A 144,179-nucleotide genomic window follows, 5' to 3' on the forward strand; every position below is an offset into this window, starting at 1 on the left:
ACCCCCTCTGTTAGTTCGCGCAGCCTGGGCGTCAGTGGGCGTCTAGTGTTGTTTTCCATCCGCCGACATCGCTATCCGCCTACACTTCATGGTCTGTTGACCGCACAATACGCAGTGATAAACAAGCGTCACCCCTATGATCTGAACCTGGACCCTTCTATTTCAAAGAAGAAAAAGAGGTATACAGAGGTATAAATGGCTATATTTGTTGATATTAAGAAGACGATTTCCCAAGAATGATTAGGTTATATACATTTACTGTCCAAAAGATGTACACAGGGTGTAAATTTGAAGTATTTAGAATAGAACATTACTCAGAATATTTTAACAGCTAATGCTAATATACACAAGGCTTGAATTAGAGAATGACCATTATGCACATTTTGTATGACATATTGTTTGAGTGTAGTTTTGTAAAGGGACTGTAGACCGAATTGTCCTCTTGGCTCGGGATATTAACTGGGCGAAGGACAAATTGAATCAACATTAGAAAATATATTAGTTGATTTTATAGGGAAAAATAACAACTCTCTAAACACTATCTGCCTAATAGTAAAGAAGAATATTTACACTATGAGCAGAAAAGAAGTTAAACCAAACTTTCACCAGATCAAAAGTGAGATCAAAAATACTACAAATCATGTACCACTTATCATTTATTGCCTTTGCACACAGCGGCCAAGCTAACATGAAAAACGTTGCTTATATTGTGACATGTTAGGCCATTTGTAACAATAATCTCTACTAAAAGTTCATTCGCCAATGCTTTACATGTAAATAAATAATGGAATTCATATTGGATATACTTATCTTCCTACTCCACTAATATTCAGTCAACAGTCAATCAAGATCATTATAGCCCTGCTCAGGCGGTTTCATTATAAGAGTAGGGCTGCATTTTTCACCCTATTTAGTCAGTTTTGTTTATGTTGGCGATTGGAGACGTAGGCGAATGGAGATGTAGGCGATTAGAGACTAAACCGTCTGCTCTGGCGCTGTCCTGTAGCCCTCTGTGTATCTGTCGAGGTGTATCTGTAAATTACATGGTTCATTTTGTTCAGGGGTCGTGAGAGTTTGCCCTGAGCATTATATGATCAGTTCCCGCCTCGCAGCTTTGGTAGTAACATACATTTGTTGTGAAGCACACTAAGTTCAATGACTTCACTATCATAGTATCATAGTATGAATAACATGGAATCTCCTTCAAGGAATTTGTATGCGGGTTTCTAGCCTCGTGTACAGTGCAGTTCTCCGAGTGAGTATTTTTGCATGGAATATTTTACGCGCTCGGATTCATTTTGCTGCAAAAAGTATTCCTGTAAATCTAAGGTGACATTTTCTGCCTGTTCAAACGGCAGTGGACCAACTCCTGCTGGGGACGGTCTACGGGATAAGCAGGGTGTCTGAACAAAAAAGTCACGTGTTTTGTCAGAATATAGCAACAGAAATTTATTTATTAGATTCATTTTTGACATTTTATTATATGGACAAGCGTAGTAAACGGGGCTTTTTCCATATGTAAGCATACACCAAGGTGTACTTTGTCAGTACACCAAGGTGTACTTTGTCCATACACCAAGGTGTCCATGCATCAGGGTCTACTTGTCCATACATCAGGGTGCAGTTTTTCCTTACGCCAGAGTGTACTTTGTCTATTCACCATCGTGTACTTTGTCTCTAGAATAAGGTGTACTTTGTCTGTACATCAGGATGTACTTTGTCTATACATAAGGGTGTACTTTATCTATGCATTAGGGTGCAGTTTTTCGTCACGCCAGGGTGTGCTTTGTCTAACACCATAGTGTACTTTGTCTCTGCATCGGGGTGTACTTTGGCTCTCATCAGGGTGTACTTTGTGTCTGCACCTCTGTGTACTTTGTCTAAACATCAAAGTGTACTTTATCTTTACGTCAGGGTGTACTTTGTCCATACACCATAGTGTACTTTGTCTCTACATCAGGAAGTACATTGTCTATACATCAGGGTGCACTTTGTCTCTTCGCCAGGGTGTACTTTGTCTATACACCAAGGTGTACCTTGTCTATAAAACAGGGTGTAATTATGCATACCTAAGGGTGCACTTTGTCCATATCCCAGGGTGTACTTTGACTATACATCAGGGTGTACTTTGGGCCGTAGATAGGACCGTGAGAACAAGACGTAAATTTCAGTATGAACGTTCTCCAGATAACTGGCCAGGTTTCAGGAATACAAAGTCTTGCATCATACGGTACGTGGATGAATCTCTGCCCTTCACTTACACCGATAAGATCTGCTCCCCGTTCGTGTATTTTACAAGCTTAGCTCTGTATTACTGTCCTTTGTGTCATTGCTTGAGGCGCCGTGCCCTCATACCCGTCAGCACTGTCAGCATAGCAAGCCTCTCTTTCGCCATCCAGTTGACCGGTACATCGAGGGAAACATTTAAAACGGAAAACTATGAAGTTTGATGACATTCTAACTCACCTTGGTGAGTTTGGGCCGTACCAGAAACGAATATACGTGTTGGCATGCATCCCTGCAATATCTGTAGCATTCCAGACCCTTTTACCTGTGTTTTACCTGGCTATTCCCGACAACAGGTAAGTGCAATACACGCTCCTTGTTTACATTTTGTGGTTCTGTGCCCCACGACAGATAGATCTTGTATATATAGAAACAGCATTTTAACATGGAAACAACCGATGACTACGGTAATATAGCCACATATATGAAACGTGTCTTGTATTGGTTCACCTGATAACATATATTTAATCAAATTATAGGTAATTTCTACTGAGCTCTGCGTGCGACAGGCTGTAATCTAGTGCTATCCCCACACAATATTAGAGGTAAAGATGCGTATTCATCTACCAGGATGGGTGCTTGATTTTAGGTTTAATGCTAGAAACTGCAACTGAGCAATACTCGCATCATATTATGAAATGGAGTGTCATGACGTTAATTTCATACTTCACAATCCACGAATCACTCCAGACAGAAATATGGAGTTTCATACATTGACCTCCCTATATTTAGAGATCAGCATGGGAGAAGCTTATTTGTTGGAGCAATAACAAACAATCGTATGCATACATTTACTGTAAGATGTCACATGAAATTCTGGTTTCCTCTGTGTGTTTCAATTTTTAGATCGCGTTCAGAATTAATTCTGTTGTGCATTTTGATTATGACACCATGCATATACAGGTGTGTCTGTGTTTCCATGTATTCGTATAGTCATGTCGTCTTCTACTCGTCCGAGCACATGGCTTGTGTATATCGCTTAGCTATTGACATGGCAAGCACTTGAACCCCAATCAGTCACAGTACATTGACTCCGAGCCGCCCAACCTTGAGGTCTCCTCACACTGTCCACAAGGCAGGTATTAATACTTACCGCTCTTAACACCTTTTTGGTATAACGCGACCGGAGTTCGAACCACCCAGCTTCCGTTCTCCGAGCAGGCGTTCTCCGTACATCACCAAAGATAGCTTATTCGTGCGTTTGTCTGAAGAAGTCTAGAACACACTGAGTACCATATCTGTTAGTGACTGAGTATGGTTTTACGCCGTATTAGCAATATTTTACGGCGGCACGGGATGGGGGGTGACAAAATGGGCTTTACACATTCTACTCATGTGAGGAATAGAACTTGGGTTTGGGGCGTGACGAGCAAACGCGTAAACGATTGGGCTACTCTACCGCCCAGTACCATACCTGTATATAGCGTATTGGGACCGATACAATAGCACTCGGTATACCCTTGGACATACCAAGTACCGTCACTATTCGATAATATTTCATGAACACATGTTCATGATACAATCGGAATGTCCTGACTCACTTTTTATTCTTGACCACAAACTAACATTACATTCAGATTCAGACAGACACGACTGTATGACACGTGCAGGTCACCTGATTTATAGGCAATCACGTGCTGCGTGCGTGCAAGATAAGCGTGACTTGACGCTTTCATACAAGGCATTTTTTATGCTGACTGGATTGTTTGAACTGTATGCCTAGAACTGATAGTTCAATGACAGCAATAATACATCTTTACTCCCAACATGCCGTTGCAAGGTCTTTATCAAAACAGACTATTTAACAAGAAATTCATTCTGGGGTATACTAGGACACATTTATAGATACGTAATGTTTTCAAAAAGTACTTCAGTATTATGAAGTCGATAAGTAAACATGGTAAGTGGGGAGTATAAATATTGTATATACACAGTACATCAACAGCTGTGGCGAATGTGCGGCCACTTGATGGGGCACTGCTATCTCTTCAGTGTGGGTGTCTGTTTTATTCCAACCTTGAAGTAACAGCCGTGAACACTAGCGGCATAATACGGTTAATATCTGTGGGGACAGTAAATGCAGTCTGGGTCTTTTGCAGTAGTTGGCCGTACATGAATCATCATTGGTAAAATTCCCATAGACTTGCATGTTAAGTAGCTGTTGCAAGAATAATTTTCATAAATTTAGTTTCGATTGCTTTCAATAGTTACCTACCAGCTGAGAACATATTTCAGCTACCTACACGTAATTTACATTTAATTTTGCAATGATTTTTGAAAGAAAATTGCAACTATTTAAACAACTTATTTTAGACATACCAGTCTGGATTATCATGGCTTTCTATGGGAGAGATTAAAAGTAGTACTCATACACGGTGCTTAATCAGGTGTCATTCGATAACTAATCAACTCAAAGAGAAGAAACTGTGTGTCGTAACTGAGGATGATTTCCAAGATGCTTGCAAACTATCAAAATTAGAATGACTTCAACTCAGTTTATTAATATTACTGATGCAGCAGTGAATTAACATGTAAGTCTATGGAAAATCCACTAATGATGGCTCACTTGTGGCCAACTACTACATGAGCGGTGGTTGTTATGTAACAAGAATCAAACAAATGCGAGTGAAGTGATCTATTATTATCTACCCGTAATAATAACCCGAAATGGTCGTGAAAGATAGTCATACAATACTGAAGTTGGGACAAAGGTCTAACCCTAAAGACGATTCAAAACCGGGGCACCTTGTGAACCTGGCTGTATATATGTATATATTCCGTAGACAGGACAATAGACACATTGCTTTCATACCGGTCCCCGGGCCTACTCGTCACGTGAGTTTGTAGTTACGGAGGATTTAGTCACACGCGACTGCACACTATCGGAACATGCATTATATTGGGAATTTACGGCTGTCGGGGCACGTTGGGACATGGGAATGTCACGTTCAAGGAGCAGGTACGCAACGTAATTGGCGAGATTCTGCTGCTGGTACCGTAAGCCCCATCCGAAGTCTACCGTAATGCGGAAAACCGTTAATGTTTACCATTTAATGATATAAACGAGCCACGAAGAGATACATGGGTACACATAAGGTTTGTACCATACACGAGGCATAGAGAAAAATGTTCATACAAATACGAGGCGTACAGAAATAATTTGCCTGCACATATTACCTTGACAACAATTTTAAGTCAGTTTAGTTTTCAAAACGCATAAGGTCGATATCGTTGCATAAAGTAAACGCTATTTAAGGTCAGAATTGTAAAGGTCACATGCAACGTAAAACACGATACCTTTCGGTATGCAAATACCGAAACAAATCATCAAAAATGTCAATTCAACCTATAAAGTTGAAAAAAAGCGATGAAAAAAAAGCCCGCGAAATCTGAGTTCAAACGATAAATGAGATATTGTTGGCATGACACGGGTTTCATCATTTAGCTGATGTGAACATTTTTATCAGGCCATAATCTTGCTAGATTTAAACGTGTATTGTAACTTAAAAAGTCGGAGAGAGTGACATAGTTACAAAATGACGTGAAAACTCACCAGCAAAACGGGCCACTGACTGTTGAGATTTACTGGTCCGACTGGATTTTTATCAGCCAAGGGCTAGCTGGCCCGTAGCTATTTCGCACGATGGTTTCCAATCGCTCAAGCTCTGGGACACCTCACATAAACAGAATGCATGGCCACACGCTGCTGCTAGACATGCAAAAGGCAAAAGTCAGTCGTTACACGGGATATGTCGCCATTCGTCTTGGAGAGCCTGGACCCCTTCCAGCCTAGTTCCCACTAACGCGTCAGCGCAGCAGACCCCAGGAACTAGTTCCCAAAGATGTTCTCGCTGTCGACCACGACGATTCACGACATCCCTACGGTGTTCTTTTGGAACCTTTTCCGAAAGCGTGGAGGCCATGGCATCACGGAGGTGTCCTTTTGGAGCCTTTTGGGTAGCGCGGAGGCCATGAAATCACAGAGATGTTTTATCGGAACCTTTTGGGTAGCAAAATTGATTCATGTTGGGTGTTTCTGCTTAAACAATGTATGATTTACAATTTGCGACTTGTAAACACATGGTGAGGGCACAAAACAGACATATATTTGTAAAGTGTAGCGAATGATGCAATACTGAAATGTCTCTGTGTGGCCACGCCTCATATCCAATAGAACACCCTTCTGTTCAGCAATAAGTCACACTATTATCTATTCTGTACCTAATAGTGCGTTTGTGCTACCAGTGTGTTTATAACTTCAGCATTCGTATGTGTACATGGACTGATGCACCGAAATGCACCAAAATTCAGTCATAAAAAATCATTCATCAAATTCAGTCATCGTAAAACCAGAGTTTGGGGAACTGTTGAAAAAAGTTGACGACTCCAGACGGATGGTATCAGAACTCATCGCCTCATATGTGGAAAGGTCTTGACACCTACACAGTCTACCTAGATAACAAAAGGCAAGAACTGTACATAGTTGCAGGGTGCTATAGTTCTCAGATGAAAGTCACTTCAACTTGTTCCGAAATGATGGCCTGTTCCGTTTTTTATTTGGGGAGAGTGAATGCACTTTACTGCATCTACGATGAGCGGAATGTCTGGTCAACGGAGGAAGGGGTCTTTATTCAAAGATATAGGGATGAAGTCTTGTGGTGCCCTTCTTTCGTCAACAACTTCTGCAACAGGACAATGTGCGATTCCATTCATCTGACGTTTTGGGGATTATCGTAACAGGTCAGCACGTCAACATGCACAAACATCTCTAATAATCTTACACAACGTGTATCTCACCCATCAAAGATTTTGGGGTGGGCAGGAGGGCAGGGGTTGCAACACACGCTCCTACAGACCTGTTTGGTTACATGAAGGTAAATGAGCCATCAGAAACAACGTTAGTCATATTGTAAACAGTCAATCTATCTATGTATCTATCTATGTATCCATCCATCCATCCATCCATTCATTCATTCATTCATTCATTCATTCATTCATTCATTCATTCATTCATTCATTCATTCATTCATTTATTTATTTATTTATTTGGGGAGGCACGCCCAAACTATGTGAATCCCATTTCTGGTGTCCCCCGCTGTGATATTGCTGGAAAAGTTCGGCGTCAATCCACACTCACGAAGTCCCTTTGTAGTATTCATTGACGGTAGTTAAAACGACTACGTTATTGCATAAGTGCTGAACCGAGAATCAGTTAATATGCACATGTACTGAAGATGTACCACCGGTTGGAGCAGTTTTATCAGGTATATCGCAATATGTCAACTTAGTGTCAGTGGAAAGCCATTTTCCCGCACATCTCACCACTCACACGGGCACAAATATACATACTCTCTTGGGATATGATTCATGAGATGTTTTTGCTTGTTGCTGTTAACATATAATGAAGATGCATCGCATCGGTTGGCTGTCGCTAGGTCATTATGTACATGTTATTCAGCTCGATGAAACGACCTGCTGTGATGTTTGAATACACCGATACATATGCACCGTAAAATTACCGAGAGAACACACAATATATGCACGTTCTTTCCAAAATCCTTTCTTGCGTTTTGGTCGTTTTGTGTGGCGCTCTATATTCAGGCCCTGTCCATGATAGAGAATGTATAAAGTGTTTGTACCGAGGATAAATGTCGCTCTCCTGAGAATGCATGATAACTGCCTGATTTACCAGACATGTCATAATCATGCTAATTTAACAATGCCATATCCGAAGCCGCGTGTTCCTTTCACACAGGTCTGTGGTGATTATGTCTTCCCCTAGTGAGTGAGCATACGGATGGCTTTATAGGGCATGTCAGCCTGGCTGAGGAGAACTGGCAGCCATTCAGAAACAAATGGTCATATATAGTCATATATAATCTGGTAGAGGTTCCGTATTCAACGAGATACCTTTTCTCAAAAGTGTAACTTAAGTTGCAGGTACATCGATGACCTAATAGATCGTTCAGTTACCACGAAACAGCCCATTGTGAGCATCCCCGTCCAGAGACTTAGCCACCACAACTTTAAATATATATAGCAAGCAAGTTAGTCTGGTCTTTGAATGTCATTTAGAAGTGAAAATACATAAGAATGAAGATTTTTATGGATATCAACTTCTTTATGAGAGAACACAACGTTTCGGAGTTAATGCTTACTCCTTCATCAGGTGATTGAGAAAGGGATACAGAGGTGTATTTATATGTACAGGTAAAACAATAACAAAGTAACAAGTGGAATGAGTTAACGAAAGCTAGTATAAACAAGCACTGATAGGAAGCCGATAGTTAAGATAACAATGATGGAAGCCAATGGTAATGCATTACAGTTGATTGGATATGTTTACATAACATGATTGGGGATAAGGGTGGAAGCCAATGGTGATACATTACGCATGATAGGATGATGTACATAACACACGATAGGGGGTGAGCATGTTTACATGAGGATTGGTGATGTACAAACACAAGACCCTTAAGGACCGAGAACCCCGCCCCAAACCTTCTCCATCACCCATCAGAGTAACCATACCCTACCTTGGCCCCATCAGTCATCAAATATCACGCCTCATCAAGACCAAAGCCAGCATCGATGTCACCTTCTCCAGTGGCAAGACCATCAAGACCTACCTAAAAGCCAACGGTAAAGGACCCAGCGGTGAACACCCTAACCCGAGAGGATGCATCTACCAGATCCCTTGCAACTGTGGCGACCTATACATTGGAGAAACGCTGAGACCAATCAACACCAGAATGAAGGAACATCAGACCTCAGTCAGGAAACTCGACCAGAAATCGGCCATCTCTGAACACATACTCAAGAACCCTGAACACTCAATTCGATGGGAGGACACTAGGATACTATCTACCAACAACAACAACTGGCGCCAAAGGAAACTGCAAGAGGCCATCGAGATCCGGAGACAGAAACCAGCCATCAACCGCGACCAAGGAGTGTACCTACCAAGTGCCTGGGACTTATTGATAAATTAATCTCATCTACCTGTGTACATTCTATCTATGTAATTCATGTATAGCCTATCTACCCGAGTACATACTTGTGTTTGTACATCACCAATCCTCATGTAAACATGCTCACCCCCTATCGTGTGTTATGTACATCATCCTATCATGCGTAATGTATCACCATTGGCTTCCACCCTTATCCCCAATCATGTTATGTAAACATATCCAATCAACTGTAATGCATTACCATTGGCTTCCATCATTGTTATCTTAACTATCGGCTTCCTATCAGTGCTTGTTTATACTAGCTTTCGTTAACTCATTCCACTTGTTACTTTGTTATTGTTTTACCTGTACATATAAATACACCTCTGTATCCCTTTCTCAATCACCTGATGAAGGAGTAAGCATTAACTCCGAAACGTTGTGTTCTCTCATAAAGAAGTTGATATCCATAAAAATCTTCATTCTCAAGTTAGTCTGCCTCGAATGTATTATTTTTAGATCTATGTCTGTATGACAAAAGAAATGATGTCAGCTTTCCAGTACCGAGTCAACTTTCATTCGTGTCTAGCATCATTCAAACAGCCTCAGTATGTGGTGTTTACCTTGCACGACTTTGACGTACTATACATACAGTGATCATGCTCGGTGTATTATGATTACTAGGAAGTCACACGACTCTTGCTCAGCGGATGCTCGATGATAGTTACTACATCCATGGGACTCGTGCAGGTCCGGGTACAAGAGGCCTTCAGCAACCCATGCTTATCATGAAAGGCGACTGCTTATCGTTAGAGGCGATTAACGGGATCGGGTGGTCAGGCTCGCTGACTTGGTTGATACATGTCATCGGTTCCTAACTGCGCTGATCGATGCTCATGTTGTTGGTCACTGGATTGCCTGGTCCAGACTCGATTATTTACAGACCGCCGCCATATAGCTGGAGTATTGCTAAGTGCAGCGTAAAACAAATCTATCTCACTCACTCACTCACTCACTCACTCACTCACTCACTCACTCACTCACTCACAACGTCCAAGGCCTCAGTAAATGTTCAAAATGTGTTATAGGGAGGTGACACCGGGACAAAAATATGTCCTATACAATTCCGGATTTAAGCTTGAAACCGTTGCCGAAACAAATAGCTATAGCCTTAGTCTATAATGGATACGACCAGTGGAGCAGGACTAGTATCATCACTGTTTTCATTGCTTTTCAGAAACACAAGCTCATGACACAATCAGTGTTGTGCAGACAGTATGGACATGATGTCCTTGCTCGAATATGAAGTACATGTTTTGTTTTAGATTCACCACCTCAAAATATATTATGTGGAATCGTGTGATAAATGTTTCGTCGGACTGTTGTGTGAATATTGTTTGTGAATCTGCAGATGCAATAAATGTATTGTTCAGTAACAAAATGTTATTTCAAGGTGTGCAGTCCCTGGTCTAGCCAATGATACCTACAAGAGTCAGGGTAGCGCTCACGACATCATCGTCAACAGAACCATTCCCTGGGAACGTAATGACGACGGTGTATCCAAGCTGTCAGAGTGCAACGTGTACACTAACTTCACAGCGGGCAACGAGACACAAGAATGTACATCCTGGGTGTATGACAAAACCACATTCACCTCCACAGCTCTTGCGCAGGTGAGTGTACATATCGTCTCATGGTTAATTTGCAATTATAGTTTGACAGTCGAAAAGCCACATAATCATTCCCCTGTTCGACCAAGATGACGGGCTGCCAAGTCATGACAGGAGTATTGTAGTGGTTGTCGGGCTACCAATAATATGTATGTCAATTGTGGGAATGGCGTGCTTATGTCTTTGTTGGGTACAGTGTGTTTGTGTCTGGTACCACCCCCCCCACCCCCCATCCCCACCCTGTCTCGTTGCTGGAATATTGCCGAAGAGGCGTAAAACTATATTCACTCACCTACGTCGTTTCGAACACCTCGCATCATCTTTTACTTTCAGTACACTAAACTTTCATGTTTATCTAGTTCAACATCGTGTGTGGGAACAAAGGATGGAGAGCGACCTCTAACTCCATCACCTTTGCGGGCAGCCTGGTTGGTGCAATCTTCCTGGGGCTGCTGTCTGACTTGTAAGTACCTACACTGAGTACACATGACAACGATCACGTGGTATCCAGGAAAATCCATAAATATCAATTACCCGCAAAAGTGCAAATATCAGAGTGATGGATGGAAGATGGCCACTGTGTACAAACAGGTCGTTGACTGTTAACAAAGAGTGTTTCTGTGGACGAATGGTTGAGGACGAGATGTGTCGAAATGTAATACGTCACATTAACCTGTCTTTGAATTTGCACTAAATCCCGAATTAATGCATGGCAGAGCACGCTACCTTGACACGCGCACCTAAACTACATATTTTACCAATGCAACAGCACGGGTCTTTTTCACTCATGCGTTGACTTTGAAAGCAAAGGGGACAGACTACTTGTGGACAGTGAGTGTTTAGTTATCGTGTTGCTCGGAAACAGGGTTTCGCAATGCAAGGCATTGTTAGGAATATGTGAAAATATTTAGCTATAAGGTGTCATGGGTGTCCAGCAAACACCATAGGCGTCATAGTAAGTTTCCAGAAATATTAATATCCAAAAACAGTATGATCTCTATGGAGACGAGATGTACAGCATAATTTCACATCTACCATATTCGGTTAGTGCAACAACATAATCCATACGAAAGTGCCCCATTCACAGCTGGGACAATTCCTCGTCTGAGACAAATTTGTGGCAGGACTTTACGCGAAAAGTTGAGACAGCATGCTTGAACGTATACGTCACCGACAGGCACGCAGGGCTTGATGTAGACACCATCTGATGTTCAGGAGACTAGGGTTATCACAGATGAGTAAAGGATTCACCTGAACAGCTCTGCTGGTCATAAAAAGGTCTGCAAGCTTGCGTTTCCCAACGTCGTCAGCTATGTGGTAGAAGTGAAATGATAGGGGCTTCTTTACAACTCCTTTGAGAATATACCAACTACTGTTGAAGGCTTATTTAAATGGATTATTTGAGTACAAATGTACAGACTTCATTCATTCATTCATTCATTCATCATTCATTCATTTTCTTTCAGGATCGGCAGAAAGAAGACGTTTTTCTTGAGCATATTCTTCCACTGTGCTTCTAGCATCAGCATTGCTTTCGCCCCCAATATGGTGGGCTTTGTTGCACTCAGGTTCATCAACGGTGTCTCCAGCACTGGAGTCTTTATGACCTCCTTTGTAATTGGTAAGTTCTACAAGTATTATGGGGCACAGGCACAGGCACAGGCACAGTCATTCCAGGGCCCGCAAATCGCTATGTACATTTACGTTCTATTTTTACAGTCCGTGAATCCCAGGGGCGGTGGGGTAGCCAGGTGATGTGATATTACTTGAATATTGCTAAAAACGTCGTAAAACCATACTCACTCACTCACACTTAAGTGTTTTTCGCCAGAGTGGGAAACATCTGCTCACTCTACCGTCATGAAAACATGTCAACGTAAAATCAATCACCTATATATATATTTTTTTGTGCACTCAGTAAACTTTGTATTTTAAGAGTATATTTGACGCTGCATTGAATATTATGGAATCACAATTGCAGGAATGGAACTTGTCGGGCCCTCCAAAAGAGTACTTGCTGGAATTGTCATCGAACTATTTTGGTGCCTCGGTCTGTTCATTCTGGGGGCCCTGGCCTATGCTCTTCGAGACTGGCAACATCTGCAACTGGCTGTCTCAGTGCCGCCCGTACTTATGTTATTGATGTGGTGGTCAGTGCTTTCTCCATTTCTCATTTCTCCATTTCTTGTAGTAGTGATACTATTCTTGATCAAAGACATTTTTGTCTATCATTAATTAAGATGGCATGTCTCTGGTTGTGTTTCTTTTGACTCTGCTAGGTACCTCATTTGTTGGAAATTGAATTAATCTTTACACGAAAATGTTTGGGAACGTTTCCATGTGGAAGTCAGTTCTCAACATTACACCTTTCTCCTCCTCAGGTTTATTCCTGAGTCTGCAAGATGGCTGCTGTCACGTGGGAGGGATGCTGAAGCAGAACAGATCATACGCAAAGCGGCAGAAGTGAACGGCGTCGACCTTCCTCCTAAAATCTTCGACAAATCAACACTGGATGTGAACCAGCCTCGAGCAAAGGTGTGGGAGATGTTCACTACGCCAGTTCTCCTTATAAGGACTTTGGTCATATTCGTGAATTGGTGGGTAAGACACGCTATCTATGTTACATGATTACATTGCTTAGCTTCATTCCATGTTTGAACTCTGCTGTTTGGTAGTGGTTGATGTCTGCTGGACACCTACTACATACGACCATCAAATATAACATATATATATATAACATCATTGGGTAATGAAATATGTCATGTAGTCGTTGTAGTGTGAAATGTATAAATGTGTTTATCGATATGTCACCTAAAATATACTACATACAGCATGTATTTTGTACTTTCTCCGACTGTAATTGGTGAGAACTCATCGACTGGTGAATAAGGAAAGACCAATCGATGTGTATTTGTGGTTTATAACCATTTAAAAACAATGCAAAGATTTCATGGTGTGCTTGCAGGTTTGTAGTCAGCATGGTGTACTACGGTCTAGGACTTAACGTCCAAAACCTCAGCGGAGACATCTACCTCAACTTCACCATCGCTAACATCATGGAGACTATAGCTTACGCCCTCTGCATCATCTTGCTCGACCGTACCGGAAGGAAGAAACTGCATTGTGGGAGTATGATGCTGGGTGGAATAGCTTGTCTACTCACCATGTTTCCGGTCATGTATGGCGACAGCTGTAAGATTATACTAATCTTCTCATAATAACCGGAATGACATTCACATTAATTTTACCATAATAATCTGTGATACCAAACACGAATAACGAGAAACAACATCATGAGAACTGCTATTATTGGTAACTTAAAACCAAAGAGTCGGAAAGTTGAGTTATACTCATGGAGACAAATAAGCGAACACATGTATGAATACTAATGTCAATACTATAAATAACGTTTTTCTGAAAGTGTATTTTCTGAACCTAATATTGCCGCGCGTAAGGAGAAAATACAAATATGCAGCAACTCTATGTTTGATAGGGCAACTATTACTTGTAGGAATATCTTGTCCTAAAATGGTCACACATTTGTGTACTGGGAAGATCTAACAAACTATACAACGATCCTCAAAGCCTATCTGATCAGGGTCACAGCATGCAAGGACTCAGGTTTTATGCTGAACATAGATAGGAAACTTTATCAAATTTAAACTCATATCCGATAAAATTCTCAATACTGACTTACATCATCTGTTTGCTTGTTGCTAAAATGTTCCTGGGTTGGTTTGAGCAGAGTTTTTTATAAATTGTATTCGTGAAGATCCCGGTTACAACTGGCTCTTCAGTAACTCTTGCTTTGACCCAAATAGCATAGATCGATGCTCATGCCGTTTATCACTGCACTCTCTGATCCAGACTCGATTATTTACAGACCACCGCTATATAAACTCTCTCTCCCACTCTGTTCTATAAAATGTAGAGAGGGTTATTTACACATAACTTGTTTCAGCTCACGCCTGGATTACCACGACACTATCAATGATTGGGAAACTGGGTGCTTCGGCAGCTTTTGCCATCATATACGTATTTTCTGCCGAACTTTTCCCGACTGTTGTCCGTAGCTCCGGGATGGGCGCCAGCTCCACATTTGCACGTGTGGGCGGAATTATCTCCCCTTATGTCGCTGACCTGGTAGGTATAACAGCAATGGAGGACTTTTAATACGCTTACGGTATTCTCTATAAGAAAATATGATGCGTTTCGTATTCTGACTTTCTCTGAAATTACTGAGTCCGAACATGAATCGTCAATGTCAGGCACGTGATCTGTTATACAGGGTCTATTAGTGGGTGGTGATCTGAAGGTGGCGCTGCCATTGATTGTTTTCGGAGCCGTGAGTGTTGGCGCGGGTCTACTTTCACTTCTACTTCCGGAAACCCTGAACCGAAAACTCCCGGAGACCATCGACGACGCCAAAGTGTTTGGAAGGTAAGGCAGTTAAGGGATCGTACATAATTTAAGACAAGGTTTTAATAATGATTTTATGGGGGTTGGGTAAAACCCATCTTGTTCTTGCGGTAAGAGGCGACTAACGGGATCGGGTGGTCAGGCTCGCTGACTTGGTTGACACGTCATCGGTTCCCAATTGCGCAGATCGACGCTCATGTTGTTGGTCACGGGATTGTCTGGTCCAGACTCGATTATTTACAGATCGCCGTCATATAGCTGGAATATTGCTGAGTACGGCGTGAAACTAAACTCACCTACACGCTAAAAATTATAGTTGCTCTATATTCATTGTAAAATTAATACTTGATAATACTTTATTTCTACAGAACGAACAGCAGTACGGACTACTATCTGGATACTTTGGAAGATACTGACATTGACAAGGGCAGTTCGTCTAAGAAGAAAGAGAGCGATAAATTCTAAATAACATGATCATGTGAAAAGTAGAATATCATTTCATATTTCTGTTGATATATATACAAAACATATTTTCTTTCCCTCTTTCACACCAGTAGTATGTACTCATTTCAATAATGTTATGCCCTCGTCTATAGCAACATACATTGTATTTTGTATCATGTTTGGATTTGCTGAATATAAATGTTGAATTTTTCCAGTATTCTTAATGACAAGTTTAATGAGCTATGCTAATGGTGTTCATTAAAGATACTAATATGTAATACTATGAAACAGATAAAGCGATCTTTAAGAGTGATAACTTAATGTAAGCCTTAAGCTGATATATGCAGTATGCCCTTTACCTTGACAAGATTCTAGACAGTACCATACACGTGTGATTTGACATGAACTGGACGAAACAAAATAAAAAGAAACCGTTATTGGACAGACACTCAGCACACCTAAGGTCCAAAAAGCAGCCCTGATATCACTATAGATTTACCATTCCTTTTTGTTTTACTGCCAACCACCGTAATAAATGGGTGTGTACTTTCTTTTGTCCGTCAGTGTAGTACATGAATCTTTGTTAATGTCCATGTAACAATCGTAGGAATCCTTTCTGAAATATATACAGATTCACAATTAGAGTGTAAAGTTGGTGAATGTGCTATTGTTAACCGAAGCACAAGGTGAAGGGTTAGTTTCAGAACAAAGTGTATAAACGGTTAAGGACTGAACAACAGCTGTTATACAACCATATTGTCTGACATTGTCTTAAGGGCTTTCAAACGCTCCTACCTCCCACTCGCATAATATCTCTACTATTTCCAAATCATGTACCAATAACCATATTTGAGCAGCCTTAGGCAAAATCTGTATCTCATGAAAAAAAACACCTACGCAAGCAATATCTATGTTTCTATTAAATGAATCAGATCATCACCTGCACGTACATAATGTACATAGTATTCAGTACCAGCGTCGCTAACTTCTGGTTGACATTGAAGATATATTTTACTCATTTTCCGCACTTTTTGGAAGATTTCCTGAAATGTTACCTTCAGTTTCAGAGGGGGCGATGGGGTAGCCTAGTGATTAAAGTGTTCGCTCGTCACGTGGAAGATCGCGGTTCTATTCTACATATAGGTACAATGGGTGAAGACGTCATCAACTGTACTGCTACTAAAGTTAACTGACTATCACTGTCGCTATAGGTGTTTCATCCTCAGTAGTCACCCCTTATCATGATACATCTAGCCAGCATCCCACCGATATATGTTCATCCATCTAACTTATCCAAGTTACGTCACGAAATCCTTTTGTTCTGCACCTATTTCTATTTGTGGGCAATATGAAATAAATTATTTTTATCAAGTAGTATGTTTGTTTTGGCTTAAGTAAGCTACTAAACAACCGGTCGATGACAGTCATCTAATATGCATGTGATATATGTTTGTAATTTGTGATTATACGACATCCCATTATCATGTAGACGTCCAGAGGGTTGATTATAGTGTGAGCTTAAGCAATGTAAAGAGTAGCCGATCGATGACAGTCGTATGATACAGTGGAAGTTGTCAACCGGCGTCTGTCCCATCCGGCAAGTTGTCAACACTGGCATAAAATCACAGTCCCGTCCGTGGCTTGTATATTTATCACCAGCTCTCCAGCCGGCACATCGTCCAAACCGGATTATTTCTTCAGTCCCAGTGAGTGCTGGTTTAGACAGCTTCCTCTGTATATGTATACTGAAGAGCAAAAGAAACACTTCTTGAAATGGAACGCTTGCTTTCATAAGCTTTCATTTTTTCGAAACTGCGTGTCCTTTACGGTTCAATATATTGTATATGTTTATATGTTGCTGCATGACACGACGCTTTCAGGTAGACGTGACACGACGCTTTCAGGTAGACGTGACACGACGCTTTCAGGTAGACGTGACACGACGCTTTCAGGTAGACGTGACACGACGCTTTCAGGTAGACATCCGAAGTGTTTATTTTGGGATGAAGTGTTCATCTGCATACAGTTGATTTGCACTCTGGCAAATATCTCGATGTTTCGATTCAAGCTATGCAAATTTCCTTTTTCCTAGATCATGGTTAGATTTGTGATCAAACGTCTTTCCACAATTGTGTGAAGTGACTGACAGCGTAAAATCTTCGTCAGTTTTATCTACATGTCCAGCACAACTCCTGAAGCTGCAGTCTTAAATTTACATTTCACAAGAAAAAAATCTGACATGATCTCGCTACCAACGAGTTTAGAGACACTCATACGATATTTCGTCTGAAGAAGTTGTCTTAAGACCGCTGTAAAGTTTTGCAACAATTACAAACATGTGACAAGATGAATAAACATTCCAGGCGTGGCCTGAATTGCGTGACTTTGTAATTAATGCACATAACCTGCCACGCCCATACAGTTGGCAGCCAATCAGCATTGAGATATGCCAAAGACGGTCCTGTCGATCAAGAAGAATTGTGATTACTTTACGTATCCGTAACAAGTAACAGGGAGAACGCACCTGTTTCAAATGACATGGCAGGTAATCTCCTCATTCAATCCTTAGAACTCGGAAAATGAAGCATATCAACGAAATCTGAAATTGTGACTGAAGCTGTGCGTTGAGGGACTTAGAAGTCTGTTGTATCGGAGCGTTGTGGTTGTGCTTGGTACCTGAAAACTGGACTAAAATGTTGACCTGAAAACTTATAAATAATGATAGAAGAAAGGGAACTGCCGCGACTCCGCTGAGTATTCCCTGGGGTACATGGTACACCGCTCCCTTCAACTTGGCTTCTTTTCATAACATAAGTCGGCAAATGAATGGAGCAAACGTGTCCAATTCAGCCGCAATGCAGAATGCTTGAATGACAATGAACACACGACAATTTCAGTGTCACGACTGGGCACCCCAGACAAAGACTCAGAGTAGTGAATCCGAGCGGGGACTCGAACATGAGCCAACGGCGTGACTACCCCAATACCCTGGTACCAAGGATAACGTTGGAAATAGACTCACTACACACACGCAATGCATCTCGTTTCTAGACGTACAATGATGCTAAAACCGATCATAAAGCATATAAAACATAGTATTTCCTTGATCCATGTCTTCACAAGATTCATTCATGTAATTCTCACTGAATTTGCTATAAATGGAATATTACTGTCAACCCTGGTTGGTAAATCTTAGTCGTTGAAATATTACAAAATTAATTAAATAACATGCGCTGAGAAAACTGGTCTGAAATACCTTAATTCACACAGTACACCAACTTCATAGTCGATTGTTATCCTCAATAACATGAGGGCACTGTCCTGAGTGTGCAGCACAGACGTAATCCGAGTGTTCTTGGTTTCTGTTGACCACATTTCAGAGTGAATTCACGCAGATGAATGTCACAAGACATGCATGACTCAATACAATGATATGCCTATATAGTAGACACGATGGGGGACCTGTGTAACAGAACGGCCAAAGACTAGTCAAAAATACTTGTAGACAATCTACACAAAAATAATGGATGCTGCTACCAATCACAAACTGTGACGAAATAAATACCAGAGTTCGGAGACGAAGTTCAGTGAAAATATATCACAAGGACCTAACAGACAAAGAATGAAGAGACTGGCGATATGCAGAAGGATCACACAAGTAGATAAAGTTCCAATAACGATTTTATTTAATGAGCACTAAACTGTAAATACACCGTCTCGAAACTGTCACCTGGAATGTCATCAGGACTGGACATCTTGCTTGTCAAACAGTGTCTTCGTGGTTGTAGAAGTCTTGCAGTGCTGTATGGCAGTCTTGATGGAGACTCCTGGCTGTTAAATGAATTGAACTGCACTATAAACTTTCAAACTGGCAAGTGTACGAACTTGCAACAGCCGGAACTGGATCCAGATAATGTAAACAAAGTATTCCGGAAGCCACGTGATCCGGAATGAATGACAAGGATGCCACACCTCCGACAGCTGTCAAAAATGTGATACGAGTAAGGATATAGCTAAATCCCACTTATAACTTGCATTGAAAAACTCGACTGTTTCCAATCATACCGTGTGTGAGAACTCCTCAAGAGAGACTGTAACTTGATAAGGTAAACATAGCATTTCGGAATGACCTCGCGAAGACAATCAGCGACTGCCAAACATTAAATAAACTGTGAACTGTAATATTTCCTTCTGCCGATAAATCGTACTAGATTTGCGATTGACAGCTGTGACAGTGAGTGTATCTGTATCTGTAATCTGTACACTTGATTCCCATCAGCCAAGGATAATCCGTCGGAATGACCAAGTCCAAGTGTTAATAATATCCTTGATAATTAAAAGTCATACAATAAAAAATGTCCCACAATGCGAAAACGAGAATTAAGCTGTGACGTAGCGCTGGAACCCTACCTTGCTTGTGAAAGTCAAATTTGCCGTCCCGGCGCTAACCTTGACAGCTCTATTTAGTGGTGACCTAGGGTCGCATGATACACAAACGTGACACCAGAATATTGAAGATAGCGACTGACATGACTGACGTTACGTGCATTGGAAATTACTGTTATTATTGATACTGTACCTTGGAAACAGACTGCATAAAGGTATTTCACCTTAATTAAATGCAGCATAAGACTGGTATCTTGGCTGGAATCACTGTGATGGCTGAGAGCTTGATAATCTCTGTACTTGAAGCCAAGATCAGACTTGAATTTTTGTTACACCTGTATCAAATCTTGTACGTTTTTTATGCCGATACGGTTTCTCCAACATGAAAGAAAACCTAAGTTCTATGGATAGTGAACTTCTTTGTTGCAATTAATGCGACGTTTCGGTGTAGGTACAAATACCGTTGTCCTCCGGTCAAAATATGTCAATAACATCAGTTGCACATACGGGAGAAGGTCTAATAATAACATCAGCTGCACATATGGGAGAAGGTCAAATAATAACATCTGTTGCACATACGGGAGGGGGTCAAATAATAACAGGAGGGTAAGACTGTAACGTGATCACGTTGAGAAAGCAAAACCTTTATGAAACCAAAAAAGCCGTTTTAGTATTCATTGTTGGGGTGACGGTACGTAATGAGTCTACGGTTATCCGATGGGATAAAATAGCCACGAACTCATCTGAATGTGGACGTGCATGTGTAGTGCTACTGGCATTTTCTTTTAGTGAACAAGTTACAAAAAACCTGTCCACATCCGTAAACAGCAAACGTGGCCTCGTACGACCTTATTCTATAAGTCCGTCAAATAGTGATGGCGAATAGTGATTCACCCACCACTGACACAACGCTAGACAACTCCTGAAGAAGCATGGTATTATATTCCTTCACTATGTCGTCATGAGATGGGGGCCGCTGTTCCACTTATATCAGTACAGGACTCATATATGGCTTCGGTTAATACTCCAGTTACATCAAATCCTGTTTAAATAAGAGTTACTCATAGGATCAAACAGTTTGTTCACACAAAGGTTATGTTCATATTTGTTTCAGTAGAGACAGCTCGTCCACGGACAGAGATGGGTTCTTCTTTACAACCATGGCCACTGTTGGTTCGTGATTATAGTCAACAAAACTCCATATGGTTAGCTTTATAGGGTTATTTTGAGAGGCACTGAGAAGTTGGTGTAGGAAGGAAGGATACCAACATATGGATAAACAACTGTGATACATAAGTAGTTCTTCGATATATTATTATTCCTATGTAACATACTTGTTTATAAACAAACCCATAAGTTCAACCAGAATATACAAGGTAATTCGAGTTCCTTTTGACTGGCAAAACAGCTGAGCTTCAGTTTCTTGTTTCAGTTTGTTTGTTGTCGCGTATCACAGTTTCAGTGCTAATGTTCAACAACAAACACACCTTCCAGCGTGCCCCCGACCGTTGTGAGTGTACGATGAACTGCGTGTTTGAACTGTGAAACTGACACGGCCACTATCCACGCTCCCATCTATTGCTGACTGCACCACGAAGGTGTTCAGTACAAATGGGCACCTGTTCTGCGAGGGCGGCACATGCCAATTGTGATATGTCAATTCATCATTGTTTAAACTAAGTGTAAAGGTCTTCATTCAAGTTTCGAAATGAAATTCGACGGTATTTTTGAGTATCTGGGGGATTTTGGAACTTACCAGAAGAGGATCTACTTTCTGCTTTGCATCCCTGCTGTCTTTACTGCATTGCAAATGATGGTCGCTGTCTTCACTCTCAACATTCCAAATCACAGGTATTTATTGAAGAGAGAGAGGTTAGAGAGACGTTCATTACCTCTCGTTGTATTTTTTCACAAAGGACATTTCGTAGGACTGTAAATATACTTGTATTGTGACTGTATGTTTCAACGTCATCAAGTGATCCTTATTCTGGAAAAGGTGCGCGTTCTCTCACATGGTATTTTAAAGATGATTATAGAGTGTGGTTTTTCGGAGATAACAATAATTTCAGGATGCACAGTGCTTTGTAAATATTCATACAGACAGTATTATACAACAACAAAGCCCCACTCAAGAACCTTACTCTCCCATTCTGCCGCTAATCACTTTGTCTCAGTTATGAAGCCAATATTTTGTTATAGACAACAACAATACAAAGTGAAAATTCAGTTTGATTTTGATTTTTTCAGTGACGACCTTTTTCTGTGCCTCAAGTTCAATTGTTTAACATGTCCTAAAACATCAAGGGCGGTTGTGAGAATTTATATTCGTAAATCGAAATTACACAGTAGGGTTCAAAGTATATTAGTACGATTCAAGAAATTCTGCGAATTCAATATTAATGCGTAAAATGAATACTGGTTTCGTGAAAACACCAACCGGTCGTGATCTCGCGGTTTCTCTATACAACGTGTTGATTGTATCTATACAACGTGTTGATTGTATCTGTACCACGTGTTGATTGTATCTATACAACGTGTTGATTGTATCTGTACAACGTGTTGATTGTATCTATACCACGTGTTGATTGTATCTATACCACGTGTTGATTGTATCTATACAACGTGTTGATTGTATCTGTACAACGTGTTGATTGTATCTGTACAACGTGTTGATTGTGCCGGAGCTGGATGCACATTCACATGAGTCTTGTTTAAAGACGATCCATGTCATTCGACATATTCACTCATATGTAACACGATATGGAAGGTAAAGGAAGATTATGTAGATGTGAGGGCCGGGTCCTGGGACAGCAAACATTAAGGACCATACAGCTTTTAATGTGCCCATGATAAACAGGGACATTTGAGACACGTCTGTGAGGTCAGTGATACCATGTGAACATGTGGCGTGAGTCTCAAAACGGATGTGAAAAATGTCTGAAACAGAGAGTGCATAAAGTAGTTGTGTTATGCATGTTGACACTGATGAACTCTACCTTTGCGTTAAAGTAAAAGGGACAATACAGAAATGCCTGCTCCACCATAAAGTGTGACTCCACCACGTATGATCAACTGAACACACGTTTAGAGCTTTGTCTATGGAAATATAACACACCTGCTTTATAAACTGTTTTATTACATAGCTTCCCTTGCAATGAGGTAGCGTAATGGTTAAATCTTCGCTCGTCACGCCGAAGACTCAGGTTCTATTCCCAACGTTGGTACGATGTGTGAAGCCTATTTCTGGTATCCCCGTGTAGTTGGAACATTGCTAAAATATTCATTTGCACTAAACTATAGTAACATCAGTCATTTTCAACTCAAGATTCATTAAAAACGTACAATTAGTGTTCTTGGCATTATCTTTGTCGTATTGCTGTTTTCAGTCTTTGCCCCCACACATGGTGAACTTATTAGTCTGCTGATGTCCAGGAAATACAATCAACGCATTACCTAACAATTGTTGTAGATGCGCTCTCCCCGGTGTCAGCAACGACACATACGCTGTCCAAGGACCTGACCACGAGCTCCTCCTTAACGCCACCATACCCTGGAAGACGGAAAAAGGCGTCAGTGTCAGAGACTCCTGTCTCATCTACAAGGACGATGCTTCAGGAGGTCAGAACAGAACGACCCAGGAATGCAGCGCCTGGGTTTACGACAACTCCGTCTTCAAGAACACCGTTATTACAGAGGTACGTTAACCAAACAAGGAAATAATGTTAATTCGATTCCAACGATTCGCAACAAGCCGGTGAATCACTCTCAAGCAGTATTGAACCACGTTCCTGGTGGAGTTCTGGTAGCCCCCATTACAAACGCATGTAGAGGCAAAGGTATTTGTACACTTTGGTCATATATGTAAATGTCCCACATATGTCGGCAATAGAACACCTTGAACATTCACTGCGGTTTTGAACGTTGTAACATATTTTGAACCAGATTCCCACGGTGCTGTGAAATCTTTGAAGACAGAACATGGTCGACTGCACTTTAAGAGCTCTTACACGTGACAACAATGTTGTTGATGCTGGAATATTGCTTGAAACAAACGAAAGGTTGACTTCAGGAACGTTGACGCCATCATTCCTCTTACGGGTATTTTTTTTTTTTTTTTTTTTTTTTTTTTTTTTTTTTTTGACACTGTTATGTCTACCCCTTGAGATGGAACATATGACGGATGACAAGTTTCACTTGTCTCTTTTGTGTGTTAAATAAGTGACCAATGATTTTCCATACACATTCAGAACAGTGTTTCAACTTCGTCTTTATGTCGAAGTATGTTCGTTGTATTGCAAGCATTTTTCTCGCTGGTTACAAAATCACATTCAGCTGAATGCAGTGTGTCTCATTTGCAGCTGAACATGGTTTGCAACGATAAGGGCCTAAGGTCTCTTGCCAACAGCATTCTAATGGCGGGACTTCTCTGTGGATCTCTTGTTCTGGGCGTAATCTCTGACATGTAGGTAAAACATTCATGTAGAAACCGTATATCGATGTAAGGTTTTCGCAGAGAAATAGTGAAATTGTTTCTGATAAAAGTCAGCCAAGTATTCTTTGGCACTAACGTTCTATACTCATTGACATATGTATACGTTAATAATGATGGTCCTTATTCTTCTTGTCACAGCGAAATTCCTATAAAGGCACATAATAACATATATTCCCTGTCCAGTACAATTACAGATTTCCGAAAAGAATAACTGGTTTCCCACTTTTCCTGCTAGCATTGGGCGGAAACCAACACTGATGGTAGCAATCCTCCTACACATCGGCACAGGAGTTGGAACAGCGTTTGCTCCGAACTATGTGGCTTTTGTCATTCTCAGATTTTTTAACGGCGCTTCCAATATTGGGCTCTTTATTCCGTCTTTTGTGATCGGTAAGTGAAGCCAGATGAGTATATACGAAATCATACAGTAAACAACATGTGGATACAAACAGTTAAATTACATTGATACTAAACGATGTAAATAGACAGCCTTTTCAAGATCAGAAACAGAAACGACAAAACCCTTTCCACAACCAGCAATATTGAAGCTGTACAACACAATCTGAACGTGACAATCAGTGACAACATGAGATACAATGGCAGAGCATGTATTTGTGAATCAAAAAGTAATGATAAAAGATTTGGGGAAAACGTGAGGACACCCAACACCAAGCAACATATACGTGAAGAAACGACAAAAATGGGATATCGGACATATTTTTGTCATTGATGTTGTTACGGTTAAACATTTGCCGTGACAAAAGGTGTAGGAACCAGCAAAATATAACTCTTACAAGGCTGAGTTTTTCATTATTTTTGTATTTAGCAAAAACAATGGCAAGATACAAAGGTACACAATAGAGGTTTCATGTACAACTGAGTCAAATCTAAAGTAATGGGTCTCAAATATAACGTCAGCTTACTGAAGTCTTGGTGTGAGAGTGAGAAACAGTTATGCAGAATGCAACACAACGAGAGGTCAAGCAGCGGTTATGAAGATCAAGCGCTGACGGAGAGCTGGCAGACATGTAGTCCAGTTAATCTGTTTATCCGCGTAGACAACACGGCAACTAGCCTTATATATATAGTCATTCATTCAAGAACTTTACAACACTTTTGCGACCATCGCCATCAACGTAGAATCTTCTCGGCCAGAATCCTGGCAGTCAAAAGTTAATCAAAACACAAAGTCAAGGGGAGGTAACTCTAAAGCACTCTTTAAAGGCATGCAGCCAAAATATTAAAAGTACTGAACATTTATGATACGAAATGTGACCCATAATAATTATCACTCAAAACACTAAACGTTGTGACCCAATAATAATTATCATTTAATTAACAATACACTCTCGTAACAATGTAAAATATGGACATTTCCACCTAATGCCTATCATAAAAAATATTGAGCGCTTCACTTAGGCCCTGAACAAAGAACTTCGTACTGTGCCTATACAACTAGAAAATTAACAATTAGCTGTCCATGATCACCAATTCCTAAAAGTCCCTCTAATACTGGTGTGTTGTTTGCGTTCAAAAAAAAGTTTAAATACTTTCTTTCGTATTCAGTCGCCTATCTACTTATATTTTTTAATCTCCCCTGAAGAAAAAGTATTATCAAGCTGACATAACCAAGAAATATTCCTTATTTACATGACTAGACTTAGCAAATGTTTCTGATGGGTGCCACCATTGCGGCAGGATACGCTCACCTTTCCGCGAACACCTTCCCACTCATCCCTATTTCATAGTGATTTATGAACACATGCTCTGTCATCGTATCGCATGGTGACATTGTCTGGTTCAGACCCAGTTTGTTTACAAAGAACGTATTACAGCTGTGATATTGCAGACACAAATACATGTATCTGCCCATGATATCGTCACAATTATACAATCGACTCTACTCAGATTGACTCGACAGAAAGGTTTTTCGCTTCTATTGCCATGGAAGCAAGAAGACAAAGTCATCAATAACGATGCAAGATGTATGTATGGTATGGTATGATGTATCTAAATTGCTAACAGCTGAAGAAATGATGTAAATCCAGCGTGTATCCACACAGGTAGCAAGAGTAATATGAGTAATCGTGGTCCCTAGTATGGTGATCTACCTTCAGTGGTCCCTAGTATGGTGATCTACCTTCAGTGGTCCCTAGTATGGTGATCTACCTTCAGTGGTCCCTAGTATGGTGATCTACCTTCAGTGGTCCCTAGTATGCTGATCTACCTTCAGTGGTCCCTAGTATGGTGATCTACCTTCAGTGGTCCCTAGTATGGTGATCTACCTTCAGTGGTCCCTAGTATGGTGATCTACCTTCAGTGGTCCCTAGTATGGTGATTTACCTTCAGTTGTCTCTAGTATGGTGATCTACCTTCAGTGGTCCCTAGTATGGTGATCTACCTTCAGTGGTCCCTAGTATGGTGATTTACCTTCAGTTGTCTCTAGTATGGTGCTTCGGACGGACGGACCTCGTTTCTATATCCCGCGCAAGTTTGTTGTTGCGGGGGGAAATAAATTGTACAAACATTAGTAGGAATCCAACCATGCGTTTATGTGCTACATATGATCAAATCTCTCAATTTATACAGTAATGGAACTCGTAGGACCTGCCAAACGAACTTTAGGCGGTATGGTCATCCAGACGTTTTGGGCCGTGGGACTCTTCATTGTTGGAGGTCTGGCGTACTTCATCCGTGACTGGCATCATCTCCAACTCGCCATCTCCGTCCCAGCCGTGATACTGCTCGGCTTGTACTGGTGGGTGCAATCTTAACTGGATCTATGGATGTCTTTCTATTTCAGCATCCTGTTAAACACTAGTATAAATCCGATCGAAAAAATTATCCAAGACAGCACTAGAAACTAACCAAACGTTTGTTAAACTGGTATGCTATCGTACCCCAGCCCCATTGTATTGTTTTCAGTCCCCTGTAAATATTTCTACTCACAGGTTAGTCCCCGAGTCGCCAAGATGGCTGCTGTCACGTGGTCGTGAGCAGGAAGCAGAAGCAATCCTCAGGAAGGCGGCAGATGTGAACGGCGTGACTCTTCCACAGAAGCTGTTTGACAAGGACACTTTGGATGACGGTCCCAAGGCCAAGATCACAGAGATGTTCACCTCCCCAGTGCTCCTCGTCAGGACTCTCATCATCTTCTTCAACTGGTCAGTAGAACTGCCATAGTCATCAGCATACGTCACCATGTGTATTAAACAGGAAACGTGTTTACAAATGAACTCATAATGAACAGGGCGACCGAACAAGTGTTTGCAACTGCATATTTCTTTAGTTCATGCTTGATGCAAATATTTTCTCTGAAGGGTTTAGCCAAAACTGTTTAGGAGTCTATATGATATAACAATATGACACAGTAAGTGCAGCAAACAATTCATTTCAGTTAAGAAATCCAGAAAATTATCCTTCTACCTGCTTCTATTCCTATCTGTGAATAGCTGGTCGAGTATTATCCAATTATTATCATTTTAATAAGCCTTAGATGTTAACAACTTTCCAACTTCAACACAGGTTTGTTGTCAGTATGGTTTTCTACGGTCTTGGGCTGAACGTTGGAAATCTCGGTGGTGACATCCACCTGAACTTCGCCATCGCCAACATCGTGGAGGCAGCATCCTACGTTATGTGTCTGTTTCTGCTGGCCCGACTGGGCCGGAAGTTCCTACACTGTGGCAGTATGTTGGTGGGAGGGATTGCGTGTATTGCGACCATTTTCCCAGTTTTGTATGGAGGCCAAGGTGTGTTGCTAAGAGGCCAGGTTTGTTAAAAAATATTAGAACTTGGTGTAAAGAATTTTCACTGTCAATACTGATAAACTAATACGTGGAAAATATAATGGTTCAGTCTTCATTAGAGACTGCAGCACAGACAGTAGTATGGAGTTGCTTCCTCTTGGCACGACAGAAACCGTGATTGAACTAAAGTACTTCCTGTACATATACATGCGTTTCCTTTACAGAGCTGGAATGGGTGACAATTACTCTGTCGATGATTGGCAAGTTTGGAGCATCAGCTGCTTTCGCCATTATTTACATATTTGCTGCGGAACTGTTCCCTACTGTTGTGAGGAACTCGGGCATGGGCGGCAGCTCCTTCTCGGCCCGTATTGGAGGAATCCTGTCCCCGTACATTGCTGATCTGGTGAGTCTGGGAGTAAGATGGTAAAATAGTAGTAGTCAGGCCTATTGTGTCGAAAGAGAAAGTTACGGGTCATAGGTGGTCAGAAAATGTTCTGCTTTGAAAAATGATTGCCAGAGATGAAATGGAGTGCCAACTGTTCAGGTGGAACGGTCGGGTCTGACACGGCTTTCTCTATGTTTATGGGAATGTCTTCCACACTGTGATGAACCTGGTCAAACCGGTGGAACACAGCACGAGGTAATCAGTATGTAAATGTCACTGGCAGACATTGGAATTTGCAAACCTGGGAACGACATCAACTTGCACCACATTTCAACACAATATCCTCATTTCCTAGCCAACCAGTAGTCGATGGCATTGTCGAGTGTAAATCGGCAACTGGCGATGTTTTTGACTGCTAGAAAGCCCCTGCATGTTGTCCAAGGAAGATTAGTAGTCCTAAAACATGCTGAAGTCCACCGCCTTTACGCTTTCCGGACCTTACGTAACTGACTGGCAGCAAAATACAACCAAAAAGCAATGACCAGCCATGGCGTGACCCTCCCTCTATGGAAAATGTCAAATGCCATTCTCTAATTTAGCTGACCTGGGCCAGATTACTACAGGAGATGCGATCTATAGTCTCCTAAATTGTCACTGGGCGGATGATTCCGACAAGGCCATGACTATTTGACCAAACATGGGGAATATCAAGTTATTGATCTAGTCATCTAAAACCTCCATTTGTAGATCAGACACTCATATTGCATTTCATGGTTGTTTGTGCCTTCACAATATACAGCCAATAAATCCTGATGATTGACCTGTTACACCTAGTTTCATTTTACATCATGTACAATCATAACCCACATGGCACTTTGGTTATCACCTGTATCTTTTGAAAATAGTTCATGGTATAGCTCAACGGAGTTGAATATACAGTTTTTCTGTGAAGGTTCTCCAAACAACATCCTTTGTGATTTGTAGGGCACAATAGTTGGTGGTGACTTCGGTAACGCACTACCACTTCTGGTATTTGGTGCAGTGACAGTGGCGGCGGGGATACTCGCACTGTGGCTGCCCGAAACACTGAATCGAAAACTGCCGGAAACTATCGAAGATGCAAAAGTTTTTGGAAAGTAAGTTTCATTGCCTCTTAAAGATTATATAACGATACCGAAGATCAGAACATGCTTACACGGCACGGTGGTCCAGTTATGTTTAATTCAATATTATGTCTTTTAAGAAAGTAGAGACACTTTTCACCATTTTGCCTCGGACCAGCTATGACGGCGATCCAGTTGAACGCCGACAGAGAAATTAGCGATAACGGCGACGGAGAAATTGGCGATAACGGCGACAAATTTGGCTGTAAATGCGACGATAATTTTGGCTGTGACGGCGACACATATAGTTTGTTTGTTTTTGGGTTTTTTTAAATGTAAATGATAACTAAAATTTGTTTATGCATATGATGGATGTAGTAGCGTTACTGGTTTATTCTTGAGATTTGAAACACAACAGAAATTAAGACTTCTTTCTTTCAGATTATTTTTAGTGATGTCACAAACATGCATTGTCTTCTATACACAAATATACGATATAAACAATAAACACGTCCTATTTTGTACACTTCACTCGACTGGATCGTGGATCTGTGCGCATGTTGTCAGAAGAGACCTCAGACTGAAATCGCCATCTCGGTATGTGTCTGTGTCTTCAGTCACAAGTGCCAACCTTGAATATAACGATAAAATGTTTTATAAGTTAAATACAAACTGTATAAATCATTTAACTTTCCGTATAGATAATTCGTTTTCCATCAATTGCAATAAAAGATAAGAAGACGTCATTACCTTCAACATGATGATTTGTGCGAACGGTCACCTTGAAGACTGACCACGACCTTGGAGTGAACATGTCATGTTGGATCAACGGGCGGTCAATGTAATCTGCAAACTTCTTAAGTTTGGTGTTGCCTTCAGCTTTGTCGCACGGTTGAAAATACGTCTGTGGCGGGAAGGAATGGCATGACCTTCCTGATAAAGATAAGGATACTCCCATGTCTCCTTTAGGCAATCTGGGAAGAGGGAATACGCATGTATGTGTAGTTCTAATCATTTAAATATAGGTGTGAGCTGTAGGGTTAATGTGATCTTTAGTCTTTAATCAATCACAGCTTTTTCAATATGCATAGCTGCAAAACTAGGAGCTGGCGTTTCGTCCACATAGCTTGGGTGAGGTGGAACAAACAGCCACGGATGCGGACCTGCTCATCAAGCACAGCACGACATGTAGATGTTAAAAAGCCATTTTAACCGTGATAATATCAGGATCATTTAGATATTTATTGGCAGTATATCTTTATTAAGTTCATATCTAAAATATACTGTCGTTGTAGTGACCGTCGCCGTTATAGCTGATATCCCATTAGGCTCAATACTGCATGAATTGAGATTTTGAGTTGAGTTGCATCACTGATGGTAATGTCTGAGCAGAGACAATGTCGATAAACAATTCAAGCTTCCCAATGAACATTGATATTTGGTCCTTTTTTTCAGGAGCAGTAACAAATCATATGAGCTTGATCACTCAGTCGAGAAGTCGCCCACTGAAAAGGAGTATGACAATCCAGCATTTGACAAGTGCTGAAGAGAACATACTGCAACTAATATATACTGCTCGTATCAAATATTGGTGTCGGATATATTCATCATGTACTCACATACATGTATTTAGCCACGTTTACAATGTATGAATTCGCATGCATACATTTCTTTCGTAAATCCAGCAAGTGTAGACTTATGGTCTCGTAGTAATCCATGTCATGGATGTACTGGGTTAACACACCGACATTCTCTTCCCACAGTGGTTACTTGTCATATCTTCCTACGTAACCTCTGTTCTAATACGACCCTTTCATGGTGCGAGTGTTCAAGACTCGTGATTGGAGGCAATCAGATTTAGTAGTGCAATCAGCGACCTTGTTTCAAAAGTGATCGTTCGCAAGATCTCGGTAATTTCCGGATGCATCGTGAAAAATACAACTTCTTCCCGAGCGCGATACTCAAAATGTTTCTTCTAGACAGTACTCAGTTATGTCATATTTGTTTCTCCACGTTGCTCCCATTTGTCAAGTTGAATCTAGGTCGATGTAACACGTGTTCTGATTGGACAGATAAAAAAGGGCGATAAATCTACTGCCATTTTTTGCCGCTAGGGGATTTTATGAGAACCGCGAAATATCCCGTATTAGAACAGAGGTTCGTAGGAAGATATGACAAGTAGCCTCTGTGGGAAGAGAATGACACACCGAAGGAATAACCATAAACATAAGCTGCTCTGAATTCAGTGTCTGTGTGTTTGTGTATAAAGGTGATTTGAGGTGGCAAGCAAGCAGCATCGCATAGCACCTTATGACGTCTGTCAGTCTAGACAAAAATTGGTAGGGACAAATGGACTGCAGAAGTGTCTGACAGCTAATGAAGTAATTAGTGCAATATTCAATTCTACTTTACTGATTTTGAAAAATAATCAGAAAGATTGAAACCTGAGTTTTCGGTTAGGAAAATATGTTGCACAATAATGACATCAAATACAATCGCCTTGAGCATGCACTAGTTCAATGGATATGTGCACTGTATAAATATCCTAATAAAATATAAATAATAACATCAAGAAGGCTACTAACTAGAAACCTAGATGACTGACGGGCTACTTGGTCTGATAATGTCTTCTGCTGCATTGTTGGCCAAATGCTGTGGCATGGTGTAAATGACGACGAACCAGAAAACAGAGAAAAAGAATTCAAATATTGTCAGTGCAGATGTAAACGATACTGTAAAGGGGCAGTCATTCATTGCGTGGTCAATGCTCTAAGTGTATTATATTGTACAATACTGGCTAGAGGTGTGTTATACTTCAGGTTATATTAAAACAGCCTTCTGGGACATTGTATTGTTGGTTATTGTTTTTACAAGTTCCTTAACAAGTTTTTCTTGCATTTTAAATATGTGGTAAACAGTTGTTGAAAATCAGTCCACGTTGTTGTTTAAAATTCTGCAAGTTTCATCCTCCTTGCCTGTTGACTGGAGCTGTGATTATCAGACTATTAATAGTAAGCCTGCTACATTGGAGGATTATGTATTGGTTCCGTAAGCTTCCAGGCAGTTTAAGTCTGTGGAGAAGCGGGACGGCTATTATTTAAGTACCGCTTGCTCGGGAAAATTAAACTTTGTTTGGTAAGTCATATCTGATAGTTTGAGGCAGGTGATTTTGCTTGGATTTCAAGCAGAGTATTTAATCCTGTGTTTCTCATCCCCTGACTGTTCCAAGAATGGGGCGGGCCGGCGGGCGAGCGAAAATATGAAGGCGCATACACAAAAAATACTATTCAGTATTTAAATATGAATGGATACTCACCAAATACATTGGCAATCATGGCGAAAACAATAAAGATTCTCCCTAAGTTCCATACCAATGTGTATGCTCACTGGTATAGAACTTGGTTACAGTGAGTGTGGAGTCTCTGAGATTTTTGTGTCAGAATCTTGATGATTTCTGTGATTTGTGATTTGTCACGGTGTCTTTTCAATGATGTATGTTATAAAGAGATAAAATGGTAATTATGTCTTGGTTGTGTCTATATTCTGATGGAGAGGTCATCAACACTGTCTTTTGCAGCCAGTCGTTGTAGGCACGCTCGTTGCTGGGTCCCGTTCCACTAACCAATCTTAGCGCTTTCGTAAACCCCTAAAATCCCAATCTTTGAGTGACGTTACGATTGGCATACAGTTCCACCACAGTTCTACAACCAATCTTACCCACGTCAATCATAAAGTTAAGATCCAAACTTTCCCATGCCCAACTTCTGATCACTGAAGTCAATGGTACAGCAGAGAAACAAAAATGGCGACTTTCCTTAGTGTATGTGAAAGAAGAATAAATGCGTCAATTCCCTATGTAAATATTATTCAGATAATCAATACCCAATATCCATGTATGACATGATACCGAACAAAGCTAAATGTACATTCTGAAATTAATTTCATGAAATCATATCTGAAGGATACGCAAAATATACACCGTAATAGTGAAATAATAGTGAATATTGTGCTCAACCGACCTCCAACGAAATTGCCTAATATGTGCAACATTGTTGATGTATGACATCACTGTAATGAACTTTATGCATGCTATTTATAGCCCTTCTGTATATGGTCACATGATGATCATAGTGAGCCTCGTTCTCATGTAGAAACATGGCGACCTCGACGCGCTGTGTACAGTATGTGACCTTGAAAGAATGCAGTGTAAGGGATTAAATCATTACATGGTGTCACAAGTAGAGGCGAACGCACAAGCCTGGATTTTAGTATTTGCACCTCAAATGAACTGGGAGTTGGGAAACGTCTACGAAAACTGGAGACGTTTCCGACAGCATCTTGACTTCACGTTCAACGGACCTCTAAGTGGCAACGGCAAAACAGCAAAAATAAGTTTCTTGCTCATTTGGGTCAATCAAAAGGGCAGAGACATTTTAACGCACTAAACATCAGTGGTGAAGACAAGGAAATGTTGAATAAAGTATATGAAGCATACGAGAAACACTGGACGACTTCATCACTGAACTAAAATGCTTCTAGTTATGGATTGTGAATACGGAAACCAAACTGATGATAAGGGAAGAGATAGAACTGTTAGGAACGAATTCACAACAGGTTAAAGAAAAGCTAATCGGTGAAGGCAATAAGCACACACATCAGCGATCGCTATAGCAAAGACACATGAACTGGCACAGGCCTAAATTAAAAGCATCGATGGTGAAAATAAGTCCATCAACAATATTGGGATGAACAAAATCAATGAAAGAAAGAAATTCATTGCAAAGTAGCAACACAGTGTAAGAAATGCTGCGCATTGGGACATTTTGAAAAGGTCTGTTATGCAAAAGCAATACACATACTTGATCAGGATGATGAAGAAAGTGAAGGCCAATGCACTACACAGGATCGGAACCTTGCTGCAGCCTACCGTGATGAACTATACGTAGATTCCATAGACGCTACAGCTAAAGAAGTCAAATATGACGGTCAAGCATTCGTGAAGCTAAAGCTCAGGCAACAAGATACCATAAGTGAAGTAACCTTCAAACCTGACACAGGGTAATGATTAAATATCATTCCAGAAAGGTTTTACCAACGTAAGGAAATAAACAAAACCACAGCAATAGAACCTGTACACACCAGTCTCCTTGCATATGGTGGAATCAGAATACAAGGCCAGCATGGGATTGATTGCACACACAAGAACTTGACATCAGCTGAGGAGTTCATCGTACTGGACACTGAAGGCCCTCCAATAACAGGTCTACAGATATATTTGAGACTAAACATACTCCAACAACTCCTTTTCACTGCTGACAAACAAGTTGAAGTAATAGATGAATATGCAGATGTATTTGAACGTCTAGGACTATTTACCGGGTGAACACAGCATTCGCACAAACCCAGAAATATCACTAGTTGTCAATCCCCCGAGGAATGTAGCTGTTACCTTGGGGACCAAGGTAAAGGAAGAAATTGAAAGAATGGAGAACATTAGTGTCCTTATCAAAGTTGATGAGCCAACCCCCTGGGTGAATTCAATGGTAGTACTTGAGAGGCCAAAATCTAAGGTCCGAATTTGTCTTGATCCCAAGGAACTTACTAAAGCAAGTACTCACTGAACACCACAGAATTCCACATCTTAATGATGCCATATCCAAACTTGCAGGCAGCAAATACTTCAGCAAGCTGGATGTACGCAGTGGATACTGATAGATAAAACTAACAGTAGAGAGCTCAATGTTGACTACCTTCAACACTCCCTATGGCAGATACAGTTTCACCAGATTATCCTTTGGTCTACATTCAACACAGGATGTATTCCAAAAGCGAGTTGACGAAACATATGAAGGTCTTGATGGTGTTGATGCTATTGCAGACGACATCCTCATCATGGGCAGACATTAGAAGAACATAATACTCGCCTCAGAGCATCATTACAACGATCGTGTGAGGGGGGAGTGTAAATAAACAAACATACGGGTGTCACTGGAGTAAATGAAGTCACTTACTTTGGACGCAAATTCACAAGTCAAGTCCTTATCCCAGATCCAGTGAATGTCAGTACCATCGTCAATATGGATCCCCCGTCCAACAAAGAGGAACTGCTTACTATCCTTGGAATGGCAAACTACCTAGCCAGATTTGTACCCAAAGTGTGTGACATCACAGCACCACTAAGGAGGCAAGACGCAGCGTGATCTTAGGATGCGACACAGGACCAAGCCTTCAGTCATCTCAAGAACATGTTGTCGTGACCAGGACCAGTACTTCAGTACTTCAAATCGGAAAAAGAAGTCACTCTACAAGTGGATGCCTCGAAAAATGATCACAGACCTGTCGCATATGCCTCGAGCACACTAACGGTGACTGAACAAAATTATGCTCAAACTGAAAGGGAGCTGTTAACAATATGCTTTGGAGTGGAAAGAAACCACCAATTTCTCTATGGTAGAGAATTTACGGTCCACTCTGATCAGAAGCCTGTGGAGTCAATCATGCAGAAACCCCACCACAGCTTGAAGCTGTTACCCTGCCTACAGAGGTCAGACGTGGAAGATCTTGACACACAAATACACATGGTCTTAACATCCTTGCCAGTGTCTGACAACAGACTTGCAGACCTCAAGAAGCAAACAAGTGAAGACAAACAAATGATGGCACTCACAAACGACAAGTCCAGCTGCCCCAAAATTTTGCAGATTTCTGGATGAGCTGTCGTATAATCCTCGCTGGGACAGGGTAGTGATACCCAGTACAATGAGGAAAGAAATGCTGTCGAAAAGTACACACCGGACACATGGGCATGGAGAAAACCACACGTGCATGAGACGTATTATATTGGCCTGGAATGTGCTCCCACATAGACGACCTAGTCTCAACCTGTGATCTGTCAAGAAAACCAAATGTCACGCCCTAAAGAACCACTCAAACCACATGAAATATTGGGATCTTATACGGTGATCCAGAAACTAAAGAGTTCCTTTGCTCATCATTGCATCCTGGAGGTAGTCAAATCAGATAAAGGCCCCCAGTACAGCTCTAATGAATTCAAGAATTTCTCAAAAGCCTGGAACTTTAACCATGTCACCAGTAGCCCAGGCTACCCAACATACTAGAAAGTTTGTGTTAAATGTGTACACAATTCAAGTTCAAAATGACTCCTGAGTGCCAAAGAACTTTATTCCCTTCAAGTTACTAACACGATGGCATCAAGCGGACTAAGACATGAAACCACTTACGGGTGGATACGGTGACAGGAGAATTAGCTCATGATTAAAATGGACATTACGTGTTGACGAAAAGGAATGAATACTTTGATGAAGATGAAGGCAGAGTTTAGTTTGAAGTTCTTTACTTGGTCTTACAAGACATGATAAACAAGTATAGATAAATGAGGTGAGCGGACTTCCAGCTCAACCCCAGGGCCTTTCCTGCGAGCGGCATAATACTGCTCGCGGTCGTCCCTACACAGACAGTCGGAATACAAGACACGGTTTCTGCTGAGGTCTCCGTGATACTTAGCGGTTGTTTACATCGTTGACCGGTAACTACGATGTGGCCCAGATCTGTGAATTATTAATATTTGACAACGTAACAAATATTTGTGAGCTTTTACCAAACTGGAGAAACCGTAACTTTGACACCATGCTATTTCCATTCATATTCTAAGGTATTACGCCGTTCAAAATAATGAGTACACGGCTGGATATCGGAAAATTTAAGTAAATGTTACAAAGTGTAAAATCAGAATGTTTCTTTGTTTACATTTGAAACAAGCGCATTCTTTCGAACACAGTGTTCGTTTTCACACCCAGTATCTTTTCGTTTTCTTTTATCCAGACAGGTGGTATTGGTGAGAAAGACCACTTGTAATTTGATTGTAAAGTATATGGAAAATTCAAATACATTTGTCGAAGCCGACTATGAAATATACTTGATATAATAGGTGTCTCAATACCGGCCTCACTCTTCTACCCATGCAGCCAGGAAGCATAGTACATAGTACCTCTGCCACATGCCAGAAAGATGTGTTATGCATAGTCATCGCTGAACCGGAGTGTATACAGGTCTTCGAGAAGCGTGATTTTGTAAACACTATCGATATGCGGTGGAAAGCGCACTTCGGCGTCCGTGTAAGTGTATTTTCGCAAACATCCCAATCGATTCAAGGTTCATCGGAAGCGTTTAAGAATTATCATTAATGGTTTCATCACATGACGTTATGGGCTTCACACATTGTACCCATTTAGGGAATCGAACCCGGGTCTTCGGCGTGACGAGCGAACGCTTTAACTACTGGGCTACCCTACCACCCCTCGGTATATCTTCGAAAGGATTAGTGCAGTATGATTTACATGTAAGGTTAGATTTCACTTCACGATCAGTTATGGAAATAGAAAGGTTTTACCACAAGGCTTTTTTGTCACTTGAAGATGGATTGAGAGAAGCGTTTACTCCAGTAATACTCAACACGCTTTCATGCTTGGAACGAGTCTCATTTTCAACTAAGGTTGATTTCATGAAGGACCATCTGTGGAGTGCGATCTATGCCATATGATGCAGCTGCCCTGTCTGTCCTGTTTATTCAATATATTTTATGTAAAACGATACCAAGTTATTGATATGTCTCTGGAACAAAACCATTCTCTTCCCACAGTGGTTACTTGTCATATCTTCCTACGTAACCTCTGTTCTAATACGACCCTTTCATGGTGCGAGTGGTCAAGACTCGTGATTGGAGGCAATCAGATTAAGTAGTGCAGTCAGCGAGCTTGTTTCAAAAGTGATCGTTCGCAAGATCTCGGTAATTTCCGGATGCATCGTGAAAACTAGAACCTCTTCCATTCGTAACTACTCGACTCTTTCCGTGACCTACAAGAAGACTCGTACCCCTCTCGTACGCCATTATTGCCAAGAATCGTGGCAAACCAATCAAACCGCGCGTAGTAAAACGCATTTCAAAATATGAAAATGGCGGAACCGTTGAACTTTGAAACTTCGCTACAATATACAAAGCACAATTTAAACATAAACTTTGAGCTGAAAGATGAACAACTTTCAACACTGAAACATATTTGCATAGGGAATGACCGTATTGCTGTTTTGTCCACGGGATGTAGATATTCTAAGAGCCATGTTTGGAAATTCAAAGTTAGCTTTCGTTGATAACAGTACCAGACTATTTTCATCTTCATGCCCGTTTGCGCTTAGACAGTACCCGGTCGTAAACATGGTCAAAAGAAGGGTACGAGACGTCATCCGGCTTGGAGGAATGACACGAGTAGTTACGAATGGAACCTCTTCCCGAGCGCGATACTCAAATGTTTCTTCTAGACAGAACTCAGTCATGTCATATTTGTTTCTCCACACTGCTTGCATTTGTCAAAATTAATCTAGGTCGATGTATCACGTGTTCTGATTGGACAGAAAAACGGGGAGATAAATCTGCACCAGCCGAAAACATGCAAACAGATGCGATTAAACCCTATAAACAATCCGAAGAAATCTCAAATATTTGACTAAGAACACTACCATTAAATGTACTCCTGTGTTAAAACCGACATTGAACGAAACAGCGGCTGTTAAGGCTGGTAACAAATCCACCTGTCATTCATGCAAAATTAAAACTACCAACACTTCTTGATGTCAATCAGAAGCTTTCAAACTGTTTAGAATGTTTATAAACTATATACCCTGATCACCTTGTCCAGGTGTTCAGTGTGCGCACGCACGCACGCACGCACGCGCTCACACACACACACACTGACACACACACTGACACACACACTGACACGCACACACATTAAAGTAGTTAGGGTCCATTTAAGACTCCAAATAAGGTATCTTGGGAGTCAATGGTTTGTTTTGTTTGTGCCCTCGTCGATGTTCTTCTGTTCAGTCTAAGAGTAGGTTTCACAATATGCTAACCAACTGTGCCACCTGTATGCTTGCTCGACCGCTTCGGATTCAACCTTTACGTCAACAGGTATTATTTTATGTACGTTTCATTTCAGTAACTTAACGTGAACAAAGCTACCAGAATTGGTGGTCGTCCAAGTCATTGGCTCGTAGAAGACATTTTCAGAAGTTCTGCTTCACATGCTACTTTCAGTATGTTTACGTGTGGTGTTTCTTCCATTCCTCATTCAGCTAATTTGCTGATGCGAGGTCAATCACCCACTTTTCTGCAACAAAGCCAAATGTTCTATGGCTCCTCAGTATGTAGTGTTTGTGTGCATATGTCAACGTGCAGGGAAGGAAGACGAACGCAAAAGTCTTGCAGCTCCAAGTGTATTTTGCCTGTGTTTCATCATGCACACTTGTATGCTCATCCTCGATATCTCCAGGGTATACGTTCCGATAAGTCTCCACTATACCCTGGACGCATCTACGGCTCTGCCAGATTAATTTATTACCTCCCTTTACTGTCTTTTCATCCAGTCAGGTGTCTACGCTGGGAAGTTGAGCGAACCAATCACAACTCTCTTTCGTTTTTCGAATGATCTAACCGATTATACTTGGCAACAGAAACCATGCAGAGGTTCCCTGGAAGAGGTAGAAGGCGTTCTTGCATATGTTGTTTTAAAGTTTCGGACTTGTCAATTTGTTTGTATGATTTCCCTAAAATCTGGGACGCACTGTGGGCAAACCTTCGCAGTTGCGCCCGCTACCTTTGTTGACACTGGCAAGCTCTGTTATAACGGCAGCCTAGCTGATTGGCTACTGTGAGAAGGCGGAGCTAGCAAAGGGAGGTAATAAATTTATCTGGCAGAGCCGTAGATGTGTCCAGGGTATAGTGGAGACTTATCGGAGCGTATACCCTGGAGAAATCGAGGATGTTGTATGCTTGTCCAACAGACAACCTGTTTAGAATTCCTTACTTTTCTCAACCATTCAAACTGCCATAAGATGATACTGAAACATAGGCATAGTTTTTGAGTACGAATTGTTTGTTCGGCGGCGGGCAGTTTCTAATCGAGTCTCGACGGAACAATCTAGCGTTCAACCTCATGAGCATCAATCTGCGATGCCATAATGTGTAAATGAACTCAGCGAATCTGGCCACCTGATCCCATTAGCGGCCTCTAGCAAGAATGGGTTGCTGAATACCAGCGTGAACGACTCAACTCCTCTCTATGAATTGAATGAACGCAGTTACAGAATTAATATACTCAGTGAAACGGATTATTGGTAAATTCAACGTTTTCAACAGCAGACACCTTCAGGGTAAGAGAGCTGTCTAATCCAATGGTGGCGAGTGTCGTTTCATTTGTCAAGTAGGACTTGTGTACTACCTTTCGTATAACTATTACTTGTCAATAGTTAACTAGTCTAAAAACCCCTCTGACATCTAATAAAGGTCAGCAGCGTGTATGGTATGTTTTGACTTTTTGAAAGAACCATGTTTTACATCACACTTTGATAAACGTTTAACAGAATTTGGAAGTCAGGGAGCATCGACTTGTTTTCTTATTCTCTGCGTCCACGTTAACATTTCGACTTTTTTGAGCCATGCTTGTTGCAAAAAGGTGGTAAAGACTACTTACAAGGTAGGATCATGTGATTCTACACTGATGCATAGATCTGTCAATCATCAGATCCAAAGACCAGTGAGAACAGATTATCCTAATACTGTGGAGTGTGACCTTATCAATCAAAACACTGATCCAATATTTGACCTAAATTATACATCTTAAAACTAACAAATTTTCCACACCTAGGTGTAATATATGGTTACATATTTGTAGAAAATGCCCTTCTGAAGAGTGTTTAAATATTTCATTATCAAAAACCAGCAAACCATATGTGCATTAAACATGGTACAGTGAAATGTTTTCCGAATTACCCCTTCAGAAGTGTTGTAATCTGAATAAATGTCTTTGGAAACTGTCAGAACACCTGGTCACGGAAGGGGTCGTTACTCGCTTGGGATTATCAATTCACGAAGCTATACAGTAAATTTCATTATTATCACTGCTGTATGTTTGTCCATGTCACAGGATAAGTCACTTTCATCTTACACAGTATCAGAAATAGGAATCCAACATCTCATCTATCTTGAGTGCAAACGTAAGACGATCTTCAAAAAATCTATATTTATTCATAGTTTTCTTTCAACAGTGCTGAAGATGGAGCATGCCTCCTTGCATTTATGCCCAGGCTTGAAACAAGTGACCAATCATCCATCTAATCCATTAGGAACACTTCTTCAGCATATTCTCAATCTGAAAACATCAAGATAGTCATTTGATAATTTATGTGGTTATGATGACTCCTAACCCAAACTTTGCTTCAACTATATGAGCAGATATCAAGTTTATACTTAGTCCAAATAGAACTTAAAAAACTCTGGCTTCAGTCCAGTACCAGAATGTGCAACTCTTTTACACACCAAACAATGGCAAAACGAAGTCAAGTTGTCTTTTTCCAAGTAACATTTTTATTATATTACATAGTTACACCATTTATAAAGGATTCAATTTTACATTTCCATTAAGTAAAAAAGTGGTTAATCATGTGCAAAATATTACAAAATTTACGTACTTCACTTGTCATAACAGTTCTGTTGAGTTCACTTGGCCAGTGACCACGAGTGCATTCAGATCAGGCTGTGGTTGAGCAGCAGCAGCAGCAGCAGAATGGAGTAGTCATGTCATCCTGGACAACACACCTGGAACACATTCAGGCTCAGATTACAAAAAGCCTCTGAAGTATATGACAAATAAATTAATTTAACTGTGACAAAATTAACTTTACTTTCATATTTGTTACTTACCTTAAATTGTCTAATACATCAACCATTTCATGTAAACAATGATAGAATTTTGAAAAGCAACCATTAATCATAACAATGGGGACAAAGATTTAGCAACAGAATAGATTCTCTAAAGTATAGTAGTGTAGGATCTGCAGGGTACTCGTCTGCATCTACTAGACAGTATAGCCGTTTTCTTCTGAAAAAAAAAACTGCGAGTATTTGGGCGAGACATTAAATCCCAATAAGGTAGAGCCCATTCCACATAATGTCAATGACAAATGAATGGTAGATTCTCATGTTTGACATGACAACGGTCACTAATTAAGTCCATCATGGACTTGCTTTGATGATTCACTGAAGATATTCATCAATATTTCCTCTGATGGTGTAAGCATGAGCAAGATCAGGAAAATCCAAATGGCAAAACATGTCGGAGAATATCTTTATGAGACTGGTCACTAGAACGTCTGATGCAAAAGCAGAAACTGGTTTCATGATCATATACTGATGAGGGCAAGTCTTTTGTTTGACAAAAAACTCTGATGAAATACTGAAAATGTCATGAACTCTATGGCAATTTGTAGTGAGCATGTTAGTCATAATGCTGCTTTGAACAATATTTCAGTAATATCATGGCATATCAGCTTAATGTAGAGGAAAGTAATCATGTATGATCATGTACAAATGTCACGGCACTTAATCCCACATGTAGATTTTGCTGTGCAGTATGCCAACACTAATCTTTGATGAAATAGCCATACAAATTTCAAAACATATCTCGATCGTTCATTTAATAGAGTATGTATTCACTGATCATTACTATCATTCCTTTACAGTAAAACACAAACACCCTTCCCCAGCAATGTGCATTTTATTGTGTGGATTTAGAAGATCCAATGATATTGTGAATAATGAAATTAATGCATACCTCCAGAGCTCCAGATAAGCTTTTGGCTATGTGGGTATGATACCCATACTTGTGAAACGAATTGGGCATTTGTAATTTCAAGTGGTTATCTATACTATTTGATGCCCATGATATTTATTTCAAATAAAAAGTTTAAGAGGTGCAACATGTTTTTATCCGATACAGATGATACAATATCCTCAAGGTTGAAGATGAATAACTTACAACGTTAAATTATACCAATACAGCTTTATCCACTCCTGCTGTAAGAAATATGTGCCTTAGGCTACATCTGTTTTGGTGCTGTGAACAGCTGATATTACAAGTCTATTTAAGATATCACAATCAATTGAATCTGACTATGAGACACAGCACTTACCTATTAATTCATCTAGCAGTCTTCAAATGAAATAATTTTCTGTCTGTAGCATGGAAAACCAGATATTTTATATTGAGTGTGATTAAGCTTTCGACCACGCTCTCTTGACATTATCAATTGTTGACATTACATTTAGAGAGACAACTACTGTTTCATTGACCACCAGATATAAATGGGCAATCAGTGGAAGGTGACCATGGTATTCTATCTGTGTAGCGCATCTTGGATGCATTTTCAATTTTTTAAAGATTCTTTTAATCGCAAAACCTTAGAAATGGAAAATCTTAGTTTGTTTCGATCAGCTTGAAATGATACAATCCACAAGATGATGTTTATGTAATGAGTAAATACACATTGTTATTTTGACATGGCCTAAACACAAATATTAATATATTTCATACTCTGGCATTTATTTTTCTCGTGTATTTCAACTTTTCTACAGCATATTACACGCAAATACATAGCTTATCTGGAGCTCTGTACCTCTGTTCTGATATTGGGATTTTACAAATCATGGTTGATCTGACAATTCCAAAGAGTTCAATTGAACTACTATGCAATAATGGCATTCTAAATATCTACTATTCTCCTGGCAAGGACAAAATATTGATATAAAGCAAATCCATAACAAATAAAAAGTAAATCCTTGTTGAAACCCAACTTCACTTTTATGAAGGCTCAGTAATGAGGGAATGTACTAGAGAATTCTCTTGTGGGTGACAGCATGCGACTTTGTATTTCTGAGTTCACCTAAAGGGACAGACAAGTGGAAGTCAACAGCTCACTGACTGTCTACAAAAAGATCAAATGCTGTCAATATTGTAAGCCAACTTTCTTCCTTGAATTTATGGTGTGCAACAATTTTGAATTAGTTAAGTACAAGCCTTGAACACACTTTGCCCTTTAAATGTTGGACTAAAGTTTACATGAAATTTCATTCCCACTACAAATCCTGAACTACAATGATTCGCTAAATGTCAACATGCCAAGACAATCTTGCTGTCACTCAAATATGATGTACCTGATCACATGGCTTGATGAATTCAGTAATAACTTACCAAGTGCGGACATGTACACTGTTCTCGTTAAAATTTACAGGAGTTGCATGTGGGAAGAGAGGATGTATTTGTTTGAACACTTCAAAGTTCAATAATAATCAGGTGTACATCTCGTCATTGCAAGAATGCATGAGTGTTTTTGGAAAATCCTGAGTTGATTCTCAAGACTAAGCAGTGGAAGTTGTCATCAATGGAACATACAATTCCAAAGATCCCCATAGCTCACCTAAATTGCTTTAGGTTTCTTTTAAATGATCATGTTAACAACGGATTTGGTTGGAGTAATACACTTCCTAATTTAACAAGCACACATTTAGTTTCCAGTTACTGATGTGTACACACAAGATAAGGGACCTTTTGATGTGAAAACATTACACAATACCATGTTTCAAGTTTTCATTCTGACAGTTATCTGGTTAAAGCTGAACATGTTTGGAATGATTCATCAGAACTCATAATCAACTTCTCATTTGAAATTAATGAAGTTGAAAAGTAACGTTGGTGTAAATGCAATTCGTTACCTGTCTACACCCACAGATATACTGACATTTCAAAATATCTGTACCACTACTTCCTGTACATTTTAACAGCCCATCCATGAATGATCAGAATTGTCTCACTGTTGAATGATTAATGATGTCCACAAAGGACAAAAAAAATGTAAATTATGGAAGAATGCCGCGAATATTCAAAACATATCGTGCCAAAAATTCAACATTTAGCACCTTTGTGAAAACATGTTATCTAGACATGTTACTCCAAGTCCAATTCATAACTTGTGACTCCCAAAACATTGTTTTTATGCTTACCAGAAATCAAAGTGATTCACACCCAACCCATTTTTTAAAGAATTACACAAAGAAACTTGTAAAAGATTAACTATCATACCACTGAAATACCCGACCTATCACTGTCATACCCCAGCATCATGTCGACATAGAATACACTTTACGAAGTTAGACATTTCTGGTGAACATCATGGTTCCTATAAACATAAGGATTCTAACACTGTGGACAACACCTCAAATACTCATAATGACCCTTTGGGTCTCACGAGTTGCACTGAACAGACACATTCTTCCTTGAACCTTAGTGCTACACTTAGCTGCATCCTGCATGAAATATGTTCAACAGCACAATGTCCAATGACATTTCGTTAGCCATCGCTTTTGTCCATACACACCCTGATCATAGAAGCAATACATGCAACACTGTGTTTTATTGGTTTCCCCTACACCACAAAGTAATGAGCATCAGATTTTCTGTTGATGGATTCAAGTATCTGAAATGTAGAAAGCTCTATAAACATAATATCATGGAAGATTTGATACATACCTTGTTTAGATCTTAATCTGGATCCTAGAATAAGGATGTAGTAGATAGCCTAACTTCTCTTGTCGCACTCGGTCACTATTACAAGTACAGCAATGTTGTATAGAAGACGCAAGCTAGGGTCTAACAAAACATTCACAAGATCACTGAATAATGTACTTGGAAACCATATTAGTACTGCAGATGAAAAGTGAATGGTACGGAAGTACACATGGTATCTCCATATAGTGAGAGTTGATATGTAGTGATGACCAACGAGAATCCCTCATCAGATCTGTGGATCAGTTATTTAAAGGTTGTGAAGTGTTGCTTGGCTCTCCCTCCCTCACATATCTTTGTCCAATTATGACACTGCTAAGTCAATCCATGTTTTCTTCACTGCCATGTACAGAAAAGGTTCCAGTTTTGTAGGAATCTAGATATTCACAAAAGCATGAATACCTCTTGAGAAATATTATCTTTACTGAGGCAGTCATGTGTCCTTGCCATACAATAACTCAAGAACATTAACAGAGAAGAACATGTTTCCATGAAACTATCAAGCCTCGACTACAACAGATTTATTTTATGTTTCAAGTAAGTTAAGTTTGTAGATCTGACCGTCAGTAGCATGTATTCCAGCAACACCTTGTGACCCAGACCCAATTCACACAACTCAAAAGTCATTATGGCAAAGCAATTCATTATCATTCTAGCTCTTCATTCAAGTAACACAAAGTCAACAGAATTTGACTACAGCTGTTAAAGACTTGAGAATGATTCATTCAAAATATTGTCATAATGTATGACTTGATCAAATTTCACAACTCAACATCTTCCCAAGAGGTAACGTTATCATGCAAAAAATGGACATATCTACTTAGAAGCAGAAAGGGTTTTCTTGCTATAGCGAAATTAGCAATGGCAAAATAGATAAAACTCTTTAGTAACAAAAACATGTAGGAGTAGTGTTTCACTAAAGCATCACTTTAAGTGATGTTACGCATACCATTCCCGCAGTCACAATGATGACCAGTGTAAGGCTGTAGATGACATTGCGAGGTTTGGATACTCGCATGCACGGCTTGTTCTGTAAATGGGTACAGCAAGTTCAAGGATATCCTTATTCATCAACCTGTATGAAAATCCTTGGGAGCATAAAAAAGATTATACTTTTCAGCGTTAGCTGTAGTTGATCCTCACTCACACGACACTCCAGCAGACACAGGATAAGTGACGGGCACTTTGGTTCATTAAAATTCACAATTGAACTTGAAAAATGTCCATGTAACATGTGTTTTCAAACAGAAAATGGTTAAAAGGCACAAGCAAATCCAATCTACTTTCTCACATGATCCACTATCAACCCATTTCTTGACGTCCAAATGATGGACATTGTTTCTCTGTAGGTGAAATTTTGTGACAACACCTATTTTAGAGGCGTAAGCCACGATGTTGGAAGTTCAAAACTTAGACATACGAAGTACTGCTATGATTCAATAGATTCTATTTCACTTTGCGGAACAGAGCTGTGTACATGTAGAAACAATTTAAGTTCCATGTTCAACTGCATGATTAAATGGCTCAAAGTCTTGGATTTAATTTCAGGCACCAATATCAGAAATGAGCTGTTTGAAAACACATGAATGTCTCAATGTCTTGGTTTTACAGAAAAATGTCCGTCATAAGGAACACAAATGTTACAAACTTTTCAACAGAATCACTAAATCTAAAATCTACCATGTACGTTTCAATATTTACGTAACAGAGTGAAAAGGACACTGCCCCAAAAGAAAAACTGGAACTTTCAGTCACAGAAGAAAATTTCTCTTCCATCCAAAAAAGTCCAAGAACAGACTTTCAAATTACTTGGTCCCTATATATGTATTAATGATCAACTTTGCAGCTGGTTATTTAGCTACAGAAATAAACTAAGCACCCGTCAAATGAAAGCCTTGTTTTTTTCTGCCAGCCAATAAATGTTTGAAACTTTACAAATATGTTATCAAGTATAACTAATGTCAATCCTAACGAACAGGAATTATCACCAACTTCACTGCGACACAAAGACATTGTTCTCAGACTATTGTGGCAGTTACTTTCAATATGTACCCCTGTCAATGGGGTTCTTCATACACAAGTTATTAATGTAGAAATTATCTGACATGTTGTAGTAACTTAAAATGTAGTCATACTGGAAGATTCCATCAATAAACCTACTAACCTAAGCCATGCAATCAATGCCTACCAAAAAGATACACAATGAAATAAGCAGATTATAATCTGATTCACCTTGTACACCTTGATGCCTACAATAATTGATCCTGTAATTTGACATCTGCCATGTCTGGTTAGGGTACCCAACAGATCATAAACTGCAGATGGTTGCATGTTTTGCTCCTGGGCTAAAATCCTTTCAAAGGCTCTCAGCTGGCAATCAATGTTGCGTAACAGCATCTGCCACTCCCATCTTTCTTCCATTTGTCACAAACAACACAATTACTTACCACTCAATACTTACCAACTAATTTCTATTTCTAATGCAACATTTCTGGCAGTTGCATCAGCAACAGGCATCAAGAATCAAATCTGTAGTTCTTGGGTTTATTCTCAAAATTTCAGTCAATACTAATGAATGTCTTGTTCACAAATTTCTTGTGTGAATAGTTGTCATGTGTGATCTAAAGGAGCACAGTACATTTAAATAGATAGATCTTGTGGTGAAAAGATGATCAATTTTACTGCATTTTGTGACACTACTCAATGGTCCTCAATTAAGTCCTTCAATGGCCATTGGTCCTTCAATGGCCATTGGTCCTCAATGAAGCTGTTATTTCCAAATCCACAGAAGTCTGAAAAGGATGAGTTACTAAGGCTGCCTGACACATTGGTTAAAACGAATTTCAGTTTAATAAAAGTATGTAACAAGTACAGGGCCATTACATTCTGCTCATGAAGTAAATAGAATTTGCATTCTTTTCAAAAGAGCTCCTGAGACATCTAATTTTCATCACGGTCTGAAAACTGTTTCCAAGGAAATGGCATACTGCAAGAGCTGGAAGAATCACTTCAGGAATCCTCCTGAACTTTCACACAAAAGTTCAGAATTTTTGTACCACGATATGGCATCGACAGCTAATAATCTCAATTTTGAAATGAAAAAGAAATATAGGGGTGGGACTTCTCCAATGCAGCCATTAATAATACACAAACATCAACCTTTTAAATAATTACTCAATGGCCTGCACAAATATCCTTTGAAGACAAGTGTGAATATAATATGAAAAATAGAATATTTGAGCATGTTTTGAAAATTTTTCTGATTTTTTTCTGATTCACATACAGTTTTGAAGGAGATGTCATGGGGTGGGAGCAAGATCATCAAGCCTAAGTTTATCACAGGAAGAATATTTTATACAAAGTACTGGGAATGAAAAGTAGACCGCCTTTCATGCTTCACCATCAAGTCCATATTGGACATGTACACACCGCCACTGTTTACAGCAGATTGCAGTATGGGAATTCTACACATTCCTTGAGTGAATCTAAGCCACTTTGTTCATGCTTAATTAGTAAGCAACCCCATCTCATAACATGACATGGACCTATGCATCACATCTTGGACAGGCCGAATCCTTTAAGAAAAAGAAAGTTGCTTATCCCGCAAGCTCTTCTGTGTCAAATGATCTGATCAGGCTTCAAAAGAAGTTTCCATTCAGTCAGCCGATCACGTTTCAAGGGGCACCATCCATACATGCTTCACAAGTACTGTGACCATGTGAGAAAGCCCACCTGTCTTCTTCACAGAATTTGTGCCGGCTTTAGTACAATGAAAAACATTGCAGGTTTATTTCTTACACAGATGATCCATGTTCACTATTACTGAATATATTCTCCTCCATAGAAGTGATGATTCACAAACCAGTATGTTTTGATGTAGCCTAGACTCACTGATGCCTCCTGTCGACGTTTGGATAGCACTTACAAAAGTGTATGTTTTCCCCATTACAATTTCTTTTAGTGACAAGATAAGAGTTCGAATTCCATTTGACAATCAAATGCAGAGATAATAATGTGATACATCTGTCAGCTTAAATAATTTTCTTTGTGTTTATTTTCCAAATGGTATCAATTCTTCAAGAGTAATATTTATCCTTTGCAATAAATGCCTGGGATTCCAAATGCTATCAATTCAAGAGAGTAATGGTCACCCTTTGCTAAAATGCCTATAGTTTTGGAAAGTACTTTCATCATTTCAAGTTACTATTAACCGATTCATAAGAAAATATTTTCATGTTAAGGACAACTTTTATTACAAGTACTACTACATACACAACAACTCTTCAACATAACGATTAAGAATGTTATTTTCACATATGCAAAATGTTAAAGTGATCTAAAGAAACATGCATGACTGTGATATAATGAAAACAAGTACCTTAATCTTAAAACCAATGACAGCAATAAGTGGAAGCAAAATAAAACTCATGTTAATAGTTCAAATAAACAGGCCTTACAAAAAGACGCATTAATGTTCTTGATGTAATCTAGGTCATCATAAAGTCTTGTTTTTCGATGAGGGACACTAAACATGACTGATACGATTGAAAACAAATACTGACATCCTAAAAATCGCATATAGACGTGGAACATATACAATAATGTCTCCTTTGGCCTTTGAGCCAGATCATTTAAAAAATGTTCACGATTAAGAATAAGGAATTATTCATGTTGCAAGTCAAGCCCAAACAGGGCATAGCACAATCTTGCTCACAAGTCAATGAGAAATGATGAAAACATTTGCGTTTTCAAGAAATCTCAATATCTCCTTCTCTTCAAGTCTCCGTATTCCTCTCTTGGTCCACCTTCTCGTCGTCGGTCCATGCGATCACCTCGCATTCCTGGGCCTCCATTACCTCCACCCATGTTGCCGGAGCCACCCATGCCTTGACCGCCAAACATGTTTCCTTGGCTGCTACTCATACTACCACCCATGGGGCCACCCATCCCACCCCCAGACTGGAACCCTCCCTCAAAGCTCCCTCCTTGTTGATCAAAGCGTGATTGACGCTGCTACAAGTTATGTTCGTATCAGTTCATTTGATTAACCGTTTACAAATATCACGATCACCAAGTTCATGAACACATAGCACCAGGAATGCAGGAAACAGCCGATCCATCAAGCACATAAAGAAAAGGGAAAGAAAAATCTTTTTGTTAGCAAGTATGCAAACACTTCATGTAATTGGGCTTATTTACTAAGACTGTCTGTTGTGCAAATACTGAAACCAACATATCACAAATGATCCCTAAACGGCACAAAACATCAATCATCCTTTAAGGCTAAAACAATCTCAAAGCTTCCTATTGTCTTTCCTGTTTGTATGTACAGAAGGCACCATCATCATCTCCAGCATAGAGTCTGCCATGACAAAGAAGCCACGACAAAGTAACACTACCTATGGTAGATGTATTGTACAGTGCCTTTCCAATGAAACTTGACATAAGTGCTGTTGCAGTGGTTCAATATAGGCTTTAAGTCTTAATATATGAGCAATGACATTGTGTCATGAAATAAAATCAACAGACTTTAGACCATAGAGGCAATCTAGTTCCTGGCATCGTGTAAATGAGGACAACTTGTTAAACACCACAGCAGGAGTTAAGTCTGGACCAGACAAACCAGTGGTCCAAACGAGCTACAATCAACTCAATGGACACACCATATTACCTTCATCACACTTGTTGGTAATATTCAAGCTAGAACATTGTGTCATGTTACATGTGACAGGTATATGTTGAGGTCAACATCAACAAAACTTGCAAAAATGATTCCAGGTATTTTATCTGCTTTCTACTATCTTGTGAAAAACCATCGTGTGTGTCAGTAAAATGGTACAGGCATCGTTATGCCAGGGACTTGTTTGACACGTGATAATCATGCCACAATTGACTTGTTCACAGAGAGGAATCACAAATCTGATAGTGTCACATAAACATTATCCTTTCAAAATGCCTCTGTAGTTTCGACACATAAGGAAGTACATCACGCCATGTTCACAGGTAGGAAGAGTTTCAGTTTACTGACGGGAACATTTCTTAACAATCATGTCTCCATTTATAAGCACATTCAGCTCAAATAATTAAAACAAAGGGTCATAAAACACACAACTAAAGAATGACATTCAACTGATTCAAAAGTGCAATTTTCACTTTTACACTTATCAAATGCTGCATTTGGATGAATACTATCACTGTATTATTAGTCACCTCTTACAAAGATGAATGCCAAAATATGTCTGGACATTTTTGGAGATATAATGGAACTGATCAAGATGACTTACTTTCACTGGCTACAAATTTCAGTTGTCCAATGCAGTCTAGATGTGAACCCATGAATACATAAACCAAACTAAGGAAGTTCAAAAGAGCATTACAACTACACCATGGGGATCGGTTACCAACTGTACAAACAAATATGAAGGAAGTAACAACACAGAAGACTGGAAACAATGAGACCTTTCAACTCACTCCAGCAGTGTAGTTACCTGCAATGATTATTTCTCTGATGTGCATTAACCTGCACCCTTTAATTGTCTTCAGCATATTTTGATCAGCTTAACCAACACCAATTTGTATTCCTGATTCTGTACACTGCTAAAATCAAAAGCTGTTGAACTTTGTTTTCTTCATCGGCTACACCTTTTCACTTACTGGCTACATTATCAAATCAGTATCGAAAGATATAATTAACTCACTGACAACTACAAGATTATACATTCAAAACGCACAACACAGTTGAACTCTCTTCTTGATCTACTTGTCATTCTGGTTACATTACGAATAATGGAATTTCAACGCAATGACTGGACAAAACTCTCTGGAAACTAGTACTCAGCAGTATAAAAAAAAACAACTGTGCCATTACTTTTTAAACTTGAACAGTCATTAGTGCACCACATATACATATTACCTTACAGTTTTAGCATAAAAGAGACAAATCCCTGATTGAAGCTTTTTGCAGTCTTGCTATTTCAAATGCAAATAGTTATTTTGACATAGACAAACTTCACAAATATTTTACATACCAAAGAATGACATTTACAATAAGCGTTGTTACTATCTCACAACTAAGGTTGCATCACTGGCCATTTTCTGATTATGGTTGTTGTAAACAAAGGTGAGTTGGCGTCAGCTGCCAGTCATAATTTGTTTCTCATTTTCATTTTGGGATTGTAAAATGTTTCACTTAGACTTTTGGGTGTAATATCAACCTCTGAACAGGTCCTGATAAAGATGAAAAACAAAATACACCAACAGATCTGTAAGTGCTTGTTTCTCTTCAGAATTGCTGTGAACAGTATTGCCTAAGTGTCAGGGAAATTAAATCATCAGCAAACTGTATCTTTGTCCTTCAATATCAATTCACACATGTTCTTAAAATATTATGCTAACCCAGCCTTCCTACAATCTCAAAAAGCAAGTAAAATACAGAGGTCCAGGATAAAACTCACTGTCACATGGATACAAATGATTGTTTCATGGATGAAAGTTTGTGCAAACACTGTTCAACAAAATCATTTCTGAAAATTCAGTGAATGCATCAGGCTGAGTCTTATGTTTTAAGTTAGGTCAATTCTTCACACTTACTCATATTTTACTTAAAGCATAAATACAGTTCTACGGAAGATCAGAACACCGGCTGAATCAAAATGATACAGGTGTTCTTAATCCCAATACAGTGTTTTGTACTGTCCTATCAAGACAACACTTGCAAATGTTCCACAAGCTTCCTTTAACAATGACAATATTTGCACAACAGACAGTTTATATAATAATAATAATAATGGTGTCCTACTTCAAGTGCAGAAACACTAGAAGATTGAACAAATTAGACAAAAATCAAGCTTTGCATGAGACAACCAGCAATTATTGCTTGGCTACTCAACTTGTATGTTGTTCTGTCACCATACGTCATCATGTGAGAGCATCCCACAACCAAATTAGGTAACATGTTACAGTAACATGAAACATGTTTTATTTTCACATAGATGACCTGTGGCCCTTGCTTTAGCAGAAAATCACAATAGGACATTGTGAAAATGTAGCAACAGAAAATGGAACCAATACCTCCATTGCAAGATACCAAGATCTGGGATAAATCAGTCACATTAATGGAACCAATACCTCAATTGCAAGATACCAAGAGCTAGGATAAATCAGTCACATTAATGCGACTAATCTCCAAGGGGACAACCACACGTAGACCAGAAAACAATCCTAAACACTGCAAATGCAGTTGTCTTGAAATCAACAACCTACATAAGCATGTTGATAACATTGAATGTCACTAAGCAATCAAATATTCATATTTGGAGAAGGATCCTCATGTAGGAAATGATATTTAAAAAACAAACAGCATGAAATATGTAGATGTCTATGCTATGAATGCTGTTTGAAGTTCATAGAGCTGGTGGATATGAAGGAGGGGGAAGGGGTTTAAATTGGATACAGATCATCTAAACTTCTTACACAGGTATTCACAGCTTTGAAATATTAAGGATGACAAACCATTATTGCAAAAGAAACTAGTTTGAGGTATGAAGATAATATTTCAGGTTATTTCAGGTTATTTCAGGTTATTGACCAAAGGACAAAGTGACCTTGTAGTAACCCCCAACAAAAATTCTGTTAACTGCTGAGGAGAAATAAAATACTGCATCTAGATTTCATGTTAATCAGACGCACAGTACATTTGACACTGCTGTTTCAATTACCACCAGAACAATACTTCCTTGAACAAAGGTATGTGATGGTAAATTCTCTAAAACATTCAGTACTATCCATTAAATCAAGAGGTTCTCAACAGTCTAAACTGAGCATTAAAAAACCTATGTATTGGTGATCTGCATAATGTTTCCACCACAATCTAAAAGCTCTGATAGATGCGTTATGCCTGTTTCTTTCACAAGATGTAGGCTTTCTCTTGAAATGTACCAACAACCACTTCCTGTTAACCAAATTGAAATTCCCATTTTGGCATGGACCGATGTATTAAAATTGACTTATCACATTAATGCAAAGGTTACATGAGTATGTTATCTGTTCAGAGTTGGTTACACCAGTCTCAGATTTTAATTTTCAGATGCTTATCTTTTGATGGAAAACATGGAAGTTGACAGACTGGCTTTTTAAGTATTTGTCACCAATTTCTTATCCGAGTATGGTTTGAGGTTAACAAGAGGACCAAAACAAACTCACTAAACTTTCATCAAAACATTGACACAACCATCCTTGACAGGGGATAAGAACTTGTTATGCCTGTAGATTTTTCAGTGAGAATCAATTTCAGTCAATCTCAAATCACAAATTCTTAAATACTACTTAAATATGTACACATGTAAGTGGAGAACGATGAATGCCACCAAAGCACCATTAAGCACTTTCACAGAAAACATGTTTTCACTGTAGCCATCATTACACGAACAGTTAAATGCACAATGGATTAAATACCGTTATGAAGTAACAATACAGTCACTGCATTGGGCAAACAAAGGAGCATCTGCTCATTTGAAAATCCACGGATATAGCTTCAGTCTAAGACCCGCTTCTGCACAGGAATTACACCCATTCATGTTGCAATCTACTATTCACCATGTAAGTCAATATGTCTTCAAATGATGAAGCAGAAACAGCCACCCATTTTTGAGTACCATACAAACCAAGCAGTTCTCAGACCACATTCAAGTTCTTAAAAATTTGTCACATCCTGTCTCATAAAGAACACAAGACAAGTTGTCACAGGTGCAGATATCACTTCAGTGACTGCTGACAAATTCTTGCGACACATGGAACCACCAACATCAAGTTTACCATCACAAACTGGAACATTACGATATGGGCTAAAAGCAAGGGCCACTAGGTAACACACAAGAAATAGCTGTACCACATAATGAATGAAATTATCCGTTGCAGCATCATTTGCTGAGACACATAATTGTTGAAACAGAACCTTTTCACTTAAAATTGAGATTAACACAATATATTTTATCAAAGAAGGGACTGGCGCCTGAAAAGACAATGGTGAATATTCCTAAAATAACTAAGATTAGATGACATTGACTTACCATGCTGCCTCCCATGCCACCTATGCTTCCTCCCTGGCTTCCACTCCCACCCATTTGACCGCTACCACCCATTCCACTGCCCATGTTGGAACCATGCTGAAAGCTGCTTGACATCTGTTTTAAGTAAAAGTGGTTGTATGCTCAAATTCTACCATGACTTTATATCAAATCCTAATATTTTTTATGTTCACAAATGACTGTACACTAATCGATGTCTTCAACCCCAAGTTCCTTAATATAATATGCCTTTACAAAATCAGACAAGGAATTTAGGACAGGGTGCCAGCCAAAAACAACCTATCTTCCCTGAATATGGTAACCAAATGTGTTGACATTAGAACTTAAGTACAAGTCAAAGTCACTGTGACCACCAAACCCTTCATAGGTCTTAAACGCATGGGAAGCTGGGAACCTATTCTTATCAGAAATCACTGTATCTACCAAGAATAATAAGAATTGTAACGTGTGTTCACACACCTGACTAGGGCGTCCTGATCTATCTAACCCCATGCCTGCAGGAGGGGCAGGTGGTGGGGGCAGTGGTGGTGCTCCATCTTTCATTCCTCTCGGACCATCACGCATTCCACCCTAAAATCCATGAATATATATCGATAGTCCACAGGAAATTATAAATGAACTTTAAATATAGCAATGTCTGCTCGTCATTTGCTCTTTCTTAGAAATAATATCTCACCATCATTTCTTCACGACCTCTGGGTCCACCTTGATCCATAGGTCCACTGTGTCTGTTCATCATCATCTCCTGTAGACGACGATCTTCCTCCACTCTCATACGCTCTTCCTCACGTTGCCTGCATGCAACATTTAGGTGTATTAGTAAACAATTACAAACTGAACAAAACTGAAAATGTTAATATTTGCAGTAATTATCCAGACTCACCTTATTTCCATATCCTGTCGACGGCGCATCTGATCTTGTTGTCTCATCTCCTCCAGTCTTCTCAACTCTTCTTGCTGACGCATTAGATCTAACAAATAGAATTGTATCCATTTCCTCAGTTGTCTTATGATCACAAGTGTCAATGTCAATTTCGACATAGGTGCCCTACACTAAAACATGCTTCTTTTGGTATGTTATCTACAACCAGATAATGGCACCAAAAACGAAATTTATTACAAAAAGCAATAAAGTGTATTTGAAGGTTTGTAGTATTGCAATATAGGTAAAGCATTCTGAACTTGATTCATTATTCTCAATGAAGAACCAACCTTTTCTTATCTGTTCAGCTTGGTACTCAATGAGAGCCCCCTGCATTTCATCATCCAATCTGAGCCGGGCATCCTCCATTTCTTTCTTCACTCTTTCTATTCTCTCCTTTTCCATGTCATCAATCTGACGCCATCTCTGTGCAAACTCACACTCAAATGAACCAGGCATTGCAAAACGTGGTTCCTTTTCTCTTTCCCTGAAAAATGAAGTATCCAGATCATGACAATACAGTTCTCGCACATGATAGTGGTATTATTATAGAGAAAGTATTAATGCAAAGTGAAGGTATTAAGTTCCAATGCATACACTGTCACATCAAATTTGTCTGGATATCACATACAATATCAGGCGATTATGAAATATCTTATGTTGGCCATTTTAGCCATCATATTAAACTGTATGCTTACTTTTTGTAACCTTCATTCTTGTTCAAGAATTTTTCAGGCATTCCATCATCCTCATCTGTTTGCTCAAGTGGCTCCACGGATAAAGGTCTGGGAGATCTGTGGACACAATTTGACAAAATGAAATTTCACAAATGCTTTTTTTATATAATAATCATTCAGGATTTAGATTTAAAGTGTACAGAACGAAAACTGCATTGAATTAAACATACATGTCAACAGCTACTTACGATCCCAAAAGGAAGATTCCATCATTGATTCTTCTCAGTGCCTGTTGTGCTCCTGGCTTACGAACAAATTCAACAATTCCATCTCCTGTTGGCTTTCCACGGTCATCTACAATTACAATGGCTCTTTCAAGGTCTCCAAACTGCTGAAAGGCACTTTCAAGAAGTTCGTTGGATGCATAAGCATGTATATTCTTGACTTTGAGTGCAGCACCATGTGTGGCAAATCTCACTCTTAAGGTTCTTCCTTTTTTCTGCAGGCCATCTAAGGCAGCCTTTGCAGCTTCAGCGTTATGTCGATAGTCCTAAAATGAGAAGTGCCTTGCTATGAAACGCATACCACATAAATGAAACCAAGTTAAACAAAAACACTCGCATCATATTACCAGCATAGGTGAAGCCAACAATGTTCAAATCAACAAGGCAGTGATAATGTAGAGCACTGCCCCAATGACAAATATTTGACTGGCAACATCATGACACAGACACATGACAAACTTTTGCCTTACCATGCGAATGAAGCCAAATCCTCTTCCTGAGTTGACATACGCCTCTGAGACCTCTCCATACTGTTCAAACATCTTTTTGAAGTCATCTTCTGTGACATCTGGTGTTAAATTGCCAACAAATAGTCGACATCTGCCGGTAAACTTCTTTTCTTCTTTAGGGCCCTGGGACTCTGAAAGGGGCTGAAACTGCTCTCCTCGTGAAAAACTTGAATCCCTTTCACGGTTTTGTTTATTATATTGCTTCTGCTTCTGAAAACCGCCGCCCTGTCTATCCTGCTTCTGAAAGCTATTCTGTGATCTATCCTGTTTCTGGTTGTTAATGTTCTGATTCCTCTCTTGTTTCTGAAATGTATTCTGTGGTCGGTCCTGTTTCTGATTCTGGAAGTTTGGAGGTTTATTCTGTGCCTGTTGGTCTTGTGGCTTCGCCTGTTGTGATTTGGGCGACTGATGGGGTCGTTTCTGTTCGCTAGAAACATCGCTTTTCGGAGTCGTGGTCCCATTGCCAGTCGGTTTAGCTGGTTCGTCTTTCTTAGCTGGTGTAGTGGCTTTAGGAGTCGTCTTCTGAGCAGGTGGGGTTGTGGTATCTTTCTTCGGAGACTGGGCTGGTGGAGGCATCTGAGTTTTAAGTTCCTGCTTTTGATCGGGTTTTCCAGACTTTACCTCCTCTGGTTTCGGCGGCTTAGTTGGCGTGGGGGCTTTCTTCGGTGGCTCATACTTGCCAGGACTTTTTCCTTGATTCTGCTGGCGTCCGCCATAATTGTTTCCCTGTCCTTGATATCCACCGCCTTGTTGATTTTGATACCGTCCATAATTACCCCCGCCATGATTTCTGTTGAAGTGTCCCTGATTCCTGTTAAAGTTACCTTGACCCCGAAAGTTACCCGCAGGTCTCGCAAAGTTTCCTGATCTCATCATCTTTCCTTTTGAACAAGTGAAAATGGCGTCTCGACACTTTATGTTAATGAGTCGGAAAGGACATGCGCAGTAGCCGACAATGAAACAAAGACGCTGACACCATGTGATCGGAACATTTCAAAGAAAATGATAATAACATGCTTGCGACGCTGCCATTTTACTTAAAGTAATCATCATGTGTGCAGCCATTTATTTTTTCAAATAAATAAATGATAAATCAGAACTCTCGTGCTTCGGGTATCTGTTAAAGGGGATGGTGCTTGTAAAAAACAGGTGCCGTTTTCCACAACGAGGCTTTGACGCTAGATATGCAGTTATTACCTCAGATTGTTTGTATTTGAATATTTGACAGTTCTATGAGCATTTTGCAGAGTTAAAAAGAATAAGTATGCGTTAAAATTGAAACGGGACCTCTTTATATACCACGAAATTTAGCAACTTTGCGGATATCACAAACTTTCCCGCCCTATTTCATCCAACACCAAGCGGAATGGCGGACGCTAGCGACGGACATGTGCAAGGAGATGAGACGGTATGCCTTCCAATGCATCATACACCTATGACTATTCGAGATGTCCTGCCCAAACCGAATTTGCATTTAATTTTAAGCTGGAGCTGAAACTCGTTAAATGTTTGTCTCAATTTTGATTTGTTGTTGTCGAGTAAGCAGAGCATTTAACTTTCATCGCAGTTATTTCCCTTTGGGCAATTCCGAGGTTAAATTGCTCTGGCTGATTCGGCATGAAACCCGAGTTTCACCCTATGTTTTAGGGAGAAGGGTCACGTCGACGCCTTGTGTGTATTGTTTGCCATGTCCAGCAAATTCCCATTAAATTAGATAATACAGCGTTATTAAAAGAGTAATAAAACCGCATGGCAAAACATGTGCAGTTTAACAATAATACAACTATTCTAAAGTTGTCATTTATATTTCTGAATATCACCTCCATTTAATCAGAAAGGAGAAACGTTTGAGTGGTTTTATAGAGGCAATCCATCTTCTTGAAATCAAAACCTAATTTCTTCAATGTTCCTCATACCTTGAATATTTTGGAAGTCGGCTGATGTAAGAGTATTTTAGGTCAAAACCAGTTTTTATGTAGAAATAGGTGGGCATTTTATATGATTACACAACAGCATTCAGAAAGTGGTCAAAATTAATGTTACATGTTATATTTGGGGTTACACTTTATAGATGTTTAGTACTTGTGTAACTTATGGTGTCCAGGCATTGAACCACAAATCAGTAAGTGGATATGTTATGATGAAGCCATTGTCTTTGTAATAACATTTCACTGATGTTGTCCAGCCACTCACTATTATTGTACAGAGCTGACATTATGACAAGGACACCAATGAAATTGACGTAAAAAAACCCAGTCCAATCAGTGGTTATTTAGCATGTCAAGGGCAGATACAGCTTTTTGAGAAAAGAAGGGTGCACACATCATATTCACCTGCGTATCAATGGTCATGTAACAGAATTTTAGGACAAAGATCCAGCGGTGGGGTTAAAGGTGCGTGTATGTATGCAAAACCGCCCATCCACACGCACACACACGCTGGAGGATTCACTTAGAAATATTGGCATTTTGATCTTGTTTATCCCAGTTTGCTCATTCCTATGAGGTAGAACTGTTTCTTTGTTGACTGTGAACATGGCAAATAGTTGGACTTCTAAAATTAAAACAGAAGAAATTATAATTATCTTTCGTTCAATACATCATAGCTTGACATCATGTTCTTTTATGCAAATTTATTACAATGTATCATATATTGATCTGTAATTTAAACAGTTATGTTTATTACATATTTGTGTAATGCAAAATGTACCAGAGTACTGTATTTGCACTTTGTCAGCTGTGTCACTGATCATCTGTTCACCATGGAGAATGACACTGTCACCATAGGTTATGCATCTGCAGGAAATGACTTCTCTCGTTCTCCATTTGTTCAATGGATACGCACCATTTTGAAAACAAATGGCATTGCCTAACTATATATTTTGATGTTGTAAGAGGCAACAGATTTCATCAGTCAAATGAGGTTATCAGTCTCTGTGACTTTGTCACAAGATTGCCTGGCCCAGACTTACAATTTATTCACAGCTGCCATTTGACCAAAATATTTCTGAGTGAAACATTCAACAAGAAATGAACAATCAAAGCAAGACACCACTAAAATAAAGTACCACATCAAAGGACTTTACCCAGGACCTGTAGGAGTACTGAGCTCAATCGCGACACTTTCGTTTTATTTAATTAATTTCTCTTCTATAGTCCCACTCGATTTCTCCTTGACAGCAAGTTATTGTTGGTTACAAACCAGGCAAATTAGGGGTGGGGGCAAAATCATCATATTGTTCAAATTTTAATCATTTTAATGTTCAGTCATACTCTTATGACTCTTATTTATCTTTTAGTTAAATTAGGAATATTTGTCTTCATAATGTCAAGACGTGGTTGATATATTTGAGTCAGAGCATGTCAAGATAGATCTATGCTTAATCTAAGAATCAAGACCTGCATGCATCTAACATGAACTAACAATGACAACATGATGGTATGCATGAAAAGGGTCTAGGTCAAAAGCCCCTTGGTTCAAAAGTCTCTGAAGCAAAAGCTCCTCAAAAAATTACCAAAAGCCACTCACTTTACGTATTTATGGGAAAATAAGATTAAAGACAAGAAATGATAAACAACATGATACATTTTATTACTTATAAATATAATAAACCTATAAATCATAGTTTATAACTATTAATTAATATGTATTTAACAAATAGTTTTAGAGAATAAGCAATATGTATAAAACAAATGAAATCATATCATCAAGAAATTATAAATGACATCACATGAAAATTATGGAACTCAGCCTGACATAATAAATAAATCAGCACAATCTAATGTTCTGGCCTATTGCTGTTTTACAAAACATAGCTTTCTAGGCAACATTGTGTCTCTCCCGATGCTTTTTTTCTGGCACTTGGCTGCAATTCATTAGTCTGCATTTGAGCCAAACAGACTATAATATGTGCAGTTCTGTTTCATAGCACTCTATGCTTTTGCCCTTTTGATGTTCTTTGTTCTGTGTAGGTGTGAATTTCACTTTGTGTGACCTTTGTGTAATTTGGTTATAGAACTCACTGTGACACATAGGCAGTTATAGACTGCCACAACATGTCTCCCTGGTTCTAATCCCTTGTAACCATCTACACATCTTCACATCTTCACAGTCTTGCTGCATGCTGCTTTGGTGGGGATGCCTAAAAATGCTAAAATTCAAATGTCACTTTGGCAAGAAGGCTCTGCCAAATTAGACATGTTCAGTGTGCAGATGAAGAGTGGGTTTATTGTAATTATATGTATAAGCTTAGCTGACTGATTACAAAGGACCGGAAGACAAAGGCTGTCATACATCTTTGACATATCAATTGATCTACTTTCATAAACCACATGTTCTGACAGTCCACGTTTGATGCATAACTTGAAGAAAATAGCAATTTATGGTTATGAACCCAGTTTTAGATCTTTACTTGCATGAAGCCCATTTCTGGTTTCCCCCGCCTTAATATCGCTCTAATATTGCTAAGAGCAGTGTAAAATCAAAGTCAGTCAGTCTTGCAGGGTTCACCAATGTTTAGTCTTAGCGCCACAAAAACATTTAATTTATGTGTTATATAGTTGAAAACATGAAATGATCAATGATCCTTTGGCTCAATCTTACAACAGATGACTCTAAGGTTCACTGATGCTAGATTCTCATAAATACCTTAAACCTATGAACAGGGCACAGTTAACAGGTACAGCTCTTTAGTTTTATCTGATGATGGGGCCACAGACCGAAACATTATAAAAGAATAGAAAGAAGATGAAATCCAGAAAATTCTTAATCTTCTAGAATTCCTGGGGTGACCAGAGTTTAGTATTCCGTGGGTATAAGGTTCGAGTGAAATCAAGAAAGAACTAAACTGTCGACAGGAGATGCTGTAAGAAAGGTTGTCTATTTGTTGATATTACATGCTGTTTTAGCAGAATTAAGAAAGTCACCAAATTTGTCAAATGATTCTTAGTTATTTATTTTATTTGCGGGTGTTATATGCAAGAAATGAAATGTGATCAACTTTACCGTTTCCCCATATTTGCTGGCATATATGCATTTCTAATACAGATTATTGCTTTAATCCCCATTGTTGTAAGGATTAGTACGGTCTTATATCTAAACAATACCTGCAGACTTGTGAAAGCAAATGCACTTTATCCCTTTTTATACCCCCACCCCTTCTCCAACCCCCAACATTACATGTTGGGGGATTTATTCGATTCCTTGTCTCTCTGTCCATAATCATTTTGTTTCCGGAGCATGACTAAAATACCATTCAATATTTTTAGACCAAAATTTGAAGGTATAATAAAGTGAACCTATGGTTGTGCCTTTTGCTATTTACAGATTTTTGGCATTTTTATTTTTTTTTGTTTTTCCTTGTAACATTTATGTCTTAGCCTAATGGGATTGGTGGGCTTGTTTCTGGCGCATAACTCAACTGTTCAACATTTTTCTTGAAGACCTGGTAGATATATAGGGAACAAAAGGGAGGGATAGGCTTCATTTCCGGAGTACAACTCAAACGTTTCTTAATATCTTTCAGCAATACTTGGCAAATGTGTGAGGCAGACCCAAAAGTTGTGCCTTTTGCTATTAGCAGATTGTTGTCATTTTTATTGTTTCTGGTTTCCATGAAAACGATTTGGACATAGTCTCAAAATGGAGGGATTGGCTTTGTTTCCAGGACACAACTCAAAAACTTCATAATATCTTTCAAGAGGTCTTTGCTGATGTTTGAGACAGATCTTGAAGTGGTGCCTTTTGCTATTTACAGAATCTTGTCATTTTGATTTTTCTTGGTTTCTGTGGAAACGTTTTGTACTTGGTCGCAAACAGGAGGGATGTGCTCCGTTTCCGGAGCACAACTTAAAAACCTTTTAATATCTTTCTATAAAACTTGGCAGATGTGTGAGCTAGACTCCAAAGTGGTGCTTTTTGCTATTTACAAATTGTTTGCATTTTTATTTTTCCCGGTTTCCATGGAAACAATATGGACTTAGTCTCAGAAGAAAAGGATGGGCTTGGTTTCCTGAGCACCACTCAAAAACCATTTCATATCTTTCAACCAATCTTTGCAGATATATGAGTCAGATCTTGAAGTAGTGCCTTTTGCTACTTACAGATGAATGGCATTTATATTTTTCATGATTTGCACGGAAACAATTCAAACTTAGTCTGAAAAAAACATCAAGTAACTGTCAGATGATTTGTCTTTTCAAATACATGGGTGCTGGGGGATATGTCATCTTCTGATGACTCTTGTTTATAGTAATTATTTTATATGCGAAATTAGGCAAAGGAAATACCTGTGACTGTTTTTATCATTTTTGTAACAACTCTATCCTTGTGTTGTGTGAGTCATCAATTAAGTTTGTCATTGTTTTGACTCAGGTTACAAAATTCATACTTGCTCTCCTCAGGATTCCAGGTCAGCACATGATGAGAAAGAAGTCATCCCAGCTGATGCAGACAGACTATCTGAGGTCATGGAGTTGAATAATGGTACAGGGAATGGTCCTACAACTCCGGCAGAACCAATGGAGGAAGAGAGTGCTGAAGCCAGTCCAGCTACAGCGGACGAGGAACAGGGATCTCTTGGGAATCCAGGATCTGCTCAGGAAACCACATCAAAAGAAAATATGCAGGAGGACGATGATGTAACTGATGCTCAAAATGAAGAAATACCTGACAAAGTACTCGATGAGGAAGTTCAAGACAATTTAAATGGAACTGAAGATCGTGAAGCCTCAGCAGATGATGAGGATGAAGTGGTTCAGATTGAGGTACCTGAGAAACAAACACAAGCAGAATCTGTAGAAGATGCAGAATTAGCTGATAATGACATCAGTCAACAAGATGAGGACCGTTTGCTGGGAGAAGATAATGAGGATGACCAGAAAGAAGATGCAGAGACAATTTTAGATGACACTGAAGGTGAAAGAGAGGGAGTGAACACTGAAGCAGGGCCAAGGACTCCTGCTTCTCCTATCCAGGATGAGGCAAAAGAAACTTCTACAGATGCTCCTGACTTGGAAGCAGAAGCTCCTGAGCTGGAAGAAGAAGCTCCTATCCTTGAACCAGAAGAACCAACAGATCAGAATGCTCCTTCAGCAGAGGATTCCCAGGATACAAATGAGAATCCAGAAACTGATGAGTCTGAAGAAGGTAAAGCAATGGAAACAACAGAGACTATGGAGGTGGATGATACCAGCAATACAGAGACTGACCAGGGAGAACCAGAAACCAAAGAGGCCAAAGACACCAATGTTTACCAATGCAATGAGGTGGGTACTGAAGAAACAGAAAAAGCTGGAAATGAAAAATCCTCAGAGAAGTCACCAGAACCACCAGTGTTGGATCCAGAGACTAGTCTTGATTCTGTGAAAAAAGGAGATGGTGATGTCATTGATATCGATGCTGCTGATGCTACAAAAGAAGGCACCACAGACAAAGATGGACAGAATGCAGAAGATTTCAAAGATGCTGAAGATGAGAATAGAGATAAAACAAAGTCTGCAGATGCATCTAAGGATGACAAGAAAACCAAGGAAGACGAGGATGATGACGTGATGGTGATTGAAGATGAAAAAACAGAACCAGAAGCTATTGTGTTGGATGATGATGATGACGAGGAAGACACTCCTGGAGAAAAATCCAAGGGAAAAGGGAAAGACAGCTCATCCCTAGCCACCATGGACTCCTCTAATGATATGGGGCTGCAGATATCATCAGTGACGAGTGGAGCAGACGTGAGTGGCCTCCACATTGCATCAGTGTCAGGGAGTGGAGAGCCACAGGACAAGGAATCAGCTGCTAAAACTGTAAGTTCTTGACATTATTCATCATTCAGCCATTTATGTAAACATGTCATTATGAGCCATGATGAAAAAAAACATCTAGTTATTGTAAAGGATCTGAAAGGGAACCCCAAGAGGAGAGGAGTATGAACAGATCCTTGTACAAATGTTGTTGTTTTGACATCTATGGTTTAGTACAACTTCATTACCATGGTGACGAGGAGAAGGTTTTTTTCCAGCTTAGTTAATGTGCTTGATGTACTTGAGGCAAACTCATAAAATTTGATGCCTTGAGTGTCAACAGCTGCAGTCGAATTAATATATAATGTAGAAATGTGTTAGTCATTGATATTTTTTGATAATTTGAAGAGATTGGTTTCCCATCCCCAAACAATATTTGTTAACTTCTTGTCTTTAGTAGCATATGCAGTCTAAGTAAACTTAGTCTTGGTGTATTTCGTTACACTCCACCACTGAGTCTAACAAAACCTAGTAGAAGGTTGCGTCAGGTAACCTTTGAGCGACAAATGGCCGTCCAATCAAACGCAAGACGGTTAAATAGATTTAACCAATCAGACAACAGCTACTATTTAGGGATCAGAGGGACTTTCAAAACATTCAAGTCACTGACACAGATCTCTCCGCAAACAAAATCCGCACATAACACAGTTATTTCAGTATATACGTGTTGGGGTTTTTCTTGATATTGTTACCATTAGCTATTATTTCCGCAAGAAAACATCCTTGAATATTGCCCAAAACACTATTTTCAGCGACTGTTTACTCACCGTTGTTATGGTTGTACGTACGCCGTGTTTGTCACCCGGAAGCGAGCGTACACTAAATAGCATTCGTAATTGTTCGGTTACGAAACTTTTCACGATATAAAGTTCAAAAGGTATGTGTGAAGGTGCACTTTCACGATTTGGTAAGCTGTGTTCTGATTGATCAGTCTCAAAGGTTACCTGACGCGACCTCCCATAAGGTTTTGTTAGACTCAGTGGTGGAGCGTAACGAAATGCACTGAGGATAAGTTTACTTAGACTAGTAGCATATGTTTCGTTTAGTTAATCTTACAGCAATTGCAGTAAACGTTTGTTGTTGTGTCTGCCTACAACATTGGGTTCTTTTTTTTTTTAAATTCTCCAGAATGCTAAAGAAGGTCAGAAGATCACTCAAGAGTCTTTAAAGACCAAGATAAAACAGGAACGAACAACTCCTCCACCTGCAACATCTGGTATGACGGCTTTGTGGCATTATTTTCTAAACATTTTGGAGTTTTTATGTCAACTTTCATTAAATGAGCATGCTACTTAGAAAATTACTAGACAAGATATTACAACTGTGGCCAAGAGCCCAAGACTGCTGCCTATGTAACAAATGTTTCTTCCATATTGGCTGAAGATTTTAAGTTATTAATAATGGTCTTGAGATTGACAGACAAAGCAAAAGGAATCAGATTCTTTTGCCTAGAGACCACTTGAAAAAATTAGATCATTTCGTTATGACCACTTGAACTGATGACAGAATGCTGTCTATTTTCATCCCACAACAGGGCAAGTCTCTCAATCAGGATAAGTACAAAATATTTTTAAACAAAAGCAACATCAACAGTAAGAAACTATTTTATCATTGAGAAAGACCCCTTTGAGTCTGTTTCATGGACAATGAGCCTTTGTCCCTGCATAAGTCAATGTGTCCAGAATTTAAATCATTGTCATTCAGGACTAAATTCAATGTGCTGCAGTATTAGAAGTGTAGTGCAAGGTGAATATGTAAGTGTAAAAATGGATATAGAAATGGAGAAATTATATGATTTCATTTTCACCTCTCAGGCAGCCCTGCCACAGGAAAAGGGGCACTTCCAGGACCCCCTCCTGGGTCAGGAGGCAAGAAATCCAAGATGCAGTCCTGTATCGTGTGTGGCAAGGTAATCTGAGTGTACATGTATTATAGAGTAATGTGAATATGGATGTACTACAGGATTTATCAAGTGCCAGGTACCAATCGCCAGGACTACACATGGCAGTAGTTTATTTACTATGTCAGCAGATTAGCATGGGGATCACACAGTGTAAGACGCCTGTGAGTGTGAGGCAGTGAAAGGTCAACAGTCATCACATCTGATCCTTCTAGGTGTCCATTCATTGCTTTATGAACACAGGCTTGTTACGAACAAAGTCCCTTAGTTTAGTCTAACTCAAAAACTAATAAACAGATGAACTCCTCTATTGTAACTAGGGAGGATTGCAAAGAAAGGTTCAGAAGTGCTTCTTATGACAAGTATGACTATGTATTATGCGTAATTAGGATTAAACCAATGTACATTCTATTATCTCAACATTGTAACCAGTTTTCAAATCTTGTTGCAGGTCGGTCGGTGTAAGTACAACATAGTACGTAATGGAGATATCAAACATCTGTGTGACGACACCTGTTTCCGCAGATTCAGGGCAAACCCAACCATGTTTTTGAAGAACACCACCTCAGCCCAACAAAAGTCCCCAGGCCAGCCAACCACAAGGTCTCAAACAGGTTCCTTGAAGCAAACTGCCAAATCTTCCAACAGCCAATCAGAATACAAGACCTGCGCAGTGTGTCAGTTGATGAACATTAACACCCAAAAGCCATTTGTACAATGGATGAATGTGGACTTCTGCAGCAAGGCCTGTCTGGCCAAGTACCAGAGTAATCTCAACTCTTCCTGTTCTTACTGTACATCTTTTGTGTCTCCTGAGTTCCGACCCCTCTTCTGTCTGCAAGTTGGCACCGATTTTAAGACATTCTGTTCAGCAAAGTGTAGTAATGAATACAAGAAGAGACTGCGTCTGTGTGCATTTTGCCAGAAGGATTTGGCCACTGTCAGTGACTCGTTTTGTGCACCAGTTGACACAAATAAGTTCCTTGACTTCTGCAGTAAAAACTGTTTGAAGAAATATGAGGAAAAAACTAGTGATGTAGAGATAATCGGTGTTGAGAGCACCGGTAAGAAGGGTACTGGACAGGGGAATAGATGTGCTGTATGTGCCAAGAGTGGCCAGATGAAACATAATGTCAAACTAAATGGTGTAATGAACCGACTGTGTAGTGACCCCTGTCTGTCAGCCTTCCAGTACGCTAACAAGCTTGGTATGAACACATGTGACAACTGTAAGGGCCTGTGTCCAAATGAAGATGTTGTTTCTCATTTCATCCAGTTTGAAGGGCAACAGAAACGATTTTGTAAAGATGCATGTGTGAACTTTTTCCGATCAAAGCACAAAAAGATTGTTGCGTGTGGATGGTGTGGGACTAAGAAAGTGAACTTTGACATGATTGAGCGTGTGGATTCCAACAATAAGTATCAGTTGTTTTGCTCTCTCAACTGTTTGTCTCTGTATCGAGTGAACCTGCAAGCCAAGTCCAACCAAGCAGTGACATGTGACCACTGTCACAAGTACGTCCCCGCCCAGTACCATCTGACTATGAGTGATGCTTCGGTGCGCAACTTCTGTTCATATAACTGTGTCATGTCCTTCCAGTCACAGTTCAGTGCCAATTCGAAGAATTCCTCACAGCCAACCATTCATTCACAACAAAGGGTTCAGCTACAAAACAAGCCAAATACAAGAGGTATCTTTGTCTTTTCCACATCTTTCAGCTCTCTATTCATTTCCAGCAGATATACCTTTGCACTCACAAATGAATACAAAAGGTATATGTGAATAATAACTATAGTTACTTAATTGAATAATAAATTATGATACTGATCACCTTCAATGTACAAGTTATTACGGGCACATACACATTTGATTAGTGGCCATGCAAATTATATGAGGTAGGGGTTTAGCATCCCTTCACTAACTTGTGGATCAGCCATTGTAAGGTGCCTTGTGAATGTGCCCTAGAAGCATACACATAGTGAACTGAGAAAGTGAGATAATGCAGGTCCCAGTTTTTAGGTATAAGATTTGAGATAAGATCAGTCAATACATCTTTGTTCCAGCATCAAGTGGCAGCTCTCCAGGTCAAGGTCAATCCAACTCCTTCCCTGTCATCTCTAATGTTGTGTCTCTTGCACCACAAGGTAAGAAAATCTCTGCTGTTTTTGCCAAGATGGTGGTTCTTGTTTTCATCATTGTCAGGATATCGAAGGAGGGAAATAACTGAACGATTTATTTATTGTTGATATAACATACTTGTGTTTTAATACTACCATATTCTAGCTTTATGGCGCCAGTCTGTAAGTAACATGTCAGGAACAGACAATCTGTTTAGAATACTTAGTTGCACTGGTGAGTGAGTGAGTGTGCTGTTAATAGCAATATTGCAGTAAAAATTACTAAAATCATCACATGGAAAAACAGAGGTGGGCTTCAGACATCTGTTAAAAGCGGTTGTGAATGATGACACTAACATTCTGTTGAAATATTAAGGGAGTTATTAACGTCATTTATTATCCATACAGTGAAACGTAACCGAGTACATAAAACTGATATGTTGCACATGTGTAATAAACCCTAAAATGAATTTCATTGGTCAGTTATCCGACCATGATCTCCATGACCCCATTGGAATGTGGACCTACTTTTTTCATTCATAACTTTTTACTACAAATTTACTATGAATGTTCAATCTCGCTACTGCAAGAACAAACCAATGAAATGCTATCAAATACAAAACATTACAAACAAACAATTTTTCACACACCGTGTTTATTGATATGAGATTTCAAGAAAAGGTAAAAATAAAGTCAATAACGACAAAGGGAGCACACGTCACTGGCGACAAATGGCTAACTAATGCTCACCAACATTTGATTCAGAAGTTGCAAGACAATAACGTAGCTCCAACGGAGGTCATGCAAGTGTCTGGACATAAACATGTACAGTGTGAACAATTATTCACACCTTTCTGATGCACATCACTGGGAAAATGGGAAATCTGTTGTCTTCGACCGGAAATTAGCCTGCCATGTTTCCATGATCGGAAATGCCATGTTTCAGTCGTTCCGTCACCAGCAGTTTGTCCGAAATAAATTGAACATCCCAATTCATGTCGTACACAAACACAACACAGCCTTGTCTGGTGACGTTCACGCTATCTTCGGAGGTCCAATATGTGGGGGACATTCCACATCAAAATTAACTAGTCTTCTATGGCAGTGAGTGAGACCGAGCCATTATAAACCATCGCCATGTTGCTTGATCTCCTCTCAGTGACTCTTTTGACGACGAATAACTTTCCCATTAACAATGTTTCCAGTTATACAGTTCTTACTGTTACTTAAGTTGATAAAGATTAAATTTCAATTCAAAATGTGTTTGTATTTTTTGTCTTCGTGCAAGAGTAGGTAGTCAATATGTTGCGCCCTTTAGTTAGTAGCATTACACAGGTAGTTTACAGTGTTCCCAGAAATTATTGAGAAAATCTTTGTTTTTTTCCTAATGATGCTAAGATTGGAAAAAGGGCTTTCACTATGCACTAAGCATACTAAATAAGGGAGACAACCCTTGAAGGCTTAGAAGGCAGCTCATTACGTCAAGAGTTATCTCCCTTGTCTGAGCAGACGGCTTCCTGTGTTGACATGGCAGAATTTACAGCAAGAGAGAAAAGAAAGCTCATTCTAGATGATTTTGAAAGGGGTGAGGCTGATGCTAAAGTGTTAACTTGTAGACATGGTATTCCTCTGTCTACAGTATACAGAACTTTGAAGAATATTCAAACAGGAACCGGGATAGAGCACAAAGCAGGGGCAGGTCGGCCTAGGAAATTCAGTGTTGTGGATCGCCGAAGACTTGGGCAGATTGTGAGTAGGGGCAAATTGAAAAGTGTTGAGAACATCAGAAATGAAATGATTAGCAGAGGAAGTCCTCAGGTATGCAATGAAACAGTTAGGCAGGAATTACAGAGACTTAATTGGGTGAAAAAACGTGGAATTCCCTCGCTGTTGATGAAAGATGCACAAAAGGAAAACCGTTTAAACTGGTGTCGGGCTCATGAAAATCAAGATTGGGATAATGTTTTCTTTTCGGATGAAAGTTCTGTTTGGCTTTTCCCTAATTGTGTGAAAATTTGGACCAAAGATACTGTCAAACCTATCTACCAGCGACCAAAACATAGCCCGAAGTTTCACATGTGGGATGGCATATCGGCTCGCGGAGTGACGCCATTGTGTGTTTTCACGGGAAACTTGACAAAAGAAAGATACGTTGACATTCTAAATGGTCACCTTCTTCCGACAGCACAAACATTGTATGAAGATGATTGGATTTTCCAGCATGATAATGACCCAAAACACACTGCGCGCTACACAAAACAGTGGTTGTCGGGCGAAAATGTTCAAGTTTTACAGCCCAGACCTACACCCAATTGAGAATGTGTGGGGAGTCATGAAGGACAGAATAAACCAAAAGGGACTGAGAAATATTGAAGATATGAAGGCCGAGGTGGTCCAATATTGGGATACCCTGTCACACGATTACCTACAAACTTTGATGGGTAGTGTGCCTAGGCGTATTCAGGCATGCATTTCTGAGCGAGGAGGTCTAACAAAGTACTAAAACAAGACTGAGACTGTAAAAGGATGATGTTTTAACATGTTTATGTAAGTAAAACGCCAGAAGATAATAAACGTAATGAGTTACATGACGCAACATGATTCTCAATAATTTCTGGGAATACTATATGTCCATAGTACTGTATCACTGTATTCTTAAGTGACCTTGACCTTTACGTCAAGCGACAACAGCTGATTTCATTTCACATGGACTTGGTTGTTTAGAAATAAAAAGTTAGATACAAATGAATAATAAAGAAAGTAACACGTGTGTGTCATTTTGTTTTCCCGAAACTCGTGTCAGAAAAACAATATGACACTTGCTCGTGTATTAATCTCTATTTGTTCACTTACATCTTGGTTATATGTCAGTAGGCACTGGATTGTCTGATCTAGATTTGATTGTTTACAAATGACTGTCATGTAGCTGGAATATTGCTGCGTTAAAGAGTGAAGAGTGCTGCGTTAAACAGCAAGTAAACAAAGAAATCTTAGCATTTTTTTTTTAAGTTTCTTATGGTTACTATATAGATTTATAAGTTGAGCCTATGAGACCTTTTTTCTAGATATGGGCTTCAGATTGGGGTAATTAAGTCACAGATTGTGCCATCATTTAGCTAGAATATTTTAGCATGTTTGATAAAATAATAAAACAGAATAACATTGTGATGACAGGTGCCAAAGGAAAGTTGATGTTGTCTGGTCAGAAGCAGCAGACGGTCAACATCAAGTCCAACACACCAGTACCGGTCGTTGTCAGCCAAGCTGGAAAGGTAGGAACATGCCGTAAGGATTGGATTTAGTCATCCATGTTTGGGGATTACCTTTACCTGTTTAGAACTTGAAATCTGGTCCCAAGTTGGTAGTTGACATCACTGCATTCCCAAATGGGATTCATCAATTTCCAGTTTCCAATGTAGAGCTATTTTCCTGATAATGGTACCAATAAAGAAGACAAACAAGATGCAGGCAGAGTCTGCTGAATGATACCAAGGAGTAACTTTACTCTCATCCAAAATTTTGCCACATATGGAATATGTGAAAATGTTTGCACTTATTTCTTGCAGCAAAGTGTGTCAACTGCGACCCAACAACAGATTATCATCCAACCTCCGCCCCCAAAACAGATGAAGAACAAGTCTTTGCTGTGTAAACCCTTTGTCCAGACAAAAGCAACTTCCTGTCGTCCACACTCTGTCAGCAAGGAGGTGCAGACAGGTCAGTCTATATATTCACTGTATCTTTGGTGTAAGAGTGGAATTACCATATTTTCTTGAGAAGAGTGGATATATAATTCATTTGTGAAAAGTGGGTCTGATGTGATCATTTTATTATTTTTGACTTATCTCCACAAATGGTGTATTAAAGTGCGTTCCATCCATGCATGCATCCATCCAGCTGTGCACATATGTCTTTTCTGGGGAAGAACCGTTCAATATTTCACCAAACTTGGCACCTTCATAGATCTGGTGGTGTACTGGTTCCCTTTGGTAGTTTTGTATTTCTCAGGGATGAGAATTTTCCACGAATCCACAGAATTCCATGTATTAGATGGCACTGGTGTCGTTCATGATGTATGTCCTGTTGTTTCATTTAACATGTCTCCAAAAAGGCATATCCCATTTTCCTCTCTTTCCACTCTTTTCTCTCCCACCCATTCTTGATTTCTAAATAAGATATTTTTGATGTTTCCATGGCAACAAGTTTGACTGACTGAAATTGGTGTTAGTGTTCTTTTCCAGAGCAGAACTTTAAAACCTTTCAGTACTCTCCTTCCACTTTACTGCAAAGGCCGTTCAAGAAGTAATGGCAACAAGAGTGTAAAAACATACCGCATTATCATACGAAGTTGAAATTTTCACATTCCCATGAAGTATTCCCCTCCTCTCTCTTTGCATAATTTGAGGTGGTCGAGCCACTGAGTTCTGAAATCACAGCTTTTGAAAGGTCTTGTATCCATGAAAATTTCCTGCCAACCAGTTGTTCTGTCAATACTGGGAAGAGCCAGAAGTCACACAGTGCTAGGTCGGGACTAGAGGAGGATGAACCACAGGGGTCATTTTTTCGCTGTCTATATACTCCATGGCAGCCTTGGTCTTGTGGGGACTCAAATTGTCCTGGTTGACAGGAGTTGTGTTCTTATATACACACCAGAACATTTGACATAATCATAACTTGTAGAAATATTCATGAAAAGTATTTTGCCATTGCAGTTGATATTGATGACTCTTGTTTGTTATTTCAGATGAGCACCAAGGCAAGCCAGTGCTGATACCAGTGCCAGTACCAGTATATGTTCCCTGCCCAATGGCAATGTATGCAGCCCCAACCCCACAGATGGTGGCCATCCCTATCCCAATACCAGTCCCCATATTTATACCCACAGCTAAGAAAACAGCAGACAAGATCCTCAAGCAGATCAAAGTAAGTAGATATAGTGGTTACCCTGCTTGCAGTAGGCATAGTTTATATGACACCCATCTTTGCCAGTGTCATAATGAGAACATTTCTGGTGTTCCCCACTATGATATTGGTGGAATATTGCTAAAAACTGTGTAAAACCAATCTCACTCATGACATGAAATGTTTTGTAAGACACAAAAGCATTTCCAGAACTTGTAGGACAGATGCAAGACTCATCTTCTGATCTAAGAAAATATGAACTTCTGAAAGAGTGCTGTTGAATATTTGTGTCATGCTCTTTCATGACCATATCTATTGTGAGATATTAGACAGATGATTTGCAAAGTTTCTGTGTTAAGCCTTTATTTTTCCTTATCCTGACTCCTGACTTAATTGCTTATCTCCTCTTCCCTGGTGAAGGTTGTTATATACCTGAAATCCCTTGAAGTTCCCTTCTAAAAGAAGCGGACGTAAAAATACACCTGTGCACATGGTCAGCTGATCGGCCATGATTGTCTCTCATTTTCTGAATAAAATTGATACTTTATCCTGACTCATGAAGAAAGCCCTCCCAGCCACCCCTCACAGGCACACTGAATTCCTATAATTCTTGTGTCGGGCGATTATTAAGGAGAGGGTATTATACATGTAATGGTAATATGAGTTCCACATTAAGGACAGATATTGATGCTAATCACTGCACTTGATGATTTTAGGAGATTCGAGAGAAGATTCCATCTGATCCACTGGAGGCTGAGTTGTTGATGATGGCAGAAGCTGTTGCTGGCGGTGGTGGCGACTCTGACAGTGATACTGATAAAAGTGATGGAGAACCATTCCCAGCCATTACAAGTGAGTAGACAGTTACATGGAGTACCTTGGTGGTTAGAGCGTTCCATGCTATTTCTAGTGAATAGATAGACCTGGGCCCAGTCATGTTATATGTTCATGTTAATTTATTGCAATTACAACTATCTTAGCACTAAGAGAGCTTTGAAATCTGGGCCCTTGGATCAGATCAACTGTTATCTCCTTCCATCAAGTTGCTAGCACATGCTGAAAGCAGCATAAAACAAAACATACACACACACTTTGAACAGGTCATGATTATGTTAAACATGTCAATCTGAATGAGTTTCAAAGTCAGAAAACATTATTGCGTGGTCCCTTGTGCCAATAACACATCCACTTTCTTATGTCCCATGTCCTGTCTTTAAATTATTTCCAAAGTAGCACTGTGTGTTTTAATTGTGTGTCCAGGCAGCAGTGATTGAGCTGAACATCAAACACTGAATGTGGATTACTAGTCACTCATGTGTTCATGTTCTTCAGATGACAAAGATGATGGTGATGATGTGGCGCCACTGATAGATCGGGGGGCACCAGGCGGTGGGGAGGAGGACTTGGTTCAGATGGCACTGCGAATGGCTGAGGAGATCACCGGCCCTGTCCTTGACCTTGAGACAAGTGTTGAACCTGTCGCGGTAAATACAGGTAGGTAATACTTTCTCAATACTTGTAGCTTCCTGTTTACACATATGGACAGATTGCAGCATATTGTCACTGACTGCTGCAGGAACTACTGCTTGACAAGTCTTAGATGAGCCACGTCCTGGCAAATGACCCCAATTTGCATATATGGGAACGCCCTCCAGAACATTCCATATGAAACAAGAGGGAAACTAGTCGTCCTCTAGATATTGAAAAGTTCAATTTCCTCGTGCGACCCATGTTTTGATGGTGTTTTGCTGAACTAAGTTGCTCTACAAGACAGGTGTTAACAGTAGCATTATTGATTTCATGCCACAGTCAGCATGCATTCCACATACTTAATTACTAATCTCCCTTTAACAACCAAGTGTATTTGTCCAGATTAATTGCCCTGCCAGCTTGTCACAAACATGTTCACTGTGCTGGCTCATCTAATACTTGTCAAGCAGTACGAGTTGTCAGTGGATCTGTGGCTTGTGTTGTGACAGTTGGAAATGTTCACAGTTGAGCCAGACCCATGTCCATTAGTTCGAGACTGCTAATAATTTAGTTGTGTTTCTCACTGTGTATAGTTGCGCCACACAAGTTACTTTTTGAGGTGACCTTCAGACTAATCACAACCTACAATAACCCTATTCGTTTCATGGTTCCAGCTGCTTGTCCAGACATCCCCTTGAGATTGTATTGAATTGAATGTCGCAAACATCCAGTGCTTTGTTGCATTACCATTAGTATCATATTTGAGTGTTTACTGATGACAATGTGGGTATTATTGTGCAACTTCTTCCAAATATTTTTATTTTGTGTCTCAACTTTGTGTCTCAAACTTTTTCGTTTCTTCTTTAAATGTTCAAAGTATTGCTAAACAAGGAGACCTATTATCTTTCCAAGCAGAAACTGTATGAACTGGGTATATTTTCAAATACTGTGCAATGGTTCAGTTTTGGTGACTACACCCTGACAGCATTGGACATAACATTGGACATAACCCATGCATCATCCATCCTCTCCTCTCCTCTCCTCTCCTCTCCTCTCCTCTCCTCTCCTCTCCTCTCCTCACCTCACCTCACCTCACCTCACCTCACCTCACCTCACCTCACCTCACCTCACCTCACCTCACCTCACCTCACCCCACCCCACCCCACCCCACCCCACCCCACCCCACCCCACCCCACCCCACCCCACACCACACCACACCACACCACACCACCCCACCCCACCCCACCCCACCCCACCCCACATGAGTACAACTGGGAAGCCCATTCCTGGTGTGCAATACTGTGATATTGCTGGAATGTTGCTTAAAGTGACATGAAGCCATACTCACACACTGTAGATGAACATCATCAACTGTATGACAGTGAAACTGTGAAAAACTATGTCAAATGAAACATGTTTACTTGAGTCATTTAACTCAAAAGTTTGTTAAGAGTATTGAGTATGTCTGACTATGAGCTGCCCATCATCTTTATCATCTAAACAGGAACTTCTGTCGCCCACTGCCATATCAGTGAACTATACTTCTAGGTTCATGTGGTTTGTGTATAAGTGACAGCGCCAAGGCAATGCTACTTGAACAACTAGGGAACCAGCATGTCTGTGTGTCTGTCTGTCTGTCTGTCTGTCTGTCTCCATTTTCGGTTTCTGGAGAAATAAAATCCTAAACTGCTCTATATTTCTCCTTCACTCATGCAGTGCAGATCAGCCTAGAGGTGAACAGTTACTTTTCTATAATTTGGGATTTGGGGGTTCTTATTTTAATGAAGACAAGTTAAGTTGATCTTAATGGAAATTGAAAGTTATGTTTTCGGTAATGCTATACATATCAGAGTAGTAATGATCCGATTGTTGATTTGGTCGTTCAACAATACACAGTTCAGTGTTATCAACTAAAAGTGTGCAGGAGCAATGAACCAAACTCCACTTCTGAATTGATTGTGCAGAATTTGGACAAGACATATGTTTACTTTTCTAAGTCAGACACTATTTAAAAACAAGCCCAAACAATCAGCAGTAGTACTACTAGTAAGTTTAAGGCATGTCACCATTCAAATGTGATTTTCTTCACGCTGGTTGATAGACATGCTAAACTGAACAGACTTTATAAACATATTAAACATTTCTTCTTTGAAAGGCATTTGAAAGTATATATGTATATATTCTCCATGTTACAACTCTATGTATCACTTGCTCAATAAGGATGTTAGTACCGAAACATCGCACCCATTGCAATAAAGAAGTTGACTGTACATAGAACTTTGTTTTCCTTCATATTAAACATGTTTATGTGATGATTAAAAGGATTAGCAAACGATTATCTTTATGCTGACCAAATACAAATACATTTTGTAGCAACATATTTGCTGACATCAGATACTTACTCAACAGCACTAATGAGCCAATAACATAACCATTACAAATGGTAATTAAAGTATAAAACCAAGTGAAAAAGTTGAATCTATATGATTCTATGATAAATTAATTTTAAGATCAAATTATTTCAATGTGTTCCTGAGTATGTAGTTTTAGTTGTATCACATACATTGTTTTATTTAAATACAATAATACATACTATTTCGAGTACGATACAGGAACACAATGGGTCATGTACAATGTACACAATATCAGGGTAGTTTATTTCAAAGCTGCGTATTCTGTCAGTAGGTGAGCAAAATACATCAGTTATCTTTTCTCTCAACATTTTATGAAATACTACCATGCCTTTCTTTTCTAACATTTTCATCAATCTTGGAGTTTAGTTACAGTAACAAGTTTCTTTGTTTCCTTTGTAACAGATACAACCCTATGTTTTAGTCTTCTAAACACTTCCCAAACTGATGGTGAGTTCCTTTGCTTTGCCAGTTTATGTTTATGATTGCTTTTACAAACAAATCTACCAATTTTGCTATTACTTGTACAAATTATTCTACGAATTTTACAATTGCGTTTATGAATTCAACTAAGGTTTATGTTTGCTTCTAACTGTGATAATCTTCTGTGGGCATTAATGCTTGTTAATCTTTGCTGGTTCAGTAAATATTGACAAAGGGCCATAATTGCTTGCAAATATTTTAAGCCTTTTATAGGAGTAAAAAAATAATCAATCTCCTGCGACTATTGCCTGTTGACATATTAATCAGACACCACTATTGATTACATTTATCAGCATGATAGAATGTTCAATCTAAGGGTTATTCACTCTTACTTGTAATTATGACTAAACCGTCTCAAGTCCTGTACTTATCCATACAGATCCAATATACAGCCTTAAAGAAAGCAGCTTCCAAATCTTGTTTTCAAATTCATTGGCTAAAATCTGTAATAATATTCTGATATTGAATGATCTAATTCATCAGTTGTAGCTTCTATCACATGTTCTTTAGTAATAACAGAGGTGATCCAATATCAGTTTGTACAAAACCATGATGAAATTCTGGTATCAATGACAGTTGAGTTAGTTCTTTTATTGAAGTATAACTCTCACGTGATGGGTACGACATTACAGTATGTAACAGAAGGGCCAAATGTAAGGCTGTGTGGGTGTTTTCGAATTTAGCAGTTCACTCATTTACTCAGTTCTTCTGCACAGTAAAACAAATTCCCATACCTGCTCATAATTTTCTTGGATAATAAGTATGAAACAACTATAATTGTCTGTTGGTCAGGTTTAAGAATGACATGATTAATTAGTTTCTTTTGTGGTGACAGGAAGTCACAAAAATATTCATGATTTCAGTCGATATGCAGACCAGTAAGAATGGAGACCATACAATTTGTAAATAGCACAGTCACCATTAACATAGCCATTAACCACTTTCCTAGGATAGTAAAGAATGAATTTGTCAAATTAAATTGGATCAAAGTGTAGGATAGACAGATAGTCATCATGTATTACTTCATTTGAAGAGAGGATTTTGGTAATCCAATCATTATAGGTGCTTTTTTTTTTTTCACTGTGAAGAGTTGCATACCTTTGTCCACACCAAGCAGCTGCGATTCAAATCCTGATCAGCAGACTGTTTTTAGGTTTTTGACATTATGCTGACAGGTTGACTGGATTACAGTTCAAGAGACATTAAATGATTTCTGAGATGTAAGTCACATATATATCTGATCAAGACTCCTTTGGGTTATATGATTGCAAATCAGCTGGATCTTCCATAACCATTACATGTAAATTGAGTAGGGACCAAATCATAGTTCTTGGTTTGTTCAAGTTCGGGAATGAGACATTTTAGAGTATTTTTAATCGTTCATCACTTTTCCATTCTAGATCCCCCACCAGTTCCTCCCCAACCCGAAACAATAAGAATGATTGACGAGGAAGATGATGACTATCTCCCACCTCGAGAAACACGATCACGTAGAGGGAAGCGCGGATCAAGAGGAAGAGGGGCCCGCCAGTCTAAAAGAGCACGAGTTGAAATTCCAGAGCCGGAACCTCCAAGTGAGCCATCTCCTCCACCTCTGGCACCATCCCTTCCTCCTCCAGATGCCAATATGCACCTCAAATACACATATGGTGTTAATGCCTGGCGCCACTGGGTCGTCCACAAGAATACACTGCTGGAGAAGGTGTCCAAAAGGGGGTCTGGAAAACTAAAGCTGTTCAAGACAGATCTGCTTCAGTGTACTGCAGATGAGCTCAACTACTCACTGTGTTTGTTTGTCAAGGAAGTTAGGAAGCCAAATGGAGAGGAGTATTCTCCCGACAGTATTTACTACCTCTGTTTAGGTAAGTTCATAGGGAACTGTAGAAATCTGTGACCATAGCTACTGGTACAAAAACAGTCTCTCAACATTCTGTTCAGTCTAGCATCCTTAGCTGGTAATTATCCATAATTTCACTAAAGTTTTTTGAAGCTGATGCTAGGGGCTTACATTCGGCACAGACTGGCGTTGTTGGTAGAGCATCATCACTGACAAGCGGGTGGGAGTACAGTACACTACCATCCTCCATCAAGCATCAGTGTTGTTCTCCAATGTTTGACGTTGTATAATTCTATTTCCAGGTATTCAGCAATACTTGTATGAGAACAGCCGTATTGACAACATCTTCACTGACCTGTACTATGAGAAGTTCACAGAGTGTCTAAACGATGTGCTAGCTAAATACGAGCCCAAAGTAAACGCAACAGGTAAGTGTGAGACTATGAATACTAACAGTATGACGACTTTATGTGCAATGTTTTTATATTTATGTTATATATATGCCCTCAACAGCTATTACAGTCTGGCCTGTCAGTTGTTTGTTTTTGGCCTGTGTGGGGTCCGTGTCAGAAAGATCCTCATCAAGCTATGTCTTCTGTAAAACGCTCCTAAATGAAATAGGTAGTCAATCTTAACAGCTTGGTTAATAGTGTTTCATGATATTGCATCGGTCATTGTTCTGGAAAGCAAATAACATCATCAAAGTAGAACAGTAGGTTGACCTCACTGTTGATTTGACATGTGCATTTAGTCATTTTGTTTTATGATACTAGTGGGTAATGATGAGAATGACTTACTACAAATTTGGAATTATGGATAGTCTGTGCTATGGGAGTATATGATATTAAAGGCAGATGAGCAGAAATATTAAAGGCATTATTAGGGCTGTATATTGGCAAATTAATTGAACTGCAATTCAGGTACCCATATTGAGATATGTATTGCAATATATTGGGAATTTGAGTGTTTGACAGTGAATGACATGAATCGTACATAGTTCCTAACCATACATGTTGTGGTTCTGATAACAGCAATCTCAAAATTAGGTTGCACATTCATGGATTCTGTTTTCCTTTTTATACAATTTATTGCATTACAGTATGCCATTTTGTAACTGAATATTGAAGGAAAACATATCAAGTGAATGAACGTGTTACATTTTATAAGCCATAAAGCTAATCACAGTGACTTCATACATCTTCCAATATGCCTGTTCTCAGAAAGATATTTCAAAATGTATCATTTGAAAAGTGTATTGCACTATATTGGTAATACCAAGCAGTCCGAGGCATTATATAGTTCATTGACGTGGGATATAAAACCTGTAACTCCCTGTTCCTTGTTAGTTATTCACCAATTTTGTCCCAGGTCAGATGCTGTGTCGGATAGAGGAGGAGCACATCTGGGAGTGTAAACAGCTAGGTGCCCACTCACCCTATGTCCTTCTCAACACTCTAATATACTTCAACACCAAACACTTCATGCTGAAAACAACAGAAGAGCATATGAAACTGTCTTTCGCTCATATACTGAAGCACTGGAAGAAGGGCGGTCCAGGGTCAAAGGTTGTGACAGGTCAAGGTCGGAGTGTCTCTTTACGGTACTACTGCCTTAACCCAGGAAGTAAGTGTGGCCAAACATGTCTTGTATTCAGTCCTCAAATAATACAGCAAATTATAGTTTTGACAAACTCAAAGGGACCAGTAAATTTAGTTTGTTAAAACCATGGTTCATTACATGCATTTAACTCGGATATCCTCTTGAGACAATATCCCCAGATTTCCCACTGCATAAGCAATGGTATGTAAATCGCAAACACAGAATGCCTGAAAAGGATATGAGCGATGTTTCCATTGTATGATTTCTAATAACAATCTGCAGACCATTGTCAAGTAGCTGAAATATTGCTGTCTTCTAACCCATCTAATATTTGTGTGCTTGTTATAGATGGCCAGAGCACCCCAAACAAGAAGCCAAAGGAAGGCATACCAGTCTATGAGACATCCGAGAACTTAGAGAACCCTCTTAGATGTCCAGTCAAACTCTATGAGTTCTACCTCTCCAAATGGTAAGTGAGATATACTTTCATTCTAAGTAAACCTTCTGAAGTCATGTGTAACTGTAATGTGTGAGTTTCATGTGAGATTTATACATATATATATATAATTTTTTATATTTTTATTTTATTTATTTATTTATTTTTATTTATTTATTTATTTATTTATTTTTATTTTTATTTTTTTCTTGCTTGTGAGAGATTTCTATAGCAAAATAATGTGATAATCATATTTTGGTGGAAATGTATTTCTTAAGATTTTTGTTCCGTAATAGGTGTGAAGTTCCCTAGCAGTCAGTATCAAAATATTATTGTTTTTTTCAGCTCCAGGTAACCAGTTCATTCACAGTCAAGGCACCTGCAATGATCATGCAATGTCATGATATCATTACATAATGCTATAGGTTCAAAGCGTAAACAAATATCTCTATCTCAATCATTTCTTAAATTTTAACTGTAAAATGGAGAAAGAAGTAAAATAATTAAATCCTGCTAAATGAACTATTTCAGTCTGATTAATTCATTTGTGCTATTTTCAGTTTTCTCTTCCATTTCAGCCCAGAGAGTATTAAGAACAGGAATGACATGTTCTACCTGGTCCCTGAGCGGAGCTGTGTTCCGGACAGTCCTGTCTGGTACTCCACACAGTCCATCTCCACTGAGTCCATGAGCAAAATGCTCAATAGAATCTTGCTTGTGAGAGAAATACAGGAGGCTCACATACATGCTCAGCCAATATATGTCTAAACAACTTAGGAATTGTCTGGGAATAATATTCTCAAGGAACAATCCAGTTCGATTCCTTCAGGAACAGGAATTTTACCCAGGAACTGATTCCAGTAAAATAATTTCCAGGAACACCTTCCAGTAATAAAAACTATTCTCTTGGATAATCTTTCAGCAAATATTCTCTGTGAATTGTCATCTGTGGACATTGGTAATATTCTCCAGGAATGTCCACAGGGAACATCTCTCAATAATTTTATGCAGGAACAATCTCTAAGGAACATCATTCAGTACTGTGTTCCAGGAACATGCCATAGAACAGTCTTCAGTAATATTCTGCAGGAACATCCACTGAGAATAGCCTTGGTACTATTTCCAGGAGCATTCTGTTGGAACATCTGTCAGTAATATTCTACGGGAATGTCATACTATTTTCCAGAACCATTCATTGAAAACATTGATCAATACTATTCTCCAGCAACATCCTCTGTGAATATCCTTCAGTGCTATTCTCAAGGAGCATTCTTTGGGAACATACGGTGGTAATATTCTACAGGGACATCCTCTATGAATATCCTTCTGTACTATACTCCAGGAGCATTCTGTGGAGAGAGGTCAGTAATATTCTCAAGGAACATCCACTATGAACATTCTTCAGTACTCTACTCCAGACGATTTCTATGGGAGTATCTGTCAGTAAGTAACATTCTGTTGAAACGTCCTCTGTGAATATACTTGCAATACTTTTCCTCAGCAACAATCCCCTGGGAATGTGCTTCAGTACTATGCTTTAGAAATGATCCTTGGAACATCCATCTGTCTTGCCAGGATCCTTAATGACATTGATAGCTTTAATACCATCATCTTTCAAACAATGCTGTATATCAGGTCAGTGAAAGGAATCTAGCTTCATGAGGAATTAGCCACTTTAAGGCTATCATGTTGGAGTGTCATGGCTTTAGTTGATTTGCACTGGCACACTGAATTAGAAAGCATCATGTATCACTAGAAGCACTTGCAAAATGTGATGATCTACATCGTTGCACGTATCCTTAGAGAGATTTAGTGTCTCGTATATCCATAATGTTTAGATCAGTTTCATGTCTCCTACTGAGCATGTCCCATGCATCAGGTGACAGCGTTGTTTTGTTTATCTTTTAGTCCTCTTAAATACATAAGATATAAAGTTAATGATTTTTTTAGAATCATTTCAGTATTTGATGATTACTTATGTATGAAGAATGTTTGTTGAAAATCAGGAAAGAACAAAATATTTGTGGAATATTTAAATTCAGCTGATGTTCCTGTTTGTAAATGTAGGACTCTGTGACGTTTAAAAGGGTTGTGTTGCTAATGTCCAAGGGTGGATGTTGAGGTTGCTGCTGTCAAAGGTATTTCAGAAACATATCCCAGGCAAAGTTCAGTATACATAACTAACCGCAGCATCCATTCTGTAGTCACAAATGTACCCACACTTGATAGTGCAGACAGTGGTGGTTTCACAGTGCATACCAAGGTTAGAGATTTATTGTACATTATTATGGGGTTTCAATTTCATGATGTCCAGACTACACGAATATGGAATATACTTGTCCTGACTTAAGTGTCGATGGTGTGCTTCTATCGGAAGCTCTTTTGTAGTTAGGTCATGGGTACATTTGTGTTCACAGGAAGGTGGCTTGAGTACATTTCACTGGCAACAAACCCAACAGCCACAGACCAAGATGTTCCTTGTGCTTTGATGCTTGTTACACCACTGTTCAGACAGTGAGGACATACAAATGTAAGAATGATGTGATGTGCTCACAACATGGTCAGTTCCTTCCAGCCGATATCCTTGTTCATACCCATTATAGCAAGAAGACATTGGAGGCCACAACAATACCCTATACTTTAGATAATGTTAAACATGTCACATATCACTGTAATCAAGCTATGCTTCCCATTTTGTTTGTTGTATATTTTGCATTGAGTTTCTATCAACACCAACACAGGTAACCTTAAATTCTGATGGATTACCAACTGTGTTGTGTTCTCTGTTGATTCTATGGATCATGAGGTAACCCGGAGGCAATTTTGTTAGCTGATCAAGATGAGGACAAGGTTCCTTTCATCGCCAGTGTGAAGGCTTTCGAAATATGTACTTTGCTGGTGTACCACTATACACCTTCTGCACATGTGAGACCTGAGTTGTGAAAAATCCCGGGATGTGCTTCCTGTGAGGTGCTAGCTAGGAATCCCCCTCCTTCTGTCATTCAGTATAGATCTGCTGATTTGTCAAGAAACAAATGTTGTATTAGTAAAACTTCCCCCAATTATTGGTCACTGAAGTCATTGTGCCATATCTGTGTTTCAACTACATAGCTTTTGTATTTGTGTAGATGATGGTCTTGTTCGATATGATCATGCATAATGACAGATTCAAGTCCCAGATTTTGACAGTTTGGAATCACCTGTCCAGTATATGTAAATGAACAATAGAGTATTTACTCAGTTATGTCTGGTATTGAAAGGTACTGTGTACTTTTCATCATGAAAAGTTTCTAAGTGGAGGAAACCGTGTATGTCAGAAATCTGCTTTTCTTTAAAATGATTCTTTGTACTGTGATTCTTATGAATATTTTGCCCACTCTTTGGTCTATTGTTTGCCTGTAGGTTTTAATGCCAATAATATATGTAGTTTTAGATGCTGGCCAGTATTTTAGTGTAAACCATGTTTTGATCAAAGTTAAATTTGTTTTAATGAAGATAGGCAATGTACTTATAGTATCTCCTGTATAAAAGGCAGACATGAAGGAATTATTTGTTACAATGAACGATGTTTGAATAATGCTTCATAGTTAAAAAGGTAAAACAAAATAAAGCTAAACAAACAGTATGAAACATCTTGTTATGATTTCAAGTGAAAACGTTTTTGTGTTAATACAAAGATGTTTTGAGCAGTTACTGGAGATGACGTCAGTTTCTTCACGTCTGTCTACAGCTCATGTGGAACACCATTTTAGAACTGGTCATTAGCAACCTAGCCTTGTCTCATGACACAGCAAATTGAGTCAGCTTATATAGCTGATGCTATTGCAACAAGCCCAACATTGTGGATAATCACTTGTGATATCAGTAATTTGTCTAGTCCAGGCTGGCTTTCTTACTACCCTCCTGAGTGCAGTACCAAAACAATACACTTGGTGACACTTACACACTGAAACCTTCAGTTCAGCTACAAGATAAAACATATGGAAATGATCCTGTTGGTGATGTGTAGGGATTGACACTATCCTTTTCATCAGTGTGCCCATACAAATATTTCATGACACTTGTTATACATTAAATGGACACGATTCATTTCATATGGTTGCAGTTATTGGCATACCAGTTGTTCCTTCCTTAACAGATCAGAGTGAGTGAAAGTTTTATTGCACAGTTGGCAATACTCAAGACAAGCATATACTCATTTAAAGAAAATCTACGTATTGCCACACCGCACTAAGCACCAGGTGAAATTTAATTCTCAAGATAAGCACAACCCAAGTTTCTGTCTCCCAACACTCCATGAATGGACTGAAAACCCATGAACTCTGTGAAGATGTGTTCAGAATTTAGCATTAATCACATTTTCACATTTACTGCACCAGAAAAAGACATGATGTGACAGATCTTGAAGTACTTGCAGAAGAAACGTGTAAATCTGTGTAAAGTCAATCAACTTTATTACCATAAAATCAAGATTTATGCAAATAGGTGACAGCATCAAGAAGAATTGAAAAGAAATTAATAAAGTGTTCTGAAATAGCACTATGAAGTCATTTTTAGATGTCACAATAGACATCCATTAAAGGAACGAGACAAACCTTGAGACAAAGACTAACACATGTACGTTGCTTTGAAAGCAGGTGATGAAACAAACATGCATCAACTCATACAGTCACATGGGACTGATACCTAGTTACAACAAATAATTGATAAAATCATGATTTATCCATATTTTGGTTTTACCATACACAGAGACCAGTCCTTTCAAAGTGATTCAAGTAAATCTGTCAGGAATGGCGTATAGTAATATACAGCTGCTAAACTTACTGAAAATAAGTATATTACAATTTTAGGAACACAACAATACCACCACCTTGTAATGACTGGTCTTCACACTCTGTGTCTGGTGTTATGACTGAACTTCTAGAAACATAACAACACTGAAAAGTGAAAAAGATTTACAATTTCAGTTACTGAAGCCTAGTTCAACTGTTCACCATTTTACAATGATTCAGAAATAATGATGCACTGTTTGTTGCAATTCTCTTCTCAACAAATGAAACTAAAAATCGGTTATTCGGAGAAACACATTTCAAGAAGGCATCAAATATTTATTGCCCATGTCTTATCTTATTCTCAGTGACATTATGAAATGTGCTTAAAACCAACATTTCAATAAATTCCAATTTCAAGTAATAATTCATTAACAAAGAACTGAAATGAGTATGTTGACAGAATGAGCAATAAAACACAGTTGTATAAGGGCTGTGATCATCCCGAAAAAAGGGGTATGTTATGCTTCATAACTCCTCTACTTCCCTAGATAGGGGCTGCAGTTACTCCTACACCAGCCAAGCTGCATTTACAGCTTGGGACTCTTTGTCTGGATCCTCTTTAAAGGCTTTTGAAAACTCTCCAACAGGTAGGTTTTATGTTTGTTTGTTCTGCATTGCAACGCTGGTGACAAAGACAACAATGGACATGTAGTTTTCAAGCTCTAGATCTCCATGGACATAGTACGGCCACACAGAATGTCATATCCCTGGATTTGAGAATGTGAGGTGATGTTCAATATCATTTCATTAATCCATTCACTCCAACAACCACGAAACAAACATAAATTACCATTGTGAGCAATCACATCAGATAAAGATCACACGCTTCATTATGAGGTGTATGTTGTTCAAAGGCAAGCAATGGAAGAAGTGACCTGGCCAAATCAGAATGAGGCTGGTCCAGTCAGAGTGAGGCTGGCACAGTCAGAATGAGGCTGGCCTAACGAGTATGAGGCTGTACACCTGGATCTCCATACAGCTTCAGTGACATTTACTTCCTATCAGAAGCTATATATACAACACAGATAACATGAACATTTCCCATACAGGGAATATAAATTCATTATTAGATTTCATCCACTGTCTTATTACTCACTGAGGCAGGGAGCATTCCACATTTCCAATTGTATTTTGAAAATGACTGTGTCCTAGAACAAGCCCTTTTTAAGGATACAAAATGAGGTGATAAAGATAAAGGGCAATCACCAACGTGTAATGAAATCAAGTAAGTAGGGCTGAAATATAAGTATGGTGATCATATGAAACACACCTCAACTCATAATTACAGCATAAAAGAAACAACAAGATTTGTTGAGTAAGTAGAAGTAACTGTAAACGGGTCCAAAAGTTGCACAAAGTTGTACTTACAACTACTCCTGAAGACACTATATTATTACACTACAGCTGGCTTTTATGCAAATGGAAATGGAAAGAATACATAGCAATAAATGCCAAACTGAAATGGAAACAATACCCCTCTGTATCACCTAATGTATTCATCCCTTCATGTCCCCTCATGTACCATCTGATTGTATCACCCAAACATATCACCCCTATATGTTAACCCTATGTACCTCCTGAATGTATCATCCACATGTATCACCACGTATCAACCCTACATGTCAAACCCATGTACAATCTGAATGTATCATCCCACTGTATCATCTGAATTTATCATGCCCACTTCACCATTATGTATCACCCGAATATAATCATCCCCATGCCACCCCATGTACCACCTGAATGTATTACTCCTATGTATCACCTGAACGTATCATCCCCCATATCACCAATGTATGTTACCTGAATGTAGCATCCCCATGTCACCTGTGTATCACCCCTACGTATCACCTGAATGTATCACCTGAACGTATCATCCCCATGTCACCCCTGTGTATCCCCTGAATGTATCACCCCTCTGTATCACCTGAATGTATCCTCTACATTCCACTGTATCTGCTTGAACCAGCTCTTCCCACAGGTTTCGTGGAGAAAACTACTAGAATGACAATCTACATGAATTCATTACTTACATCATTACATTGAGACAGGTTGGCAGACCTGACTATTGCAAACTGATCAATCATGTTTCATTATATTATCTAAGACACAGGAACAGTCAGTGTTATTTATAATGGAATATGGAGCCATCTTTTCAGTCTACTGACCAACTCACATCAGATTCAGCACACAACCATGAACTATAGCCACACAAGGTCACATCCACACCACCACAGACAAATGGTAAACATGTAAATAATTGTAGAAGTCAGCAACACTAAACAAAGAATTCATATTTTGAGCAAAAGATAATACTTGGTTTCTCAGCAACTGTCTTTTAAACATTAGTTGTAATAGAGGACATATTTGTGTATCACAGGAGATGTCTCATTCAGTGAAAGTGGAAATGCCTCAGAAACCTAAGGTATTTTAGCCTCTGTATGACAGGGGGTGGTATGCCATTACCTGGTCATTGCTACTGATTTGGCACACACTGATGGTCACAACTAGTTGCAGACTGAGTGAGTAAATAGGTTTGAACCCAGCTTCCAACAGCAGTTTATCATATACTACCCATCAAAAGTTTATATATCAAGGATGAATTTCTCCTCTGACTTGGGGGAACCGACTGCAAACCTTATGCTGTTGAATTGCACAAGGATCATGCATCAAATGGCCGAAAAGCATGTGCAATATTGTGCACGTGAATAGCTGCATTTTGGTGTAAAGTTTTGTTAAGAATTATCCAATTTTCACAGTGTTTCATCATTTATTGAACCCATGACAATAAGCTTTTCAATGCTAAGAACTTGTTTTACAATACATCAGTTCATGTGTTAACAGTACTTTTAAACAGCATGGAATATTTTGCAAAATCTAGTTTATAACAATTGACCGGAGTAAGTGGCTACATTTACATGATTGTAAAGTTTTGATGGGTAGTATATCTAACCCACTGGTGTCAGCTGCCAAAAAGCAACATCACATTCACACCCAAGGGCATAAATGGCCAAGGAATTAAAGCATGAAATGTCTTTGGTGTCAAGTCCTACCATGTGTGTGCTACTACCTGAGAGATACAGGAACGTAGTCTGTATCCTCAATGTAAGCTGTGTCATCCTGACCCATCCAGCTGCAGGACATTATATTGTAACCTTTCCTTTACAGTGATGGGTACAGTAGTACCAAACAGCCGTAGGGCTAAGACTGTTCTAAGTGTATGTTAAGTTACCACCACCTTGGCTCACAAAGATCACTTAGTACAACTGAACCCTGATATACGTTGTCACTATCTACCAAGGAATATTTTATCTGAATGTGACCTGTTGTCAATACTGCTAAAGATTAGATACCTTAAGTTAAAAGGTGAACTACACGAACATACATATTTCCATACACTGTACCTATAATACATTCCCAGCATCCCAACATGGCGACATGTAGATCACATAGTGAATCCCATCATAAAACTATGTGTATGTGAATGTGAAAGTAGATTTAAGAATAATAACTAGAAACACTGAAACATTGCTGTGTAGTATTTCAAAAGCAGTGCTATGTCCTATTTTTCACACACCTCAAACACACCCTAACGTTCTTTTCATAAAACTATCACTATTACTTGCAAACACAATTCAACTAAAGGTATATTTCCCTTCTCAAAATTAAACAAGTATATGAATGAAGTTTCTAGCAATAGAATTTAGTCTTTCTTCACTGTGTACCAAGAAATGAAGCCAGTGAGCTACAACATGCCAACTTGAAACTTTACTACAAATCTACTGTACTAATACTGGCACTTTCAATAACTTAAGATGAAGTGACAGAATAGGTAACTTATCTTCTACACGTCGGTTTTGAGTTGTCGCTACTCTCAGCAAATGTAATCAGCTGTTGAAAATAAACCATGCTCAGTCTTAAAAACTAAGGTGTCCCCATACTGGCAACACTGGTCATGTGATGAGCTGAGGGGCTTCTCGAGGAGCGACCACTCCCTCTTATATTGTCTCCCTTCTCAACCGACATCCAGACTTTTTACCCACATCCTCGTGAGATACTATAAATGCTTCTTCTTCAACACAGACATTAATAAGCAAATTCAGTGCATTAAATGTATATGTACCATCAAGGCTTTTCAGTGTCCTAAATAATTTTGACTGTATACACATGGAAGACTGCTAATTAGAGGGAAATAATCGCTAAGCAATCAACCTGCCGCCATATAGGGATGCTGCTACTGCACACTACCGGCACCACCTCAGGTACAGTGCAATAGCAATGTTGCCATGTGAAGTAGCAGAATATCCTCACTGAATGGTGTACAGCATATAGAGAACCTGATTCCAGCTGCCCATACTCTGAACTACAACACTGAGTCAGATCACAGATACACAGACAGACATGCCCACAGACAAATATACACACACATACACACGCCCACAGACACACACACACCAATCAGTTATCTACTAACTACTTACTGCTTGACAAGTATTAGATGAGCCAGCGCAGTGAATGCATTTGTGACAAGCAGGTGGGGCAAGTAATCTGGACAAATACATTTTGATGCTATAGGTTGATTGGTGATTAAGCTGACCGTGGCGTGAAGTCAATACCGCTACTGTTTAACACACATCTCATAGAGCGATTTTAGTTCAGCAAAATACCATCACAATTTGCACAAGGAAATTGAACTTTTCAATATTTAGACAACAACCTGTTTCCCTCTTGTTTCAAATGGAATGTTCTAGAGGGCATTCCCATATATGCAAATTAGGGTCACTTGTCAAGTCGTGGCTCATCTAATACTTGTCAAACAGTAGACCACTATTTTTATCTCATCTGACAGCTCAACAGTTCATTTCAGACTATATGATACATGTATATACATATCAATATTATATCTTACATCTGAAAGAAAGTACACAACATGAACACTTTGAGTTCAGCTTGCAATGACAATGGTAAAGGTATGTTACACAACACACAATAATGTTTAGTGACTTGGAAGCTCTGATGTACATGCAAACTGTCATCTTAGGCTAGGCTTATGCTTCCTGTCATTATTGCTGATGAGGGTTCCACGGCATAAAGTGACCTCGGCACTGTGCAGAACACAGAGGCTTACCGTATATTACCATAGATAAGCCGACTCCTTAACTTGACCCTTAAAATCAGTATCAGAGCTAGCTCAGCCAACTCAGACCAGAAGACAACTGGCAGATACTGATAATTATTACTTCAGTCCACATTCAGTCCGTTTAATAATAGTTTCAGGTATTACACTTTACTGGTCACTGCATGAGAATTCATCAAGGTATATTATTTGTACATTATTGAACTAAATCACAGGTGATGACGGGGAAACACAGCTGATTGCCATTTCCAGCTGCATAGTCAACACAAATACATATAGTAGTGTCAATCCCTGCATATAATACAATGCCCAGTAAAGCCAAATTAGACTTGAAAACGTAAATAATCTTGTCTAGTGATGTTTATTTGCAAATTTGACATCTTCACAATCAAAGTCATTTACTCATACTCGTTCATGTGAAACGATATGATGTCATTTCCTTACTGCTGGTCACTAGAAAAAAAAGTTTGACGAAAGTGTAACCAACAGATAAGCCTACATCCTTCTACTGGCTGCTTTGGCTTATCTGTTGCAATATATTGTAGTCGATGATGGCAAAATATAAGGAAATATCTAAAATTGCATTTCTTTTAACAGTTCTGAATTTTTTTTAATTTATATGCTTCAGCTGCACTCAAGAGTATTTTCAATCTAAATGACAGTTCAACCTTTTTCTTATTAGTCTACAATGCTTCAACAAACCAACTTACTATGTCATTTGTAGCTTTGTTGTTTTCAACAAAAACTCTTCAAAGTGATATTTCATGATACCTTATTTCTGTTTGTTTTCATACCATGAGCATCTGCTGAAATAATACGAAGCATCAGAAAGAAGCTATTTTTCATGTCTGCAAATCTGTAAACCACAAAAATATATTATGCATCACCTAAAATATGACTTTGAACATCTCCTGTGCTAAGATCACTTTGTGCAAATGGACCTTGAAGCATATCAAGCATAAGAGTCATCAACCATGAGTATTCTAAATATTTCATGTGTATGTCATAACATGTATATAAGATCTCTATTCAATGTATATTACATGTGTATTCAATGTATATTACATGTGTACATTATGTGGTGTTTTCAATGTTTATTATAATATATATATAATGTCTCTCGGGTGTTTGTATATTACATGTGTACATTATGTGGTGTTTTCAATGTTTACTATAATATATATATACTGTCTCTCGGGTGTTTGTATATTACATGTGTACATTATGTGGAGTTTTCAATGTTTATTATAATATATATATACTGTCTCTCGGGTGTTTGTATATTACATGTGTACATTATGTGGTGTTTTCAATGTTTATTATAATATATATATCCTGTCTCTCGGGTGTTTGTATATTACATGTGTACATTATGTGGTGTTTTCAATGTTTATTATAATATATATATCCTGTCTCTCGGGTGTTTGTATATTACATGTGTACATTATGTGGTGTTTTCAATGTTTATTATAATATATACATATGGAAATTAATTAAGCAACACCAAATTCAAAGACACATAAAAACGTAACAAAGTTTAACGAAGTAATTTTGATGATTGATTATTCAATTTTGATGTATTGACATACAGCATGAGCTTTTCATGGGTTGATATGACGCGCGTGAAGCTTGCACAGCGCACGTGCATTGCTTTAACCTCAACTTTCGAAAAATGCACTTTTTCCCTGGGGTGTTTACAAGCGCAGGTTGTCGATTGCATTCGGTTTTTCATTCATTTCAATGTCATGGCACGTAGGAAATTATCAGAGGCCACTCGTTGGCAAATAATCGGCATGAGGAATGCTGGTATGTCTCTAAGACAAATCGGGACTCAAATCGGACGACATCATTCCATAATTTCAAAACTTTTGAAAAAATACCGGGCCACTAATGAAGTTAAAGACCTGCCTAGACCAGGAAGACCCAGGAAGACCACAGTCCGGGAGGACAGAGCTTTACTGAGACTTGTACGGCGCAGGTCCTTCGACTCGAGCTCTCGGTTGAGACAGGAGTGGCTTCCAGGGAGACCCATCTCGAACAGGACTGTTCGGAATCGTCTGAAAGCTGCAGGATACCGGGCAAGGAGGCCAATCAAGCGACCCAGACTGTCTCCAGCCCATAAGGCAGCCCGACTGGCCTGGTGTAATGACCGTTTGCACTGGAACATTGCCTCTTGGAGGAAGGTCCATTTCTCAGATGAGAGCCGGTTCTTGCTGCACATGGTGGACGGTCGTACTCGGGTCTGGAGGCAGAGGAACACAGCAATGGCTCCACGGAACATCCAGGAGACTGTGGCCTTTGGGGGAGGTTCCGTTATGGTATGGGGGTGCATTTCCATGAACTGCAAGTTGGATATCATTACCATCCGTGGCAACCTTAACGGTGTTCGATACCAACAGGAGGTTCTTGACAGGGCTGTGGTACCTCATTTTGAGAACCATCCTCTGGCAACGAGACCCATATTTATGGACGACAATGCTAGACCTCACAGGGCGCATGCTGTAAATGATTTTTTGCGGCAAAATGCAATTGACAGAATTCCATGGCCTGCCATGAGCCCTGACCTCAACCCCATTGAACATTTGTGGGACTTTATTGGCCGTCGTGTGAGGCAGAGAGACCCACCAGTCCATAATCTCAACGAATTGACGGCTGCCCTGCATGAGGAGTGGAACAGGATCCCCCAGAATCAGATCCGGAGACTCATCCAAGGAATGAGGAGGCGTCTGGAATCGGTGGTGCGTGCGCAGGGAGGACACACTAGATATTGATGAAAGTCGGTGTGCAGACTCTCAGATGACTGTTCTTTCTTTCCATGTGACATTTGTGTTAATACACCTGACAACAACGTCTGTGGATGAATAGTAAATTGTGTCCATTTTTTCATGAATTTAAGACAGTTTTAAGAATTTGGATTTCGTTGCAATAAAGCAAAGTCTTGATACTTTTTCCCTTTAAGTTGTTTGTCAGAGATCGTCTGTTGAATAAAAAAGTGTCAAACTATATCAACCCGGCATATTTTGATTGTCAGAACACTTCAAAGTTGCTCCAATAGAAAAAATTGGGGTGTTGCTTGATTAATTTCCAGGTGTATATATATCCTGTCTCTCGGGTGTTTGTATATTCCATGTCTATTCTGTTTTCTGTTTTCCATGTGTATACCTTATTCATCACATGTGAATTTTTTTCATGAATATAACAAGTGGACAATATGTCAGCTTAACATGGAAAATAAGTCCCAAATGATGCTATTATTGTTAGACATTAACTATTAACCATTCAAAGAAAACGTGAACCGAAGCTGTGGTGAAAAACAAGGGGCCTACTTGCTGCCAACAGTTGGTAGTGGTTGGCAGCTACGGTGAAATTTAGTGGTGGTAATGATGATGATGATGATGATGGCGGTGGTGGTGATCACGACAATGATGATGATGATGATGATGATGATGATGATGTGGTGGTGGTGGTGGTGATCACGACAATGATGATGATGATGATGATGATGATGATGATGATGATGATGATGATGAAGCTGCATTGGTTAACAAACAGCTGACTCACAAATATTGTTGAATGCCATTCATGAAAATACACCTGATGAATAATTACTCTTTTGCTCCGCTACAGCTTATTTGTTAATACCACTGTATTAGGATAAAAACATAAATAAACTTCCACTTGGACAATGGCTGCTTGAAAATTGGGGCACGAAGTCTTTTGTTTAAAAGGTATACAGCATCATAGTAGTTGATATGAATGGCATTAGATCACTGCTCTAGAGGCAATGATGTGTTACTGGTTTGTCAAAGCAGGCTCTATTGCACATTTGAATATATTCACTCAACCTTCATATTCAGTATTCAATATAACACTAAGAATATTTACAATTTTATACACATAACGTAACATATGTACAAATATTCTGTTGATAAACCTACATTCTTATATTATTTTATGAAGAACGATCATAATGCCAGGTCAAGCTCAATGTGCCTTTGTACAAAATAACATAAATGCTGTCAAGCCTAGTGACCACATAAAAAATACAGTTAATCCGAGAAGCATCCTCCATGCCTAGAAACAAACCTAGTGTTGTAAACATTGACTTCCTTGTAACCTCCAAAGGCAATCTGTTATAATGAAGGCAAACACAAACTATATGTCAGAAATTTCAACCAACTGGTCCTTTATATAACCATCACTGAAAAAGCTAAATATGAAGTCTATGTTGAAGCTATCATTTCAGGATGCTGTTTTCAATGTGCTAATCTAACACAATTTGTTTAAATTATTTGTTAATACCACTGTATTAGGATAAAAACATAAATAAACTTCCCCTTGGACAATGGCTGCTTGAAAATTGGGGCACGAAGTCTTTTGTTTAAAAGGTATACAGCATCATAGTAGTTGATATTAGATCACTGCTCTAGAGGCAATGATGTGTTACTGGTTTGTCAAAGCAGGCTCTATTGCACATTTGAATATATTCACTCAACCTTCGTATTCAGTATTCAATATAACACTAAGAGAGTGTTTCGAGCCAATTTTCACATTGTCCTGTTTGCATAATCAGTTACAATTAGAGCAGTAAATACCATCTGAAAGAGGTTAAACACCCATTTCTTTCACTGTTTCAGAGTTCAGTAGCAAATGTGTCATGGTTTGACAAATAAACTTAGTAATACAAAATAATCAGATGTTTTTAAACTTCTTTTGACTAATATTTTACAACTTGAAGTTAAATAAATGAACTGTTGCTTTATTAATTACTTATTGATAGTATAAATAATTAAACTTTTCGGCCTGTCACTTTCATCCTGCCTAATGCCCCTTTAGCCTTCTAGTTTCTCAGAAAAAGTGTTTGTCAGACAAACTCTGTCTAACAGCCTAAAATGCTTCAGTATCAGATATCAGATACTTTGATAGACATCTGTCATATACTACTGTTGTGCTCGTCTGTTTGACTACTGTACGTTCCTCTATGATGAATGTGGATGATAACAGATGGATATTCTCACACGCTCAGACATCTTGTGCATAGACAGGAGGCAGCAGTAGACTTCTGCGAAATAATATACTTGTGAGTGCCTCTATGGGAGATAACTCTCAACTAATTCGCTCCGACTTCATTACTTTACTTTCCTGAAATAGATAAAGAATTCAACATCACAGCTCGGTTGGTCATCATGTGGTTCAGATATTGAATAAAATACCTTGATCCTGTAAAGGGCCATTTTCTTTGGTAAGAGTTATATTTTTCATCTATTTTAGTTTCAGATTTTTCATATAAACAATTTGCTCTGTTACTCAAAAGCAAAGCATATTTATAGCAGAGGGGAAAGAAAACATGTGTGAGTTTTACATGTTAAATTCAGAAAAGCTGACTTCCGACTTACATGCTCAAAACCAAAATGTTTGGGCATTGGACATGTTTACCCATAACACTTTACAGGCAAAACTGTACTTCAGCTACGAACCACCCTACTCCTACTTTACTCCTACTTTACATACCCCTGCATTACCCTCGTCCACCCTTCACTACCTTTACATGCCCCTACTTCACCCTCGTCCAACCTTCACTACCCTAACATCCCCGTACCTTACCCTTGTCCACCCTTCACTACCCTACCTTTACCCTAATACATCCGTACATTACCCTTGTCCACCCCCCACTACCCTGCCACACACTTGCTTTACTCCTGACAGCGCCTACTTTATTCTAAGACACCCCTACTTCACTCTGACACATCCCTACTTTACCCTCATACATTATTCAAGTAACCTGACATACCCCACCTTTACCCTCGTCCATCCTTCACTACCGACATACCCCACCTTTACCCTCGTCCACCCTTCACTACCCTGACATGTCCCTACTTTACCCTCGTCCACCCTTCAGTACCCATACACACCCCTACTTTACCCTTGTTCACCTCTCACTACGCTGACACACCTCTATTTCACCCCTAACACCTCTTTTTCACGCCACACCAATCTGTCCCACCCTTCTCTACCCTGACACACCCCTACCTTACCCTCTTCCACAGTACTCACTCACACCCCTATTTCACCCTAACACACTTCTTTTTCTCCCTACACCAACATGTCCCACCCTTCTTTACCCTGGTACACCCCTATTTCACCCTAACACACCTCTTCTTCACCCTACACCAACCTGTCCCACCCATCTCTACCCTGACACACTCACATCATACTCCTTGTCTGACAACACAGCTACTACTGCAACTAGCTGGTACTGCTTGGCTCGGAGTCCGTTGATGTTGCGACGAAGAGTCCTCATCATGTTACCATTGATGAAACCAGTGAACTGAATCATCTGTTTCTTAGGAGTGCTAGGATCAAATATAAGTAGACGCCCAGTTTTGTCACGCATTTCCTCATAGCCAACTATTGTCCGACTGTGACCTGAAAACAGTGATTACTTTGTGAAATGAAAGAGGTGATTTGAGAAACAAGGATACACTAAGATGGATTTAACGCCACTTTGAATAAATAGTTACTTTAAACCATGGAAGCATTAGACAGGAAGATGGACACAAATGATGTAGGTCATCAACATTCACATCTTTATAATTCCCATGCACTCATGATTTGAACTCAGCAAGGAAAGTAATCAGGTCAAATCTAAGAATTCAAACAATCATAATTAGGTTAGGTGTTTGCTGACCTTGGTGCTGAAGATAGAGAGGGGGCTTGAAGGCACCAGGACGGCTAAAGTATTCCTTCACCCATTGAAACAGCTTCGGGTGTGTCCCATCAGGACCAGATGGCGAATGGAAGTCGATCAACTGACATCTGCAAATGAAATGTGTTTACCAGAACTTGTCTTTTCAAGACTGTGATCACATCCTACTGAATAAGCAATAAGGAAAATCAAAAACCAAGGTACAACATAAAAAAGAACAGGTAGAAGTTCAACAAACAAATTAAAAGATCATCAAGCAAGCTAGAACTTGCTTTGGCTTTTCTTTCTATGGGAGATTATTGTTGAGAAATATGGGGATATTTTTTTTATATGATTATGATTAATCATCAATGTTTTCAAAGTTACTGGATATCCTCAAATATTATACATGCATTAATATTATCTAAAACTACATCAGTCTTAAACAGTTCCTCTACACCATTTCTACAGTAGTGAGTACATGTACAGTAAAACAAGTGAGTACTGACTTCATCTTGAGGGAAGAAAGAGTGGCCACAATCTCAGTGGCACCTATCCACTTCCTGGTGTTGGCAACACGCCCCCCAAGCTGCTCACAGCCCTGCTTGTCAAAACCCTTCTCCCAGGCAGCCTCAATCAGACGCTGGATCTTGGGGATGGACGGGATAAGTGGGCGACCTGGCAAAATGTGTACAGTATCACCATTTTATTCCAACAACCATAAGGCAACACTTGTTTATATTCCAATCAAAAATATATAACACCACATTCATAATCAGTGCATAAATACAATTGCTATTTAAACAAGAGTCATCAGAAGATGACATATCCCCCCCGGCCCCAACATGTTTGAAAGGACAAATCATTGACAGGTACTCATTGTTTTTTTAGACTAAGTTTAAATTGTTTCCATCGAATTCATGAAAATTATAAATGCCATATATCTGTAATCAGCAAAGTCACATTTTCAAGATCTGTCTCATATATCTGCCAAGAGATGTTGAAAGATATGAAATGGTTTTCGAGTTGTGCTCTGGGAAAGAAGCCCATACCTCCATTTTGAGACTAAGTCCAAAACATTTCCATGGAAACCAAGAAAATAATAAATAAAAAAAACCTTTAAAAACCAAAAGGCACCACTTTGGGGTCTGCGACACACATTAAGAAGTTCTTGAGTTCTGCTCTGGAAACGAAACACACCTCTCACTTTTGAGACTAGGTCCAAAACGTTTCCATGGAAACTGAGAAAATAATAAATCACAAGATCCTGTACATAGCAAAAGGCACCACTATAGGTTCTGACTGATATATCTACCAAGTTTTGCAGAAAAATATTGAATGGTTTTTGAGTTCTGCTTCGGAAACGAAGCATGTCCCTCCATTTGGAGACAAAGTCTGAAACGTTTCCATGGAAACCGAGAAAATAATACATCATAAAAACCTGTACATAGCAAAAGGCACCATTTTGGGGTCTGCCACACATATCTACCAAGTAACACTGACAGATATTTAGAAGTGTTAGAGTTCTGCTCTGGAAACGAAACACACCTCTCCATTTTGAGACAAAGTCCAAAACGTTTCCATGGAGACCAAGAAAATAATAAATCACAAAAACCTGTAAATACCAAAAGGCACCACTATAGGTTCTGATTGATATATCTACCAAGCTTTGCAGAAAAATATTGAATGGTTTTTGAGTTCTGTTCTGGAAACGAAACACACCTCTCACTTTTCAGACTATGTCTGAAACATTTCCATGGAAACCGAGAAAATAATAAATCACAAAAACCTGTACATAGCAAAAGGCACCACTTCAGGTTGTGACTGATATATCTTTCAAGTTTTGCAGAAAAATACAGAATCTTTTTTCAGTTCTGCTCCGGAAATGAAGCCCACCCCGCCATTAGACTAACACCAAAATGTTTGATGAAACAAAATAAATAAATAAAAATGCCAATAATCTGTAAATAGCAAAAGGCACAACCATAGGTTGAGATCTTTATATCTATCAAGTTTGGTCTAAAATATTTAACGGTTTCTGAGTTATGCCCCTGAGACAAATTATTACAGACGGACGGACGGACGGACGGACGGACGGACTGATGAGGCGTCGACTATATACCCCTGCATTACATGCTGGATGGATAAAAATGATGAAATGTTACATGTTCTTTTTGGGGTGTGAGGGTGTGGGTTTAAAACCCAGATGGGACTCAAACCAAAAACAGTACTAAAATCTGTCCTGTACTAAGAAAGCGTAATCCCCAAATATAACATATGTTACATAGTTCTTGTAGTTCTTGTAGAGACAAAATGTCAGAAATGCATTTGCACTAGACAATGGAGTATGCAAGGGGCAAAAATCACAGATAAAGAAGCATAAATATTCCCCCAAACAACAAGCATATTGGCAGTTGAGTTTCATTTTGATACATGCAGACATTCTTTAGTAACAACATTATAATATTCATTAGCCCTGTTCAAAAATTTATTGGAATTCTGTGAATACATGTTGAGACATTGCATGGATATAGCTCATCATCATATAGCTCATCACTTTTTTCCAAATAAAATCTAAAAATAAAAATGACACAAAAGTGCAGAGAATAAACTTGTTCACTTGCCAAATCCCTGATGACAAAATTTTCGTTTCAAAAATCTTATCACACTTCATCACTCACCATTGAAGAGAACTTTACAAAAGTTTGGGTCTGATGAAAGGGAAGATAAAAGCATCTGTAGGTTACGGTAGCCGCAGCCCCAGCCCTTGTCACCATAGGAACCACTGTAATGGTCGACAGAAGAGCACAGCCAGGCCTGACTGACAAAGCCAGGGCACTTCCTATAGAACTGCTGGAGGTGAGGGATAATGCCTAAAATAACAACACCATTTACAATCTCAAAAATATTAAAACAAAAAATCATGTTTTCTTCATGTTCTGGGCAAATAACCTTAAACTTCAGTGATCTTTTTTTAACTGAGTGAATACAATTTCAGTTAGATCATGGAAAGTGTAAGTGATAACAAAGTCATCAGTACACCAGTGGTTGCACATACAAGGAGGTAGAGGAGGCCTTTCCTCTCAAGAAATCCTCTGTGTTGACACAAGTTCAACTCTCTACTTGTCCACTGACAAGAGAACACATTCCACACCAGTATGTCTACCCACCTCTGGTACAGGAATGTCCGTCATCCACTCCATTCATATCACTAGCTTGTAACCGAGTCTTCTGCTGGTAGAACTCAGAAATGGTGAGATCTCCCTTCCACACTGCTCGTTCGAGACTCTTCTCGTACTGCTGCTTGTAGCTGGCCTTCTCGTCCATTCCATACATCGCCTACATCAATAGACACAAAGGGCAAGAATGATTCTTGATATACCATGAATGTGGATTCAAACAGCGGGAGTCTTTCTTTTCATATTTAGGGCAACCATTGTACCAACTCTCACCTGAAGCATCTGGAAATCTTTCTTCTCTCGACTCACTGATGCTGTCTCACAGCGTTGTAGCTCTTCTGCGAGGAGGGCATCAGACATCTCGGCCACTGACAGAACATACAGTACAGTTACACAATGACAGAGCACATCATACAGTTACACAATGACATAAGATATACTTTCATATTACAAGGACATTCAAAACATTTACATTAACTGAACATACAACAGTTTCAAACTATCCATTGTTACACAGTGATATTATCTAAACAGGACAGTTTTGAATAGTCATCTACAAAGTCATGTTTGACACATACATGTATTTAATACTGATGGCTCCATGACCAATAAAAATGCAAGATTACAAAATGTCATGGGAGAATGTGCTTTGACACTTGTGTAAGAGTGCAGCCATTCCTATCTACTTTGTATCATCCTATTGATATCTCAGTGCACTTATTTGTATTATTTCTGCAGTATTGAATTTTGAAATTATCTGTAAAGATATTGGGTTTGTTTACTTTGGGGAATTACAACAATATAGTTGTACTGTGAGGTTGTGATTTCTATTTATATTTGCAGCAGTTCATAAATCCCATCATCGAACACCTGGGACAAGACAGTTTTCATTTCGGACAATCAAATAATGGTGCCTTACTTGTCCGTGGGCCACTAGGCTTAAGGTTTCAAACTGCATATAAACTTGGATTTCATTTCATACCTGCTCAAAATGTAGCAATTAAATTTCACAATGATAATTAAGTAGATTTATCTTTCTTTGATATTAATCAGTTCTCAATAAATAGTTCACCAAACATTAACATCAAACACAATGTTGATTTATTCTTTCATAATTATGCCATCATGATTATGTTATAAAAATCAGTGCAAGTGCCCTGTGGCAAGTGACTTAAACAATTAAAATTGAACCCCTGATTTGTATGCAAACATCAAAAATATAACTGGTGTATGGTGATTTTGTATACGTGCCTGTTATCTGGAGCTCTGAAAGTTCATTTTATCAGAAAAGTATACAAGACCTGTACAAAATGTTACATTTCTGGAATAGTGGGTAATTTGAATCACATTTGAGGTCTTTCTGTGATCACCTACCTGGTGTCTGCTCTGCTGAGAAATGGCCATCGACGTGTGCGGACAGGGTGATGGTGTCTCCAAACTCCTGGTCACATACAGGACAGTACAACAGGTCACCATTCTCCACTGAACTTGCTGACTGGGCACCTGGTGTCGTTGGTTTCTGTTTGTTACTGTTTGGACTCAAAATATCAACATGTTTGGAGTTGATATGCAGTTCTAGTGTTCGTGGAGTATCAAAACTCATTCCGCAGATTGGACAAGAATACAGCATATCATATTTGTCTTCCGATGTGGATTGGTCCTGTGCTTTCATTGGGCTGAGGATATCTCGGTGCTCACTATTGACATGTTGCTGTATCAACACCTCCGAACTTGTGCTGTAACTGCAGATGGGACAGTGAAATGTATGATCAGGTGTGGCAAGGGAGACAACTGGTGCAGCCTGGGTGTCTTCAGAACCAGCTGAAGACTTGTTTCGGCGCTGCTGAGCACCAATGAAAGACTTTGGTACATCTAAGTAAAGCTTTGAACGTTTAACATCAGTTTTTGATGCTACATCACCTTCTGAATTTATCTGACTGGATTCTATATTTTTTTCATTTTGTTTTACGATCTTTCTGCTTCCATCTTCATGAAGATTTCCTTGATCTGAACTCTCACTGTCATTCACATAGTCAATGATAATCTTTGAAGTTTCAATATTATCAAACTCCGTGTCTGATCTATCTATGACCATTTCTCCGTTGGCACCACCAGACTCAGGAAACTCATCAGAGTCCCGATTTACAGGACTGAGCAAATCCATATGTTCATCGTTTATATGGCAGTTCAGCTTCTCAGGTGTGAGACAGTTCTGGTCACAGAATGGGCAGCAGACATTTTCCTCAATGTGTTCTACCATGATATGGAACTTCATTTCATCTTCCGACAACTCCCCTTTGCCACACAGGATGCAGGTGAAAGTACTGTCCTTGTTGTCAGATTCCATGGTACTGCCAACTCTCCCCTCAGCCATTTCTAAAACAAAGCTGTTCAAATTTCCATATAATTATACTCATAATCTTCTGCACAACGTCTCTTGAGTCATGATATAATTAGTCACAATCTAATGTAATCTCATGAATGGCTTTCAAAAGCAGTTATAAATGGCATTGACTGATGATGGAAAATAGTTTCTAAATGACACAGAATTTCACTGAACAGATCATGTCAGGTTATTTCTTGCAATTCAAAAACCACAATAACTAAACATGACTATTCTTATTGTGCAATAGACAGATATCAATTCAACATTTAAACAGTGAAACAAAAGTAAGAACAATGTAGTACAGGCTTTAGAATACCTACTGGAATGATTATTGGGTGGCAAGATTTCTCCATCCATTCACAACTTTGACGTTTAAAGATGTATCAATTAATTATTCTTTGAATAATACCTGTGGCCTATAAATAGGACAGATGATACTAGCCAAGGCATTTACTTCATGAAAAATCCGTGAGTACTGTCATAACTGAGAACAATCACACACTTCATAAATAATCTATGTAGATTAGCTACAACATTACTTCACATTTCCCATTTTAACTTTCAGTTTCGTTTGAAAGAAAGTAAACATTGACTTATGTTCGGCCATTCTATATTCATGACAACATGATAACATACCAGTGAGGGTATAAGAGAAACTCTCCTGCTCTTCACATATCAGATTCGTTCCTTGGCACCGGCATGGTGGAGAACCCTCTTCTCGACAGCATTATAATTTTTAATCTATGAGGATGTGTTGGAACATACGCACTAAAGGGGGATTTCTCCACTGTACCCAATCCAATTGTATTTTAGTAAGCGCTGCAAACAGACAGCCAATCAAAATATTCGTTTGTTAAATGGTGGAACTTGGGATTCCCCGGAAACTCTATCGCTCACGTTTGGAGGTCAGTCAAAGCGACTTCCAGGGGACTGACATACAGGGATTGTGCAAGATTCTGCTCGTCTCTGTCGCCTTCAAGATGGCATTTTACTCGCCCTCCAGAAGATGGGCACGCGATCTTCTGCAGCTAGTCAGCTCAAGATGTTACAAAGTCCAAGATACACCGAGTATAGTAAAATGTCGTGAATTTATTCCCACGTCGCGGATCTGTCAAGATCAAGGCCGATCGTTTTGCGAGAATGTAAATGCTGGTATGTGTATGCCATGTTGTTGTTATTATTTTGCAAACATACTTTGAAGTATTCTAGTTTAATGACAGTCAAGTCTCCCGATGGTACCTAAACATACTACCGATTTTCTCTTTATCCTGTAGCGGCTGGATAGTTAACTTGGTGTGCGGACAAAAAACCATGTGGACAAAACCCCCAAAAGCTCCAAATGAATAATGAAGATTGTTTATCAGTCACAGTCGATTCAACCAATATCACTTACATGGTATGAGCACTAGCACAATCTGGGTCCATAACAATCTGAGCACTAATCTGCCTCATATGGAAATACTAAGTTGATTAATTAAGCTGTAATTTTGAGAACAGCTAGAACTATTTCTTCATTTCTCGGATGGTCAGAGAGTTTACAGAACATTTTGTACAAGTTTCCCCTGGCCTTGAATATTGCCCAAACTGTGAGACTAATCCTTCATCACAGCGATTCATTTATACTCTTTAAGTCGGTTAATCCTAATCAGTAATGAAGTTTCATCCTCAATATTGTTTATAAACAAAATACTAAGTTAATCAATGAAGCCTATTAGTCCCTATCACTTATAATCTCTATTACTGATTTAATAAAAGATGTCACTTAAGCCAATCACTCAGTAGTTAAAACATGTTTGGGGTTTTTTGTCCTTATGGGGTTTTGTCCTAAGGGGTTTAAAATTGTCCTACAATCTTTAACTTTAGTCATGTCAGGACCATGTAGAATTCTTGAAGAATGTGCCATATTTTTCAGGTCGTCCAGGACCAGTGGGTCGAACACATCGTCCTTCCAATTTGGACAAAAGGATTCTTGTTCTCCAGAAGGTCTATCCTACAGTGGAGGCAGTGCCTAAAGAAGTGTCGTAAGTCATATCTGATTTACAATGGTTAACTCCTATTTCACTCAAATGGGCATGGGGGTAGCCTTGTAGTTAATGTTGCCCACATGGGTACAATGTGCAAGACCCATTTCTATCATGGCACTCACTCACTCACTCACTCACTCACTCACTCACTCACTCACTCACTCACTCACTCACTCACTCACTCACTCACTCACTCACTCACTCACTCACTCACTCACTCACTCACTCACTCACTCACTCACTCACTCACTCACTCACTCAGTAGTTAACATCCACTTCATGATACATTCACATTGAGAAACACGCCCAAAAGAAAAGCCGATGTATCATGTGCTACCATGATATATTTGTGTGGTGTCATTTTTGTTTCTAATCATACATATGGTGAGATATCTAGAATTAATATCTGTTCCAAGAAATATGATGCATTGCAGCCCTACGTTTTGTGTACTGCTTTTCTGTTTGAGTGCACTTCATTAGTAAACATGGTAAAGATGTTTTTATCATGCTTGGAAGTGCCGGGGTATCCTTGTGGGTAAAGCTTTCACTCTCTTGCCAAAGCTCCTGGTTTCCATTCCCCACATGGGTACAATATGTGAAGCACATTTCTGGTGGTGTCCCCCGCTGTGGTAGCGCCAGAATATTGCTAAACCTGGCATAAAACCATACCTACTCACTTGGTTGTAATGTCATGAGAGAATGTTTGCATCATTCCAGCTGATCAGTCATCAAAATACGTCAGTCACTGCCAGGCCTGTTTATATCTTTGACAATTATCTTAGGTAAAACTAATTCACACTTAACAAATGCATGCAAAATCATATTTGACTGAAGGACCTTCAGTTATTTAAAGAACGTAAAACACCACTGATTTGCAATGGTGAAATAAAAACTGGCAATTCTTATATAAATATTGATATAATCTTTATGAATGTGAATCAAGTTAATAAACATTATCCATTATATTTGAGTAGAACATGGTGTTTATATTGTCTTATCTAGCCTCATGTAAGAATGTCGAGTTTTGATTGGTCCACATGACTCTGATAAAATACCATGTACATCCATCACGATCGGCGAGCGGGAGTATGAAAGTTGTGTACTCCCGCTATGAAAGTCATGTCACCCCGCTACGCCTTGGTGACAACGCGAAGTGATAAAGGCGTGCATCGACAAGCCTTTAGTAACGTGCAGTGCATTTAGGTCAAACTATCAGCTGGTGTCAATATGGCAGCAATGAAACATGTTGTGTTGCATGTTGGTTTGATGAAGTGAAAACATTCAGCTAGATAAATACGTTATCACATCTTGTCGAGGGAAATACAGGGTTTTATCAGTCCCGAGTAAGGTTGTATTCCCCGAGCCGGAGACGAGGAGACTGATAAAACCCTGTATTTTCCTCAACAGGATGTGATAACTTATATTATCAGCTGCAGTACATACTATTAATACTAGACAAAGCAATGTCCTTTCATGAAGACGTCCAAGTACATGGTACCGTTACAACCTCTCCCAGATTGATGCTTGACCACAAAATATACAACCCAAGTCTGTCTTCACTGATACAACTTCCAAAATAATGTGTTTTGAGATAACATACTTATTTTCAATTTCAGACATGCTCAGATTCTCAAATCCAGAGACTGGTTCCGAATTCGTGTGAACTTAGGAATGGCAGCTGCAACAATCATGGCATGTTTTCTGATGATCTATGTTGGCAAGAAGGAGGCGAAGGAAGGCAAGAGTATATCCAGACAGTCTGTAGAGTGGCAGAAGAAGCTGAGAGCAGAAGGAGAAGAGAAGAAAACATAAACAAACTCCACAAAATTTTGTCTCAATCTAGGTTACAAGTTACAGATCTGTTAATTACTATGGTAAGATCAACAGAAATGAGATATGCCACATGTTAGGGCTGGGGCAGGTAACATGGATTCGCGGATGGGTGGGTAATGAGTTGGACCCAGGTAGAAGTCTCAGTATTCGGACCTGTTATAATCATGTGATTAATAGATAAACAATGTAATATGTTACTCTTTCATGATTATAATGTTCTTTTGACTTTGAAGATTTTGATACAGTTTACAATAACTTCTATTGAATATAATACATGGTTAGTGAGTGAGTGAGTTTAGTTTTACGCCGCACTCAGCAATATTCCAGCTATATGGCGGCAGTCTGTAAATAATCGAGTCTGGACCAGACAATCCAGTGACCAACAACATGAGCATCGATCTGCACAATTGGGAACCGATGACATGTGTCAACCAAGTCAGCGAGTCTGACCACCCAATCCCGTTAGTCTTACGACAAGCATAGTCACCTGTTATGGCAAGCATGGGTTGCTGAAGGCCTATTCTACCCCGGGACCTTCACGGGTCTAATACATGGTTAAGATATTGAAAAAGTAAAAATATTAGCCTCTGAGCTGGAGAATATATTGCCATTTCATGCAAAGTTTATGTCAGGAATTAACGTAACAGGTACCCTGGTAGAAAATTTGGACCTGTCCCAGCCCACATGAATCTCTATGGTATTTTGTGAATGTTCAAAGCTGCCAATTGTTTAATGCCTGTTTAAGGTGTTGTGTTGACCTAGATATGACAGTCATGGATGGTGTTTCATGATCAGTGTGACCAAAACTGATTTACCCCAATATACAGCAATAGATATTTATGACAATAATAAAAAAAAGTTTATATTTTACAGCTCTTATTGTCAGTGATTGTAGTGAGATCAATCGATGGTCACATACTTCTCAAAATGAATTATGCCTGTGAAGATCCAGGTTAGTATTGGTCTTCAGCAACTCATGCTTGTAGGTGATAAACTGGATCAGCTGGTCAGGCTCACTGGCACATGTCATCATATCCCATCCAAGTAGATCAGTGCTCATGATGTTGATCACTGGATTGTCCCAACTCGTTGATTTAATGACTGCACCAGTGGCTGGAATATTGCTGAGTGCAAACAAACAAAATCAAAATAAGTTGAAGAACACCAATAGCTGAAGGTTGGGCATTACTAACTAGAATCCTTTAGAAAAACTGGATGTTCTTTGACTTATTTTGAGGAGTACTTATATAGCTCCATCTGGATTTGCAATGCTGTGAGTAATGGCTGTTGAAGGCATATGGTCAAAAGGCTAACGATAGTGCTTGCTGTTTTTTTAATCATGCATGACAAAATGTGCTGCACTGACTTGAGTCTTGTTCTTGTTCCCATAGCTTCTTGTAGCTGCCCTCGTACCTCTGCCACATCACCACAGCTTATTCAGTCCATTAAGGATTGACTGTGCATTTCTTTCATTGCATTGAGGTATGAAACTAAAAACCAATGTGCAAACTGTATGAATCCGCGTAGCAACGAGGCGTTGCAACGTTATTAACATTCACAAAAAATTTGGAGCTGTTTGTTTATGTTAACCACAATGTATCACTTCAATATTTATCCAAAGTTCATTAAGCTACTCGCTGTGTAAAGGTATTCCCTGACATTCCTCAGGCCGAAAGCAGTCTGGTTCGGTGGGCGTGGCTTATTTTTTTAGATTCATTGGAAAATGAAATCAAAAGAAATGTTCTCAGTTAACCAATCAGATTGCCAGCATTTTAATGAACACAATAAAAATTTACTTATTTCAAGATATATATGAAATTTGTTCATCTGTTTCATTTACTTTGAGAAAATATCCTAAAACCTCATACCTTTGCATGCCAACTTCTGGTCAAGTGAAAAGCTTGCTGTACTGGTGTGACCCATGAAGGTAATAGAGGGAGGGAGTTTGGTTTTACGCCACTTTTAGCAATCATGAAGGTGATAACTTGTCTCAGAATAAGGTAGAAAGAAATGAGTAAGCTGGAGATGTCACCGTTCCAACAAAGCCAAATTCCTCCTGATTTTTTATATAGCAAAGATATAGAAAGTCTTACTTCCTGGTCAGCTGGGATCATCCTTGACTATAAATAATGATAATTAAATATATACAACACTTTATTTACAGAAGTTCCCAAAATTGTTTACACAAGAAAGTAGTCGAGATGTAGGCTGCCTGATAAATTCCATGCACTGGGGTTTTTTTTCAATTCATATACCATTCACAAACACTGCTAATTACTGCAAACCAGTTTCAGCTCAATAAGGACCCCTGTGGAATGGCAATAATAAGTTTCGTTCCTTGGGTGCAACAATGTACATGTATAGGGATCAATGAATTGTTGGGAAAATTCCTTATTTTTTCTATCTTAGGGAGCTGAGATTCCTAATTGCACCAATTTGGGGTCGGCATCTCACTGAAGGTTTGGGATGCATTTTTCCATTTTTTTTTTTTTTTTTTGGTTAAAACAACGCATCAGAACCCTATAAGCTTCTGCTACCATTGTTTGTCAACACTGTGAAAGTTATAGCTGATGTGTTACGCATCTGAAATCTATATTCCATCTTTGACAATGGCACAAATGTTGATCAAGTATCATGTATGCGTAATCTCAGTGTTATCAGTGTTATTAAGGTCAGATCAGCTGTGCACTGGAGATACTGATCTCATCTCAGTATTATATGAATGTACTGTCAGCTTCCTTTACACTGTTTTCTTGTCAGTACAATGTGAACAATAAGAGAAAATAAAGACATTGTAAATGGTTTTTTTAGGTTATAGTTCGTCACAGTGGCCCTTTAACATGCTAATTCAGAGGCTCTGCTTTGTCACTTTACATTATGGGAGAGATTAAACCTAGTTGGTTCCAGGGTGGTATATTGTTAGAGTTTGATATTTGCGTTATCCTGATTCTGGGCTAGCACTTGAAAACCAGTATTTGTGACAGAAGCAAGCAGATGCAAGTGTGCTCATATGCACACATCAAATAAGAAACTTGACTGAGTCCTGTGTGTGAGTATCCGTTTCATCAAGTGACTTTGGCACCGTGACTGTCAAAGTATGCAAGTCAAAGAAATTTTTGTGGAACATGGTCTTGAAATATTTCTCTTCCAATGCTTTGACCTACCACAACGATGTGTACTGTTGACAAGGATTACGTCCCTGGCAACGACTTGTGAGTTATCGTTCCTTCTTTTGGTGCTTGAGGTCATGTGTACCCATTCCATTATTAGGTACAGAAGTACCAAACACAACTCCGTTCAATGAAGTCTTCCACATGGTAGCAACTTGTCATTCATGTAACAACAGAATCAACTTGTTTTTATCACAAATATATTCTCTAGTAAAAATCCTTTTCCAGTCATCCATTCAATCAATATGACAGAAGCTGACAAATGAAATGACACCACATTAGTACACAATAAGTTCTTTACTTGACCCTTGGGAGTATAGACCCATCACACTGTGGAAATACCCTAGACTGCTCTTGGGCATAGATCTATCAGTAACTCTCCATCACTTTTTAGGCATTCCAACATACACACACCTTACTTGAATAGGTCTAAACTCTCTGACTGTGGAACGCTACTCGAAACATGTATCCCAAAATGCTTATAATGTGCAGTGTGTGAAACAGTTTGAACATATCACAGGCCAGGTGTACAAGTCTCGAACAGTAACTGAAAGATTCAAATTTCTTGGCCTAAAAGTGCAAGTTCAGTTTTCATCCCTATTATCTTTGACATGGGTACTCAAAGTTTATTAAGTAACACAGCATGTAAATGGTACAACCGAGCGAATCCAGTTGGCATCACACAGTGTTACAAGTTAACAACTCATAAGAGAATAACTCTAGTCTTGTGCCATCAATTCTTTATGTCTCTTAATGTACATAGTGTATTATTTATAATGGTTGTGCTGATCTACTGCAAAAGGGAGACTGTCTTTACTTCAATCAACTAAAATGGTGCGTAAAATTTGTAATCCCCTGACCAGATCAGAACATTTAGCCCTACTAAAATAATTACACAGATGGCCATTTCACACGCTGCCCATGTAGTGCAAGTGAATGTGATACATCATTCATGATGTGATGGAAAAGGACGGCTCAGAAGTTGAACCATTCACAATCAGCTCACACATTACCTGAGTACATGTTCTCGGTTATATGGACAGTTCATTTTTAAATGTTCTTTTCATACCAAGCATTAGATAAAAATTGATTCAGTATTTACAAAACCTCTCAGTTGCACACATGGTAGCAAACTGTTAGTCTATCAGTACTGACCTGACATAGCAAGATTTTTTCACAATGTTCAGACACACAAAGTCTACCAATACACATATTTTATCTTCAGTGAGATGTGTATAGTGTTTGCAGAACTTACTGAACCATAAAACATAATGAAGAACACACCTTTCATTAATGATCCTCACCTGTCACTATTACTGACACAAACAAAAAAAACTCATTAAGTCACAAACATCAACTTCTTGCAAATGACTCTACATTATTACATAGTAGAGATGGAGTGTCAGTGTTTCCGTGATTACAAGTTGATGCTCCCAAAATGTATCCATTTTAAATTAATGCTTCCTTTCAGTTGTCCATCACATCTTTTGACAGCAAAAGAAATGGCTCCCAAAATTCTCTCTACACCTTACTACAAAGGTTAGTACTCTGTTGTTGGGTAAAGTACTGGGTGACTGATTGGCACACACTTTCACACGCTATGTAAACTGATGTCATACTATTGGAGCAGAAGGAGGCCTATAGGCTGTCCGACATCGTTCATAAAATACCTGGAAAACAGAAAAGACTACCATCAATCACCATTTAAATCTAATTTAACAATACATTCAAAGAAAATACAACAGTTTAAAAAGGATTAGAACTAAATTGCTATCCATGCAAGGTTTGCTTGAATGAAAGAAATAATGTACCCAGTAAGCAAGCGCTACTGATGAATACGCCACATCATGAGAGACAATACAACCAAGAATTTTATTTTACATTTGTGACGGAAAAAACCCTGAATAATTAACTGAAAAAACAATCGGGTCGTTACCACACAATCCTGTGATTGATACATTAAACAATAATCCATGATAACAAGCATGTCATAACATACTAACAATGAAGTCACAGAGTTCCACCGCTTATTTGATTTGGTCATTAGTCTGACCACCCAATCAATTGTCTCTCACAAGGAGCACGGGTGAAATTTTGCTGACCGGTGTTAGCATATCTATCTTCTGTCCAAAGACCACAGGGCTAATGAGTACCAAGGATCAGACTGATACAAATACATATTGCTTGATTATTTATTAATATGCTAGTTGCAAGAGACAATGAATGGGATCAGATGGTCAGTCTTGCTGACATGGTTGACATAGCATCATATCTTGCATGCTTATATTGATGCTCTGTTCTCGATCACTGGATTGTCTGGTCCTGACATGATTATCTACCTACCACTGCCATATAGCGGTGTTAAACAAAACCTTGTCAATTTTCTAAATGTGTTCCATTAAATGAGGTGTCAACAAACCTATATAAACACAGATCAATTGATTATGACCTACTTTCATACTCCGGTCCCGTAGTACCTCTTCTACGTTCAGTTCCGACTGCATGAGACGCAGCTGGAAAGATAACAGGAACCCCTTGAATTGCAAATAATTTCACCGAACTACAGAACAAAATGTTATGGAGAGGATTAAATAGTATTCAGTAAGCAGGAATTAATTGGAAAAAGCAGTGATTGTCTTCATAACACCAGGCCTTTTGAAACCATTAGACTGTTGATTACCAGTAATTTGTATTGCTAACAACATGTAATGTCAAAGGTAAGCCAACTGGAAAAGTTTAACAAATGTCAATAATTTTTTTCATGTTACACAAAATAATCATTCTGCCAACAGGGGACAGAATTATACTGGCTTCACGACGTTTTCCTTGCTTTATGTAACAGAATTGATTATACAATCTGTCACAGTGAGAGCTATCAATTATTGTATTAAACACAATGTACACACTTTGGTTCTCTCCTTGCTCAGCTTCTTCATGACTTCAGCATTGTCTGGGTTCGCCTTTTTCTGATTTTGGAGATCACTAACAACAGCTGATACTGTACGCACACACTTTTTAATGGCTTGTTCTCGTCCATCATACGTCTCAACTAACTGAAACAAAATAGAAGAATTAAAAACAAAATATGAGAGAAAGCCTGAAGTAAACCAGGACAACACTCAATCAGAAGAGCGTAATACATTTAAGGGGAATAACTCTCACGGGATTGACGTTTCATTAGTGCAGGTTGGTATCACAAGGGTAAAATACACTACATTTACATAAGTGTACATCACACATAAGCTGAAACTAAAACTTAACAAGAAGACAAAGTCATCAATATCTCCCACAATGGCAAAATACTCTTCAGAAATATGTCTGCTAGTTATGATTACAGTATGTCAAATGTTTTGGTGTGCATATGGCAGAACTTATTGCCAGACACCACCAGACCTATATATGTGCCAAGTCTGGTGAAGAAATAGTGAACGATTTTGAAGTTCTGCACTGGAAAGGGCACAACTACCAATTTCAATCAGTTAAACTTGTTTTCATGGAAACCACAAAAAAAATCAAATTCACACACTGGCATAACCCAAAAAAGCACATCTATGGATCATGGTGAACTTGATTAGAACTTTCTACACAAATTTGTTTCAACAAGGAAGTTGCAGGAGATAAAAATAAGAGTTCATTTTCTTTCTCGAAGTATTCTTTTAACAGATGGATAAATTTTCCAAGATCTGAGGTTAATTTTCTCCCTATAGTACATACTACTGCATAGGTGTCTTCCTTGATATCTCCAGGGTATACATTCCGATGAATCTCCTCTATAGCCTGGATGCATCTACGGCCCGACAATTGTATTATCCCCCTATGCTGGCTCAGCGTTCTAACAGTAGCCAATCAGCTAAGATAGTGGTCGCAGCTGCAAAGGTTTGTTCCCAACACAGACAAATTGATAGGTCCAAAACTCTAAACGAAATGCATGCAAGAACTACTTCTATCTCTTTCAGAGAACCTCTACATGTTGCCAAGTTTAATTGGTCACATAATTCAAAAAGCGAAAGTGAATTGTGACTGATTCATTCAACTTCCCAGTATAGGCACCTGAGTGGATATAAAAACAGCAAAGGGAGGTAATAAATTTATCAGGCAGAGCTGTATATGCATCCAGAGAATAGAGACCTATCAGAACGTATACCCTGGAGATATCGAGGATGCGTGGGTGTATGACCATTGTGCATACTGAAGGTACTTAGATCACTTTTTCTGGAGTGAGTCATTTTACAGCTACATCAAGAGGGTCTGTCAAGTGATCAGTCCAGTGACCAATATGATAGGCAACCATCCACAGCATAGGTTTACGATGAGACAAAGCATGATTGAATAATGCAGTAAGCCCTCTCCTACTACACATTTAACTCAGGGCCAAGCAGCAGATTATAGATTAAATTCATACATACACCAAGAGCTGTACCTGTTTATAAAGATGTTGACACTGACTGGTTGCATTAACTTCCCCTGCAAAGGAAGCTGTGGGCAGTGATGTGTTGAGGGCATAGATGATACGGTCATCGATAAATCTCCACTTCTTTAATGCTTCCTGGGAAGTACAAATGAAAAATGCATGGGGAATGAGTTTCATAAATCGAATCTTTACCATTCTGTCACCATGATTCAGTGTATGAAATAAGGCCTGTTCAACTGTCCAAGAAGGGCAAGATTTCTGATATACAGGCTAAATTTACAGCTAGCCAGTCCCATGATCTGACAAAAAATTTCGTTGTTCCATACACCTGAGTAAATTCAAAATATCTTGGTGTCTGGTCTGGTTAAATCCATGGCAGCATTTGGAAGTTACCAGCCCTGATGTCTGGCTGGGTTTCTGGTTAATGTCCTACACTGCATGATCACACATTTGAACTCTCAAACATGAACACACATCTCCCCTTAAATAAATTATCAGTCCCTTAGTTTCATAAATAGTGCCATGCCATTGTTGCTCACCTGAATATATAGTCAACAAGATTATTATTTTTGGCCTCTCAATGTAAATACATCCAGGTCGCCATGACCTTTCAACATGGTGTCTTTCTGTGTCCATTTTACTATAATGTCAATAGTGCAGATTAGAAGATAAAGTTATATATATTTTTCATTGGGTACAGTTTCACATTGATGGGTAAGAGACATCCACGTGTTTTGGTGTGAATGGATTTGGATTTTCCAATATTCGTGTCTGCAAAAAATACTTGGGTAAAAGTCTCTGTTGGTCTTTAACTGACCAAGTCCGTCCCCATTTGAGGAAACTTGATACTTTATTATCCAGAGATTTTAGTTTCACAGAGAAAACATGCTGGCGCACACACAGAGAAAGGTAAATAATTGGGTGCTGACAATTTGGTAAATGAGCACTTACTATTATCAATAGTAAGCTGACAGTATTAACATGCTTTATACATGAATGCACCCAACTTAGCTTCAAGTTTGCCAAGTGAGTTTGATCCACCATGTTCCCCTGAGTGAAATCCGAAAACGTAGATATTTCCCACTGTTGGAGGTAAAGGCATAATTTACCCACTACATAAATCAGGTAATAAGAATGACATAGGAAATTATAGAGGAATTTCATTAATTTATACTATAAGTAAAATTCTATCCTTCAAGAGGCTCCATGTATGGTGTGATGAGAACAATGTTATCTCTGAGCTCCAGGCAGGTTTAAGACCTGATTACTCCATTACTGCACTTTACAAGCAACAATTCAGAAATACATATCCAGTGTAGGAAAGATAGTCCATCCCAATGTCCAAGACGGTTGAATTTTGTGGATGAAAAAAAATACCCAATCCATCCTCTTGTATATGTCTGTTTTCACTGTTAGCGCTATGAGCATTCACCCCGTGAGTGGAGTTTGGCGCAATATAAATACACATAATATCATTATTATTATCATCTTGATCTTGATGGTGATGTTGATGACTTGTCTGAAGACTAGTTCTGTAATGTTGTAACCACATGATTCCATTAGGAGAGATTTAACAGTCCAAGCTCTGGGTGTGCATATTAATTAATAGTTTAAAATAAAACAAACCAGTTTTAAGTCTTGAAATGATGTTTTATTTATAATTGAAGGACACGCTAGATTTGGGCAGGACTGGTAAAAAATTTGACCTGTCAGTCCTGTGGACAGGCTACATTTTCTACATCTTTCCCACTCTGACATATCCAAGAAAAAAAGGCAGATTTTATTGCATATTTATTGATTTTAACAAAGCTTTTGATTTTGTAAATCACAGCATTTTGTTTCAAAGTCTACACAGTTTAGGTGTACAAGGGAAATTTCTTGATTTTATTGTCTTGGTGTATTCATTATTATCATGTTTTGTACAAACAGATGGTGGATTCACAGAGTACTTTAAATATAATACTGTAACCCATTATGAGACGTCTTATATTTGTTATTTTTAATCAATTGTCTGTAATGCTTGAAGAGAAAGGAGGTAATGGTATATATGTTTCACAAGAACATCCAAATGTTGTAGCAATATTTTTTGGCAGATGATGTATCTGCTATCATTCTGCGTACAAAAAAATATAAATATCTTAAAACAATTATGTGAAGCAATAAATCTACAGCAACAAGGTAATGGTATTCTGAAGAAGTGATCCTCTAGAGAGTTATGAGAAATGGTACTTAAAAGGTCAGAAAATTGATGTTGTTAATAATTTTAGGTATCGTGGGGTTGTTTTCGCACAAACTTTGTCATGGTCAAAGGCATAAAGCTGTTCTGCAGTGCAGGCCAATAAGACACTGATGTCATTATATGATTATCAGAGAAACTATGGTTTCATCTCCTATACTGATGCCTTCAAGATATTTGATACAATGATTGTTCCAATTATTTCATAGGGAGCTGATGTTGGGGGTATACAGTATCGTAAAGCACACAAGCTTCAGCACAAGAATTTTGGGTTACATAAGAACACATGTTGTTGTGGCACTTGATGAATGTGGTAGCCTATCACTTCAGCATAACCATATTGGTATAGAACAACTCATTTAGGTTATACATGCAATCTTTTACCTGATCAGTTGTACTTTATGCTTAAAAGTCTTGATGATGTGGGTAGAATTACATGGGCCTCATGTGAGAAATATTTTATTTCAATTTGGTTTTGGAATTGTGTGGATAGGTCAAGATATTGACAATGTGAAAATGTTTATTTCTATTTTCAAACAGCGATTATTTGACTCCTTGAGCCAGGAATGGCACTGTACTACCCTACAGTTGAGCAAGTGTCGAACTTATTGTCAGTTTAAAACAATGTTACAAACTGAGTTTTATCTTTCACTTTCATTTTACATTCCACTACATTTAAGAACTGTTATCTGTAAATTTAGATGTAATAATGTAAGGCTAGCTATTGAAACAGGAGGGCACTGCAATTTAACTGCTAGTGAAAGATTTTGCTTATACTGCCACAGTAAAAATTTCTTTCTTTCAGAAGGTGAATTTTATGTCTTGATGATCTGTCAGCATTACGAAGCTGAAAGAAGAGAATGTCTTCATTATGGTATCAGAAATAGCCCTCCTATGGAACATTTTGTTTGAATTATGTCAAGTTCTGATAAAAAAAATGTAATATTAAGTTTGACAAGGCTCTTATATAGTCTTTAAGATAAGAAATACAAGAAATTAAAATTAGATCTTCAGCATACATGTTTGATAGTCCAGTGTAGAATTTGCATTGTTATCACGAGAGCTCCCTTATCGCCCCGTGATAAGATGCTTGTAACAAGACCACCTTGAATACATTTGTGAAAATTCTTTGTAATATGGGCCATGGTCTTTTTGTTTGAAACCTGATACTTTCTTATCCAGAGTTTTCAGTTTCACACGAGAAAACATGGTACGGTCTAGCCATCAGTTATCACCGCATACCAGTTATCCCCAACACCTGGCTGTATTGCTTGTGCGGACAACTTGACTTGTAATTTCATAGTATTTCACACACTGACGCATCACAAAAGTGACAGGCTACAAGAGTTAATATCACTGTAAGGATTTTACAAAGTAAATGTTACAAATATGAATCCCCTCGGAAGACTAGACACAAACATGTCCGGGGCATGTCACATGACCATTAGTGTGCTGACATGAAATTTCAAAAATGATGAGAACTGAAAGCAATTCATCCTGGTAATGTTGTGAATCCATGACACTACAGTTCAATCCATGGAAAGTGTAGATTTTAATTTATCTAAACATACCATACCCATAATACCAACACTCAATCACTAAAGTTAGCACTGACCTAAATTTTCATCTCTGTTTACTGGAGTGGACAGATACCATGCAGACAGTACTGACAAATACGACTAGCAATATTTCACTTTTCACCTTTTTCTTTGCTTTTTTTCCCGAGAAAACAAACATTACCAGGAATGCAAAAACGTTGACTCAAAACATCCACTTGGTAAGTTCAACCGCTCGGCAACATCTCCATATTCCCATCAGCCTGTATCAGCATCAGTCAACATTCACAATGAGAGCCTGTTTTGTTCTTTTAAATTTCTCCTTTTTTAAACAAATTCCAATCATGAACTTTCATCAATATGCCAGGGTTTGAAACACAATAGCTTTATTACTAAATTTATGTCACATTTGGTGAATACCATGAAAAATTCAGAAGTGATGATAACTGGTCTTGTTAGTTGTTGGGAAAACACAAGATACACTACCATACTTCCTGTTTGCCATGTTTCAGAGAAACACAGGAGTAAGTGCACTTTACCGGGTGCACAGTTTCAGATTAATTAGTGCTCCCTAAAGATCGGAAAGTTTACCTGACCCTAAGGATTGTAAAATGTGCCTAACCCTAACCCCAAACCCTAACCCTAAGGATCATAAAGGGTGCCAAGTCTATGACAGTTGGGTCAACTCTCAAAACTATCTAAATATAAAGCTTTGCAATCTTTCAGACTTATATGAAACAAATGGCTTGCTACGTGCCTGTAGACATAGTATATTCACATGCCATGATTAAATATCGCTGTAAAACACACAGAAATAAAATCAAACTGGATCAGTCACTATACCATCCAGGCATCAGAAATAAACTACACCGCTGGGATATTTTGTTACAATTAGACAAGGAATACAATGGATATTTTAAAAAAAAACGGCATGTGATGGTCATCCAGCCTCCTCCCTGTTTAGGGTGAAGAAATTCTGCTATTGTGGACAGAAGCCCACTCTCCATGTCCGTCATGATCGAGGGTGCAGGCGCTGACCAGTTTGGAGCTTGGTTTCGTAATTAGACCGTTGGTGAGAAACATTATTCGCTCCACATTAGTGCCCCTTTAATCCCTTGAAACATCAATGTTAAAACAAGGTATGACAAAAGGATTCTTACCCTCAGCCATGGGCGTCAACGTTTTGGTTTGACCCTAATATTTCAACACTGAAATGCGTTAGACCCCATAAGTTCATTTTTATTTTATTTATTTTTTGTTTTGTTTTGTTGTTTTTGTTTTCTAATACCACTTCTAGATTATTGAGTGTAATTTGTAATTTTGGTTTTCCATAGGGGAGGGAGTACGGGTGGAACTCTTACCCTCAAATAAAAGATCTATGCACATTATCGTTCTGATACCTACGATTATACTTATAGAGCCAGATTCCAGCGATTATTCACGTTGGTTGCGAAAGCACTTGCAAAACTATAAATAGTTCGTTATTTGACCCTTAAAACCATTTGTATAATATACTAGTAAAACATAACTGGCAGTTTGGTATGATGTAAAAAGTTAACAAAACCTTCTAAACTGAACTGTCAGATACCTGGAAACCCAGAAAGTCATCACATGTGACCTCGTCACTGGACGCCGCCATGTTTGTTTCTGCAATCTCGCATTTACGAGAATAATAAAATAACGCTGTTTTATCTCATAGATACTCTTATATTTTACTTTTGAATGATTAAGTCAATAAGTGTCCATTGTCACTATCAATTAATGTTAATTTTGAGAAATTAGAAATACGACGAATGACATGCTCAGTGAGGTTTCGAACGGGAAGAAAGGAAAACACGCTTGTTATTTCAGTGATAAAATAGCGAATTTACAACAAAGACAAAACTAGATCAGTAAATGCCAACAGACGTAAGTGTTTTACATATATGTTCTAATCAACTGTTTCAGATTTGGATACATTTTGGGGTGTATTGGTCGTACAATCACTATCAAATGACAACTTCGCTCCCCAGAAAGTGTTCATTACGATCAGCCACAAAGTGCGTGTTTATCAGCTGTTCGTGGAAGTCTGTAACATGTAAACATCAGTTTAGGATTCACTAGTGTGCATTTTATTTTGATGTGATCTGGGGATGTCAAATGATCTGTATTGTTTATTGCGGTGATTGTAAGCCAGTATGATGTTGTGCAGTTGCGGTACGAGACACGGGCAGGGCAGCTGCAGACGGCACAGCAAACAATAATACTACTCAAGCATTACACTTCTTGAGATGTATTCTCGTACAAAATTGGACAGTCTCTTCATTTGGTCATAACGTTTGCTGATTGTTTCAAAGACAAGGGAAACCAAATTATAATGTTTCAAGAATTTCATTGGATGGTGATCCATGTTATATTTGAGACATCCATGATGATGTGAGATAGATCAGTGGAGTACTTGACCTAGGCAGGGCAGTTAGGCACAGAAAACACAGATGAAGTACTGTACACTATGTCAGTTGTTTTGTCATGTAATATTGACCATTTTCCTTCATTGTGTCAAAGAGATTGGTGGTATTTGGTATGGCTGGATATTAGTGCGATGATTCTGATATTGCAATTTATTGCAGTAATTTAAGAGATATTGCAATACATGTTGGGATATATTGACTGGAAGGATACTGCGCAAGTGCATGCATCATGAATTCATAATAGCTGTCTGTGAACGGCATCATCTTCTTAGTTACTATGATACTATAAGGCTTCTTATCCCTATTGTGTATGGATGTACGACAACACTTTACAGATAACTTTAATTATATTGAGCTTAATGTGAAACGTTTAATGACAGTATTGCAGCAGAGTTTTGTGAACATGATGATAAAGGTAATACTATAACATAATTTCATGGTCTCAACAGACTGCACTACAATGCAGTATGTAGTTATTGTTTCTCTATATCAGTCATTCATTCAGATTCAACTCCAGTCAGAACATGACTTGTGTTAACATGAACTGATGCAAAATGAAGTAGAAAACACATTATTTAGGTGAATTACTTGTGCTTAAAATCTCATTTGACCTGGTAGAACTAAGATTCTTCAGTAGAAAGTCATTGTGTGGTTATACAAAATGTGCATGGCATTAAGGTAAATTGATGGTGTATACCCAAATAAGAAACAATAAAAGAAACAAAATAATGTGATTTACGAAATGGTTACTCAGAGACTGAGGCTCTACTGATAAGTCCAAATAAGAAATTGGCCCATTTTACGCCACTTTATTCTCCCAAAATGTCACATATGAAATCAATCAAAGCCGTAGAATTTAAATTATTTGGTAGAATAATTGACACTTTTGGAGCCAATTATGAAATTACTGCCACTTGTATAATGTTGCATGAAACCAACAGAAATAAAGTATATTTGAGTCTTTTACTTCTCATTTTGTTGCTATGGAAATGAAGGCCAGTAATTCAAAGGGAGCTAACTCTGGATCTCCCAATAAATTACTGAACCTGAACCATATCAATCACAAAATAGTGTGCTACCAGTATATACTGGTTTACTATTAATATTGCACAACCCAAGGTTTTGGCAAAGACACCTAAAATGAATTGTCAGGTTAAATAATAATTGGAAAATAACCACATGGTATTAATATTGCTGGAGGTAAGAGTTAATTGTTATGGATACAGTTCCTAACAGTCCCAGAAACAATAGCAGATGTACTGTTTACTAGACATGTATATTTCTGAAAACACTTCTTTCTGTTGCCCATTAATTTAGGTCTTAGACGCTCATGTTTTGATTTATCCTTACATGTTTTCGAACAGACATTCTGCATAGCTTTCTTTTTCTGAACACTTTCTCTGTTATGTTATAGGTCTACAATGCCTGTTATTCTAGGATAAAAATTATAGAAAATAAGTTTGATCTAAGATGAGCACTAACCATCTTCAGTTACAGTACAGAAATGGTCGAAAAAAAGATAAGATGGTAGATGGTAGATCCTGTTAGTTGCCTCTTACAACAAGCATGAGTTACTGTAAACCAGTTGTAACCTGGATATTAACAGATAATATTTTTATGAAAAATGTTCATGTATTCATTACAGAGTTGCTTATTTATTATTACAGGATGATGGAATACTCTCATCATATTCACATGAACAAAATTCTCATTAGGCCTAATCTGGGGTTGTTGGGGTTTTTTTTCTTTTTTTTTCTTTTTCTTCGTCTTTTTTTCTTTCTTTCTTTTTTCTTTTTTTTTTTGACCAATAATCAATACTCATCTATTCCAGGAATACATGAAAAGACATTCAAGGTTTCTTAAAATCATTTCCTATTATGAATGATTCAAATTTCAATTCGGGGCAGTGGGGTAGCCTAGTTGTTAAAGCTTCGGCTTGTCATGCCAAAGACCTAGGTTCGACTCCCCACATGGATACAATGTGTGAAGCCCAATTTCTGGTGGAATATCGCTGGAATATTGCTAAAATGCAGTGTAAAACCATACTCTTTCATTCATTCCTTCATCCATTCAAATTCGATTGCTAAGCTTAAAAACTAGTGTTGGAGATTGCCAAAAGTTTCATATGTAATGCCACATATTGTGAAAGAGTAACACATGGTTTAAGGTAATGAAATTATTCTATCCTTTCTTTTGAAACAGTGCCACTGGTCACTGTCACGTCTCCGATGTGATTGTACAGGAGATCACTTGAAAATGTTTCGAAATTGAATACTTGGAACTCAAGGAAAGGCATCTGCTGCGGCTATTTTGGTTTGTTTATTAACAAATTCCAGTACCAATCTAATTTTTATATTTATATGGCTCACAAATGCAATTATCTGAGCAATACGCATTCTCAAAACTATTAAGTTATAATAATATAAAGGAAATACATCATCCCCAAAATTAACGATCATTTTTACGGAAATTGCTGATCGTATCGGGTGAACTGCTTCACGAAAAGTATATCTCAATATATTGTATTGTAAAGTTCGACACTGCAGTATACCAGTTAACTGTTATTATCGCCCACCCCTACTGAAAACCCAGAAGAGGCAAACAATGCTATATCCCTCTCTTATGCTACAGATGATATACTCAGTAGTAACCAGAGCCCTTACCTCACTTCATGCAAAACCACACACAATCATGAGTATGAATATTGTCAGTAACAAGGGTAAAAGTCAGTCAGATTATAGTTACTTAAACTGCTAGACCTCTGTGTTGGAATAATGTACTATTTAAAATGCATCGGTGAGTGAGGCATTTTCCACAGTGTAATGAGAAATAAAGCCCTACACATTTATGATTCAGTTAATATATTTTATATCTTGTTTGGGCATGATATCAGGTAAGTTATTATTAGATTATTCAGAAATTGTCTTGTAAATGAATTATTTAGGTATGGCATGTTGATGTTCATCAGTTACTGGGTATGCAAACATGATTCTGATCAGCTTATCTATGCAAATGTTTGTCCGAATTGTAAGTCAGTTTTTACCAATACCAAGGAAGCACCCCTTTATTTGTTATTTGTGCACAGATGTCGGAAGCCCCAGGACCTGCTAACCACCGACTAAAATCATACAAAAACAAAGCACTTGACTCCCAGGAATTACGACGTAGGAGAGAGGAAGAGGGAATTCAACTCCGCAAACAGAAGAGAGATGAACAGGTGGGACACCATCATGGAATACTGTATATCGATAATCGATAACATATTGCACGCAGGAAAGTTTTGCGAATTAACTCCACTTGCTAACCTTTGCAGGCGTAATGATATCTCTCATATTGTTAAGCCATTATTTTAAGTCCTTGTAACTGTGATCAAACATTATAGTTATAGTGCTATTATTCTAGTAAACATTATTCAGCACAATAGTTATTACACTAACAAATTAATTACAACAATATACATTCAGTACACAACTATAATTTGCAAATTACTGTGCGACGAAATTTGATTAAAACAAGCACTTTTTAAATGCTTCATTATAAATGACTTTCACGCTGAAACTATTGAGGATGTGGCTAGCATAGGGTGTCTCTATCACTACAAAAAGAAACAGGTATGAGGGGTCATCTCAAAAGCAAAACCAGGCCAGGTGAAGCTGACGATGGTTAGGGTCGGACTGGGAGACAGAGATATCAGCTGAGGTTATGATAATCCCATAGGGGAATTCAAGTAGGGAAGTACATGATATGCCTTAGCATATATAACAATGTTCAGTCCTGTTGATCTTCGATTGTTCATGCCACCTATTTATTTTGAGACATTTAATATGAGCCTTTCTATGGATGTCACGTATCATTCTAAGTTCCATATCTTAACATAAACTTCATGAAAAAAGACAGAAAATATGTTAATCAATAGATGAGACATATTCAACACACATGAAAAAGCACAAAATGTCTTTGAGATGACCCCTCTTTGCCAGGCAGCACATGCATGTACTGTCAATCTATGAAATGTTTCAAGTTTAAAAATTTAAGATGTCAGAATACTGTTTTCATTTATTCTTTTTTGTGCTAATTTCACAACAGTGATTCCTAATTTTTAGTAAGACATTGACTTCTTATTCTTTTTAGACAAAATAATTTAATTTTTTACTTACCTTACCATAGGTCTATAGCATACCACATCAAGCTTCGCTTAGTAGGAGATCTGACGGAGTTGAATTGCTATTCAATCTTGAATGGCTACCTCGCAATCGAAGACTGTCGTGATACGGAAGTATCGGGATCTCCCCACTGCACATGCGCGCAGACCCAACGAAAACTTCACTTTTACTTCAAGCATCGTCTGATCTTGACGTGTTTGGGTCTCCTATTTTCGCTGTTGCCCCCCTAATTTGTTACTGGATTGGTTTCATTTGGGTGGACTGCTTCTACTGATAATTATGTCCGCTGTATCTATGTTTTGTATTACTTAGCGTGGTATTTAGTGTAATTTTTGCTGTTCCTTTTCAAGTGGCAGCTATTTCACTTATTTAAACTTATTCTCTTCTGTTGCAAGCATGCTGTTGCATGGGGAATGGAGCAGTCCATTACGTGGTAAGGGGTGTTTTTTTCTTCTACCCTTATTGTCACACTGTTATTTCGGTTTATTAGAGTTGTTGTGCATGACACACCACTTTTGTGAAGTTTGTAAAGGTTTGAAGTCCAGCAAGGACCCACACCTGTACTGCCCGGACTGTACTGCTGTGTCCTGCTCCCTCCTACAGCATTGTGCAGTGTGCTCGTACTATCTAATCCAGAATTCAAGGCATACTTGGCGCTAGTAAGGAAGAGGAAGACACAAAAATTCAGAAAAATGTCTTGGTCTCCTGCATCCTTGTCTGGTTCAAGGTTATCTCTTCTATGTACACCGGAGATTCATCTCATTGGAGATGCCTGGCTGGAGCAGTGTTAGACACTGCTGCTTGAGTGGAGGCATCACTGAATCAGAATCATTCAGCGCTGCCGATGCTGACGCAGATCTAACGCCAATACCAATACCGACGGTGATGCCTATACGGACACCGACGCCTTTGCCGATTCCAACGCCGATGCCTACCACCCAGCCAGGAGGGTGGATGGATTTGGCGAGACCTGACGCTTTTACGCACCCGGAGGTGCAACAGATTTTAAGTGCGCTGCTTATGCCTGCCCCATGGGTGGATATTTGATAGGCGGAGTGCCCCTGCCCGTCTTCAGGGGTAGACAGCGTCAGGGCTATTAGGGTGGTACATCCCACCCCCAGCTGTGCCAGTGTTCCCTACACCAGTAGGCGGGAGACTGGGCATCTTTTGGAGGAACTGATCCATCCTCAAGGATCCCTATGTTACCAGAATTCTAAAGAAGGGCTACAAACTACCGGTCATACAGCCTCCACCATTGACATCTCAGCCGGCGACATGGGCGTATTCAGAGGCACAACGTCAGTTGTTGAGTAACATCATCGAAGTGTTGTTAGGGAAATGTGCTATCATGGAAGTACTGGACCCACACCTCTCGCCAGGGTTCTACTCTCCGGTCTTCCTCATTCGCAAGAAAGACTCTACAACTTAAAAATGATTCAAAACGTGGCAGCATTCAACGATCGTTACTTGATGGAACCTCCACATTTCAAGATGGTGTCTCTAAAACAGTTGCAAATCAAGTTGAACCCGGGAATGTGGCTGTGCACTCTCGACATATAGGATGCTTACCTGCACGTCCCCATCTATTCGGCTCACGGGAAATTTCTGTGGTTTGTATGCGAGGTCCGACATTACCAGTGGTGAGTCCTGCCGTTTGGCATTCCACGGCCCCGTGGCTATTTACCAGAATCACGACAACCATCACTCGTTTTCTTCATCTCAGGCAGATAGAGTTCGACCCATATATAGTCGACTGTCTGCTCAACCAGTTCAAACCTCACTTGCTACGCAGACAGCTGACTTTGCCATCCGTCTCCTGGAACAGTTAGGGTAGATGATCAACCAGGAAAAGTCGCACGCAGGAGTTGGTATTTATCTGGGGCCTGTTCCAGACACAGTACAAAGGTGTTCGGATCCCCCTCGAGTGATGGGAAAAGATCTTCCGGTTCATAGCGAGGAGACTGTCAGAACCGTTGCTCCTCAGAGAGTGGCAGTCTCTGTTGGGCCTTCTGATGTCGGTGCAGTACTTAACAGGCAGGGGGCATCCACTACAGAGGTACCTCCTCCCGTACATACAGGCAGACAGTGTTACAACGCGCCTGTTGCTTCCGGTACATCTGCACCAATACCTGCGCTGGTGGACGATCGAGTTGGTTTGACCAAGTATGTGTCCTACTACTCTGATTCTGGTTCCAGTGACCTTCACGACAGATCATTGCAGCAGATCGGCATGCAGAGGGAATAAGTAGTGGTCCGGCTGCCCCGAGGCATATGTGGGATCTTAAGACACTGACGTTCCTCTGGAGTTCTACACCACCATCCTGTCTGTTGTATCCATATGCCATAGACCTGTGGTAAGGTAAGTAAAGTTAAAATCTAAATATTTTAGATATACTTACCTTACCATGGAGCGTTCAGTCCCTCCCAATGCTGGACGCTCCTCCCCACTACAGACTCTTTGGACCGAGAAGTAAAAGTGAAGTTTTCGTGGAGTCAGTGCGCATGCGCAGTAGGGAGATACAGATACTTCCATATCATGACAGTCGTCAGTTGCGAGGTAGCCATTCGAGATTGAAAAGCAATTCAACTCCATCAGATCTCCTACTAAGAGAAGCTTAAGGTAATATGCTACAGACCTATGGTAAGGTAAGTATTTAAATATATAAAAAAATTTATCAATTTGTATTTATATTTTTATTTTTATTTTGACAGCTATTCAAACGACGAAATGTATCCGTGCCATCAGGGTCTGATGAAATGTCTGTGGGCGATGTGCAGGAAGCCACTGTGTCTTCAACTCTCACTGTATGTATGCCTGAATATTTTAACATATCTCCCTGTGAGGTTAGTCCCTTCAAAACCTATGTGACCCGTTAACATCCTGGGGTACAATAGGCCTTCAGCCACCCATGCTTGCCATAAAAGGCGACTATGCTTGTTCTAAAAGGTGACTAACGGGATCGGGTGGTCAAGCTCACTGACTTAGTTGGCACATGTCTTTGGTTCTCAATAGCGCAGATCAATGATCATTTGTTGATCACTGGATTGTGTGGTCCAGACTATTATTTACAGACCGCCGCCATATAGCTGGAATATTGCTGAAACTAAACTAAACTCACTCACTCACTCACTCACTCAAAACCTACGTATATCAGTAGTCACTGGATTGCCTTGTCCAGACTTGGTTGTATTGATTATTTCCATACCACAAGCAATGTCAAATGTTCAGAAATTAAAAACAGAATTCAAGACAAGGCTTACCAATCTCTGCATATTGCTAGCATGTCTATTTGCATACGAAACTGTCATATCAATTGTTGTAAGGAGCTTGTTTCACTGTACTGGGCTGAACTTGTACCAAGCCACCTCAAATCTCTTTATCTCTTTAGCTATTTTCCAAAGGTAAGTGCCAATTGGCGCCTTCCAAGGAAATCCTGGCTGCAGCAATACAGAACTGGTTCCATCGTGTTTTCTTCAGAAAATAACTGTGTCCATCTAACAATAATGTTAAGAAATGTCTTTTGGATCACAAGATATATGAGCAAACATATAAATGCAGAGTATTAAAAGTATTATCTAATGGCAGTAGATATATGCAATCAATGTTCTTGCATTGCAATCAATGTTTGTATTGCAGTTGTCTTCTTGTCGGAGCATTTGCTGTTGCTGTGCATGTTTATAATTGATCCTAACTGTTCAACATCTGTCCATGTAGGGCGGCATCAGTACAGAGATGGTTCAAGCTTTATACAGTGAAAATGTTGAGGAGTTAGAAGCTGCTACTCAGAAGTTTAGGAAACTGTTATCAAGAGGTATGTGCATAGCTCTGTTCAAGAAAATTGGTGAATGTATTAGTTTTCATTTACTACCGCTTTCTTAGGTATGCTCATCACAAAGATTTTAATAGCATGCAAAACTGATTAGACTTTGGTTTACGAGAATGTGCTCTTTGAGCATGGACAGCGAGGATACCAGCGCATTGCGATGATGATGATGATGATGATGATGATGATGATGATGATGATGATGATGATGATGATTGAGGCTTGTGAATGTAAATGTGTGTCCTTTCTGCACAGAACCAAACCCACCAATAGATGAAGTGATCCAGACTGGAATTGTCCCACGTTTTGTAGAGTTCCTACAGAGAGATGGAAGCTGGACCCTGCAGGTTAGTCAGTCATTAGCAGTACCAGTCAGTGTAGATGACTTTATACTTGATACCTGTAACACTGAAGGGGAGAATCTAGTATGTGATTGACAACAATGAAGGTCAAGATGGCTGAGTATAAATTAGTGTAAACAAAAAAGGATGATTATTTTATGGATATACATCTTCTTACTCAAGTAAGTGATGGATACATTATTAGAATCTATGTCGCTTTTCACAGAATAAAGAAGTTGTATATCCATAAACTTCCATAAACCTCACATTACCAAATATTGTGTTCACTTGAGGAATGTTCAGGAGATAACTCTGGTAGTAAGGTAGTCCCACTGGCTAAAGAGAGCTGATTGAACTAGAGGCAAAGGTTCAAGACCACATATATTTCTCGTCCATGAAAAGGCATGTTTCACAGTAAACATCTGTTGGAGTATCAGATGTGTGCCAAACAACCGTTAGAGATTCCCAGTTAGACTACCATAGTTTCAGTGTCTGTGGAAACCTTCTTAATCAGAGCTAGAAATTATAAATACATGATAAGATTGATGAGGTAGTAATGGGAGGGTGATATCTATTCCTGTCACACACTTTCAGTCACATGTCTGCATTATTGAACTTTTGTGGCAAAATCCCAAACAGTTAAGACTCTGCAGTTTTGCTTAGACAGTTAATTAAAAGTTTCTATGCTCCATTTTGTTATGTTTTAAGGAAGTCCTTGATGAATCATGTTTGGTTAAAAATGTTGATTTCAGATACTAGATGTAAGTCTACCCAGTTTTACAACCAAGGGCATATAACTCTAAATCATACTTGCAATGCAGATAAACCACTAGATATTTTATGAGAGCCTCAGCCATTTGCTGCCACTGGTCAATTATCAGAAGTCCACCTTTCAATGCTGCACTTTTTGTTCGATTTAGTTTGAAGCAGCATGGGCTTTGACAAACATAGCATCAGGAACTTCTCTACAGACCCGTGTTGTCATTGAAGCCAGGGCTGTCCCTATCTTCATCAAACTCCTCAGCTCTGAAATCGAGGATGTGCAGGAACAGGTAAGTTTACACATGCTTTGATTCCCTGGGTTCAGGTATTGTGGCAGCTCACATTTGGGGTGCATTGGGTAGAGATGTCATAGAGTAACGTGTTGATGGGAAGAAATATGAATTTTTGATATGCATTTCCTTTAATTCAGTACCATTTCTCTATCTCTATTATCTGTTTCCTGAAGCAGGACGCTTATTTAATTGTGAAATTTGTGCTGTTGATGATTATTGTTGCTAAATTTGTTGATCTACTTTTTAGGCTGTGTGGGCGTTGGGAAACATTGCTGGTGACAGCCCTGAATGCAGGGACTATGTACTTAATGAAGGAATACTTGTACCGTTGTTACAGTAAGTAGCATACCATCAGAGGCTACGAAGTCATGCAGTCTATGTAAATAGGTTAAGCATTATTTTGGATATCAATGTGCAGTGTTCTTTCTTGGGTCGACAGTGTAGTTTTATCGCATCTGAATTATTATGGATTACCCCTCCTGGCAGTATTTGTTTGCCTGGTTTTTAACACAGGATGAGGTATCCTAGCATTACATGCACTTAAGACTTTGCCAACATGTCAGTATTGAAATGTATTGAGATGTAAGTAATGACATGTTATGCTGCTTTTATAAAAGAAGATTCATTGTCCCCCAGGGAAACAAGGTGTAAGTTGGTTGTGCCTGATAGGTAAGCTCTTGAATTTTCCGTTTTATTCGGTCTTGATTGAACAGACAAAAGACAGTATATGTAGGTAATTTAAGCACGACAAAAAATGATTCTTAACTTGTGTTTGCTATAGCCATGCACTTGAAGGAGAGTGTGTCTTTTGTTGGTATTGATATGTTTTTGCCACTGTTTTCAGATTATTAAGTAAAAGCAACAGCCTGTCAATGACACGGAATGCAGTGTGGTGTTTATCTAACTTATGCCGAGGCAAGAATCCACCACCAGAGTTTGCAAAGGTTTGTTACATCTCAGAAATTTTACTTAAGTTTGTAACTATTGTGATCATTTAATCAGCGCTGCATCTTCCCTTTGCTCCAGAGGTGGTAAGGCAGTATTCTCATGCTTTTTTATGGGACATTGTCATCTGTTATTTACTCACACCAGTCTATTGTCATACATCCAGCATTACCCATCTTTCCTATACCACCCTGTTGGACTTAGTGCCTGTGGTATGATTGGTAGTGTATGTGTAGCAGTGAATGCTGTAGCAGACGTGCTTGGTAATGAGGTGTCCATATCTTGGCAGGTATGTCCAGCACTGCCTGTGTTAGCACGGCTGCTGTTCCACACGGACAAGGACGTCTTGGCTGACTCGTGTTGGGCTCTTTCCTATCTCTCAGATGGACCCAATGAAAAGATCCAAGCTGTTATAGACTCTGGAGTGTGTCGTCGACTTGTAGAACTTTTAATGTGAGTGAGGAAACAGTTCTTCTGGGACTGTTGAAAGATCTGTGGAAGATGGTGACAGAAATGAATGTTGACATTGAATGAATTTTTTTGGTATATAAATTCTTGTTCCAGAATGTTGACAAAATAACATTTCCCACTTTGTTAGATGTTATCAAATTTATGAATTTTTAACTTACCTTACCATAGGTCTTATGCATATTACCTCTAGCTTCGCTAAACGAGATCAGACAGTCGTTGATTCGCCATCCCCTCGATGGCTACCTCATGTAATCTACGAATGTAGTCACGGAAGTGACGTGATCTCTCCACTCGCGCGAGAGCGCAGAATCCAAAATTCACTTTTACCTTTAGCGTTCGTGCGAACGGACGTGTTGGTTTGCTGTTTTTTTTCTACTATGTGTAGTTTCAATAAAGTTGCTACTCCTTGGTAGGTATGGTTTGTATCCCCTCATTTTGTATTAAAGTCAAGTCATACAAGCATTTAATGTGCTTACCTTGCTACCTCGTGTTGTTCTTTTCTCACTCAGGCATGGCCTGTCCGTGCCGTATGTGAGAACGGCATGGCGTCCATGGGGGTAGTACATCTTGTTGATTGTTTGCCCGTCATGTTTCTGCCCATGCTTGGTCATTTTCACTTGTGTTTTCGGTATTTTTCATACCATTTTCTACCATGAATTTCAGCGTAGCGAAGGCAGCCATTGTGGTTGTTGTTTTTCGCAGCCCCGCACTTATGGGTGTGTCTATTTTTTACGTAGGGGTGTAACTACTTTCTACATTTTTATGTAGGGGTTTTTTCTCCTAGTATTGTATCAACATGTCGTCAAGTCTTGGTTTCTTGTCTGTTACAGTTTCTGTGTATGACTCGACACTTTTGTACTGTCTGCAAGGGGCAGAAGTCAGCCAAGGACCCACATCCCTGGTGTCCGGATTGTGCGTCCGCTGTTTGCTCCATCGATAATCGGTGCCTACACTGTCAAGCGTTATCTCTCGCCGATTTCAAGACCTTTTTGGCGGTTCGGAGGAAACGTTTTACACAACGTAAGAGAAGAATGTCGTCGCCAGCGTCTTCCTTGGGATCTTTACCTGACGACCAGGATCTACCACCGCCTTCAGTACCAGTATCAACGCCTAGTGTGGGGCGCTCATCTATTACGCCGGCGCGCTCCTCTCCAGAGCCTACGCATTCAGACGCCTTTGTAGACTTATCTCACCCAGATGCCTTATCCCATCCTGAAGTTCAGAGGCTTCTGCGATCTCTCTTGACACCGGGCGCTGCTGTACGCCCTACCTCGTCGTCTACATCTTTACCAACGACAGCGCCTAGACTTACGCCAGCGCCGATGCCTGTACCAGCGCCTCTGCCTGTGCCGGCGCCACTGCCTGTCCCGGCGCCTTTGTTTACATCAGCACCGGTGTTTTCGTCAGTGCTTATTCCGACGCCAGCGCCTGTACCAACGCCAGATCCAGTGTTGTTGCCGGACCCTGCTCCTATGCCTACTTCTTATCGGATCCCCAGAGTGTCTCATACGCTGACTAAAGAAGAAATGTTACAGCGCCAGTTGGATGAAGAGCGCGCTCGTCGTTTAGAGGCTGAGCGCTCCCGGCGCAGATCTCGTTCTAGGTCCCCGAGGGGTCGGCGCTCCCGGTCTGTTTCCCGCTCTCCAAGGCGCTCCTTAGAGGAAGACTCACGTACCAGAAGTAGACGTAGAGTGCGATCTCGGTCAAGATCACCACGGCGTCTCTCTAGATCCCAGCGTTCGCGATCGCCGGAACCACTGCAGACTTCCTGCAAGGAATTGAACTCTAAGAACTCTGCTTCCAACTCTAGTCAGCGACGAGAATCAACCTCTGTTTCCTGGGAGGTCACGAGGAACAGTTCTTTTGTCCAGATTATGAGGAGGACCCTGGCAATGATGGTGATAGTGATGGCACCTATCTTCCCTTAGCTGCTGTCTTTGAGTGGATTGCCGACAGATTACCGGACTGTCCTTCCCCTTCTTCAGATTCAAGCAACCCGGCGTCGATTCACTTGTCTCCTGAGTTACTTATTCCACCACACCCTATGGTGGCGGATGCTGTTGCTTTGTTAGATTCGGACTTTGCAAAGTTATCCTTAAATCCAACCATCAAAGCGTCGAAGTCTAAGAAATCAGATTATAAAGTACACAGTCTGGATTTTGCCGACAACGGGGCGGTGCTAGACGATTCAATTAAGAGGTTGTCAAGCTCAACTCCGTCATCTTACAGAGTTCAGGATTCAAAGCTAGCAGCTATTGATACGGAACTGAAACGTATGCTTAAACCTATCTCGGCGCTTGCGTCAGCCACCTCCGCTGCAGCCTTGGATTTGTCAGAGGATAATGCCTCGAGGGTGGATCATTTAACTACTATTTTTTGCTTGGCAAGGCAGAGTACTCCATGACCTGCTTGGACATTTACGCGCGGCGCTAGCCATGACTACTACTATGCGCCGATCTGGATTTTTAGATGCTTGTTCTTGGCAAGAGGAATTTAAACGACAACTACTTCGTGCACCATTTACGTCTAAGTTCCTCTTTGATGAAAAGATACCAACGGTGTATAAACAACATGCCGAACTCACTAACACGGAAGTGGCGCTGTCAACCTTCGAGGCCTTGGGCTCTGCATTTCGTGGCCGAGCCAGGGGTAATGCCAAGAAAAGATATGTACCCAGGAGAGAGTCTATCCGTTCCTCGTTTGGGAGGGGACGAGGTCGTACCAAGGACTCAGATGTCCAGCGCAAGCCTCGAGAACGCGGCAGGGATGCCCCATCTACGTCCGGTCGAGGTAGGGGCAAGCATCCCTACTCCGGCCGCTGAAGCCATGGACTACTACGACTGGGACCTCCCACCCCCAGTCGTACCAGTTCATCCGACCCCTGTAGGTGGGAGACTAGGGATCTTCTGGGCCAACTGGACATTCCTGGAAGACCCGTTTGTTTGCAAGATCCTGAGAGCCGGCTACAAGCTACCACTAGCCAGAGCTCCGCCGTTGACTACCACTCCCCTGTCACGAGTGTACTCAATAGATCAACAGGTACTTATACTAGAGAACATCAACATTTTATTAACAAAACGTGCTATAGAGATAGTGTCAGAACCCCATCACTCCCCGGGGTTCTATTCACCATCTTCCTGATACCCAAGAAAGGTTCCACCAAAATGCGGATGATTCACAACATGGCGACTTTCAACAGCCTGTATTTAGCCGAGCCCCCGCATTTCCGAATGACGTCACTGGATCAGATCCAAGCCAAGTTGTCACCCGGAGCTTGGATGGCCAGCCTAGATTTACAGGATGCTTACCTGCACGTTCCTATATTCCCGCGCCACAGGAAGTTCCTGCGTTTCATATTCAACGGAGTACACTACCAGTGGCGAGTGCTGCCGTTTGGAATTTCTACGGCCCCGTGGCTTTTCACTCGGGTCACACTGCCTGTCACCCGGTTTCTGCACCTCCGGGGGATAGACTTCGATCCTTACATCGACGATTGTTTTCTAAATCACTGCAATCCTCAGTTGCTACGCAAACAACTGGACTTCTCCACACGCCTACTTCAGCAGTTGGGGTGGATTATCAATATCGAGAAGTCGCAACTGGAACCAACGCAGGAGTTAACTTTCATCGGGGGGTTGTTCCTGACTCGGCTCAATCTGGTCAGGGTCCCTCCCGATCGATGGCAGAAGATTCTCGCCTTTACGGATCGAGCTCTGTCCCTACCTCTCACCCTCAGAGAATGGCAGTCTCTGTTGGGCTTGTTGACGTCGGCGCAAGACCTCACCCTCAGAGGACGGCTTATGCTGCGCCCACTACAGAGGTTCCTATTACCATTCATTCGGGAGAACGACCTCCAGTCATCATTTCTTCTACCCCCGCACCTGCATCAGTACCTCAGGTGGTGGACGGTAGAGTGGAACGTCTGCGCCGGTGTTTGTTTGACAAGCTTCAACCACGACCACGAATTGTTTGTAGACGCATCCCTCTTGGGATGGGGCGCTCACTTGAACGGCCAGACAACCTCAGGGCTGTGGTCAGACGCCGAAAGGGAGTGGCATATCAACAACCTGGAGATGCAGGCAGTCATCCTAGCGGTCCGCCACTGGCTACCGGTTCTAACAGACTCCAGACTCCTGGTAGCGTCCGACAATTCCACGGTCGTGTGGGTGATTCACAATCAGGGTACAACCAGATCCAAACAACTTCTGGACCAGATGTTCCTGTTAGCGGATCTGGTAGACAGCAACGGCATCGTGATCGCGGCTCGTCACATTCCCGGCTGCAAAAACATTCTGGCAGACGCCCTGTCGCGCCCCGGCAAACCATCCCCGACGGAGTGGATGCTTCATCCGGACGCATTTCACCAGATTTGCTGGCAACTCGGGAGACCACTGGTAGATCTTTTTGCCACCAGTTTCAATCACCAGTTACCAACGTACGTATCTCCCGTGCCGGATCCACAGGCGTGGGCAGTCGACGCGATGTCTCTGTCATGGGAAGGCCTGGACGCATATGCGTTCCCTCCTCCAGTCCTTCTCTCGGACGTAATCGCCAAGATCAGACTGACGCAGAACCTCCGACTGCTTTTGGTCGCGCCTTGGTGGCCAGCCAGGTCGTGGTTTCCCGATCTTCGACGGCTTGCCAACGGAGACCCTTACAAACTTCCAGGGTGGTTGCATCTGCTTCGACATCCACACAGTCGACAGCTGCATCCGGATCCACTGCGATTCCATCTTCACGCATGGGTCATCTGCAGAGGGCATTAAAGGCTAAGGGCTACTCTGCGCACGTGGCGAACGTTATAGCTCGCGCGCATAGAGTTTCTACCCGCTCTTTATATGACGACAAATGGCGCTCTTTTGAGAATTTTTGCGCAGGAAGATCTCAAGATCCCATGGCAGCATCTCCTCAGTTTGTGACACAGTTCCTTCTCTATCTACGGAACTCTAGACATCTCAGAGGCAGTACCTTAGGCACCTATTTGTCAGCTTTGAATTCTGTCCTTGCTATCAAGTCAGATACACAGATCTCCAAGATACCGGAACTTATTGCGCTTCTCAAAGCTTTCAAGCTGGAAGACCAGAAGGCCAAGTTCCGTCCTCCAGCTTGGGATCTTAATGTTGTCCTTCAACATCTCAGAGGGCCGCCGTACGAGCCATTAGAGGAAGCCTCCTTTGAACATCTTTCCAAGAAGACGGTTTTCTTACTATCATTGGCAACAGCGGCTAGAGTCAGCGAGATCCATGCTCTTGACGTTACTCAGATCCGATTTGAACAGTCAAGACACGGACGTGTTCATTTGGGTTTGCTTTGTGATTTTGTGGCTAAGAACCAGCTTCCCGGGCAGCCTAACAGGCTATTTTCCATCCCTCCTTTGTCTACGATCCTGGGTCATCATGACGTGGAGGAGGAGCTGCTATGTCCAGTCAGGGCTCTCAGATGCTATATTAAAAGGTCAGCCTCTAGGAGACGATCCCGCAAAAGATTATTCATTCCCTTTGCCGTGTCCTGCAAAGGCGAAGTAAACAGAAATACTATTGCCCTCTGGCTCAGATCGACTATCCTGGCGGCCTATGACGACAAGCACCTGCCTCATCCGGTAGCAAGTAACCCGCACGAGATCAGGGCCTTGGCGTCTACAATGGCGCTCCATCGGAACTGCACAGTACCGCAGATCATGGAGGGCTGTTTCTGGAGGTCATCAACTGTCTTCGCATCCCACTACTTGAGGGACTTGGCAGTTGAAGACGTGGAGGGGTTACAGTCATTTGGTCCATTGGTGGTTGCTCAACAACTTACCCGACCATCTGCCCATTAGGTAACTACACTTCTACTTACCGTTGGTCTTAAGATTAACCTCACCCCCCGGGTGCGTCGGTTTTTCTTTGGAGTTCTATTGGGTTACTCTTTGTCCTGTTCCAGGTATTATCCTGAGACCGTTGACATTGGTTTTCCCGAGTTCTCCTGATGCATGTGCACTGTTTGCTGAGGGATGGTCCTCCGGAGTCCACACCACCATCCATCTGTCGAAGCCATATGCATAAGACCTATGGTAAGGTAAGTTAAAAATTTATTAAAATCTAAATATTTTAGATATTTAAATACTTACCTTACCATAGGGCGGTGACTCCCTCCCAACGCTGGATGCTCCTCCCCACTTTGGACTCTTCGGACCTTCTGGCTGATGGTAAAAGTGAATTTTGGATTCTGCGCTCTCGCGCGAGTGGAGAGATCACGTCACTTCCGTGACTACATTCGTAGATTACATGAGGTAGCCATCGAGTGGATGGTGAATCAACGACTGTCTGATCTCGTTTAGCGAAGCTAGAGGTAATATGCATAAGACCTATGGTAAGGTAAGCATTTAAATATCTAAAATATTTAGATTTTAATAATTTTCTGATTGAATGTGTTCACTCCTACATAGCTGCAGGACTTGCTTTATTATGTTTCTTATTATATCATGCATGATTCTGTTGGTGACTTTCATGTCTGATCCTGTTTTAAAGTTTATAGGCTTTTTACCAGGTCTTGGTGACATTCTTTGTTATCTCATTCCATTTATGATATGCTGTTGCAGTATCTAGTTTCAGGATATGTGACAGACAACAATTTCAGAGTTAACCATTTGTGATCCCATTTCCAGGCATAATCATATAAGTGTGGTGGCCGCAGCGCTACGTGTTGTAGGAAATATTGTCACAGGAGATGACTGTCAGACTCAGGTAAGTACCTCACAGGTATCCATAAGTTGTCAGTAGAACTCTACCTTCATAATTATGTGTAAGAAATTATTTAAAAAGTCACTAAAACCAATCAGTCAGTGTTTGCAATTCTCAAGTGTACCATTTGATCATCAGGGCCTGCTGGCTTTATAATCTACAGGAAATGAGTCTAGTTTGTTTAAGTCAAACCAATAAAAGCAAAATAAACAACCCTGCACACAGTTTTACATTGTTTAATTCTGTCATTATATGTAATGACATCAAATTCCTGTTGGAGAAATAAATTGTCAGATAATTTACTGAAGGCCACAAGGGCCTGCAAATGTTTGAAACTGCCGGTCTGAGACAATAATAATTGTTGCGGGTCTCGGAGCCAGTGGTTATTTCAAGTGCTGCATTCAGTGTTACTGTATGATACTCATGCTTACCCAAATGGGTAAAGCGTCACTTATCACACACAAGGCCTGGGTTCAATTCCCCACTGGGCTATAAAGTGTAAATGGATTGGGCAATATGGATATGGATATATTGCTACAGTTGTATAACCATCACTCACATTCACAACTTAGCTGTATACTGTTTTTGTATAGTCATTTTATCTGCGAGCCAGTATATACCTGCTGTTTGTGTCCTGCAGGTGATACTCAACTGTTCTGCATTACCCTGTCTCCTGCATCTTCTTAGTAGCCCAAAGGAGTCCATCCGGAAAGAAGCCTGCTGGACAATATCAAACATCACTGCTGGAAATAGGATGCAAATACAGGTTGGTTCCTTCATTCTGACGGCTGCCATGATGAGTGTCAGTGAGAACATGTTGACATCAGCTTACTAATATGGAGAATGGGAGACCACAATCTGTTACGTTTCGGCACGATCCACAAAACGTTCATAGCACTATGCCATTTCTATGATTTATAAGGTTAAGAAAGCTTTGTGAAACTAAATCCTGATCATGTATGGTTGGCTTCCAGCTGTCTCCTTCATGGTTGAGAATGTAGTTTAACCCACAGTAGTCCATGATAGGCCATGGCTGTTCCAGAAACACTTTCTTCCTAACAACTTGTAATTTCTACATGTACAGACAGACTTACATTACTTTATGACCATGTTAATCCAGTCAGTTACAAGGAATATACTGTCCAAATGAATGTGGTTTTTTTTCGTTGTTGAGGAATTATTGTGGATTAATTTTTACATTGCCTTGCCATTGAAGGGATTACCGGTGTATTATTGTTTGTTTACCTATCTATAAATCATGAGTATGGTTAATGTATTCTCTATTGTCTCCATTCCAGAACGTGATAGATGCCAACATTTTCCCAGTCTTGATAGACATCCTGGGTAAAGCAGAATTCAAAACAAGGAAAGAAGCCGCCTGGGCTATAACAAATGCTACATCAGGTGGTTCCCCAGAACAGATTAGGTATGTTCAAGCTATGGCAACATATGCATTGTTATTTTTTCAGACATTTTGCCATGTAACCTGCACACAAACTTGTCTGCATGTGTCTTGAGTTGTTACTCCTGTTGTAGGTTTCTTGTGGAACAAGGCTGTATATCGCCACTGTGTGACCTGCTTACTGTGATGGACAGCAAGATTGTCCAAGTGGCTCTCAATGGACTTGAGAACATCCTCAGACTTGGTGAACAAGACTCCAAACACAATAATGGAATCAACCCTTATGCTGTGATGATTGAAGAGTGCTATGGTAAGATGCATTTACAAGTCCCACTAGTGTGGAGAATTGCTTTACCCAGTACACACAAGAACAGATTAGTTGTCATATTTTCAAGGCATGTAACAACATATCAAATTATCAATGCAAAAGAATTGATTGCACTACAGTACCACAATGTAGATTAGAATTAAAAACACAAATAGTATTGCGGATAGATCGCTAATTAATTAATATGTCTACCCATTTGCACTAAACAATTGTCATGATAGAACCAAGTCATCGTTCTAGGTGATAAATGCAGTTCTATTATTCAGTCTGTTCTTTGTAATTTAGGACTTGACAAGATTGAGTTCCTCCAGAGCCATGAGAACCGAGATATCTACCAGAAAGCATTTGACATCATTGAAAAGTACTTTGGAACAGAAGAAGAGGATCGTGTCATTGCTCCTCAGATGGATGAAAACCAACAGCAATACCAGTTTGGAGTTCAGGCTCAAAACAATCCAGTGGGTGGCTTCCAGTTCTAGACTCCTTTATTTTCCACCTGACAGACAGTCCTGCAGGTTCCACCTGTATAGTTCTGGGGCGGAGTGTTGACTGTTTTCGTTGTACCACAGTTCGAGCGCCTTGCTCTGGACGCTCAACTAGTCAGTCCACTGCCATATCACTGGGAAGATCAAAGATTGTTTATCTTGTCAAAAATCGTTATTCCACAGGACTTGCTTCCAGCAGCAGCAGCAGCAAACTCTAGAATCCTTGCTGAGTTCAGTAGACCTTCACAGTGAGGTGCAACTACAAAAAGTGTTGTTCATAATGTCACTCTGTAACCATCTCACAATCTGATCTCTTCAGACAAGGAAAATCAAGGGAAACCACAGAAACATTAAACCAGAGAACTGGAGGTGGGATGGAGCATGATGGGGGAACAAAAGAGGGATTGGGGGAGGTTCGGGACTCCATCGAGAAGATATCAGGACTGGGGTTGTGTTCATGGGGCAGCCACTGAATGTCATGTGTATATTGTGATGGAATGGCTAGTCAGGCTGCTGTTGTGTATTGGGGGCTAGGGGAGGCATAATGATGGAGGGATTTGGAACTAGGGCGTTGTAATGGAGGGGGTGGGGAGATGGGGGAGGTAGGGTGGGGATAAGGTTTTCATGAGAAGCAATCTCATTATAGTGTGAAATATGTTAAGCTGAATCAAAATTAGGCTTATCTTTTTGATATTTCAAATTCCCATTTAAAGAATTTTTTATGCCATGCCATGTTAATTTCTTATATTG

The 144,179-nt window shown here is 39.6% G+C and overlaps 8 protein-coding genes and 1 long non-coding RNA gene across 13 annotated transcripts; 5 read left to right on the forward strand and 4 right to left on the reverse strand.

Annotated features, from left to right (window-relative positions):
• The first annotated feature begins 2,310 nt into the window (after nucleotides 1-2,310).
• LOC137287510 (organic cation transporter protein-like) lies at nucleotides 2,311-17,140 on the forward strand. The gene is made up of 10 exons (XM_067819848.1): nucleotides 2,311-2,582; nucleotides 10,690-10,909; nucleotides 11,266-11,369; nucleotides 12,373-12,527; nucleotides 12,888-13,056; nucleotides 13,288-13,503; nucleotides 13,872-14,098; nucleotides 14,868-15,049; nucleotides 15,195-15,346; nucleotides 15,694-17,140. Exons 1-10 carry the CDS (start codon nucleotides 2,440-2,442, stop codon nucleotides 15,788-15,790), a joined length of 1,665 nt encoding a protein of 554 aa, XP_067675949.1. The 5' UTR covers nucleotides 2,311-2,439; the 3' UTR covers nucleotides 15,791-17,140.
• A 4,723-nt stretch (nucleotides 17,141-21,863) lies between these two features.
• Nucleotides 21,864-31,433, forward strand: LOC137286783 (organic cation transporter protein-like). Its single transcript, XM_067818776.1, has 10 exons — nucleotides 21,864-22,006; nucleotides 23,625-23,850; nucleotides 24,514-24,617; nucleotides 24,883-25,037; nucleotides 27,237-27,405; nucleotides 27,599-27,811; nucleotides 28,173-28,399; nucleotides 28,621-28,802; nucleotides 29,769-29,920; nucleotides 31,343-31,433. Exons 1-10 carry the CDS (start codon nucleotides 21,864-21,866, stop codon nucleotides 31,431-31,433), a joined length of 1,662 nt encoding a protein of 553 aa, XP_067674877.1.
• A 10,537-nt stretch (nucleotides 31,434-41,970) lies between these two features.
• LOC137288126 (non-POU domain-containing octamer-binding protein-like) lies at nucleotides 41,971-59,801 on the reverse strand. Of its 3 annotated transcripts, XR_010957057.1 has the most exons (10): nucleotides 58,801-59,795; nucleotides 58,295-58,596; nucleotides 58,068-58,163; nucleotides 57,660-57,856; nucleotides 57,331-57,418; nucleotides 57,124-57,241; nucleotides 56,907-57,017; nucleotides 56,430-56,543; nucleotides 42,434-42,560; nucleotides 41,971-42,114 (listed from the first exon to the last, which is right to left on the reverse strand). XR_010957057.1 is itself a non-coding variant. In XM_067820531.1 (9 exons), exons 1-9 carry the CDS (start codon nucleotides 59,713-59,715, stop codon nucleotides 51,121-51,123), a joined length of 2,196 nt encoding a protein of 731 aa, XP_067676632.1. In that variant the 5' UTR covers nucleotides 59,716-59,801; the 3' UTR covers nucleotides 43,433-51,120. The 3 variants fall into 3 exon arrangements, 2 of the variants coding, with proteins under 2 accessions (XP_067676632.1, XP_067676633.1); XM_067820531.1 differs by lacking the exons at nucleotides 41,971-42,114; nucleotides 42,434-42,560 and adding an exon at nucleotides 43,433-51,375 and having other exon boundaries at nucleotides 58,801-59,801; XM_067820532.1 differs by lacking the exons at nucleotides 41,971-42,114; nucleotides 42,434-42,560 and adding an exon at nucleotides 43,433-51,372.
• On the reverse strand, nucleotides 52,144-56,419 carry LOC137288134 (uncharacterized). The gene is made up of 2 exons (XR_010957058.1): nucleotides 54,490-56,419; nucleotides 52,144-54,432 (listed from the first exon to the last, which is right to left on the reverse strand). It is a non-coding gene; the product is annotated as an uncharacterized lncRNA (long non-coding RNA).
• Nucleotides 59,802-59,993: 192 nt separating the features above from the next.
• LOC137286316 (zinc finger MYM-type protein 3-like) lies at nucleotides 59,994-87,419 on the forward strand. Of its 3 annotated transcripts, none has more exons than XM_067818094.1 (17): nucleotides 59,994-60,247; nucleotides 65,241-66,641; nucleotides 67,767-67,854; nucleotides 68,453-68,547; nucleotides 68,990-70,229; nucleotides 70,603-70,683; nucleotides 73,831-73,928; nucleotides 74,223-74,373; nucleotides 75,401-75,579; nucleotides 76,275-76,410; nucleotides 76,891-77,052; nucleotides 79,845-79,889; nucleotides 81,323-81,784; nucleotides 82,062-82,187; nucleotides 83,128-83,382; nucleotides 83,707-83,827; nucleotides 84,373-87,419. In XM_067818094.1, the coding sequence occupies exons 1-17, from the start codon at nucleotides 60,206-60,208 to the stop codon at nucleotides 84,560-84,562; spliced, it is 4,872 nt and encodes a 1,623-aa protein (XP_067674195.1). In that variant the 5' UTR covers nucleotides 59,994-60,205; the 3' UTR covers nucleotides 84,563-87,419. The 3 variants fall into 3 exon arrangements, with proteins under 3 accessions (XP_067674195.1, XP_067674197.1, XP_067674196.1); XM_067818096.1 differs by lacking the exon at nucleotides 84,373-87,419 and adding an exon at nucleotides 84,140-84,363; XM_067818095.1 differs by lacking the exon at nucleotides 79,845-79,889.
• Nucleotides 87,420-98,595: 11,176 nt separating this feature from the next.
• Nucleotides 98,596-106,783, reverse strand: LOC137288128 (zinc finger-containing ubiquitin peptidase 1-like). Its single transcript, XM_067820535.1, has 9 exons — nucleotides 106,650-106,783; nucleotides 105,002-106,014; nucleotides 103,901-103,995; nucleotides 103,619-103,787; nucleotides 103,130-103,321; nucleotides 100,958-101,126; nucleotides 100,452-100,579; nucleotides 99,972-100,189; nucleotides 98,596-98,905 (listed from the first exon to the last, which is right to left on the reverse strand). Exons 2-9 carry the CDS (start codon nucleotides 105,999-106,001, stop codon nucleotides 98,870-98,872), a joined length of 2,007 nt encoding a protein of 668 aa, XP_067676636.1. The 5' UTR covers nucleotides 106,002-106,014; nucleotides 106,650-106,783; the 3' UTR covers nucleotides 98,596-98,869.
• A 124-nt stretch (nucleotides 106,784-106,907) lies between these two features.
• LOC137287488 (UPF0389 protein GA21628-like) lies at nucleotides 106,908-112,674 on the forward strand. The gene is made up of 3 exons (XM_067819821.1): nucleotides 106,908-107,165; nucleotides 107,926-108,034; nucleotides 109,654-112,674. Exons 1-3 carry the CDS (start codon nucleotides 106,994-106,996, stop codon nucleotides 109,847-109,849), a joined length of 477 nt encoding a protein of 158 aa, XP_067675922.1. The 5' UTR covers nucleotides 106,908-106,993; the 3' UTR covers nucleotides 109,850-112,674.
• Nucleotides 112,675-113,207: 533 nt separating this feature from the next.
• LOC137288133 (protein MIX23-like) lies at nucleotides 113,208-122,895 on the reverse strand. Its single transcript, XM_067820541.1, has 5 exons — nucleotides 122,832-122,895; nucleotides 117,461-117,586; nucleotides 115,947-116,093; nucleotides 115,494-115,553; nucleotides 113,208-114,710 (listed from the first exon to the last, which is right to left on the reverse strand). The coding sequence occupies exons 1-5, from the start codon at nucleotides 122,880-122,882 to the stop codon at nucleotides 114,654-114,656; spliced, it is 441 nt and encodes a 146-aa protein (XP_067676642.1). The 5' UTR covers nucleotides 122,883-122,895; the 3' UTR covers nucleotides 113,208-114,653.
• A 143-nt stretch (nucleotides 122,896-123,038) lies between these two features.
• On the forward strand, nucleotides 123,039-143,752 carry LOC137288129 (importin subunit alpha-6-like). Its single transcript, XM_067820536.1, has 14 exons — nucleotides 123,039-123,151; nucleotides 126,779-126,910; nucleotides 130,569-130,661; nucleotides 131,572-131,668; nucleotides 131,936-132,027; nucleotides 132,942-133,073; nucleotides 133,324-133,412; nucleotides 133,921-134,020; nucleotides 134,311-134,474; nucleotides 141,139-141,217; nucleotides 141,855-141,980; nucleotides 142,513-142,640; nucleotides 142,751-142,926; nucleotides 143,230-143,752. The coding sequence occupies exons 1-14, from the start codon at nucleotides 123,140-123,142 to the stop codon at nucleotides 143,421-143,423; spliced, it is 1,614 nt and encodes a 537-aa protein (XP_067676637.1). The 5' UTR covers nucleotides 123,039-123,139; the 3' UTR covers nucleotides 143,424-143,752.
• The last annotated feature ends 427 nt before the right edge of the window (nucleotides 143,753-144,179 follow it).

This window comes from Haliotis asinina, chromosome 6, assembly GCF_037392515.1.
Source record: "Haliotis asinina isolate JCU_RB_2024 chromosome 6, JCU_Hal_asi_v2, whole genome shotgun sequence".
Taxonomy (NCBI): Eukaryota; Metazoa; Mollusca; class Gastropoda; order Lepetellida; family Haliotidae; genus Haliotis; species Haliotis asinina.

Excerpts from the sequence above, each read along its gene's own strand:
- LOC137287510 (XM_067819848.1), top strand. The coding sequence starts at position 2,440 with ATGAAGTTTGATGACATTCTAACTCACCTTGGTGAGTTTGGGCCGTAC. Across the intron at positions 13,504-13,871 it reads TTGGTCATATTCGTGAATTG|GTTTGTAGTCAGCATGGTGT; the intron begins GTGGGTAAGACA and ends GTGTGCTTGCAG. Across the intron at positions 14,099-14,867 it reads GGTCATGTATGGCGACAGCT|CTCACGCCTGGATTACCACG; the intron begins GTAAGATTATAC and ends AACTTGTTTCAG.
- LOC137286783 (XM_067818776.1), top strand. The coding sequence starts at position 21,864 with ATGAAATTCGACGGTATTTTTGAGTATCTGGGGGATTTTGGAACTTAC. Across the intron at positions 22,007-23,624 it reads CTCAACATTCCAAATCACAG|ATGCGCTCTCCCCGGTGTCA; the intron begins GTATTTATTGAA and ends CAATTGTTGTAG. Across the intron at positions 29,921-31,342 it reads GATGCAAAAGTTTTTGGAAA|GAGCAGTAACAAATCATATG; the intron begins GTAAGTTTCATT and ends CCTTTTTTTCAG.
- LOC137288126 (XM_067820531.1), bottom strand. The coding sequence starts at position 59,715 with ATGATGAGATCAGGAAACTTTGCGAGACCTGCGGGTAACTTTCGGGGT. Across the intron at positions 58,597-58,800 it reads GATTTGGCTTCATTCGCATG|GACTATCGACATAACGCTGA; the intron begins GTAAGGCAAAAG and ends TTCTCATTTTAG. Across the intron at positions 58,164-58,294 it reads GGAATCTTCCTTTTGGGATC|ATCTCCCAGACCTTTATCCG; the intron begins GTAAGTAGCTGT and ends TTGTGTCCACAG.
- LOC137286316 (XM_067818094.1), top strand. The coding sequence starts at position 60,206 with ATGGCGGACGCTAGCGACGGACATGTGCAAGGAGATGAGACG. Across the intron at positions 66,642-67,766 it reads AGGAATCAGCTGCTAAAACT|AATGCTAAAGAAGGTCAGAA; the intron begins GTAAGTTCTTGA and ends TAAATTCTCCAG. Across the intron at positions 76,411-76,890 it reads ACCATTCCCAGCCATTACAA|ATGACAAAGATGATGGTGAT; the intron begins GTGAGTAGACAG and ends CATGTTCTTCAG.
- LOC137288128 (XM_067820535.1), bottom strand. The coding sequence starts at position 106,001 with ATGGCTGAGGGGAGAGTTGGCAGTACCATGGAATCTGACAACAAGGAC. Across the intron at positions 103,996-105,001 it reads CTCAGCAGAGCAGACACCAG|TGGCCGAGATGTCTGATGCC; the intron begins GTAGGTGATCAC and ends ATGTTCTGTCAG. Across the intron at positions 100,190-100,451 it reads TCTCTATCTTCAGCACCAAG|GTCACAGTCGGACAATAGTT; the intron begins GTCAGCAAACAC and ends CACTGTTTTCAG.
- LOC137287488 (XM_067819821.1), top strand. The coding sequence starts at position 106,994 with ATGGCATTTTACTCGCCCTCCAGAAGATGGGCACGCGATCTTCTGCAG. Across the intron at positions 107,166-107,925 it reads TTGCGAGAATGTAAATGCTG|GTCGTCCAGGACCAGTGGGT; the intron begins GTATGTGTATGC and ends CATATTTTTCAG. Across the intron at positions 108,035-109,653 it reads GCAGTGCCTAAAGAAGTGTC|ACATGCTCAGATTCTCAAAT; the intron begins GTAAGTCATATC and ends TTTCAATTTCAG.
- LOC137288133 (XM_067820541.1), bottom strand. The coding sequence starts at position 122,882 with ATGGCGGCGTCCAGTGACGAGGTCACATGTGATGACTTTCTGGGTTTC. Across the intron at positions 117,587-122,831 it reads ATGACTTTCTGGGTTTCCAG|GAAGCATTAAAGAAGTGGAG; the intron begins GTATCTGACAGT and ends TGTACTTCCCAG. Across the intron at positions 115,554-115,946 it reads TGAGCAAGGAGAGAACCAAA|CTGCGTCTCATGCAGTCGGA; the intron begins GTGTGTACATTG and ends TTATCTTTCCAG.
- LOC137288129 (XM_067820536.1), top strand. Across the intron at positions 133,074-133,323 it reads TCGAGGATGTGCAGGAACAG|GCTGTGTGGGCGTTGGGAAA; the intron begins GTAAGTTTACAC and ends TCTACTTTTTAG. Across the intron at positions 141,981-142,512 it reads GAAATAGGATGCAAATACAG|AACGTGATAGATGCCAACAT; the intron begins GTTGGTTCCTTC and ends TCTCCATTCCAG.